Genomic DNA, 111,191 nt, shown 5'->3' on the forward strand with positions numbered 1-111,191 from the left:
CAGACTACCAAGAATACCTGCAAGGTATAATAAAATTGGGATAAACCCAAGAATAATGCTAAAAGCCAGTGTATACATCCCCAGGCTTCAAATGCAGAGCTCTCAGGGACCTGGACAAAAATCTTCTATTTAGACCATGACTTGGATGGGGTCACAGTTGACCCCAGAAGCAGGAAACATTCCCAGAGGATCCAGGTCCAGGATACACTAAATGAAGGGATAGGGGATGGAGGGAAATGAAGAAGGGACATCACACCTAAAATGTCCATACTAGCTTCAGGGCCTTTGCACTAGCTGCTCCCTGCCTGGAAAAAGCAAAGAGCGTGATCCCAGAATTGTACATGTAGTCAAGTTGCCATTCATGTAAAAGAGAACAGAAAGACATTTTCAACCACTCAAAACTGAAGTTTTCTTGGAGGTTGGGGAGGGGGCGTGGGGAGGGTCTACTGATGATAATGAAATAAACAACTCAGAAATGAGAACACTATTAATAAGCTTTCTTGTATTAATAAGAGTCCTAGAGTTGAAAAACAAATTCATACAAATGTTACATTAAGGTTCAATGACCATGCTATGGCTACAGAACAGAACTTAAATGTTATAAACCTTGACAAAGTAAAAATAATCAAACTAACTCAAACTGAGGCAGGAGGGAATAGAATTAACCCAAGAGTTCATTTCGTTATCTTTCATGGCAGCAGTGCTGAACGGGGGGAGTAAATCAAATTGTCTAAAGCTGAGAGTTTTTAAAACTTAAAAACTGATACAGAAAAAGTAAATAACAGAAGTGTTTTTATATATAAAACAAAAGGAAAAAGAAAAAGCATGTGGCAAAAGATAGAAAACAGGCTGTAAAAACAGAAAGTACAAGCAAAATGAAAGATTTAACACCAAACATACTATTTCTTGCCTACTAAAAAAAAGAGATGAGTCCCACATCAGGCTCCCTGCTCAGCGGGGAGTCTGCTTCTCCCTCTGACCCTCTTCCCTCTCGTGCTCTCTCCCATTCTCTCTCTCTCAAATAAATAAAATCTTTAAAAAAAAAAAACCTTTACTTTAAAATAAATAAATAAATAAAATTAAAAAAAGAGATTCTCCTACAGTATCAAAAATCTCAACCCATGTACATGCTGTTCTAATGGCAGCAACTCTGGAAACAATCTAGACCTCTATCAACAGACACAGATCAGGCGGCACCTGGGTGGCTCAGTCGTTAAGCATCTGCCTTCGGCTCAGGTCATGATCCCAAGGTCCTGGGATGGAGCCCTGCCTCAGGCTCCCGCTAGGCGGGAGGTCTGCTTCTCCCTCTCCCCCTGCTTGTGTTCCTGCTCTAGCTGTCTCTCTCTCGGTCAAATGGGTGAATAAAATCTTTAAAAATAAATAAAGCTGCTTATAATCATTTAAAGAAAAAAACAGACACAGATCGGAAGGATTAACGGTATCTCCCTGGTGAATTTCTGCCAAAATATTTATAGAATTGAGAGCATAAACTTGATCTTGAAAGCCACAAGTCCAAAAAGAATAGCCATTTTTACACCCATTCAGAAAAACATATGTGAACCACTCCCCTAAATAAATACTATGAAATCAACAATATGAGAGTAGAGCAGAGAAACATACAGGTAACTGGCAGAGCCAGTATTAGAAGCTAGAACTCAAGCCACCTTCTCGACTTTTTTTACTATTAACTCTTCCTCTCCAATTTTGAAGAGATTGTTGGTGTTATTACAAGTTTCCTTTTAAAGAAAATTGATAGTAATGTGTTCTGACAACTCTATGGTTGTTAACACTTCAGAATAAAGGCATCCACTAACACAACTAATAAGAAAAATCAATCCTGACATCCCCCTGCAGGAATCAGGTAGCTGAACAGCTTAATTTCCTAAATAAACCATTAACAATATTATTTACAATTAACACTTAGTTAATTTCTGTGGGGAGTAATACAGAGTGGCAACACCCCAAATGCTTACGGTTTAGTAGGTCATTTTTTACTGAGCAATGTTAACAAAGATGCCGTTTGAAGCGCTGCTCTTCTGGGCTGGGGGAACCCCAGAAAAGGACCCATCACTCGTGAGCCCAAGGTGCAGGGGTGACCCTCCTCCTCCCCTTTTCCTGGAACAGCTCACCTTCTCAGATTTTTCTGCTTTTAAAAACACTGGACAGCCCCAAAACACCCCCCCCCTTCTCCCGGGCCGTCCAGGTGAAGCACACCTGGAAAGAAGGCTGCCCCAAGCTCTTCCCCACCCACTCACCCCCGCCCGTACATCCCACCCAGGCGCGGCAACTGACAGCGCAGCAAGATGCAGTTGGTGTCCTCCTGGCTCGTCACCCAGCTCAGCGAGTCGCCCAGCGGCCGCCTGCAGCCGGAGCACAGAAACACCAGCGGCCTGTCCTCCTCCTCGGCGGGGTCTGCAGCCTCCTCGCGCCGCGTCCCCTCTACACAGGGCACCGACGCGTCCCCGCTCACGGAGTTCCACATGTTTGCCCACTTCCGCAGCAGTTGGTGACGGCTCGAGTCTTCCGAGAGCCGCCTGCCCAACAGAGAGGAGTCGCCCCACTTGCCCTTGTCACCGCCACACGCACAGCTAGTAGAAGAACATCCTTTGCAACAACTAGATGACCAAACGCCCGCCATTCCTGCAAATCTCCCGCGCCGCGGAGCGCCACGGGAAATGCGCGCCTGCGCCTGCGCCTGCGCCTGCGCCTGCGCGGCGCGGGGCGAGGAGGCGGAAGCCGGAAAGGGGCCGTGGCCTGAGGGGCGGAGCCTGCAAGAGAACAAACAGCTGGCAACCCGCTGGTGCGCATGCTTCTTGTCGAGCTGAGCCGCAACAGTTTATCTCTGCGTCTGAGTCAAGATTTTCCATTTTTAGGAAATTGAAGCTGCTAGAGGTCTGGCGGCCAGTCAACTTGGGGAGCGGTGTTGGGCCCCTTTAGTTACTAAAGTGAATACGCCGCCCCACACACCGCCCAGAGAAGAGGAGTTGGGGAACACACCTGCTTTCTTCAGCCTCATTCCCCCACCCCACCCCCATGCTACAGCCCCTCAAATTTTAGCGTGCCTAAGAGTCACCGGAAGCTGGTTAAAACAGATTTCTCGGCCCTGTCTTAACAAATCTAGTTCAGTAGGTCGGTGTGCCACAAAGTGGTAACCATGAAGCAAACTGTGGAAAGGCTATTTGCTTTCCCTGTGTCTGATTCTTGATGGATTAAATGGGTCAGGACTGCACCGGGATTGTCAACGAGGATCAAGTGAGACGATATGCTTGAAAATGCTTTAACTCTAACGTGCCGTGTCCACGTCACTTAGCCTCCAACTGGAGGAAAATTGCCTTCCCTCCTTTTTTGTGTGCAGGAAAGCCTGACCTCCCTGGACTACTGTAGTATCTCCCGTACAACATTGATACAACCCACATCTGTTCTTTAAGTAAATGGGTAATAACCTCGGAATTCAAAGGGATGATCTTCTTGCCTCAGACCTTGGGTTCTTATTGTCAACAATTAAATTCTGTGGTGAGATATCACAGTAAAGAAGGAAAGCAAAGAGGGGCTGCCTGCTCAGTTTCTTACCCATGCACTTTTGCCTTAGTAGGCCCATTTCCCTATTAATAATAATTATAATACAAATTATATTTTACAACTGTATTACTATAAAGATGAATATATAAATATTGTATGTTAAAACATTTTCTTTGGCCTTAAAGTTCCTTTTTTTCTTCTGATTTTAAAAGAAATTGGGGCACCTGGGTGGCTCAGTCGGTTAAGCATCCGCCCTTGGCTCAGGTCATGGTCCCAGGGTTCTGGGATCGAGTCCTGCATCCGCCTCCCCGCTCAGCGGGGAGTCTGCTTCTCCCTCTCCCTCCGCCTGCCGCTCCCCCTGCTTGTGCTCTCTCTCTTGCTCACTCTCTTTCTCTTTCAAATACATAAATAAAATCTTTAAAACATAAAAAATAAAAATAAAAGAAATTTAAACATTTTCATGGGCTATAAAAATACCATGGGCCCTAGGTACTGTGCCTAATGGAGAAGTTGGCCCCAGTGCAAAATGAACCCCACAAGTATGTTTGTATTATGAATATAAAATATTTAGAACCCCACAAAACCATATTTTATGTGGGGACAAAATTAGATGCTTGAGTAACATGACCTTGGACTGGGTGGTGGCAGGTGCTTCCTGAACAACCATTCCAACCCTTCCTCTTAGTTACACAGCTGGGAGATCTGCATAAAGTTGAGTGCAACCCTCATGTCCATTAACATCACCCCTAATTCCCAGAATGGATCCCCAGAGGTTTAACCCAATCAGGGTAACCCATCTCTCTTCCATAATCACTGTGCAGTGATGGCTCCTACCCAAGACTTGAGCCAATCAGCACATTGTGCTCCCCTGGTGATAAGGATTGGCTCAAGTTAACAGCTTGACCTAAGTTACCAAGTTTGTCCAGTCAGAGTAAATCTCAAGACTCTTGCTCAGTGGTTGAGGTAAGAGATGTCCTCTTTGTTCCCTGGGTATGAACAAAGAAGCACATACCCAGATTGCTTCGGGCAGCCCTCTTGAAAACATGGAGAAGGGCAGAACCGAGAGATCACAGAGAAACTGAGCACGCAACCTCTGGACTCTTTCAGTTATGTGAGCCAACAAATCCTCTTTATAGTGGAAGACGGTTTGAACTGTTTTGTTTTATCTAGCAACTAAAAGTGTATGTAATGGTCTGATACAGTATGTTAAAATTGAGATTTTGACCAAGATTCCAAGATGAGGTAAAAATGACATACCAGAACATGTGTGAGACAGATTGCCTCCCTCCCCTGGAGGGATCCTCAGAGTGGATGTTGGAGAATTAATTCCCTCCCGCCCTAAACTGCCTCCCACATTTTGACAATATTAAGGACTGGAGAAAATGGTGACCAAGATGACTTCATAAGAAGGATTTCTTTGGAGACGGGCTGGGCTGTGAGTTCCACTTCTCTCCAGTAGAGAAGGTGGAGGGTATCTGCCCACTTGCTTCAATTCAGCTGAGAGGAGACTTTGAGGAACCATTTGCAGGGCCTGTGGGTTCCCAGGTGTTTGGGGATACAGTAACCAGCAAGAGAGTCGGGCTGTTGAGCTGTTTTGGTGGCACAACAAAGATAAGCCAGATAGGTTGTCAACCAGATGTGAGTTTGCTGGTTCAAACTTCCCACCTGGAATCTTAGATTCTGCCCAAGATAACCTGGAAGGATGAAGATTCTCCAGAAGTGAGCATCCAAATGTCAAACCTTCCTGGGTTTCGGTGAGCAGCTGGGGGTGAGAGTGCAGGGAGTTTCTGAGGGGCCAGGAGAGAGTTGGTTCTAACTATTGCCAGGCCAGAGGTACATAACCAGGCCAGGTTATGATAGAACCAATTCAAGTGAAAAGTGAAAACCATTTTGTCCCTTTTGCCCCCCATTTCAGCCCAGGAATGGAAGTAGCAGGGAACAGGTAAGATGAAAAAGAAAGTAGGGCCAGCCACACACCCTTCCCCCACTAGAGGAATACACCTACATGTCCCACCTGCAGGAGGAGGGTAACAATTCTTGTCCTGGAGAGAAGACTGCAGTGTTGATTAATATCTTGGACTGGATACTATCATTCTGTCACTGAGATTCTGTCTGCAACTGACGTAGCTGCATAATTGTTTATTCCCTAAGATAGTACACTCAAATTGCAATAATACAGGGAGGGTTTCTTTACAAAGTGTCAAATGAGAAAGGTATAGACAGCATGTAGGAGAGATCCTCAAGGGATCAGGGAACCCATGTTAACAGCCTTGACCCACAGAGATGTGAGGAAGGCATTCTCCCAAAGGAAAGAGAGCTATGAAGAACATACCATCTTGGGGGGATCACCCTTCCATCAAGGGATGCAGCCAGCTGAGTTGACCTCACAAGGAGAGAGGCAGGAGATCAAATTCCTTGACCTTGTTCTCATTTCTTCCTCCAGTTTCCTGCTGGGGCTCCCCATTGCCCAAGTTCAACCAGCATTCATAGGGCACATAGCATATTGATGTGGTCCATACAAGTCTGGTTGGTGAGTGGATCTGGAGAGGCAAATGGAGGGAACCCCACACACAGACTTCACTTGTCCTCATCCAGGGGCAAAGGAAAGGCTGTCCTTACCAAATAAGTTCTAAGGTCATAGTAGGAAGCAACATTCAAAATAAGATTCCATTTTGATTCCATCCTTCTATCCTTCTTGCTCAACATACTGGTTACTCAGACTACCTGATTCAACCCTCATTTCTGGCTGGGTTCAAAAGCCTTGACGTCATTCACAAACAAATGCTAGTCTAATAAATATCAATGGTTAGCAGCAATAGAAAGAGACAAAGCAAGAAAATATAACTAGGCGAGAGAAGGAACAAAAAAAAAGGAGGAGAAGAAACAAATAAGATCTTGACAGTTTTGCGGGAAGAATTTATGCCCTTTGCAAAGTGCATTGGCAATTGAGGAAAATCAGAAATTAATGGCGGCTAATTACAATCATGAAATAGATTTTAATTGCTACACTTCCTTACCCTTACACAAGAATGACAATGAGGAGTGATTGCAGGTCCCTGGAGTCAGTCAGCTGGTTCCGTTATGTAGAGAGCTGGCTGCAGCTGCATTTGAGGACCACTTTGTCCAACTCTTACTGGTGGAGAATACTGGGAGCCAAATGGCATCCACAGCTGCCTTCCCTGACCAGCTGGTACCAACAGAATGCCACGCTGGGCACTCAGCCCCCGGGGACCTTCTGGCACAATCAGAGCCCTCCTCAGGGGGATAAAATGTGCTGTGGGAAAAGTTTGGTTAGATATTTCCATCTGTGCTTCAGGGGTGAAACGACAGGAATATGCTTCACCTTCTTAAAAATCCTCCGAGGCAGGATGTTCTTTAAATAGTTCTGTTTCCCTCTCCTATTTAATGTGTGGATTCACGCTTTTCTGGTCTTTAACAGAGATATTTAATTCTCATGCAAGTTAAAAAAGAATAAGGAGAAAAACGTGATTTTCAGTAAATTCATAATATATTTGGGCTGGGAGAGAATCATAGAGATGCTTCTTCTACTTGTCTCACTCCACAAATAGAAAGACTGAGGCCCAGCCTGGTTCAGGGTCACGGATCTAATTAGTGGCAGAGATAGTGGACATCTGGGCTGTTATATGTCCAGCACTCTTCCCATCTTCTTGGGAAAACTGCTCCACTCCCTCCCTCATTCCAACAGTGTGGCTGTGGGCGGGGCTTCCCATCCTGAAGGTCTTCCCCAATGCATACCTCATCCCAGACCAGCACCTTCCCAGCCACAGAGATTGGTTCTAGGGGACCAGGTGTCAGAACTAGAGCCAGTCTGAATCCATCCCTGGAACTTTTCATGCCAAAGTTTGGAGGGAGAGTCCCCTGCTCACTCAATTCTTGAGTCATGACCCAGCGCTGTCATCAGCCATGCCCCCAGCTCTGTGGAACATCCTGACATGACACTGAGCCTCAGAGAGAAACAAGATATGAGGTGCAGATCAAGAGTAACAGCAACATCCCCACTCCCACTGGCCTCCCTCCAGTTCTGTGGGTACCCCTCACAGCATGTTCCCATTAAGAAACCTGCTGATGTTTAAGCTAGTTAGAATTGGGTTTCTGTCACTTACTACCAAGAGGCCTGACTAATACACAGATCTCAGTCTAGAACATAGGTCCCTGGACCCCAAGAACAGTAGTCACACCACTACACCAAATTGTTGAAATATAATACCATGTATTTAATAGTGCCTTGTAGTTTTCAAAACACAGTCTTTCAAGGGGACTAATTCAGGACAATTACAATATCATGTAGGAAAAGAACACCTTTCCAGTATAAAATTCTTAAGTCAGCCTCTCACTTTCTTTCCAAGCATTCCTTTGTTTCCCCAGGTTCTTTCCTTTTTTCTTTTCTTTTCTTTTTTTTTTAATATACAGCCAGAGGAAGTTCTCAGGGAATAACATTCTTTAATGCCTGCACCAAACACCTACAAATCTCCCTTTTAACTAAGAGGAAGTTCTCTAAACTTAACACAGACTGATCAAAAAGTGAAGACTGTAACTCCTGAATCTGGAATAATACTAAAGAGACCATATGTATCAAAGATGCAAATTATGTATCTTTAGAGAGTTTTGAGGAATTGTTGCATCCACAGTAGAAGAACTGGAAGGTAAACTTTAAGAAAATTCACAGAAAATAGAATAAAATAACTAAGAAATATAAAAGGTGGGAAAAAAGATCAAATGCATAAGCAATCAGTCCAGGAGGTCCAACATCTGACTAATAACCAGATCAAGTAGACAGGGAAGATGAAATAAAGGAGAACAAATAATCAAAGAAATAATACAACATAATTTCTCAGAGCTGGCGCACCTGGATAGCTCAGTCGGTTAAGCATCCAACTCTTGATCTCAGCTCAGGTCTTGATCTCAGGGTCATGAGTTCAAGCCCTGTGTTGGGCTCCAGGCTGGGCATGGAGTCTACTAAAGTAAAATAAAATAAAATAAAATAAAAATAGCCAACTGTCCAGCCCAAGAAATGAAATAATCTCACACCAAGACTTAGCGTTGTGAAATATCAGAACCCCAATGCTTCAGAGAAGATTCCAAAATTTCAAAAAGAGAAAAATGTTGCAAGAATCAGAGTGGCATTACACATCTCATCAGCAACTCAACTTCAGAAGCTAGAAAATTCAAAATTCAGAGGGCAAATAAGTTTCAGACAAGAATTACATACCCACTCAAATCATGATCCAGGTACGGTTGACATTTTCAGACATACCTGAAGGTAGAAAATATATCTTCACCACATCCTTTCTTATTCGAAAATGTACTGCAACAAGAAATGTGAGATGTGAGGTCTCACTAAAAGAAAAACAAATATTTAATATATGAAAAGATTCTCTGCCACATTTATTTTTAAGCCACACTGAAAACCAATAGCTCACCTATCGATTTGATAAAATTTAGAAGTTGGACAACATAATTTGTTGTCCAGGAAAACAGTTTGATACACTGCTGATAGAAATAGCCTTTGACAGAATTTTCAATTTCAGGAATTGATTCCAAGAATACGATAAAAACATGAACACAAGGAATTACAGCACATCACTAAAGGTAATAGCTATAATGGATTGGAATACAGCAAATAGATTTAATTGCATGAGCTCATGATGACTTAAAAAAATCCTCTCGGGCGCCTGGGTGGCTCAGATGGTTAAGTGTCTGCCTTCGGCTCAGGTCATGATCCCAGGGTCCTGGGATCGAGTCCCACATCCGGCTCCTTGCTCAGCAGGGAGTCTGCTTCTCCCTCTCCCTCTGCCTCTCCCTCTGCTTGTTCTCTCTCTGTCTCTCTTGCAAATGAATAAATAAAATCTTTTAAAAATAAAATCCTCTCATTGTTCACTGGGAGGGGCTAGAAAACCCAATCATTATTTTGAAAACAGGCAATTAAATAGACAAGCAAATCAAACATTTATCCTACCTTGGGGCGCGTGGGTGACTCAGTTGGTTATGTGTTGAACTCTTCGTTTCGGCTCAGGTCATGATCTCAGGGGCGTGAGATGGAGCCTTGGGGTGGGGCCTCTGTGCTGGGCATGAAGCCTGCTTAAGGTTCTCTCTCTCTCTCCCTCTGCCACTCCCCACCATCCTCCTGCTTTCTCTCTCTCAACAAGCAAACATTTATCTCACCTTGATATGAATTGTTCCTCAGGTAACAGAATAGTTCATGATGGAAGGTTTTTCTTTTTTGTTTGTTTTTAAAGGACAGTAGCTAATAAATGAAGAAGGCACGATAGAGGAAGGTGATTACCATTTTCACAATGCTTAATGCATTAAAGAATTCCAGCAAGGATTATCACTGGCTGGTAATATCACAAAAAAAGAGACAACCAAACATTTTGTGTCTCTTGAAGGAAGGACACCACCCACCTATGAGGTACTTTTGCCAAAAAAATCAAACCAAAGCCTCCAGATCTAACTTCACTTTCCAGGAAATACAGGGAATGGGGAACATGACCACCTCCACCATGGCATCCAATTGGCAAGCTCTTCAGGGCAAATAACCCATTTCCTCAATAAATAAGTTGCAAGTTCAAAAAAAAAGAGAGTGGGAGGAAGGAGAGAAAAATCTATGGCTAGACTTCAGAGCCATAGCAACCAACTACAACACTGCACCTTATTTATTTGCTCCTCATTTGGGCAAATTAACTATAAAAGCAATTATGAGCCAAACTGGGAAAATCTGAACATCGACTGGAAATTTGAGGCACTTAGATAATTATTATTAAATTATAGATGGGATAATAGTATTATGGTTTTATTTTTTTAAAAGAAGAATCCTCCTTGAGAGATACATGTCAAAATATTTACAGATTAAATGATATATTTAGAATTTGCCTCACAGTAGTCCAGAATGGGGGGGAGTGGACGGGAGTCCAGACAAAACTAAATAAGCCATAACTTGATCATTGTTGAGGTTGAATGGAGGTTGGTTACATGGGGTTTCATTATGTTATTTTTGCTGCTTTTGCAAATGTTTGAAATTGTCTATGATTAAAAAAATGTTTAAGTCATGTAAAACTTGCATTTACTGTTATATACCTATGCTGGTTTCATATTAAAATGTTACTCTTTACCAAAAAAATCACTGTTATATTCGTATGCTTAAATGTAAATCTTTACCAAAAATCTTTGGAGAAAATGGACACTTTAGTGAAAAATGCTGTGTTTAAGGATTTGTATACCCACAACATAACATTGTCTGCTCAGGTGTGGTAGGCTGAATAATAGCCCCTCAAAATACCCCTATCTTAATCCTGAAACCTGTGAATATTACTTTACATGGCAAAAGGGACTTCACAGATGTGACTAAATTAGGGAGTTTGAGATGGGGAGATTATCCTGGACTCTCTGGGTGGGCCAAATGTAACCCTAAGTATCTTTATAAGGAGGAAGAGCACTATCTGACTACAGGAGAAGGTGACATGACAACAGAATCAAGGGGTAAAAGATGATGTGATGTGGGACCACAAGCCAAGGAATGAGGGCAGCCTCCAGAAGCTGGAAAAGGCAAGAAAACAAATTCTACCCTGGGGCCTCCAGAAGGAACTAGCCCTGGCAACACCTAGATTTTAGTATCCTAAGACTCATTTTCAACTTCTGACTTCCAGGACCATTAGATAATAAATCTGTGTTGCTTTAAGCCACCAAGTCTGTGCTAATTTGTTACAACAGCCACAAGGCACTAATACACCTCGGTTTGCAGATCCTAGGGGTACTGGGCAGGGCATGGAGGCTGCCCCACCTGGCTGTGTTCCAGCTCTCTGCCTGGAAAATGGGGCTCCCAGCAGCTGAGGCGGAGTATTTAAGCATCACACAAAGCGCATGTAAGGGCACCTGGGTGGCTCAGTTGGTTAAGCGACTGCCTTCGGCTCAGGTCATGATCCTGGAGTCCCAGGATCGAGTCCCGCATCGGGCTCCCTGCTCAGCGGGGAGTCTGTTTCTCCCTCTGACCCTCCTCCCTTTCATGCTCTCTATCTCTCATTCTCTCTCTCTCAAATAAATAAATAAAATCTTTAAAAAAAAAAAGCACACGTAACACAAGAGATAGCTCAGGTCATCGTTCAATAAATGTTTGTTCTCCCTTCTTAGGTTTCTTCCTTTTATCGTCTCCTCTTCACTTAATCTGTAGTCACAGTGACAGATAACAAGTGTTCACATTTCCTATAAAAGAAAACACCATCAAAAAAACAACTTCACCTTCAAGCTTCGGGTTATAAATTAGAGTGAGAAGAAAAACAGTGCCAACAGATAAGGTCTTTGAGGTATTTGCTAATAAATATGTTGTTGCTATCTCAGAAAGTTGACCTTGATGGGAGTGTTAGTTCTTACTAATGTCAAAGGGGGAACACATTATTTTAATCTGTTTTTCTACCAGGGTACTTTCATGGGCATTTTAACGTCAAGTTTAGGGGCCCCTGGGTGGCTCAGTCATTAAGCGTCTGCCTTCGGCTCAGGTCATGATCCCAGGGTCCTGGGATGGAGCCCCGCATCGGGCTCCCTGCTCTGCGGGGAGTCTGCTTCTCCTTCTCCCACTCCCCCTGCTTGTGTTCCCTCTCTCAATGTGTCTCTCTCTGTCAAATAAATAAATAAAATCTTTAAAAAAAATAAAAATAAAGTCAAGATTAATGCCAAACCAAGAAATTCATTTCAATCATCAGTATTTGTCAGGTAAAAGAAAATTTCAAACTAATGGAATTAAATTATGTTCAAAGGAAGGAAGGAAGGACGGACGGAAGGAAGGGTTAGAGACAGTTATTTAGGTTCTAACAGGATACCTGGAGGAAACCAGCTAACAGGAAAGTCAAGGGGCACCGGGGTGGCTCAGCCGGTTGAGTGTCTGTCTTTGGCTCGGGTCCTGATCTTAGGGTCCTGAGATCAAGCCCCACATTGGGCTCCCTGCTCAGCAGGGAGTCTTCTTCTCCCTCTGCCCCTCCCCCGGGCTCATGCTCTCTCTCTCTCTTTCACATAAATAAATAAAATCTTAAAAAAAAAAAAAAAGGGAAGTCAGAGGCCTGTCCTGGCAGCATTCCACGAGAAGCTATCAAACCAGACAGGCCCAAGATGGCGGGTCCCATGACAGGAAACCCCTGACCACATAAGGAAGAGAAGGCAGAAAACCCAGCGTCCAAGAAATCCCCACCCCAAGTAATAATAGTCCACCTCCTCGTTCACAACTGTCCCTGAACAATAGAAACCCATACCCAGGACACGCAGCGCTCTCTCTGGAGCTCACCTGCTCTCACAACTCAAGAGTGTACTTTTGCTTTAATTAACTTTCCTCCTCGGCTCGTGTTACTCCTCTGCTGTATTGTGTCTGACCCTGAATTCTTTCTCCTTACAAGACCAAGAGCCTTTGGTGACATCTTTGGGACAGGCTTGGTCAAGGCCCCAGGGCCCAGGATCTCCCCATCTCCCCAGTCCACTGGGCAACAGGAGGAAGGAAGGAAGGAAGGAAGGAAGGAGGGAGGGAGGGAGGGAGGGAGGGAAGGAAGGAAGGAAGGAAGGAAGGAAGGAAGGAAGGAAGGAAGGAAGGAAGGAAGGAAAGAAGGAAGGAAGGAAGGAAGGAAAGAAGGAAGGAAGGAAGGAAGGAAGGAAAGAAGGAAGGAAGGAAGGAAGGAAGGAAGGAAGGAAGGAAGGAAGGAAGGAAGGAAAGAAGGAAGGAGGGAGGGAGGGAAGGAAGGAAGGAAGGAAGGAAGGAAAGAAGGAAGGAAGGAAGGAAGGAAAGAAGGAAGGAGGGAGGGAGGGAGGGAGGGAGGGAGGGAGGGAAGGAAGGAAGGAAGGAAGGAAGGAAGGAAGGAAGGGAGGAAGGAAGGAGGGAGGGAGGGAGGGAAGAAAGGAAGGAAAAGAAAGAAGGTGCAAAGGTTAATTTTATGTGTCAACTTGACTGGATCACAGGATGCCGTGATATCTGGTTAATCACTGTTTCTGGGTGTGTCTGTGTGTTTCCAGAAGAGATTAGCATTTGAATCAGGGGCTTGAGTAAAGCAGATGACCCTCCCCTATATAGATGGGTGCTTTCAATCCACTGAGGGCCTGAGTAGAACAAAAAGCTTGAATCCATTCCCTATTCAACAGATGACCGGGGACATGGATCTCCGGCGTGGCTCTCAGACCTTCAGTTGTAGTCTGGAATCTATACCATCCGCTCACTGGCTCTCCGGCCTTTGAACGATACCGCTGGCTTTTCCAGGTCTCCAGCTTGCACACAGTGATATATATATTATTGGGATCTATCTATATGGGATCTATCCATCTATCTATCTATCTCTCCTAAGGCAATTTATTCCCTTCTTAAATATCTTGGCTCCTTCAGTATATTGGCTCTGTTTCTGTAAGGAACCCTAACAGAAGGAAATAAATAATACAGAAGGGAAGAAAGAAAAGAAAAATGTAAATTTATCCACAATTCCTTGATTTTTATTTATTTTTTTAAAGATTTTATTTATTTATTTGAGAGAGAGAGAATGAGAGAGAGAGCATGAGAGGGGGGAGGGTCAGAGGAAGAAGCAGACTCCCTGCCAAGCAGGGACCCCGATGTGGGACTCGATCCCAGGACTCCAGGATCATGACCTGAGCCGAAGGCAGTCGCTTAACCAACTGAGCCACCCAGGCGCCCCACAATTCCTTGATTTTTAAAAAAAGTCTACATAAAGATGTAAAAATCCTCCCCTAAACCCAACCAACCTCCTAATTTCAATCCATAGATTTACTTATATAAATTTGACGACCTTTAGAAAAGTCTATAAACTTCTGAAAGCCTTGTCCCAGCCTCAGTTCAGAGGAGGTGGACACGGGGAGGAGACTAGGTTTCAGACCCTGCAACAGGTGGGCTCAAGCATGTGTGGAGCAGTGTCAAGCAGAACTCTGCAATAGCTTACTGACAAATTGTACCCATGGAGAAGAATTCCTTAAAATCAAAGTGTAAATTCTGATAATTTACAGACATAATTCTTTAGAGAGAGGTAATTGACTTAAGTTGTTTGGTTTTTGTGGTATTTTTGGGGGAAATGGCTCTTTCTTAAAACAGCATTTATTTTGTTTACAGGTCAGGTAAAATTTACATACAGAGAAAAGCACAAATCTTTTCGTTTGTTTTTGCTTTTTTTTTATTTTAGAGAGGGAGAGGGAGAAATAGAGAAAGAGCAATGGGGGAGGGGCAGGAAGAGAAGGAGGGAGAGAGAATCTTAAACAGGTTCCATGCCTAGCCCAGAGTCCCATGCGGTGCTCCATCTCACGACCCTGAGATCAGGACCTGAGCCAAAACCGTGAGTCCGATGCTTAACTGACTGAGCCACCCAGGAGCCCCTGGAAAGCACAAATCTTAAGGGTACAAATCGATGAGTTTTGAAAAATGTATATACCTATGTAACTCACATCTCTGTTGAAATAGAAAACATTTCTATCACCCCCAGGAAGTTTCCTTTTGTCTCTCCTTAGTCTCTCCACAACTGCTACTCCCAGGGGCAATTAAAAATTATGTTTTTTGCTAATTTTGCCCTTTCCGGCATCACACATACGGAATAGTACTGTACGAGGCTGTATGTGCTTGGCTTCTTTCCTTCAAAGTACTTGTACCATTTTGCATTCCCTTCCTTCAAAGTAGTTGTACCATTTTGCATTCCCATGAACAGTGTTTGAGATTTCCAGTTGTTCTATATACTCATCAACATTTAGCACTGTCAGTATTTTTTTTTAAAGATTCATTTATTTGTTTGAGAGAGAGAGAGAGAGAGAGAGAGAATGGGAGGGGCAGAGGGAGAGAATCTCAAGCAGACTCCTCCCTGAGCACAGAGCCTGAGAGGGCTCGATCCCATGACCTATGAGATCATGACCTGAGTAGAAATCAGGAGTCAGTGCCCAACCAACTGAGCCACCCAGGTGCCCCAGCACTGTCAGTATTTTTAATTTTACCCATTCTTTTATGTATAGAGGTATCTCTTGGTTTTATTTGCATTTCCCTGATGACTAATGATGTTAAGCATTTTTTAATGTATTAGCTCTTTGCGTATCTTTCTTTGTGAAGTGTCTGTTCAAGTCTATTGCTATCTTTTAAATTGAGGTTGTCTTCTTATTATTGAGTTCTATATTCTGTATAAAAATGCTTTACTGGGTCTATACTTTGTGTTTTCTTACAGTACCTGGCTTGCCTATTTGTTTTCTTAATGGGCTTTTCTGATAAGCAGAATTTCAAAATTTTGGCAAAACAATTTATCACTATGCCAATTTCTATTTTTTAAAAAAGCTGCTGAGATTTTGATTGGCATTGCATTGAATCTCTAAATCAATTTGGGGTCAACAGACATCTTAATAATACTGAATTCATATGGTGTCACCCATAGATGGTTTCTCTCTCTTAAGTTTTAGTTCTTACTTAATTTCTCTCAGTAATATTTTGCAGTTTTTAGTCTTGCACATCTTTTGCTAATTTTATTCCTATGTCTTTAGGAGCCTTTTTTTTACACTAGCAGTAAACATTTTTAATAGTATCTAAAAGTATAAATTATACTTGAAAGATGTGTATTCTGCAGCTTTTGGATATTCTATGCAATTAGATCAGGATGATTAAAAGTTGTATTAGTTTGCTTGGGCTGCCATGACAAAATACCAAAGACTGGATGGTTTAAGGAAGGGAAATTTATTTTGTCACAATAGTGGAGGCTTGAAGTCTGAGATCAAGGTGTTAGCAGGTTTGGTGTCATTCTGAGTCCTCTTTCCTTGGCTTGCAGATGGCTACCTTTCACTGTGTGTTCACATAGCCTTCCCTTGGTGTGTGTCTGTGTCCTAAACTCCCCTTTTCAGTAGAGTATGCCACTCCTCATCTTGGGGTTGAGTTCAAGCCCCACAGTGGGGGCAGAGTTCACGCAAAAAAAAAAAAAAGTAAATTAAAAAACCCCACTAAGGGGCATCGGGGTGGCTCAGATGGTTAAACATCTGCCTTTGGCTCGGGTCATGATCCCGGGGTCCTGGGATCAAGCCCTGTGTCAGTCTTCTTGCTCAGCAGGGAGTCTGCTTCTCCCTCTGCCTGCTGCTCCCCCTGCTTATGCTCTCTCTCTGTTTCTCTGTCTCAAATGAATAAATAAAATATTTAAAAAGAAAAACCATTAAAAGAAGGTTTGTGGCATGAGGCACCCAGTGTGGGCCTTCTGCCAAAGAAGTAGGGGCAGGGGGATGTTTAGGAGTTGAGGAAAGAAAACTAAAGAGTGTGAGGAAGTAGCCCCACACACACCAAAAAAAAAAGAAAAAAAAAAAGACACCAGCATATTGGATTAGGGCCCACCCTAAGAGCCTCATTTTAATTTAACTACCTCTTTAAAGACCCTATCTGCAAATATAGTCACATTCTGAGGTTCTGGGGGTTAGGGCCTCCACGTATAAATTGGGAGGGTACACAATTCAGCCCATAATAATAGTGTTGTTTACATCTTCTATACCATTTCAGGTTTTTTGTCTAGTTATTCTATCAAGAGATTGGCATTGCGTTGTTTAAAACCCAACTTTGTAGGGGCGCCTGGGTGGCTCAGTCAGTTAAGGGTCTGCTTTCAGCTCAGGTCATGATCTCAGGGTCCTGGGATTGAGCCCTGCAGTGGACTCCCTGTGCAGTGGGGAGCCTGCTTCTCCCTCTGTGCTCTTTCTCTCTCTCAAATAAATAAATAAATAAAATCTTCAAAAAAATTTTTTTAAACCCAACTTTGTAGATTTTCCTTTCTCCTTTTAGTACCCTAAGTTTTTGTTTCACATATTTTGTACTCTGTCATTAAACAGCCACAGATTTTTTACTGTTATGCTTTCTTGGAGTTAAATTTTATCCCTGCGTAGTATGACATGCTTAGGTGTGATTTTCTTTCTATTTATTCCCTTTGGGGTTTGCCAAGTATCTTAGATCCCCAAATTAATGTTTTTCACCCAATTTAGGGAATTTTCAGCCATTATTCCTTCAATTTGTGTGTGTGTGTGTGTGCCCCATTCTCTCTTTCCTGCCCTTTGGAATACCATTTACACATATGCAAAGCTGCTTTATCTATCCCATATATCACAGAGTCTGTCCATTTTCTAAATCCTGTCTTGGTGTCTTGGACTGGATAAGTTCTAATTATTGCTCCTCATAGTCCCCAACCACACCCTCTGCCATCTTCATTACTGTGTTAAGCCCATCCAGTGGATTTTTCATTATAGACTCCATACTTTTCAAATCTGGATTTTCCATTTGTTTTTTGTCTTTGTTTTTAGGTTACCTTTCTCTGCTCAGATTCCCCCATTTGTTCATTATTTTAGGTCATATTTTTTATTTAGGTCTTTGATGGACATATTTATAATAGTTGCTTTAAGGTCCTTGTCTGCTAATTCCAATATCTAGATGACCTTGGAGTTCTTTCAGTTGACTTCCTTTTCTCCAGACCAGAATTCACAGTTTTCCTGTGTCTTTGTAATTCCAGGGGTTTTTTATGGGATTCTGAACACTGTGGATGACAAATCTTTTCCAGATTTTGCAATTGTTATCTGTGATCCAGTTAGTGTGATGCATGCCTCTCCACAATTATTGAGAACCATTTGGTTGGGCTTTAATTTCATAATTTTGTATGCCAAGGACCTGGATTAGTTGACAATTACATAATTCTTTGTAGCCTTAAGATTTCTGGTTATTAGGAATAAGTTTTGTTTGTCTCATCTTTTGGTATGATTGATGCTATCAACAAATACTGATATTACAGCTACTGTGTAAAGCGTGGTCTTCGTCTTCAAAAACTTTTATTTTTTTATTTTATTTATTTATTTTTAAAGATTTTATTTATTTATTTGACAGAGAGACACAGTGAGAGCAAGAACACAAGCAGGGGGAGTGGGAGAGGGAGAAGCAGGCTTCCCGCAGAGCAGGGAGCCCGATGTGGGACTCGATCCCAGGACCGTGGGATCATGACCTGAGCCGAAGGCAGACGCTTAATGACTGAGCCACCCAGGTGCCCCATGTCTTCAAAAACTTTTAAAAGTAGCTAGGGAAGTTAGGACGTGTACAGAAGTGAATTTTAAAATGTGGTAGACCTTACTAGAATAGCTATGCGTGAAAAGGATTGACAATAACAAAGGCTGGTGAAGATGTGCAGCAACTGAAACTGATATATTATCAATTACATTTTTCTTAACAAATCACCCCAAAATCCGTGGTTTAAAGGAAAAACAATTCATGTAGCTCAAAATCTCACAATTCTGAAAACTAGCTCAGCAAAGTGGTCATTGGATTTGTGCCATGCTCACTCATGGGGCTGCAGTTAGCAGCTGGTCAGCTAGGGAGCTCTGCTCTGAGGGGATAGTTGGCTGTTGACTGGGTAACAGGTCTCAGATCATCCAGCAGCCTAGCTTGCTCTTATTCACACAGGGACTGGGCAGGGGTATGGGAGAGTGGACACATGGAAGGCTTCGGCTGGAACTTCTCTCTCTTTTTTAAGTAGGCTCCATGCCCAGTGTAGAGCCCAAAGCAGGGCTTGAACTCACGACCCTGACATCAAGATCTGAGCTGAGGGGCGCCTGGGTGGCTCAGTCGGTTAAGCGACTGCCTTCGGCTCAGGTCATGATCCCGGAGTCCCGGGATCGAGTCCCACATCGGGCTCCCTGCTCGGCAGGGAGTCTGCTTCTCCCTCTGACCCTCCTCCCTCTCGTGCTCTCTATCTCTCATTCTCTCTCCCTCTCAAATAAATAAATAAAATCTTTAAAAAAAAAAAAAAGATCTGAGCTGAGATCAAGAGTCAGACGCTTAACCAACAGAGCCACCCAGACACCCCTGGCCTGGAACTTCTTATAACAACTTCTTAATAGTTGTAGTAGTCAAAGCCAAAACAAGTCACAAGGTCAGCCCACATTTGAAGGATGGAGAAATGTGCTTTTCACTTTGATGGGAGGACATACAAGGTCACAGTGTATGTAAGGAAAAGAACTGTAGCCATTCTTGCAATATGCCATACATATCTACTACTCTGGGGGAGTGTAAATTGGTACTGATGCTTTTGAGGACTATTTAGCTGTACCTAGTAAAGCTATTTATCAATTCCACTTCTAATATATACTCAGGAGAAATTAGTGCTTATATCCACCAAATACATGAAAAAAAATGTTCATAGCCCATTTATTCATAATAGCCAAGCCCAGAAAACAATGCAAATGTTCATCAATAGAAAAATGGAGAAATACATTATGGAATATTCATATGATGACATACCATATGGAAAATAAAAGAACAAAGACCGCTACGTGCAGCAATATGGTGAATGAAAGAATCAGACACAAAAGGATACATATTGTGTTATATGATTAGATTTAGTTGCGGTTTGAAATTGGGAAAAACTGATCTGTGATGACAGAAGTCAGGACAGTGGTTTCCTTGATATGTGTGTGAGGGGGGAGTGGGGACAGTTACCAGGCAGGAAGGAGCATGAGAGAGCCTGCTGGGGCACTGGAATGTTCTATATCTTGATGTGAGTGATGGCTGCATGTGAGTATGTGTGGGGTGTGTATGTGATATTCATCAAGCTCTATCTGTAAAATTTAGGCATTTAATATATTGTAAGTTACACCTCCCTGTTAAAATAATTTTTTTAAAGATTTTATTTTTTTAAGTAATCTCTACACCCAACGTGGGGCTTGAACTCATGACCCCAAGATCAAAGGCCTCATGCTCCTCCGACTGAGCCAGCCAGATGCCCCTAAAATAATTTTTTAAAGGGTGGTGGTGATGACAAATACATGTGATTGGAGTAGAGAGGAGGGAAAGGTGCTGGGGCCTGGCAGGACCAGAAATTGTTGTTGGCCAAGGGGAAGTTAAACTTGAAGGAGCCAAGACAGAGGACAGTTTGGGGACTGGCAGAGATAGAGGCAAGCGCTCTCACCTGACTCAGCTACTCTCACACTCTGCATTCCATTCCACCTGCCAATCTTGTTTTTGTTTTAAGATTTTATTTATTTATTTGAGAGAGAGCGAGCGAGCACGAGCAGGGGGTGGGGCAGAGAGAGAGAAGCAGACTCCCTGCTGAGCAGGGAGGCCCAGTGTGGGGCTCAATCTCAGGACCCTGAGATCATGACCTGAGCCAAAGGCAGACACTTAACTGATTGAGCCACCCAGGTGTCCCTCTACCTGCCAATCTTGCAAATCCTCTTGACTTCAAACTTCCAACCATCTAAGTTTAGAATGAGAAAAAATATATATTATATTGACTTGAACAGAGATACGTTAAATAGCTTAAAAGTATAAAAACACATACAACCCAAATTAAGGATGAGCTGGTAGAAATGTTTCTGTTCAACACATCCTTCAAAGTCAGACACATCAAAACCTGTTGTCCCGGCAAAAGCTTTATTACCAGGCTGGGGATACAGTAAGGCCTCAGCAAATGCGGACGGACAGGGACGTGCACACTTTGCTCTGGAGTGTAGACCAGAAACAGTACTAGTTGGTATATTGGAGGGAAATGTCCCATCATTCTGGGAATTTTGACTTCCTTACTGATTCTCACAGGCTAAATTCCAGGGCTCCTCTCACATTTAGTCCCGCTCTTCCCAAATATTCGGAATATTCCTCTCTCGATCGTGTCTGTGGCTCTTAGAAAAATGAATGGGTAACTTACAGTCACTCCCTACAGAAACCTCGAAGAATCCTCGTCACACGTGTCGTCAGCCAAGGGCTGGGTGAACCCTCAGGTCCTTATTGCCCAAGAGCTGGATCCGAGTGGGATTCTGGCCCGGGCAAACAGCCTCTTCTGTCGGAATAAATGCAGCTGACTGGTTCGTTCATGGGGGCTTTAGATAAAAGCTGGGAGATGTTCTCAGTTGGGACAAGAGGGCTCTTTCAGTTTAATTAATTGGCGACACGTACATGAGAGAGGCTACAAGTTCAGGGCTGACATCACTCAATTTCTGCCCTCAAATATTAAATCTAAGTCAGTGATTCGCTGGTTGCTCAATAGCACCAAGAATCGCCTTAATGTAAGTCAAGGGCACCTCCAGCCTTTTATTTTGGTTTTATTAATTTTTTTAAGTAGTAAAGCAGAGAGCGAGTGTCTTTCCTAAGCCCTATTTGGCATCTTGTCTTTCAAGGGGCCCAGGTACCCGTTTTCCCCTTCTTACATGGAGGGGCATTCTTGAGCTTCACTGGAAACCCTGGGCTCCTGCCTCGCAGCTCTGTTTGTTTTGGACTTTTATCAAGGAGGGGCGGGGTGGAAAGTTCTACGTGGGGGCAGAGATGTCAAGCACAGCCCCCTGGCCTTTCTCCCAGCCAAACAGCTCTGATAAGTGGGCAGGCCTTGAGCCCGGAGACCCATAGACACACTTGGATGAAATCAGTTGGCCAGTCCCTCCAAGGGCTCTGACCAGCTCCGGATGCGCCGCCCCCCCCCCCCCCCCCCCGCCAGCACCACAGACATGGCCAACCAGACCAACGCCTCCACCCTGTACAACAGCTACGAATACTACCTGGACTACTTGGACCTCATTCCCGTGGATGAGAGGAAGCTGAAAGCCAACAAATGTGAGTCCTGATCTGGGAAAGCTGGCCAGGCAGAGGCTGGGGGTTGGCCCAAAAGACTGTCTCCACTCACCTCCAACTCCAACAGGTGTCAAAGATGAGTCCACAGAGATAGAAGTAAAGAGGAGTAAAATAGCATCGGTTATCTTCTGTAATAGGCTTGAAACTAACCTCCAAAGAAACTCAGACACTTTGGGAGCAGAATATGCTTTTAAGATAGATTTCCTCGATAGAGTTTGATTTGTCTGGGGTTCCAATAAGCTAGGTGAGTTTCTTCAAATTGTTGATTTCACATTCTCTCTTGCTCTATGAAGATTTGGGAGAGGTTATTATGTCCACCCCTAAGATAAATGACTTACTAATCTCTATGAAAATAACAACTGATTTTTTTTTAAAGATTTTATTTGTTTATTTGAGAAAGAGAGAATGAGAGACAGAGAGCACGAGAGGGAAGAGGGTCAGAGGGAGAAGCAGACTCCCCGCTGAGCAGGGAGCCCGACACGGGACTCGATCCCGGGACTCCAGGATCATGACCTGAGCCGAAGGCAGTCGCTTAACCGACTGAGCCACCCAGGCGCCCATAACAACCGATTTTAATCTTCATGGTCTCAGGAAGGACCACCAGAACAAACCAATATCCTTTTGCTCATCTCTCTCTCAGTCTTTCTCTCTTGGGTAAGTTGGTGCTTTGTGGACAATCTTCTCTGATTATTCCAGCTACTCAGTCAAGATAACAAGTTAGCTGAGGAAATGAGTATGAAAAACAAAACAAAACAAAACAAAAATCAAAGTCCCAGTACTGGGGACCCATTGTCTGCTAGCCCCATGTCTCAGGCTCCTTGGGTATTTCATGCCCTACAATCACAAAATCTGACAAAAGATAAGTGCAGTCACTGGAAGGAACAGGATGCTTTTTGTATGAAAAGCCAGAGAACCTGGTCACACACCAGCTCAACACTGAAATCCATTTCCCTTGGAGGAAGTCATCTAAAATGTCTTGCTAGGAGGGGTTCCTGTTTCCGGTTTCCCTCACAACTTCCAGAAGCCCAGGTACCCATCCATATTTTCATCCGTCTCAACAAGCCCCACTTCCACACCATACCACAAACACACCATACCTGTCCTCCCTTCTTGCTTTTGCTCGTGATTAATGCAACAATCAAACTTTTGTAACTATCCGTGATAGGCCAGGTATTGCACTAGCAGGTAGAGGCACAAATGCCAAAAGACTCAATCCCTGTCCCTGATTTTTCTCAAGAGTGATTTTATTTTATGACCATTATCGTCTATTTTCTGATGATGCTGTATTTCCAAGTAGGTTATCACAACATCCCCTCACCAAACCCGGGAAAACAGTAACAAGTAAGAACATGACACTGTATCTAAACATTTCCATAATGATGTCTCAGTGTCATCTAACACTCAGTCTACATTTGACTTTCCCCATTTCCAGTAAGGGGGCAGATACAGATCCTTAATAAGCTGTTATGTGATTCATGGTGTTATGCTGAAGATTTGCACAAGTCGCTGGCAGAGCACAGAGAGGGAAGACGTAAGGAAGGCTTCATGGGGAAGATGGGCTAAGCTGAGTCAGAAGACCCAAAGGGACTGCCTGATCCACAGAGGGCCAGCCCAGGGGCGGGGGGACCAGTTACCCTCTGCTTAGGCAGGAGGTGCTTCTGGGAAGCATGACATGGAGGGTATTTTTGGGAAGATTGATGTGGGGGCCAGATTCTCACAGGTCAGCCTCAGAGGATTCATGGGAGCTGCAGGGAGTCATTTAAAATCGTAAACAGAGAAGAGACAAGGTCCGATTTGCTTGCTAAGAGTATCGCTCTGGCGAATATATAAATTTGAGGTTTGGGTGTGTGGCGGGCGACACAGAGGCAGGAAACAGCCACATGCCGGTCCTGGAAACATACATTTGCAAAGATCTCTACCCTGGGGAGTTGACAATCTAGGAAGGAGGGGCCAGCAGAAATAAATGAGGGTGCTTTGGTGTTGCAGCCATGGGAATAAAAGTGGGGGGGCGGGGCCCAGAGAAGCCAAGTGACTTTCCCCAGGTCACCCAGCGAAATATTTGCAGAACTGGGACTTCAATTCCAGGCTCTGATCCCTGAGGACTCTTTCCAGGACACTAGACATGTTTAGTGGGCAGATTCTCACCAGACAGGATGAACCACCAGAGCAGGAATCCTGCTCTGTCTTGCTCTCTCTCTCCCCAGCTCCTGAATAGTGCCTGGCACAGTCTCCGCGGGATGAATAAATAAACAAATGTGAAGTAGGTAGCTCTTGCACACACCGTTAATTTTCATGATGGATATCTGTATCAGTTATCAATTCTTTGCCTTCAAAATACGCTCTGTGATAAACGATGGTATTCCTTTAAAGTGAACAGGGAGTTAAGCTTTCTCTGGACAGGACTGTGGGGGGTCGGGGGGGCGGTCTGTAGGAGGGCTGGGCTGGGGTTGGGGGTCAGCAGGCGGCCTGTGAGGGCTTGTGGGCAGTCAGCCTGTCACAGTCACTGGCCCAGAACACAGTCCCTCTGAGATCTTGTGGCCTCACGTGGCAGCCATCTCAACCTGGAACCCGAGGCCCCTGGGCATTCTGTGGCCCACAGAGGGCAGGAGTCACAGGCCCCTGACAGGGGCACCCCCTACCAGCTGTTGATCATTTGCACCCCGCCGGTACTCTGGAGGGTTGTCTATGGTTTCTCCAGCAGCTCCAGACCAGCCCAGGCCTGGCTGAACCAGCCAACAGCTCTGCTACCCCATGGCCGAACCACATCTCCTTTGAGGTCTGAACCTCTCCCAGCTATGTCCTTCCCTGGTGTGATGGGCTGGACTGTGCCCCCCCAACCCAATTACTATATTGAAATCCTAACTCCGGTACTTAAGAACATGACACTATTTGGAGAAGGGGGTCTTGAAAGAGGTGATTAAATTATATTGCGGTCATAAGGGTGAGTCCTAATCCAGTATGACCAGTGTCCTTAGAGGAGGAGACCAGGACACAGACACACGCAGAGGGAAGACCATGTGAGGACACAGACCGAGGACAGCCATCTACACGCCAAGGAGTGAGGCCTTGGAAGAACCAACCCTGTGGACCCCTTGATCTTGGACTTCCAGGCTCCAGGATTGTGAGAAAATAAATTTCTGCTCTTTAAGCCACTGTCTTCGTCTGTTCAGGCTAATATAACAAAATACCATAGACTGGGTGGCTTAGAAAACAAGGATGTATTTCTCACAGTTCTGCAGGCTGAGAAGTCTAACATGAAGACACCAGCGTGGTGGCGTCTGGGTGAGGGAACTTCTCCTGCTTCAGAGCTGGTATCTTCTTGCTGGGTCCTCACGGGGGGGGTGGTGGTGGTGGTGGTGGTGGTGGTGAGGGCATGTCTGTGCAGCTTCTCTTCTAAAGGCACGAATCTCATTCACGGGGGGCTCCACCCTACAACTTAAGCAGCTCCCAGAGGCCCCACTGCCCAATACCATCCCACTGGGCATTAGGGTCGGACAGATGAATTTAAGGGAACACAAATGTTCTGGCCATAGTGCAGCCTGAGCAAATGAACTCGCCTGGGGCCCCTCCCTCAGCCCCGGGGCACCTTATGTCTTCACAGATGTTCTTTTATCCCCGTGAATAATTTTTCATACTAGACTTCCTGTTTGTCCTTCTGTGTGATTTCTACCTCCTGGATGGGGCCTAGGCTGCCATGATGTCCCCTCCAGTCTTTCTGCTTCTGCTTCTGCATCTGCAGAAACGCCTGGCACTGCTACTTTGAAAGAGGAAGTCCATGGACCGCAGGTGGAAAGCAGCTTTAATTTTTCTCTGGTCACTCCTGCAAACCTACTTGGTGGTGCTGGCTCTTTCCCTGCCCCTGGGTGAGATCTGGAGCAGGACTCATGTTCCCACTTACATTTTTAAAAAAGTGTCTACCAGTCAGTCTCCTTAGCAAAGCGAATGTCTAATCCTATGAGATAAATTTCAAAAATGTTTAAAAACAAACCACTTTCAGGGCGCCTGGGTGGCTCAGTCGGTTAAGCGTCTGCCTTCGGCTCAGGTCATGATCCCAGGGTCCTGGGATCGAGCCCCACATCGGGCTCCCTGCTCCACGGGGAGCCTGCTTCTCCCTCTGCCCCTCATGCTGCTCGTGCTCTGTCTCTCAAATAAATAAATCAAATCTTAAAAAAATAAAAATAAAAACAAACCACCTTCCAACTTCACTCAGAGGGAGAACTTGCTCTTTCCCTGGCTCAGGACAGGAGTGCTCCTTCCTTCTTTGCTCTGCTGGCTCCTTTCTCCGGGCCACCTGCCCCGTCCTGGTCTGGGACACCTCTTCGCTGGAGCAGGAGGGATGGAATGAGGAGAGGGGCAGGGAGGAGAGCGGGGTTTGTCAGTGAGGCAGCTCAGACTCTGATCTGGAGGCCGGCCGGGCTCAGCAGCAGACACCTGCCCGGGGTGGGGGGGGGGGGGCACGGAGGGTGAAGACACAGCCCATGCGCCCCAGCAATGTCCGCTACCTGACTCCAGAACTCTGCTCCTGTCGATCTCGCCTCCCCTCCTCACATCAGCACCGGGCAGTGGGGCTCCTCCGTGGGCTCCCTGGGACGGGGGTCTCCCGCCCCGGCGACCTGTGTGTGGGAAAGCGACTTTGCTCTGTAGCAGCCGTTACTTCTCTGCTAAACTCTTGTACTGGCCTCTTCACTGGCTGCCCTGCCCCCCAGCTTGACTGGCACTGGTCTAGGCGGGGGGGGGGGGTGTCCTCTTCCCTGGGGGCAGCATGTCAAGCCGGCTCCTTCTCTCCTGGTGGGAGCTTTGTGAGATCCTCCACCAGAGGGGATGCTCCTTCTACTCTGCTGATGCTGATTGCCCAGTCTCTCGCTATCAAGATTTTCTCGAGCACACATCAGACTCCAGCCTGCTGTGTCCCACCAACTGCAAAGGACACATGCAGAGTGCCCTGGAGTGGCCCCTTTGCCCCTCGAGTGGAGGGCAGGGCGCCAACTACCCTCTCATACAGGGTGAGGGCATGGGGGACTATCTACCATCTCTAAACAAAATCCCTTGGAGGGAAGCCTCCCCAAACCAGACTTTAAGTAGTCAACACGTATCTGAGTCTACTCAGGCTGCTGTCACAAAATATTATAGACTGGGAGCTTAAACAACGGACATTCATTTCTCACTGTTCTGGAGGCTGGAAGTCCAAGATCAAGGTGGCAACAGATTTGCTGTCTGGTGAGGACTTGCTTCCTGCCTTGTAGACAGCCACTTTCTTACTGTGGGCTCACAGGGCCTTTCTTCCAGATCTGTGAGTGGAGAGAGCCTGGGGGGAGATGCAGCGGGAGGTGGGGGTGGGGGGAGAGGGAGAGGGAGAGAGGGTTTCTTCCTTTTCTTATAAAGACACTAATCCCATCATGGGTACCCACCCTCGTGATCGCTTCTAAACCTAATTACCTCTCAAAGTCCCCACTTCCAAATACCATTAGTCTGGAGATTAGGGCTTCTGCATTGGGAGGTGAGGGGACATACTCAATCCATAGCACTGCCTTGCTACAGAGTCCACTATGCTCATCCTGTCTCCCCTAGAGATTTCAAATAGCATCTGGGATATTTCAAATAGGATATGGCTGTATATATATATATATATATATTTTAAGATTTTATTTATTTGAGAGAGACAGAGAAAATGAGCCCGGGGGGGGGAGGGGCAGAGGGAGAGAGAGAGAGAGAGAGAGGGAGAAACAGACTCCCCGCTGAGCAGGAAGCCCGACCTGTAAGTGCTGTTTTGTACTTTGCTCTTATTGACTTGACAATATTTTGTTTTCTTGTGTTGTTAAATATTCTTTTCACAAAAATTTTGTAAACAACTGCATGGTGTTCTAGAAATTTCTATTTTTGAACATCTAGAATGATTCCTGGATTTTGCTGGTACAAGCAGTGGACTCGAGGAGAAAAAAACTTATGTTGTGTGTCAAGTAAAGATATCTTGCCTACTTTTGTCCCTGGTATTTGAATCCAAAGAAGTTTACTAAAAAACAAACAGGGGCACCTGGGTGGCTCAGTTGGTTAAGCGTCTGCCTTTGGCTCCTGTCAGGATCTCAGGTTCTTTGGCTCAGGTCATGATCTCAGGGTCCTGGGATCGAGCCCCGTGTCAGGCTCCCTGCTCAGCTTGGAGGCTGCTCCTCCCTCTGCCTCTGTGCTCTCTCACTCTCTGTCAAGTGAATAAATAAAATCCTTAAAAGAACAAACAACAAAGCCCCCCAAAATGCAAAAACAGAAATCTCCACCATGCACACTCTGTGCTACTGTTATCACCGTGTCACTTTTGTTTTCTGTAATGGTCAGCAAAAGGCAGTGTCAGGAGGTCTCAGGGATGCTCTGTTACTTGGCTTTGAAGGTCGGGTAAGGTAAGCATGAATCCAGGTGAGGATGGACAGAGTCACACTGTGGAAAGCAGGTGAGCTTCTCTGCTGACAAATGTACCTTTCTCTCCTCGCCAGTTCCTCTGGGTTGGATCTCTGACCCAGTCGAACAGACCAGAGAGATTCACCTCCCAGTTCCGTGCAGAGGTACACATCAAAGGCAGAAAGAGGCTGGGAATGGAGCCATGAACCAGGGATGCTTTAAGGTGAGACAAAGGCAAAGCTTCTGGAAGGTCACCCGGGGTGGCTGGTTGAAATGTGGAAGACCAGGCTGGGTTTGACTCCTGTGCCAAGTAGAGAAGGAGGGAAACAGAAGGAAAAATACCTAGGCTCATGCATTCACCCAACAAGCCCGGAGGATTTTAAGATTTTTGTGTTCATGCCCATACACTGGAATTTATTCCATCATGGGTGGGCAGATCACTGGAAACATCCAGGGACTGATATACATATTTTATGGAGCATTCAGTGCTGACTCTAAGGCTCTGGGTCGCTCTTTCCCAGGGTTGGCTTGAAATCTGGTGTGATTTTGTTACAGGGACTTCACAAGGATTTTTACCCTTGTGATTTTCAGATATGATTTCTGTTTCAGGGAAAGATTAAGAATCTCCCCAACACTGTCAAAAAGGTGGGAAAGGCCAATCTGTTTCTTGAGGCTCTGCCTGAATGAATTATATGTTTGCTTTTCTATCTGTCCCCTTTTTCAGAGGCTAAGCTTAGGGTAAGACAGTCCCATATACCAATGTTACTGCAGCAATATGTATTATGTATGTATTATGTATATGTATTATTCTAATGCGATAAATCTCCAGATACAGCTCGGATGCTCCCTTGCAGGGAGCAGCAAGATAGATTGATTTCCTGTGGGTAGTGCCTGGCTTTCATGCGCTATTAGTTACTTCTCGGGTCAATATGTCTTCTTCCTTTAATTATGGCTTAGGAAAAATCTGTCACAGCCTGTATCGACTTCCACTGATGTGCCGGCTCTGGCAGCTTCAATAATAAGGTGGTCTGTTCATCTGCTGCTCCCACAGCTGGGAGAGGAAGAACAGAAACATGCCACTAACCCAATCTCTTCTGAACACAAGGCAGAGAACTCAGTGAAAAGAGCGAGCAAAAGACCTACATGTAACTCTTTTCTCACATCAGAGCAATCGATTTTATGTTACAACTTTAACCGAGACTTGTAACTCTTCAGCCAACGGTCAGCCCTATGGATAGGAGGACATAAGCAGTGAAAGTGATTTTTTTTTTTTTAAACAAGGTATGAGACTGTTGACCTCGGAACGAATTTCCCATCGAGGTAGCCCCACCTAGAGGTGCTACATGTGAATGATTCCATTACTGCTCAAAAACTGCTTGGGGCTCTTCTTTTGGAACTGATTTTGGTAGTGACAGCATGTTCTATGCGACATCTACAGTGATAAACTATGTATCTCTTTCGAGGGTGGATTTGCTTTGGGGAAATAGTTAAGAATCACTCATAAACCAATCAGGTGAATGGAAGGGATGATTGAGCTGATTGGTACTGCCTGGGTGTTGAAAATAAAATATGATTTTACAAAGTAGCAAAACGTGTGTGTGTGTGTGTGTGTGTGTGTGTGTGTATGATAATTCCAAAAGAATAATTTATAAATATTTATGAATCTTTGGTAAATGTTTATAAATGTTTAATCAAGATACGTATTTTAGGAAAATTTATATGCCTCTATGATAGAGAATGATTATTGTGGAAGTCAGCATTCATTTGGATTTGTAAGTTTTGGTACGCTCATTTAAAAAGTCAGCTCTTTTTACTGATTCAAATGAAGAAGACTGGTTACAATTAACAGAGTATCAGACTCAAGAGAAGTTGATTTCTCTCACATGAAAGTCTGCAGGACCGGGTGCTGGGTCCGCTCCCTGAACTCCTCAGAAGCCAGCTTCCTTCCAGCTCCTTGCTCTGCCGTCCCCCGGACATGTCCCTCATCCTCACACTCCAAGCTGTGCTTTGGCTATCACATCCACGTTCCCACCGCAAAATGTAATTCGGAATTACGAAGGGATACAAGGTTATTAGAAATCTAGCCGTCTCTGCAGGAGGACTTCCGGTAGCTGTCCCTAACAGCCCCACTCACATCTCATTGGCCAGAACCTTGTCACATGACCAAATCTAGCTGAAAGGGAGTCTGGGAAACGTAGTCTTTATCCCAGGCAGCGAAAGGCGGGGCTTCTATTGCTATGAAAGCACCTGTAAGCAAACATGAGCATGCACAGCTAGCAGTCTATACTGCAGTTACCTTTACTCATATCTCACATTTCAGTGGAGCTTGAAGGACACAGTGATATCACTTGCCTAATACCCTCTGAACAGAAAACATAATTTTCGTTCTATTTATATATCATCTCACAACCATTTCACAACAAGGAACTGTGCCATGTGCATTATAGATACATATTATTTTATTTAATCCACCTAACAGTCTATCTAACACACACCATCGTCCCCATTTAACCGATTTAGAGGTGTAAAAATCTCAGATTGCCTGAAATCCCATGGCTAGAAAATGGCTAAGTCAGAACTTGAATCCAACACCACCCACCTGCAGCGCTTAGGCCCTTAACCTGGTTGTTGTTCCCCAGGAAGGGAAAAATCTTGGAGGTAATCTCCTATCAGGACTCGGGGACCCAAACGTTAGTAGCATTTGGAGGAAGGCTAAAACAGAGGTTTAGCAGTTCACAAAACTGAACAAAACCGAGGTGCCTGCCATGAGTAGGGAGTATCTGGATCAGATTACTTTCTCAGCTCCAGGGTAGGATGAGAAATCCCCCGGTGTGAAGCTCCACCATTGCCATTGGAGCCTCTTCTTGTCAATCGATTGTGGATGCCTAACTCCCACAGTGTGGACTCCGGAAAGGAAGGAAGGAGGGAGGGAAGAGGGGAGAGGAGAAAAAGGAAGTAAATGAGGAGGGGGGAGGGGAGGGGAGGGGAAGAGGAGAGGGGAGGGGAGGGGAAGAGGAGAGGGGAGGGGAGGGGAGGAAAGTTTTCCATGGCTGGACCAGTTTCCTTGTCAAGCCAACCTGGTGCTCCTCAGGGATGTTTAAACATTTCCAGCCCTGGTGGATGACATCTCTTGCCCTGGAATGAAATGTTCTCTCCAAGCACTTAGACTGAATCTTCAGTAGGAAGAGGAAAAAGAACCCTATTTTTTTTTAAAGATTTTATTTATTTATTTGAGAAAGAGAGAATGAGAGATAGAGAGCACGAGAGGAAAGAGGGTCAGAGGGAGTAGCAGACTCCTGCTGAGCAGGGAGCCCGATGTGGGACTCGATCCCGGGACTCCAGGATCATGACCTGAGCCGAAGGCAGTCGCTTAACCGACTGAGCCACCCAGGCACCCAGAACCCTATTTTTTTTGGCCATCTTTTTCAGCAGAACATAAGGAAAGAGAATTTAGTACAGGAAATGGCCCGTGGCTACTGATCACCTTCTTGGTCTGAAAACAATTCAAATTTCACTTCTCTGAAGACACTGTGTTCTGTGGAAAGTGTTGCTTCATTTCCTGCTCAGTATGTGGGGATAGTTGACCAAGGGCTAAGCAGATGCTTGTGAGCCCAGGAGAAGGGGGGCGGGGGTTGTGTCTCAGCTGCTGAACTTCTGAAGCTGTTTTCTTAGAGGCCCTGATGGAACTTCTCTAGGTGCTGAAGATCTCAAGCCCTGTGTGATTTTTATGAAGGAGCTAGAGCAGTGGTGTCTGCCTAAATCCAAAACATCCTTACAGAGTAAAACCAAACCTTCTGAAAGCATTTATACTGTCCCACTTCGAGGGTTATAAAACAAATTGTGACCAGCTGGTGGAACCGAAGCACATGTTCTAGAATAATGTGCGGTGAGCAGTCAGGGAATGCTGAGAACTCCAGAGCCTCCTTTCAAAAGTCCTTCAGTTTCGGACAGACAGTAACAACCTCATTCCCTGTTTCCCGGGAGCCCATACACCCCCTAAAACTGGTCAGTGTTCTGGGGCACCACCATCTGTTTCTCAGCTCAGGGACAGAGAGGAGAGAGGATGTGGGAGCCAGCCTGGGGGTCTTTGTTGTCCTTGTCTTTCTGGATCGTGGAGGCTAAGTTGCTGATGCTTCATTACAAGGTAGTGGGGGCTCTGATTCCTTCAGCAAGTGCTGCATCTCTTCCTATAACTGTTTTTGATGCTGTCAAGGTCTAAGATGAACTCTTAACAAGCTTTTTGTTTCTCTCTCTACCTGTCTTGGGTCATGGAGAGTAGAGGTGACACCCTTTACTCAAGTGTCATTACTTACCCCCAGGGCCTTCACTTCCTGGCTCTATGTGGATGACACACAAATCTCTAACAACCCCATTCATTCATTCTTTCTGTTCGTTTCCTCATTTGCTTACCCATCATAAACATCTTTTTGTTTAACAGAGCACAACACAAGGCTGGGCAGGCTTATCCCCGAAGTACTCCGGGAGCTCAGAGGAGGATGCAGGAGAGGAGCGTGCAGGAGAGAGGGGGCAGCCATTTTGCCGTGCTAGTGTGGCCCCCTCTGAATCCTTCACAGCCCCTGGCAGTGCCTGACTTGAGTGGGCGCTTAATAAATTCCTGTGGGGTGATCACCCTGCAGTAGCCTCCTTTGCTCACACATGTAGGTGTTTACAGGTCCAGCTGGGGGCATCTGGGCGCGGGGGCAGCAGTGTGTCTGGGATAAGATACTCGCACACACTAATCACCAGCCTGCTGAGCGGTGCCCATAGCCATCGTTCACCACCAAGAAACACTACCGTATTGCAACAGCGCCTAGCAACTTGCAGAAGGTTCCTGATCTGGAGCCCCGGAGAACAGCACCTCCTGGCCTGCCAGGTTCTACCCAGAGCCCCAGAGAGGCTAACTATGATTCCATTTCCCTGCCCCTTCAGCCTCTGGCCACAAATCCAGGCCCAGGGCTGGCTACACAGGGGATCTTCCCTCCTGTCACTGCCCCCCAGCTGGGCGCGTGCCCCTGAAAGAAAGGGGCCAGTGAGGCCTCGGTTAAAAAAGTCCGCCTTGCCCACCACAGGAGGGTTCCAGCCCCCTAGTCGAGCTCACCTCCTCCTAAAATCTCTGAGTCTTGGGGTCTCTGAGGCTGCCCCTGATGGAACAGTCCCCACAGGCCCCTGCTGCCCTCACAGGGGAGGGGAGGTTGGCTGTCACGTGAGCTGCCCACAGCCCTTTCTTCTCCCTCTGTGGAGAAGGGGAAGGAGGGAGCACCAGGAGCCGAAAGAGCACATCCATGGGGTGCCACCCAATTTCATGGACCGGCTTTCCCTCAGCAGCCCTGACGCCAGCTGCTCAGGGAAACAGTCACTTCCCTGCTGCCCTGGTCCTTCCCAAGGTTACTGTTCGTGGAAAAGTCTTCCCACTGGTCACGGCTGAGAGGCTGGAAGAGGAGAGAAACGCCTCTCCCCAGGGCCCTGTTTGCCCTGGCTGCGGGCTCTGGCGATGTCACGCTGATGTTGAGATGCTCCCCCCCCCCCACAGATTTGATTGTCATCACCTTCTGGGCGAGCCTGGCATTCTTCGTCATGCTTCTCTTCCTCATCCTGCTCTACATGTCCTGGTCAGGCTCCTCACAGGCGAGGTGAGTACGGAGGGTGTCAACGCAGGTAAGTCCCGGGGCTAACCAGCTGGTGACCGCAGGCCACGCCGTGGAGTATTACTTGGTCACAAAAAGGAATGGGTCCCTGATTCCTGCTCTGACACGGATGCACTTCCAAGACTCTGTGCCAAGTGAAAGAAGCTAGACACAAAAGGCCCCCATGTTGGAGGATTCCATGGATATGAAACATCTAGAATAAATAAAACTCTATAGAGATGGAAAGCAGATTAGTGCTTGCTAACGGGGCCGGGGCTGCTCGTTCGGATGCCAAAAATATTCTAAAGCAGATTGTGTGGACGGCTGCACAGTTTTGTGAATATACTGAAGATCTTTGAATTTTCCATTTTAAATGGCTGAACTTTACTGTATATAAAATATATCTCAATTAAGCTGTTAAAGAAAATAAAGCCAGAATGACCCCACATAGCAGTTAGGTCTTGCCAAATGACTCAGCAGGAAAAGGGGACCCAAACGTAGGCATCTATGACCACCATCTGTTACTGAATACCTACTGTGTGCCTTAGTAGCTAAACTGGAGGTAAAATCCAGGGGCTCCAAGCAGTAATTAGCTAGTAATTAACCTAGCTCATTATAGGTTAAGTCTCCTGTGCTAGACAATTGGCCCACCATATCTAATCTCCCCTTCTAGCTTAATCTGCCCCCCAATAGCTACTGCTGTCCTAATGAATGTTCTAGCTGAGGACCCTAGACTACCTTTCCCTCTGCTTCAGCTGATGGGACCAGGGGTGGGCAACTGACCCCAGAGGGCCTGCCCAAAGCCCCTTGAAACGCATGGTCTGACAGAAGAGCTGGGGCCAGGGAGCGCTGAGTGGTCCAGGAGGAAGACGGGCTGGAGGCCATCAGGGACCAAGCATTCTGGGGGAGTGGAAACCACGAGTCAGCATAGGAAGCTGGCAACGGAGAGTCGAGCAGAGCTGTTCTGGGAGAGGAAGGGAGGGAGGGCAGAGAAGAGAGGGCAACACCCCCCCCCCCCCACCTGGTGGGGTCCCAATGCTGGTTCAGGGCGGACCTGCACATCTGCACATGTCCAGATCTACCTCAAGGGGGCTCTGTCTCTCTGCCTCCACCCTGCCCTGCCCAGAGTGGCTCACAAGTCACTTCTGGTTCCCTTTGGTCATACGGGGAGGCAGGGGCCAGCTTTTGAGCAATGAAGAAATCCATTCTTTTTGTCTAGTTTTAAGAACTCACACTGAATTTAAGCAGATTTATATCCCAAGAGGCACCTGGAGAGGGGGCAGTAAATGAACACACTCTTCTGAGGGGACTTGTAGCAGCCCTGTGCTAGGGACAGTTTGCAAGAATGGGTGGTCCTCCCCCCGTCACCCCCCCCCCCCGGCCCTGCCACCAGTGGAAAGCTCCCCGGTCCGGTGGGCTCACAGGAGGCTGTAGCTGAGGAATCTTGCATGTTTTTCAGGGCTACAATTTTACGGGGCAAATGGATGATGCTGTTCGCCCTGACACCAAAGAAAGCACTCTCCAGACATTTTAACGGGCATGGGATGCTCAGGGGAGCCAAATGGATCTTACTGTAAGATTTGGGAAGGAGATGCTCTGTGGCTCCCTGAGGAGTTGCTCTTTCTATGCTTAAAAATATTATGCTAGCATCATCTGAAAGGAGGGCTCTGCCCTATCAGGCTCCCTTCCTGACCCTCTTCATTCATGTTAGAATTAGAACTAGTTGAAACTAGTTCTCTAGCTGAGTCTCTACCAAGGCATTGCCTCATGTTATCCTGACGACAGCTAAGAGGTGATGAGGGTCCCATTTCATTGATGAATCGGAAGGCAGGTGGGACGTGGTGGGCTGGCTCATGCCAGGTGGGGTGCCCACTGCCCCCAGCACCTCACGTTCATGAGAGGCGTCCAGAGAAGATGGGTTTCTAGCTAAGATACAAGTTTGGCTGGAGGCACAGATATATGAGCTATCTACTCAAACGGATGGCTGGATGGAAGGTCCACTTGCCCACTCCCCATCGTAAGTGGATAATGAGGGAGAAGTGACCTCGGAGGGAAGGACCGAGGGTCAAGGTCACCATCAAGCACAGCCTATTATCTTCCCTTTCTCCACAGTGGTGACCTTTGTGAGCTGGGCTGTGGAGGTGGTCCTGCCCCATGAAGCCTTCTCTGTGGGTTCTGGGCAGGCAGGACGGTGCAACAGGAAGGCGTCCAGTTAAGTTCTTGCGCCATCTTTGACGCCTGCCTCCCCTCTGCTCTGTCCACAGGAACAACGCCCAGCACCACCCAACATGTCCCTGGAGTAACAGCCCCCACCTCCCCCTCTGCCTCCGGAGGCACCCCACAAGGCTCCACCGAGCTCGGGCAAAGAGCCAGGCAGCAGAGCATGCGGCCCTGAGCAGCAGCTGTGGCCACGAGCCCCCCCACCTTGCCCCACCCTGCTCTCCTCCGGGAACTGGCCGTCCATGGGGCCCCCCCACAGCATCAGCTGACATCAGGAACACGCGGGGTGAGCCGCCCCCTGGAGACAGAACCTCTCAACTGTAGAACCGACCCCAGCAAATTGGTGAACTCAAACCAACCTGGACACACAGGCACCTTCAGAAAGCCTGCTCCTGTGCAGCAGGAAGTGCAAGTAGGCCAAGATGTACTCTATGAGGGGGCGCAAGTACGCATTATCCAGGGCTCGCAGTACCCCTCAGCACAGGGAAGTAGCCCCAGATAATGCTGATTTCCAGTGCATTTTACCTGCATGCTTCCTTCTAATGTTCACGTTGGGAAGGGTAGAAAATAAAACATACGCGAATTAATTTAAAAAAAATATTTGCTTGTTGATCTTTACTGGGCCACTTTTTAGCTTCAACTATTACTGCCGTAATATAGTTTAAAAGATTTATTTATTTGAGAGAGAGTGTGCATGCATGGGGGGAGGGGTAGAGAGAGAGGGAGACAAGCAGACTCCCCACTGAGCGGGGAGCCCCATTGCGTAGCTCCATCCCAGGATGGAAGCCAAGTCCGATGCTTCACCCATTCAGCCACCCAGGCACCCCATGCTGCTGTAATATTTATCAACCCTGAGTTCTATGCGGATCGGAACTTTCTTTAGGACACACCCAGGGAGGGCCTGTGAAGTTCCTACCCATCCCCCACTGTCGCCCACTGTCACCAAGGCAGGGACGTGCAGGCCCTGCCAGCATCACTGACTGTGGTCAAGGGACCCAAGTCACACTCCTGACCTCCCCAAATCCTTTAAAAGACAGAGCCCAAGGGGAGAGGGTCTGCACTGGAATGCTGTCTCAGGACGTCTTTGAGCTGGTAGGATGGGTCCCATGTGGGTGATGTTACAGGCCCTCTGGTCTGAGCCCTCCGAAGTACACCGGAGATAGCACCAAAGTACAAAGCCCACAGAACCCACCCCAGCCCGGGTGGACTGACAAATCCCCCAGATGGGGGCAGGGTTGGCCTCACCTGACTCAGGGGCGGTGGGTTAGAAAGGGAGATGAGGGAGGGGAGACCGATGAACTCAAGAGACACGGAAAAGGGGCGAGAGAGAACACGTGGACTCTCCTACTTGAATCTAAATGCAGGATTCTGATTTAGGAATTGTCTCAAAAAACAATTGCAGGTGTTTGGGGTGGGGGGTTGGGGGGAGGAGGGCAGTCACTCCCTGCTTTCTAAACAATGAGCCCGTATGTGCTAAGGGGACTGGAGGCAGACAAGCATTACTCTTATCCTGGTTAAAAATCCTAAATCATGGGGGGTGGGGGGATGGGTTCGCCTGGTGATGGGTATTAAAGAGGGCACATTCTGCGTGGAGCACTGGGTGTTATGCACAAACAATGAATCATGGAACACTACATCAAAAACTAATGATGTGGGCGCCTGGGTGGCTCAGTTGGTTAAGCGACTGCCTTCGGCTCAGGTCATGATCCTGGAGTCCCGGGATCGAGTCCCACATCGGGCTCCCTGCTCAGCGGGGAGTCTGCCTCTCCCTCTGACCTCCTTCCCTCTCATGCTCTCTCTCTACCATTCTCTCTCTCTCAATAAATAAATAAAAATCTTTAATAAAAAAAAAAAAAAAAAAAAAAAAAAAAAAAACTAATGATGTAATGTATGGTGATTAACATAACAATAAAAAATCCTAAATCATGAAAAACCATCAGAACCGAGTCTAAGGCACACTGTAGGAATAGAAAAGTGTCAACGTTTAAGCTGGGGCCGTTGGACAGGGAAGGCCGCTGTGCAGTCCTGTGACTGTGGCCAAGTGCCCCCCCCCACCACTGCACCCGCCGGGGCCCACGCTGTGCAGGAGGGATGTGGGCACACACAGAGCTCTGAGCGCACTAAGGGCACACGCCAGAATTCTCCTGAGGTTTGTCAGCTGCTGCACCAATTAACATGGGAACCTTAAAAGCCAAATCTTGACCTCTAAAATACACGTTTCTGTGAAATGAAGTGGTCTGTTAATACCAATTAAGCAAAACACAAAAGCCTAACAAAAATAGACATTTATTAACAAGTTATAAAATTCCAAATCCCCCCCCTTTGAAACAATTAAAAAAAAAATACAGGCTTTCTTTCCAAAGCAGAGGTCAAATCAATTTTATACTGTAAGGATTTACATACTAAAATAATTAACACCAGCAGGAGCTCATTCACTCAAAAAGTTATACAAAGCTTTGTAAGACTTCTCGTGGAAAGAAAAGTTGAAACATCTCTCTTCACACTCTTTATCTGATGTATTATGTTCTTGGACATTTTAGCTTTAATATGCACAAATCCCTTAAGTGCTCAGAAGTGCTACCTCGACTTGAGGTATATTCTCTGAAGAGCAACGAAGCTGAGAGGAGGGGCTTACCTACCTGAACACCGCGCGGGCTTGCAGCCCAGAAGGCCCCACGCCCACTGCAGCTCCGACTACGCTGTGTGCACACAGTCCCTTGAGCTTAGTACCTACTGGTGAATTAAATAAGTCAACTTCGTGCGTCAGGAAACGGAGTTGACACAGACAGAACCTGTCATCCTACAAGGCTTGCATGGAAACGCTTGACTCAACCAAACTTCTAGAACCTGGGGCCAGAAGGCGTCAGATGGCAGGGCGTCAGGCGTAGGGGACCGAGGCGGCGATGTTCTTACAGAGGATGACGATGGCCTCCTCGTCACCACTTGGCGTGTCCTCTGCGCTGTCACAGATCATTCGGACATGGGTTAGGAGAGTGTCCGGCCGCTGAGCCCCTAGCCAGACGTCCTTAATGTACAGAGACACCAGGAACGCTGCGGTGGCTGAGAAAGAGGTGAACGACAAGGCTGTTAGGACACAAAGCTACTTCGCTGGAAAGCCAGTCACCCCCACCCCCCACCCATGGGGACACAGAGGCTTTGCTCAGTGCCCAATGAACTGTGGCAAAAGGAGGTGAGCATGCGTTCAAGACAAATTAATTTTGCCTTTGCTTAACTGTGGGGTTAATCTTTATTCTAAAATTTCTCTTTTTATTCGATCAACGTGTGTGGAATGGAAAGAAAGTTACTAGTTTCTTCTTGGTTCTGACCACCCATGCTGAGAGCCAGAATTGAGGTCTGAGAAGAGGTTCCAGGTTCACTTCACATCATTTCCGCAATGGCATGGGTGAGGTGACAGGGTTTCCCAGGCCCAGATTCAACTCCCTGACAGCATCCAGATGAGAGAAGACGTACCCCACCCCAGGGGAGTTCACCTGCTCAGGCTGCTGGCCTATCCCCCCTTCCTGCTCCCCTTCCATCGCTGGTGAAAGGAACAACCCTCTCAGGTGGACGCCACATGCACATGGTCACAGCCCCCCTCTGCTCTCTTACAGCCTTTTAACGCCTTTGCTGCTTGTTCATTCATTCTTTCCTGCGTTTAAGCCTTCGCGAAGCACCTGCTCAATGCTAAGCACGTAAACGGTGTGCAAGTGCGTGTGCCTGTGCGTGTATATGCGTGCACACATACACACATCTGCGGCCACGCGTACACCCGGATGCGCTGTGAGACAGAATCCTCCACGTGAGTCATGGTGGAAACGTAGAAAAGCCGCCGCCCTGCACTGGTTCTGAGTGGGCACCTTTCTCCGCTGTACACACGGTGGTCACTGGGCAAAGGCCACGCTCGGGGCCGGATGGCAAGCTATGACCCCAGCACTTCGGCTGGCCCATGCGAACACTTCAGCCAAAGCACCCGACAGCCTCTGAGAACCAGCCTCACCTCGAGTGGCTTCGTCCTCCTCCTGCAGAGCCGAGAGGCAGAGGCTCTGGACCGCCGCGTGGCAGGGGCTCGGCGCCGGGCCCCAGGCCGCCACCAGCTGCAGCAGGACGGCGCTGAACAGGCAGGCCACACTGTGCGCGGGCCCCACCAGCTCCTGGGCACTGCAGAACCGGCTATACAGCTGGAAGAGGTTATTCCTCACGGCGCTGTCCTGGAGCAGCTCAGTCACCACTGCTGGCTGCGGCAAAATGCGGCGCTGCAGCCAGCCAAGGAGTCCCGCGGCCCCTGCCCTGCTCAGCGGGCGCCCCGCTGCCGACCGCAGCACCCAGCTGACTGCCAGGGACGCGGTGGCGCACGCGAGGCCCGGCACATGGCTCTCAGGGCTGGTCCTGTTCGCGGGCTTCTGAGCCCGTTCGGGGCTGGGGAGCACTGGCCCCCAGTGGGTCAGTATGGACCTCAGGAAGCCCCTGCATGTCTCCAAGGTGGCCGCCTGCTGCTCGGGCTCAGCCGTCTCCTCTGCCTCCCCAGGCCTCCTCCTCCAGGCCCGCGGGCCTCTGGCTCGGGCTGGCACGACAGGCTTGTTCTTGTCCTTGAGCATCTCTGTTACACACACACACACACACACACACACACACACACACACACAGGAAGGCAGTGAGATGGAGGCCTCCCTTCCCCATATGGATCCGGGGAGCCGGGCACTGGAGAGGGGAGGAGGGCGAGGTCCCGAGCACCGGCCCCCTGCTCGGCTCCCATAAGACACGATCCTATGCCTGGAGCCCAGCGAGAGTGCCACACTGGACTGTGACAGCCACGGCGGCTCTCAGGATAAACCCCTTCCACCCTCACTACAGCAGAGCCACCCGCCGCCCCCCCAGCGAGCAGTGACAGTGGCGCAGGGGGACTCAAAGCCAGGTCTCCCCGAGGGGGCAGGATGCGCCCTGTTTCTAAGCCTCGTGCTCAGAGAGGGCAAGTGCCGGCTGCTCTGTGGTGGGACGCGAGCACAGTTTGGGGAACACCAGACAGTTGGCTCCTGACACCCACTCTGTAGCTCCTTGACTTGGTATCTCTCAATGGCCACTCTCAGGTCCTCCTGGAGCTTAGCGTCTCTCTCGAGGAGGTTCCATTTGTGCAGGAGGATGAGGACATCGTTGGTGGACAGCACCGTCTCGTTCACGGTGAAGCGGTTCATGTCCTTGAAGGCCTGCATGACGGTGGACCGGTACTTGAGCACGGAGTCAAGGGCCTCAAAGAAGCAGGTCAGCTGGGCAGAGGCCAAGGTCGGCCTGTTGGGAGCCAACAACACAGACTGAGCAAAAGCTGCCTCCTCATCCCGCAGCCCACGACTGGGGCGGCTGGGCAATGTCACAGACCCAGAGGGGCCAGCGGTCCACCCACGACTCGAGGGTGTCCTCCCAACAGACACGGAAGCATGGAGCCCAGCACAAAGAACAGGAAAAAGCAAGCCGCTCCAGGGGAGGCACAGTGGGGACCGGAGTCTCCCCTCCATGCTGGAGGCACAGGAATCTCTTGGAAACCATGGCTAACCGGAAGAGCGAGGCAGAGAGAGCGTGAGGGTCTGGGTGCCAGCCGCCTAACCGAACACCACAGGACGGCCGACTCCCCTGTGCCTCATGGCCTCTCAGACGCAGCCCCATCCACGGCCAAACCTGACCGTGGGCACCCGCAGGAAATCCACTCTGCACTTGAGGGAATTTAAAATTCAATACCATCTGCTCCACACAATTTTAAAATTATTTCAAACAGTAATCAGTTCTCAAACACCAGTATGTCTTTCCACAACCCCGGAATAATAAGAAACTGGTCTGTTGGCACTGATTTCACAACTTAATTCAGAACAATGAAAGACCAAATGCTTTATCAAGAAAGTTTTCACTCTGAGATTATAAACCATCTATGATCAATTCAGAACTCTAAGTCTGACTCTCCAAGTCAGAACTCTAAGTGCACAGGCTGTATTTTCTCTAAGACAATGGAATCTGAGGAGGATTCAACTCTCTGAGGAACTGAGGAGCACTATTCCAAAGGGCCAGATGAAAATACTGAAATTTTCAAGAAGCTCCTCAGATAAGTGAATCTGTGTAGGCTAGTGAAGACAGAGGCAAGTTTGGGAACACCCTGACTTCCTTAGGTTTAAAGGTTATGGAAAAGATGTTCTTTCTACAAAAATACCACTTTAAGTGCTTGAATCAAATTAGCAAGTTGTTTGCCTGCTAAAAAGGATCTGCTATGACACATTTTAGGTTTCTAGAATGCCAAGTTCTCAGGGTCTTAAAAGGAACCTCCTAAAGCTGAAGCAGAAAAGAGGAAGCAGCTAAAATAGGTTTTCTGACGTCACCCACAACCGATAGCAGCCCTCGGGCCCAGAGCCCACTGGCGGAGCCAGGACCGAGGGGACCACCGAGAGGTGATGTCCACAGGTGACCCACGCCAGGGTCCACGCCTGGCGGGGCAGGGGCTTACCTCAGGTGCCTCGTGAGCACAACGAGAACATACAGGAACTCATTGACCAAGTGCAGGGCGAGCATCTTCGGAGGCTCCTGGGACCCTGGCTGGCAGGAAGGCTGGCCCTCCGATGCCACTCCTTTGTCCCCCAGGTTGGTCACCCACAGTGTGTGTAGCAAGGAGATGATGTTGGACAGCAGCTGGGTCTCCAGAAACCTGCAACCAAGTCCAGAACGCTCACTGCCACATCCTCTCCTTTCGGTGACCTCGGCTGGAGCAGGCTGCCCCATCTCTCAGCAATCCCATCTGCTCACCCCCACCGCGGCCCCCAAAGGCACAGCACCCAAGTCAAAACAGGGAGCCTGCCACACAAACGAGGCTTCAGTGTAGGGCGGGGCCCCGATTCTCCTTTCTAGCTGGACAACGCCCTGAAGTCCCAACTAGAGAGTATGGATTCTACTGCCCATTTCCCACCAACACTAAAGCCAGCAGTAGACGCCATGGTCTCTGCCCCACTCTCTTCCCACCCGGCACACCTCTCACACCCGAGGTGCTTACTTGCTCTCAAGGATGTGCAAAATCCACGTTAAAAGGCTATAGTCCCGTAGGATCTCATAGGCAGACTGGGCATCCCGGGCAGCATTCTGTAGAATTTCCAGAATCCAATTCTGAAAACCCAAAACCAGGAGTTACTTCTCAGTACAAAAACCAAGTTTACCGGACCAAAGGAACAAGTTAAACAGTACGACGGTATGTTACGTTTCCAGGCGGTGGCTGCAGACAAAGCTTGCTTGGCTAAGTCTGTGAGCGTGGTGGCCGCGCCGGCCAGACACCCAGGCTCCAGAGCCACTGCCCGGCCCTGCGGGTGCCCACGCCTGCAAGCCCGTCCTAAGGAACCAACCCACAGGCACAGAGTCGCGGCTCAGAAACCACATGGCCCACATGTGAGGCTGGGGGAGAATGTGGACCCAGTCTTCACCCAGACAAACAGCTAGTGGCCCATTTTGTCCCTTCGGTTTTATCACCTGGAAAGATTAGACATAAAAATGGGACTGCCCCTTAAACGGTGAATTGGCTGTTTTAGATTTCTCCCATGTCAAAAAATAAAAAACTACCATATCCAAATTCAGTTCATTCCCATGTGTTTCTTACTTCCAATCTGCTCCTATTTACCCACATTTTATATACTATCAGACACAAAAGCTGACGAGGCTAGAAATTATTCCAAATACCTTAGGCTTTACCTAGGTACTCCTTCCAACTACCGTCGGCATTCAGAACACTCACACACGCGCTCTTGGTCAAGGGGATTCCCTTGTTGGTTCTGAGACCGTCAGTTTTGACTCTTGTTTTGTAGCTGAGTTTTGAGATCTACACCTTCTGTGCATTTAGTGACATTCCTGTGGCTCGAAACGGTCTCCGTGAAAGCCCCGCAGTCATTCATAGGGGTCATCTGTTGCTAGACTTTTTAGCCTGCTCCAAAGGCCCACGATTACCGGTTAGCTCCTCCCTCTGCACAGGCCTTACTATCAGGCCAGGGCACAGCAAAGGGGCCACAATAAAGAGCATGTCACCCGAAGACAGGCGGCAGTGAGTGCCAGCCCATGTGCAGGCTACACGAAAGGCACTTGTGGGATCTAATTTTCCCTCCTAGAAAGTCAGCTTAGTGTCAAATTAGTAGGTCGGTCATGTCCAGGCTGGGATTAGAATTCCCACGGATTTGACTTGCAAATCAAACTTTCAGAGAAAGCGGCGGGGGTGGGGGGAGGTGGGGGGGTGGGTGGGGAGCCCTGGGTGGCTCAGCATCCGACTCTTGGTTTCGGCTCACGTCATGATCTCGAGGTCATGAGATCGAGTCCCGCATCGGGCTCCGCGCTGACTGTGGAGGCTGCTTGAGATTCTCTCTCCCTCTCTCTGCCCTTCCCCCCACACAACCTCTCTCCCCCAAATAAACAAACAAAAAAAACCCCCAAATATACAAAAAAACCCTGAGAAGCAGCCCAGACCTTCTCTTCTCAGACAGCCTGGGGGGGCCGCCTACCTGTGCCTCGCCGTCACACAGTGGGCTGCTGAAGAACGACAGGATGATGTGGAAGACGCCTCGCCGGGCACAGAGCTCGTAGCAGTGCTTGTCCCGCATCCCCTGTCGCAGGATCCCGAACACCCACTCCCGTTCTGTCTTTTGCTATAACCCAGGCAGACAGGAGGTGACTGTTAGATAAGCTAAAGCCCCTTTACCTGGCGCCTCTTCAAACCCCACTCTCTCCAGGTGCAGCCACAGCGGCACAGACATTTCTCTCCTGCTGACCGTGTCATTAAAAATCCTCAGGATGTGACTTGGGGTCCTCGGGTCAAGTTTAAGCACCGCCCTGTGCCAACTCACACAGGTGTGCGACAAAAGAACATTTAATGCAGAACCCGGCCACTCACCAAGAACACAGAATGAACCAGGTCTCTGAGGGAGGGTGTCTAAGGCGTGAGGATGAAAAGCATTTCTACAAGCGAGCCTACGCGGCCTTCCGCTTTCCTGGCCTTCCTGCTCCAATGCTGTTCATGCAACTGGGCTGCCGTGCCGCCCACAGTATCCGGGGGGAAAATGCCAGAACGCCGGCAGTGGCTAATAATCCAAAAGAGGAGTCTCTGGGGGCCCTCGGGGACTCTAGAAGCATTACCTCAGAGTCTGAGCTGTAGAAGAACTGGTAGAAGCCCGGAACTTTGTTCATATTCAAGTACTCGTGTGACAGCAGGAACTTGTTGATCTTCAAGTACATGCGCTCCTCTGGGAACAGAGGCAGACAGTCGCTCAGAGCAGCACTGGCAGGACCCCCGTGCTCCGCTGGAGTTGGGGAGCAGGATCTGGGGGTCAGACAGCAGGCTCTGCCCCCATGGCGCTTTTGTTATGCTTATCCAGAGTCTCAGTTCTCGAGACTCAGACGGCAGTAAGACACCCCGGTTCTATGCTGCATACAGGCGCCCTCTCCCGGTTTGGAAACCACGTGGATGTTGCCCCTCCCCGGCCAGCAGCCTAGCACGTAGCCCCACTCAGCTGGTACGCAGAGGGGGACCGGGTCACACGGAGAGCACGGGGCTGATGCCCACCCCCACCGGCCTCCCGCTGAAGGGCACTGTCACAGCACGGGAGCCTCACACACCCCCCGGGTCACTCTGGAATGCAACGAGGCCGAGGTGGACAGACACCTCCTCCCCCTGCTGCTTCCCTCCCTCGGATCACTGCCTCCGACCTGTCCCGACTGCCTGGATCCTCGGAGGCCATCCCACGACCACTGCTGCCTGTGCCCCTGACCCTGACATTGGTCTGAAGTGGCACAGCCCGGACCAATCACCATGGCCTCTGCTAGGATAGTTTCTCAGAAGTGTCTTTTGCTTTAGAGTCTACAAATGACTGATTACCGTCTTTCCTCCTGCAATTTCTAAGGAGAAGAAAAAACCATACAATAAAAACTGTACAGGAGAAGATAGAAACCAGATCCGAATTCTAACAGCAACTTGACTAGAGAGGAATTGTGGGGCCTTGGACAAGCTATCTGACCTGGGGGGCCTCAGATAGGGGGCTGCTTCCTCATCTGAACATGACCATGTGACACAGAACCCTGTGGCCCCTAATGTGACCAACATTTGTCCTCAGGCTACCTCAGCAGTGGTACCCCGCGGGGAGTCACACAAGGAGCCGTGTTCTCGGGCCCTAGCTGGCACCTGTGCAGTGACATCCGGGCCAAACACCTTCTGGCTAACGACCCACGAGCCGCGCAGACTCTCACTTTCGAGTATGGACCAGCGGGTGCCGACGGACAGACTTCCTGTGTCAGGTGCCCTCCACGTGTGGGATCCACGTACCCCCCTCATAGCAGCCCTGTACCGCGCTTCACACGCCTATAGCAAATGCGAATACATATTCCACGCCCCATCACACACATTGCTCTGCACTGGGCCTCCTCATTGGGTTTCTTTCTGATCTCACCCGCAGGGGCCCATAAAGAGCTTCCTCACAGCCATGCTTTATTCACTGTCTGCTCCCGTGGGCATGCACGCGGCTCACTGTTACAAGCACTGGATGAGCCAGACACGTCCCTTCTCACATGTGTGGTGGATCACACCTGCAAGATTAACGCCAACAAGTGGACATGCAGTGGTACCTGGTTTCAAAATCTGCAAGGCTGCTTTGGCAATGAAGAGAGTCAAGGTAAAGGTGAGTCTCATGTTCTGAGTTCGGATCCCATTCCGGACTACATCCAACAGGTAAAGTAGCTTAAAACCAGGAAAATAGAAGACGGGGGGAAAAAAAAGACAAGAATTTTCAGAACTGTGACCAGCCTTGTCTCGTGCAGCTCCAACTACAGCTTTGCTGGGTGGTCTACTCTTCACATCCCAGGGGACACCAGAGATGACGCTCAGAATGGCAATGTCCCTGCTCTCTGCCATCTCAGGGGAGCTTCTGCTTTTCCTTGAGGAGCTGGGCACGTGCACAAGGGCAGAGGGACCCTGGCTCCACGGCCCGACAAGCCGGGCTGTTCTTGCCCCCTGCCACCCGGGGGCACAGGCTTCTGGGGCTCGGTGTGTTCTGGGTAACAGCTGCCTTAACCACTGAGTTCAGACCAAAGAAACTGAACTGCTTTGCCACCCGACATACAAGAAGTGTTTGGAAGGCGAGAAGTTTCTCCATCTCCCCAAGGGTTGAGAGCCAGAGGCAATCTCTAGCATCACTCCCTAAAAGGGAACGGGCCTAGGTTCTTTATCAGAAGTCTCCTGTCAACATGCTTCTGTGTCCCCCAGAAATGCTGCTACCAGACCCAGTGGAAAGCCAGCTCCCGGAGATCTGCCAGGACCCTCAGCCCCACTCACCTGAGACTGCTCTCGGAACCGTGCCCCCTCCAGCTGCGAATAGTAGGCCGCCAGCACATAGTAGGCCGCAGCTCGCATTTGGGGGTCATAGCTGCTGAGGGCCGTGACAGTTAGGCCCAGAGAATTGGAATCCAAAAATTTTCGACAATCCACCACAAATTCTATGGAAGTAAAATTCGGCATTAAATACACACACACGGAATGACCATGATGCCTGTGTAACACGGAGAATTAAATTTCCTTTTGCATTTTGCCAACATTAGCTATCAACACACACGGAATGATCACGATGCTTGTGTAACATGGGGAATTAAATTTCCTTTTGCCAACATCAGTTAGGAGTGAGAGATACAAGAAATCCAAGTCTCTCCAGCTCCCTTTAACTTCTGGTGAAGTTGGATAAAAGCCTATCTTCCCTTGCATGGCAATAATCCATACCTGCAGCTTCTAAAATGCTCGTCGATCCCAACTGGGATTATTTCATTACTTCTCAGAAGTATTCAACGAGCCAGAGAACAACGGAGGTGCCATTCAGACCTGAGACATGAGATCCCAGCATGCTGGAGGCCTGGGGAACACGACTGGGGAGTTGGCAGAGAAAGCCAACTCCCCGTTTCTACCCTGTTTGGCCCACAGCATCTGAATTCCTAGCCACAAACACCACTAAGGAAACTATGAAAGGCAGGGAAGCTGGAAAATCCAGCCAGTGCAAACCTGTCTGACCTGGCCCATCAATTTTTTTATATTTTTTAAAGATTTTCTTAATTATTTGACAGAGAGACAGAGAGAGAGCACAAGCAGGGGGAGCAGCAGGGAGAGGGAGAGGGAGAAGCAGGCTCCCCGCTGAGCAGGGAGACTGACGCAGGGCTCCATCCCAGGACCCTGGGATCATGACCTGAGCAGATGCTCAACTGATTGAGCCACCCAGGCGCCCCTGGCCCATCAATTTTATGGAGGATTAACTTATATCCATTCTTCAAACAATCTCACAGAAGAGCGGCTCACCAAGCCTGAGCAAAAGCTAGAGTCTAAAGAACTTGCTATCTGATATCCATCTGTCACCCGCGAGGTTGTAAAAACTCACAACCACTTCAGGAAATGACGTGACCAAGAGAAGGTCAGACAGATAAGGGGACCCACCTGACCACAACTTAAAAAGCCTGATCACCAATAAAAAAATTCAGGACACTTTAAATCCTCTTAAATAAAGACCTAGGCCTTTTTACAACATAAATACTGTCACAAATCGTAAGATGAAAACTGTGAAGTCAAGTCTTAGAAAAGGGACAGGTCACTGTGTTTAAAAAGGGTGAAGCAGCAAGTCTGGTCATGGTCATCACCCGTGCAGACGTTCTTTAGACCGAGTGACTGGCGAGCTGGTTGAATTAGGAACCAAACACAAACCAGTGGACGGGACGACCCCAAGTGTGTCATCTTGGAATATGCTATCGATAAAAGAAATACCACCAATATTGTTTTTAAAAAGTCAAACTCTTTTTTTCCCCCCTCTTGCTAAAGTTAGACTTTTAAAAGGATAATTTTGGCCATTAAAAAAAACCTGAGAATAAATAACAAGAAGAAAAATTGTAATAATCAGATACTCCTCTGTCATCCGAATAGCTCCACAGGCACATAATAGTCTCCAAATGGGTGGCTGCCCAAGAGCATAGAAATCTCTTTAAACCATAAAGTTTCCTTCTCCCTCAGAAGAAGCGGAGCTCCCTAGACCTTCCACCAGCATCTCGCCTGAAGGGCGACCAATGGTAGGGCAGATGCATCCACACAGTTTCCTTCCTCTTTCTCAACGTTGACACCCTCTCCAAGAATAACCAGGATTTCCACTTCTGGCCAAGAGTGTGGCAGAAACCTGATTTACCTGTCCACCTGATACAACTAAAAAAACTAGAAATGAAACAAGGTTTTTCAAGACATTGGGCATGAGGCAACGAATGACAGCAATCTCCAAGAGAGAAAACAAACAAGATGCACCTTCTGATTGTCCCAGCCCGAAGCCCGGAGATTTTCTAGGCCAGGGCACAGGGAGGGCAAGCCCAGGCACAGACTGGAGAACTCAGCAGTTGTGCAGACAAAGCGCACAGCTGGGAGGCCAAGGTGGCCAGAGTTCACACAGGAGAGTCCCAGAGAAGACAGCTCCACTCCGAGAGTGCCAGGGTCTTCAGCGGAGTGCCACTCGGCAAGAGTGCATGAGGAAGCTACCTGAGGCTGACGAACAGGGCCAACCCCAGGCTCGCGCCTGCCTGGAAACAGTTCCTGTCTCCCCACCGGCCAGGGCGAAATCCTCACAGTTCACAGGGAGAGAGCAGATTGCTCAGAAGGATTTAACGTCAGCTGTGGGGCAAAGTTCGTCCCAGACTAAAACGCTGCTTTGGTGCCATCTAACAGAGATTCAAAGCAAGACTGGAAGGATCAAACCATTTCTAAGGAGCTCAGATGTGTCCTAGAGCAGTGCTCAAGAACATTCACAGGGATATAAAAATATCCAGCACCAAACAAGGTAAAATTCATGTCTGGTTTACAATAAAAAATTACCAGACATTCCAACAAGCAGGAACATAGCCCATTAGAAGAGAAGAATCCACCCTGTGAAAATGACTCAGATATGACAAAGGTAACAGAACCAGGATTCTGTCGTAACTACTACAACTGTATTCTACATGTTCAAGAACTAGAGGAAACCCTGAGTATGTTAAATGGACATACAGAAGCTGTAAAAACTCAAACCAAGGTTCCAGAGATGAAAAATAAAATGTCTGAGATGAAAAATGCACTGGAGGGTATTATTAGCAGAGTAGACGTTTTAGACAGAGAGATCAGTGAACTCTAAGCCAGCAACAGAAATGATCCAAACTGAAACACACAGAGAAAAAAAAATTAAAACCGGAAGAGAACATTAGTGAGCTGTGGGACAATTTTCGAGCAGGCTAATGTATGTGTAATTAGAGTCCCTAAAACGTTTGAAGAAATAATGGCCAAAACTTCTCCAAATTTGACAAGCACTATAAACCTACAGAGCCAAGAAGCTCAACGAACATCCCAAATACAAGGAACATAAAGTAACTTACAATAAAGCACATTGTAATTAAACTGCTTAAACCAATGATAAAAAAAAAAATCTTCAAAGCAATCACACAACATACAGAGAAACAAAAGTAAGAATGACAGATTTCTTTCTTCTTCTTCTTTTTAACTTAGAGTAGGCTCCATGCTGGGCATGGAGCCCAACACAGGGCTTGAACTCATGACCCTGAGATCAAGAGCTGAGCTGAGATCCAACCGTCGGATGCTCAACTGAGCCATTCTGGTGGCCTGGTGGTAGATTTCTTACTACAAACAATGCAATCCAAAATCAGGTGGCAACATCTCTCAAGCACAGTAAGAAACAAAAACAAAAACCTGTCAGCCTAGAATTTTATACCCCATGAAAACCTTTCAAAAGTTAAGCCTTTTTTTCCTGTAACAAAGTTAAAAGAACTGATCAGCAGATGTGAACTACAAGAATTCTTAAAGGAAGTATTTGAGGCAGAAGGAAAATGACAGAAGATGGAAACCTGGGTCTACACAGAGGAATTAAGAGAACCAGAAATGGTAACTATAAGATGGTGAATAGAAGATATTTAAATCTCCTTAAAAGGTAACTGACAATTTGAAGCAAAAACAACATATTGTGGGTTTTACCGTATACAGCAGTAAAATCTCTGGTAAGAACAGCATAGAAAGCCAGGAGGGGCAGAAATGGATCAATACTGTTGTAAGGTGCTTCTACTACCCATGAAGTGGTATAACCTCACTTGAAGGGGAACTGCAATAAATTGAAGGTGAGTACTATAAACCCTAAAGCAACACATACATGCACTGTAGCTAAAAACCAACAAAGAAAATAAAACAGAATCAGATCAATAATCACATTAAATGTAAATGGTGTACACATTCCAATTAAAAGGGAGAGATGGTCAGACTGGATTTAAAAAAGGCAAAACCCAAGTACATCTGTCAACAGAAAACCATTTTTAATATCCAGATGCAAATTAAAAGGATGAAAAAGGAATAATCTTGGGCTCCAACAGCGTACAGACTAAATTTCCTCATTTCTAACAAGTGACAAGTTTTGATGAAAAGGGGGGGGAACCCCAAAAGCTTTAAAAAAGCATCCAACTGTGGGATAACACTGTTTTGGAAAAGATGAGATGTGTTAAGATACACCTACATACCTACACACTGAACACACGGAAATGGAATATATTTGGGAAAGAGAACAGTTTAAACATTTAATATTACACTCGCTTTAAAAACAGCTAGTACTCAGCTGGCTAGGGTATTTTTAGTAATCACTGACATTCTCTAAGACAAATGGATTTTCCACGTGTCCCTGAGGAAAAGTCAATTTCATGTCTGTGGTCATCTGCTACTCTCTGAAGTCTTTGCTTTGTCACCCTGCAGGAAAAGAGCTGCCCTGGGGTGCGGAAAGTGTAAGAGGCTATCAAAACATCGTTATAAACACTACTCTGTTTCAGGAACCTCGTAAATCGCAATTTGGCCTTCTGATAACACATCTTCAGATTGAAATGGCTGAACCAGCACAGTGATCAAGGATTAAAATAAAAAGCACCCCATGTCTTATGGGCTTCAGTGGTAGTACAACTGTGCCCCAGAGCCCCAGGAGCTCCTCTTCATGCCTCCTCCTCTACCCCTTCCTTGGGGGCAGCCTGGCAGGGGACGACTGAGGAGTCCATGGGGCCTGTGTCTCCGTGGTCTGGGGACGAGGCTCACAGAACTGCATGCTGGCCTCTCTGTTCTGCGATGTTTGTGAGTGATGAGCTGAAGAGAGCCGCCCAGGTCTGCGGAGGACAAGAATTCGCTGTGGAAAAAGCATTTGTCACTGCCATGGCTAAGATCCTGTTTCTCAGCCAAGGACTCAGGGTAGGGAAGCAGTGAGGTTAAGAAAATAGGTTCCCATGTTCAGCGAAGGCTGAAATGGAGCGGTGAGACTAGAGTTTCTCTGAAGTCTGGCAGCCACACTTAAAAACTAATCATCTGCCCAATTTAGGATTTTTTTTTTTTTAAAGATTTTATTTATTAATTTGACAGAGAGAGCGAGCGAGAGCAGGAACACAAGCAGGGGGAGTGGGAGAGGGAGAAGCAGGCTTCCCGCCGAGCAGGGAGCCCGATGTGGGACTCGATCCCAGGACCCTGGGATCATGACCTGAGCCGAAGGCAGACGCTTAACGACTGAGCCACCCAGGCGCCCTGCCCAATTTAGGACTGCAAGATGTTAGCAACACAGGGGCCTGGGGGCCACTGCAGGGAGTAAGAACACTGTCGAGAACCTCTGCTCCACACACAGGACGAAGGAACCTCACAAACACAATGTGGGGTATATGGAGCTGAGACGAAGGGACACATACGGCATGGTACCATTCACATCAAGTTCAAATACAGGGCCCTGGCTCCTGCTGGGCAGGAAGGGGCACTGCCTAGGAAGGGGCCTGCAGAGCCGCCCATTACGTGCTGCTCCTTGATCCAGCTGGTGCTTTCACCAAAACTCCCACCACACACATATGATGTGTGGTCATTTCTATTTACCAGGCTTCAGTAAAAATTCACTTAAGACATTCTTCATGCTTACTTTCCCACCAAGGGCAGAATCAAAAGGAAAAATACATGTTAAAAATAATATGAAAAATAAATTCATGATTTAATTCCACAACAATAAACCTAGCCTACACTGGCCATATGCTGTTCACAGATTTCTGTTCTGTTCAACTTACCATTTTACTGCTAGAAATTTCCCTCTCCCTACAAACTGCTTTGCTTCCTTTTATCAGACAACAAAATTTGTTTAAAACATGATGCTTCCCCTTTTTGTTCTGGATGACAAGTATTCCCGAGCAAAATTTAATGACCTAGTTTTTCTTGTCTGCTTCTTTTCTTTTAATTTTCGTATTTATATCTTTATCCACCTCTCTGCTTTTTAAAATTGTCTAACTTTACCATGAAAGATTTTACTGTAATTTGTATTTTAAGCTACCACAAATCCTTTTTAGGGGTACACAGGTTTTGCAAATTTTCCTACATGTACCATGCCTATAAAACTTAAAATAGGCTGTATCTGGAGACTTCCCTACTAAAAGACCATTTACGAGTTACCTCTCTTCAGAGGAGGCCTCCCACTGTCCTCCCCATCCAAAAACGGCAGCATTCAAGATCCTGAGAACAACACTGTGTCCTAATTTTAGTATTTTTTTATTAGTGTTTTCCAAGCCTTTGCCTTCTGTCTCTTAAAAGCTCTCTTAAGAGCCTGAGCAACGGACTAAATGATTTGTTATAATCCCCTCAAGTTACCTCATATTTTCAGACTATGGAAAATCTATTTTCGTGTTTGATGAGAAACAGACCTCGCCAGGACTGAAGGCAGGGGGAAGGAGGAGAGCGTCCGGGCCGCACACGGTCCCTGTGTCTCTGTTAGGCTACTGGGAAGTCCCTGTTAGGGGTCAGTGAAGATCTCTGCCTGCCGTTGCAGTGATCGGACGCTGGTATGAAATGCCCCTGCTCTCTGGCAAATGAAATCTAGCTCGGCCACAGAACACCAAGGTCACGGAGGCCGGGGGGCCCCAGCAACCTTAGGGGCCACCGGTGAGAAACCTCCGAGACCGGCCCTGTCATCTTGTTAAGAGAGGCAGTGGTGGAGGGTCAGCAAGTCTGTGTGCACGCAGGAGCACTGGAGCATAAAAGGACAACTCTAAGTTGAAAAGGGGACAAAACAGCACGAAAAAGGAGACACGGTCTCCCAGTGCACCTAAATCCATGCGGCCGTTAAGTCCAGTAGGAAGCAGCCTGGGCGTCCTGCAGGCAGCATGCTGGCCACACCAAAGGCCAGAGCTGCAGAACATGCGCCTCCCCCCACGCCCCACACCTGCCCCGGGTGCCTTCCATGTAGGCCTGACCAGAGCCATGACAGGCCATGAAGGAGCAAGCCGGGCCCAGGAGCACTTGTGAGGAACAGCTAACACAGGTCCCCGCCAGGAGGAAACGACAGTCAGTTTCACCGCACACTCTCTGGTACCACCTGAATTTTGAACTGTGAATATATCATCATCTAATGTTAAACACTTAAATTAGATGTTTAATTCTAGGAAGATGGAGTCGACATATTTTCTCTACGTCTACTAGTAAACACAGCTGAAAAATCCCGGACAGGTGTAAGAAGACTCTGAAAGGCAGAAAGGAAGCTGACCAGCCGGGGGGCCTCAGGGCAGTTCCCTGCGTTTTCTTTCTGCTCCTGGTGTCCTAGACTCTGAGCTGAAGAAGGCAGCGGCCCAGAAAACCAAGAGGCACAGACAAAGCCTGAACAAAAGCCTTGCTCTCTCTAGTCTCTAGATGAAAGACTAGAAAAGGAGCAGCTTAGTAAGACAGAAAATGTGGACAGTAACTGCTCCGCTCCAGCCGAACCCCTCAGAGAAAGCCACGGCCCTGCTCCGACCCACCCCAGCCAAGGCGTGGTGTGGAGCCTGCTGTGGAACCCAAGTCCCCTGCTGCGGTGGCGTCCGCCAGACAAGGCCGAGAGGGGGGTGGCGGGCAGGAACCAGAGGCCCCTCCTGCTCCTGAGATCAGAGGAGGCCTCCTCATCAGGGGAGGCCCCGTGAGGAGCAGTCATGGGCCACTCCTGCCTCTCCCAGCCAAGAGTATCAGGACGGGCGTGAGCCACAGAAGGGAGAAGTGACCGGCTGGACTTGCTCAAAATGAAAAACTCAGGCCCTGTGAAAGACTCTGTCACCAGGATGACAAGATAAGCCACAGACTGGGAGAAAATATTTGCAAACCGCATATCCAACAAAGGATGAGCATCTAGACTATATAAAGACCCCTCCAAACTCAACAGTGAAAAAAAAAAATCCCGTTAGAAAATGGGCAAAAGACATGCCTGACATTTCAATGAAGAGGACACACAGATGGCAAATGAACCTCAAGACATTCGACGACATTAGCCATCAGGAAAACGCAACTGAAAACCACATGAGATATGACACGCCCACCGCTGACACAATGCCACAATCCAACAGAACTGCCGCAACAGACTCGCCGTGGGGATCGGCCATCAGTCCTCAACAGTGCGTACGTGTGCGTGCTTGTGTTCGGTCTCCGCCCTACATTCTCACAACTCACAAACACACCCACCCTCTGGCTATTCGACACTTAAATTCAAAATTACACTTAACCCAACAAAAAGTCAACCTCGGCAGGCTCTCCCTCGTTTTCAAGGATAAAATCTGGTGGCATCTGATCACTATCTAATGGGAATTCAGAAAAGGCTCTTGCCATTGAGAATTAGGAAAACATCAAGGATGAAGGGACACTCCCAGATTTTAAAATTATATATTTTTTTTAATCACTGTATATTCAAAACATTCACTGTTACTCTTCCGAAAAATCACTGAAATAAAAAGGTGGGAAGGTGGATGAAGATTTTTAGAATGAGAAACAAGCCTTCCGTTATCATGGTGGTAATTCCCACAAGAAAGCTGACTGCATCCGGGCCCTGAGCCCCGCCCCACAGAAGGCTGCGGTTACCTGGCCTGGTCAGTTCACTGAAGAGATGCAGGAGAAAGCAGGGGTCATAAAGGCCATCGAGATCCACTGTGCGCCGGTCTTTAAAGATCAGTTCCTGTGCATCCTGAAAAAGCCCGAAACAAACAGAAATGTGTGGTCTGGCCACATAAATGTGGTAACATGTGAGTGCTTAGCCACTAATCTATAGAGTTCCAATGATTTTGAATATTTAAAAGCATAAGAAAACAGCACTTCTAACATGAAATGGAGATCTTTGGGATCTGCTTCAAACTAGTCTTTTTTGGGGGGGGGTTATGAAAGAAACAAGCACGGCTGGTGTTGATAATTGCTGCAGCTGAGTGACAGGTGTGGGGGGCCCTGTCTTGCTACCTCCGTATGTAGCTGGAATTGTACTTAACAGGATGTTAACAAACCGCAAGAAAAACAGCGCTTGTGTTTTGCAGTATGCTCTAGTTGAGGCTGCCAACAGAATCCCCTGAGGGTCGAGCAGAGCACGCACTGCTGCTGGGAGTGCTCCCTAGTGGCTCCCCTGGGCCCCCGCACCTCGGGGGGCAGCAGCCTCCGGTTCTGCGGGAAGTGAAGGATGGTCTTCATCATGCGGTCCCGATCCAGCAGGCGGAGGACGTCCCCGACACTCGGCTGTTGCCACAGCGACTTGCCCAGGCTCCGGCATGTCTTGTGATGCTCCACCGCCGCCGGGCCCCACAGCAGCACTCTAGAGCCGGATGGGGGAGAGCAGACAGGTCACTGGGCCCCACCGGAACAGAGTGCATGACGGAGGACGATGACCGTCACAGGCAGCGTGGCCGAGCAGCCAGCACTCGCCAGCCGCTGTCTGGAGCACGTGACAGGTGTTCTATCACTTGGTCCCCATCCTAACAAAGGGGGAGGGGGGGCTGGCAGAGATGCTAGCAGTGACGAGGGTGGGTGACGGTGTGGGGGGATGATGACACCTACTTGGAGCTTCCGATGTGCCACTTACTTTTAAGCCCTTCACGTCTACTAATTCACCGTTATCTGCATTTTGTATCTGTGTACCAACCCTGTCACGTAGGTACTATTATTATCCCCATTTTACAAATGGGGGACGAGGCACAGGGAGGGTTAAGAAAGTTGCTCAGCTGGTCACTTGCCCAGCCGGTAAGTGGCAGAGCTGGAATGTAAAACTGGGAGGTCTGGCTCCATAGGCCAGTCGCTGCGCCACAGCAGGAGAATCCTGGCTGCTCGGTGGTGCTTCCTTCCGGTTCACAGGCGGCCATGAGCACCGCAGGTCTGCCGCCAACAGCCTTCTGACTGTCCCTGCCTCGAGTCTACCATGTCAACGCCTCTGTTATGCGCCACCAACACCCAGTGAAGCTGCCCCAAGCCTCCCCTTCCTCCTACTTTTCTCCCCACTACCTCCCACCCACCTCCCCACTAGTGGAGGGTGCTCCCTGAGAGCCGGGCTCTGATGGGGACTCCTTCTCTGCCCCAAAACGTCTGTCAGCTCCCTGTCTCCTAGATGGAAATGATTAATATTCCAGTCTGACACCTAAAATCCTTACCGACCAGTCTATCTGGCCTTCCCACCACCTTTTCCCTACACACATCTTGTGATGCACATAAGCTGACCTGCTCACCATTCTCAGAAATGGACTTTTCCAACTCCCAGCTGTGGTGACACTGTTCCCTCCACGTGGTGTGCCCAGGCTCCTCCACTGACCCTCACCTCCATCCAATCCCTCCAGTGCCAACCCGGTCACGAAGCATTCCCTGCCTCCCCTTTGGGAGAGGGTACTCTCATGTGCTCCCCTAACAGCTGGGTTCCACCACCAAAGGCCAATTAGAAAGAGTTACATTTACAATAATCTGATTCCCTTAACAGACAGCAAGACTGGGTGTTATGCCTCTAGGTATTCCCAACAGCGCTGGGCCCAGCACCTCGTCAAACAGCAAGCGCTCAGTGAACATCTATTTAATTAAATACTTCTAAACTGAACTCCAAATACACACTCATTTCTGCGCACATCAGCAGGAGTCATTCAAGTTCAAAAATAAATTACCTTCTTTAGGAGGCTGTTCCCTGGGGGGGGGGGGCGGCGGGGGGGGGGACAGGCAAGCAGCTGACATACTGGACACATCCATCAAGTGGGCGCCATTTAGTGGTGTGAGATCTGTCCACTGAATGTCCACAGAGTTCCCATGTGGACCCCAAACTCAGGCCTCCTCCTTCAGGGATGAATATGGACCATCCTTAGAGCATGAGGCCAAGCCTTCCACAGGAGCTGGTATGTGACCTAGGGGAGCTCCATTCAGCCTACCCTCTCCCCGAGAATCAAAAAGGTATGAGAGAAAACCTGGGGAGCTTGCTGTGCAGAACATATTCCCCCAATCTCTGGATAGCACCTTCAAAGACCGCTGCTCACACCTCCAGGCCCAACCTCACCTGAAGTTCACGAGGCTGAGGTCGTTCTGTTCATACGCCCGGAGGAGAAGTAAAATCTTCTGGTCTAGAAATCAAATCAAGGTCCAGTTAGAAAGCTGAACCCCTCACATGCTCCTTCCACCCTGTCACACCACCTGGTCTCAAGCTCCCTGGTCACACAGCCCGGTCCCCTCACACTCCCTGGTCACACTGCCTGCCTGGTGCCCTCACACTCCCTGGTCACACAGCCCGGTCCCCTCACACTCCCCAGTCATATCGCCTGCCCGGTCCCCTCACAGCCCCTGGCCATACCACCCAGCCCCCACACCCTTACCCAGGACGCTGAGAGTGGCACCATAGGCCCCAAGGAGCACGGCAAAGTGGCTGCTTTCACAGACAGAGGGACACATCTTCACCACCACCGACATCAGATCCACCAGTGCTTCTGGAAGGAAACAACACTGAAATGCACAGCAGTGCAGGCGGTTGTGCACACAAGAATAAAAGTAGAGGAGGAAGCATTTCAGGGAACATTTAAATGCTTGAAATATCCTCCTCTGAACAGTATTAGTCTCTGGACTGTGCCTTGTCCCTCTTTTTCCTTTTTTAAATGAGGCATTTCTTCACCACCGTCTCTCTCCCCCTGGCTTTGGCAAGGCTGTCATTGCTCTCTTCACTCCCTCTCCCACATTTTAAGCCACCAAAAGATTTTAACACCTACGCATTCTCTTCTGTGATTATGTTAGCAAAGTCTCTATATATCTACTCCTGCCTAAATAAATGGTGGGGCCTTTGTGATTTTCCTACCACCCACACCAGGAACTCAGGGGACGGCTGTCTTCAATCCAGCAGGTGATTACAGACCGACCCCATGGGGATTTCTACTGGCTTGAGCATATTCATTCTGTCTCTAGGCAGAGCGTGGCTTCAAGAGGATAGGACCCTTCAGACTATCTCCTCTGCCGCTTGGCCCAAAGTCTGAGGAAACACTTCTTGGGCTTGGATTTGACAGAAACAAAACATCCTAATGCCATTTTGGTAATGCCTCCTTAGCTCTGAAAACGCATCGGTGCTAAACCTCAGTGCGCAGCTAGCGAGGGGCACCTTTTACTTGATTGTCCAGGTTTTCCTCTTCTTCAGACTTTAGTAGAGTTGGCAAAAACAGAGAATGCTGCGTGAGCATCATGTGGACCACTGGGAGCTGGATGAGCTTTGCGCACATGGAGTTTTCAGGAAGATACAGGTGCTGTATGGCAGCATGGAGGGTCTTTAAAAATGCATGGTCCTGATACCGAAATCTAGGAGGCAAGAATCAAAGGGGGAAAGAACTTCACATAGGGGAGTTTTATTTCGCAGGAGACAACAAAAAAACCTTTCTCTTGGCATTTTCTTAAGAAAAATTTCTAACACACCACAAAGATGAAAATTCTACGGTGCATACCCGTCTACCCATGTTGATCCCACTACTATCACCGCAGGACACTCGCTTTACCACACACCTAGCCATCCAAACACGGCAGGGGGCATTTCTGAAAACAGGGAGGGGATGCATTTATTTTCCTGCGGTGCGAACACCAAACGAACTTCCTGTTCGGTGAAAGTGCCAGGAGGCAGAACAGCTGAGCCTGAATCAAGATACCACTCACTGCTCAGCCCGCCCTGCCATGTCAGCCTCCCCGCCTCCTTGCGTCCGGCTACGGAGAACTCCTATCCAGGGGTTCAGAGGCCTTCTCGGCCTTCAATCCCTCAGAACCCACTGAAGGGATGAAAGCATCCTGCTCTGGAACAAAGCAGCTTTTCAGTCATATGTGACTAACCTTAAGAATCACTTAGCATACAATGGGCATTCTAGAAATATAAATTAACCGAAGCCTGAAAGAAATGTCACTATTTCATGATGGCGATCCAAGGCAGTCATTGATCTGTGACCCACCTTCACATCTTTCTCTTCTCTTGGGCCAAGTAAAGATTTTTCTGTTTTAAGTCGGTGACTAATCAGGGAAGTGAAAATTAGAGGCACAACGACAAACAGTTTCATGACTACCTGATTGCTGAGAACTGAAGAGTCTGACCCTATCAAGTGCGAGTGAGGATGTGAGGAAAAGATGTGCTGGGTGAGCTCAGAAACTTTGGAGAGCAAGCTAAAAATCTAGTAAAAGTGAAGCTGTGGCCACACTCCCTGCCAGCGAGCGCCCCTCCCTGAGAAAACCTGGCACGAGGCACGAAGGGGCGTGCAGCCTTCACTGCAGGCATGGGAGGGAGGGAGGGAGGAAGGGAGGGAGGAAGATGTCCACCAGCGGGTGAGGTGGGGGCTGAAAACAGAATCATACGCCCCCACCCCCGCAGCAAAAACAAATGGGCTGAGATCTAAGTGTATCAGCATGGGTAACTCGAAAACACTTGAGTGCAAAAAAAAAAAAAAAAAAAAAAAAAAGACACATAAGATGATACATTTGTATAGAAAGTGAAGCCAACTAATATACTGTCATTACTATTTACAGACATGCTGGCGTGCAACCAAGGTAGGAAAACACCCATGGCCATGATGAAGCCGGACCTCAGGAGAGTGACGCTTTGGCGGGAGGGGGGTTGGGGGGGGGGAGGTCGGGACAAACACAAGAAACTGCCGGCACTTATTCGATTGGGGCACTGCCGTCGTATTCTCTGCATGCTCTGGTTTCTTAAAAATATTTCATTTTTTAAAGGCCGCTTCTGTCATCGTCATGTCAGTGGGTAAATCGTCCAGCCTCTGTGGCACCCCACACCCCGTCATCCGTGAACCGGGAGCGGCCCATGTTCCGCAGACGCCGGGCTAACGAGCGGCCATGCAGGCTTGGTGTCGCACACTCACGCCCTTACTCAATCACCCCGAGAGACCAAAACGGACTCACTTGAGTCCAGTCTTCACAAATTTCTGCCAATCACCAGGATCAACTTCATTAAGGGAATTCTGTGAATAAAAGCAAGAAATATTCAGGGGACATCTTCAATTAATTTAAAGCACAGAATACAGAACTTAAATTAGAGCCGTTCGGTAAACACGGAATACAGTGAGTGACCTAAGGAGTCCACAGAAGCACGCAGTTGTTTCTTTCTTTTATTTTTTAAATTGTTTTATTATTCCTGCTAGTAGCTGTCATTTTATTAGCATGTCTATGATCACCAAATGAGCAGAAAAACACTCCCTAATAGTCCTGTTACCTCTCCCTCTGTCCACCACTTCAGAAGGTGCTCTTGGCCTGCGTCACGCACAGGGCCAGCCACTCAGGCCTTCAACACAGGACAGCACCTCTCCCCAGCGGAAGACCTTTGCACCACCAGCAGGGCCGATGCTGGTCCACAATCACTGATGTAGAGAAAATCTCCAAATACAGCGCTAAGTTAAATCAGAGGGGTGGGTGCTCTGGAGGAAAGGGAACCTCCTGGGATGATAAAAATCTCTGATGGGAGCGTGGGCACAAGGATATAAGTGCATTTGTCAACACTAAACTCTGCACTTAAGAGCCCATATTTACACACACGCGCGCGCGTGCACACACACACACACACACACACACACACACACCAAGAGCCTGTATTTCACAACATGAAAATTACTCCTCAGTTCAAAGGGTTGGTGAGGTGGGCTCAGAGTGGGCGGCTGCGTGTGCGTGGGGGCAGGGGGCACAGGGGAACTCTGTACTGTCTGCTCAGCTCTGCTGTGAACCCCAAACCTAGAAACAGTGCATCTGTGAAAGAGGAAAAAAGAAGAGAGAGAATGGGAGGGAGGGGAGGGGGAAGGCAAATCCCTGAGAAGAGCACAGCCTGCCCTCAGTCATCGGGCTGGCCTGCGGGACGAGGGGCTGACGACGGGGTCACACAGGAAGGGCCACTGTCACCAGTGGCGGGTGAGCCCAGCACCCTCCTCTACGCTCAGCTCTCCCTAGGTCTCGGGGATGTTCCTCGTGCCCCCTAGTTCTGCCACGTTTGGGCTCCTAGGTACTCTGAATGCACAAACCTGTAACACAATGATTTAAGGCTGAGATACAGGTTAAAAAGTCTCCTGATACAACATAAGCACACTGCTTGATCTATAACCTACGAATCTATTTATCACCCAACTGTCACCTAGGGTTATTTTCCTGAGGAGTATTTTTTAAATTTGGGGTCCAGAGTTTAAACACAAGTCACAGACCCTATGAGTTTTAACGCAATTTTACATCACGGACTGAGGAATAACTCCTATCCTTCAGGATGTTATTCCCGAGCAAAAATAATTTTATAATGACCAAAAATAGGTGAGTATTTCCAAATTTTATGACAGCTCTAGGCTCACAGTGGCAAGAAGCTCCGTGAACCCCAAGCATAAGAATCTTAAATAAAACTACTCTAAGGCACATCATGATCACGTTGCTTCAAACAACGTAAAGAAAAAAAGATCCTAAGGCAGGGGAACAAAGGTAAGAATGACAAACTTCTTATCGAGAACTATGTATGCCAGAAGACAGGAAAGCAATGACGTTTGACAATGCTCACAGGAAAGAAAAACCTGGAATGAAACTTCCCAACTCATTCTGAGGGCTATGTTACCTGATCCTAAAACCAAAAAACAACAGACTGCTAGAAAATGAAATTATAAACAGATATCCCACATGCACACAGATGGAAAAATTCTTAATAAAATATTAGCACATCAAATCCAACGATACGGAAAAACTGTAATACATTGTAATCAAGCAGGTGTATCCCAGGAACGTAAAGTTAAACCATCAAAAATCAATTAATGTAAGTCATCTTATTAACAGACTAAACAAAAAAGCCAAAACCATAAACCATTTCAGGAGAAGCAAAAATGCTCTTGACAAAATCCCACATCCATTCTTGGAAGGCGGCGGCGGCGCATCGTCTCGGGGCAGACTCGGCCCTGCTCATCTCCCACTACTTCTGAGCGCACATCTGTGAACTCTGGTCTGTCTATTCCACTCTTTCAGAGTGTAATCAGGCTCTCTAAGGAAAGGAAAGACACCTACCAGCAGCTCACTAAATCTCAGCAGCATCTGCCTCTCCTGATCCCGGGTATCGTCACAGTCTTGCTGGCCACCACGGAAAGACACGATCAGCCATTTCACACAGGACTCCAACAGAGTCCTCCTCCAGGCATGCAGCTCTCCGGCCGACCCTTCCAACACTGCAGACACAGAGTCGGCCACGCTCCAACTGCACAGGAGACAGAAGGCACAGAGTCAGGGGGATGGCCTAAACCCCTCCAGCTTAAGCGTAACTCCCATTACAATGGGCCACCTGGGACAGATGCTCTGAGTCCCATTCCCCCACAGCACCTAAGCACCAGAGTCCACGGCTGCCCTGGACTCCTTGCTCCAGCGTCACAGATACACCAGTAGTTTTACAATTACCAGAAACAATACTACTGCACCAGAAAAAAAGATACATTGTCCAGACTTTGCCTAAATCAGGCTATCTCAGTGTCAGTACTACTGACATGTTGGGCCAGATTATTCTTTCTTGGCGGGGGGGGGCAGTGCTATGCATAGTAAGATATTTAGCAGCACCCCTGGCCTCTACCCTCTAGAAGCCAGAAGTGACAACCCCCCTCCACTGCGTTGTGACAATAAAAAAATGTCAGATGTGGCCAACTGTCCCCTGGAGGGGGCAAAATCACCCCCGGTTGAGAACCGCTGCTCTCAGGGCATCAGACCCAGCCATCCACTCATGGAGACGTGCTCGCTCCAGGCAGGATGGCTAGAAGCAGACTTCCTGTAGGAGGTGCCTTCTCACCGACTGGCATGAAAGCAGTGCGGCAACTTCCCACTAGTTTCTAAAAACTACAAGGAAAAGTGAAGTGGGGAGGGGAACGTAAGCCTTCACACCTCTCGCGCCTGCCGGGAGTCCGAAGCAAGCCGGGCAAATGGTCCATGAGGACCGCAAGCTCCTTGGGTCTTGCAAACGGGACCAGCTGGGCCAGGACCTCCTGATGCAGCCCGGACGCTGGGGGCCCATCCGTGCTGAGAAGCCTGGCCTGCAGCCGTTTCCACAGGGCCTTCCTCAAGACGGGAATGACAGCAGAGGACACTAGGCAGAGACAAAAAGGAGAAATGGTCACACACCGCAGCATGCTGGGGCCCGCACACACCAGCTCACAGAGCCCACGGCTAACTTTTAGGAATTTTGTGACTGGGTGAGGTCACACTCGTAGCTTGAGGTCGGCCAGGGCAGGAGCACAGATGCCACGGAGATTGGCAAATGCAAGGGCCAGTTTGTTAAAGGCTGACCAGCATGCCACTGGTTACCTCTCGTCAGTCAACCCTCCGACACCGGGCCCTGAGTGTAAGCCTAGCTCGAAGCTGGTCGTGGGACTGTGAGGACCCAAGTTCTGGACTCGCTCGGGATTCCTGCCTCGAAGGCACGGGAGTTGGGGAGGTACACCAAGAATCACTGACTAGAGGGGGCGCCTGGGTGGCTCAGTCAGTTAAGTGTCCAACTGTTGGTTTCAGCTCAGGTCTTGATCTCATGGGTTGTGAGATCGAGCCCTATGTCAGGCTCCCTACTCAGCATGGAGTCTGCTTGAGATTCTCTCCCTCTCTCTCTGCCCCTCCCACGCGTTCTCTAAAATAAATAAATAAATCTTAAAAAAAAAATCACTGACTAGAAGGAGGCTCCCTATCACTGGTACAAAGTCATGACACACTGAGGGAAAGCAGGAAGTGAACAATCATTCATACACACGATAAAAAGAAATTAAAGCATATTTCAGGTGAGCAAAAAGTGCCTTGGACCTGAAACCCTACAGGTGGAGAGGGCTGGGCCCAAGCTGCCTTGACTCAGCGTCACTCACTGACACTTCTTCTGCTGGGGACAATGGGCTGGGACAAAGGGCGGTCACCCCGAATGCCTCCCTTGCCCCGGTGCTGACCCTTCCTCGACCCAGCCCTCCCCAGCTTCCTGCGGGGGGGGGGGGGGGGGGCGGGGGTGGACGGGAACGTGGGGCAGCACCTCAACCCACGGCCAAGCCCCGAGACAGGGGAGGGGTGGGAGTGCGAATCTCTCCTCTTTCTCGATCTCCAGGGCTCGGTCAGTGGCTGGAGGACAGACAGAACTTAGCCCATACCCCAACTGTGGGAGTTCCCGGTTAGACCTCCTCAGCCCTCTGACTTAACACCCCCAGCTGCCCGAAGCCACCAGCTGCTGTACCTCCCGCCGGGCGTGCGCAGGGGCCCCGTGTCCTGGTCTGGAGGTACGTGTGGAGGAGAGGGAGCAAGTCATCCAGGTGCTCCTGGAGGCAGAGCCCTGTGCCGGGCTGCCCACACCACAGCTCGAACCACAGGAGGTGGGTGCAGCTCAGCCGCAGGAGCAGGGCGGCGATGCCGAGGGCCACCTGCGTCCGCCGGGCCAGGCAGTAGTCGAGCAGGTCCACCCCGACCACGGGGGCCAGCGCTGGCTCTCTCTGCAGAGTGTGGAGGAATACGGCATCCAGCTCGTCCACGGCCAATGTGGGGAGCAAAGTCCCCAGGCCTTTCACAAACTCGGAGGCCCAAAGGAGCTCACTGCTCTGCAGCTGGTCCTGGGGGCTGCTGGTCAACAGCTGGACCAGGGTCTTGCCAAGAGCGTTCAGGTGTCTCTCCTTCCCGGGAGACTTCGTGGGCCACTGGGCCACCAGCTGGGCCTCAGGCAGGCTCAGCAGGGCCAGGGTGACCTCTCGGAGTTGGGCGCCCTCCATGTAGGGATGCAGTCCCTGCAGGGCCTCCAGTTGCGGGAGGGTCTTTGGTGGTGACGTGGCCGAGCCAGTCCTCCTGTTTCGCAACTCCTTCAACACGCTCTGAGTGATGGCCTCCAAGTACCTGGCCAGGAGGCCCCGCTGACCAGTGCTCTGGAGGACCGGGGCGCTAGCCACCAGCAGCTGTAGGACCCCCGCGCTGAGGTGGGCTGCCAGGAGTTTCACGAGGACAGGGCTGAGGGTGTGCGGAGGGAGGGCCTGTTGCTCCAGGGCCAGGTACCAGCCCTCCAGTGTGGGGTGTCGGAGGATGGCCAGGAGCACCTCCTCCAGCGTCTGAAACAGGGTGACAAGGCACAGACCTCACACAGGGCCCAACGCCAGCAGGAAGTAGGACGGAGGGCAGGCAACGGCCTTCCTAAGCCATGCCATCCGCAAGGCCCACAGCACCCCAACCCAAGCCCGGTCAAAGCTATGACCCGACTGCAGTGCATTGCCCCCGCTCCCCGCCCGCCGGGCAACTGTGACAGCTGAACCATGACTGCGCCAGTGCCCCACCCACACCGGCAGGTGTCTGACAAATTCAGACTGAACGGATTGACTGTACAGCAGAACTGCTCTCCAGCAGGGGATGGGCTATGCAGAAATGCCCAAATGTGGTGAAGACCAATCATCTGGCTCCTGCTTAGCAGCCCTGCCCTCCAACATCAACCTGACCGAGGGACGCAGGGATCCCTGGAGCAGCAGGATCACAGCGCGGGAGGCCCTGCATCTGGGAACCACCGGTGGGTGGGGATCAAGCTGCTGCGCGAGCCGGTGGAGCTGGAACCGAAGGTTAACGTGCGGGCAGAGGTTGAGCCTTGAGTGACCCCCGGGGAACCAGCTCTGACCCACCACCGTGTTCAAACCGCCGGGCAGAAAGCGGCTGAGCACCCTTGTTGGATTAGAGAATAACCTATTCCAGTCGTTCTCAGCAGCCGTGCAGAACACAATTCCTAGCCCACAAAGTGACCCCGGGCCCTGGGCCCGGGAATACGTTCTCTTCCTCATTCGCTCAACAGGGAAGGAAACAGGAGTCTGTCACACCTTCCAATGGACCTCTGCCCATTAAAAACAGAGAAGCGTGGTTTCGTTTAGCGCTGCCTTGCCCCGTCTAACGACTACTAGGTGGTGGTCCTGCACCTACAGACACCTTCCAGAAAGTCAACCCGGAGATCAGAGGAAGGAGGCCGTCCATGAAGAGCGTGACTGCTTCCCGAACCCAGTAAAACAGGTAAAATGGCAGATGGTGAGAGAAAGATGCACCCTAGCCCCAAGTCAACAGTGGCTCCGAGGTCCCCAGCAGGGGAGAGGTAAGCTCACGCTGTGGAGCTACCAGGCCAGCCGCACCCACCGCCCAGCCTTCGTTCAACACAGGCTGCAACAGCTCAAAAGGAAAACGTTCCCAGTTCTCAAGATGCTCACGTCACCTGGTGTAAGAGAAACCGCTCGCAGGTAAGGCAACTAGAAAGCTACATGCCCACATTATACCATGCTTATCTGTAGATGCAGGGGTCAGGGGTTGGGGGGGAGGTTCAGTGTCCCCTTTACAGTGTTCTGCATTTCCTTATTTACCTGCACCGAACACGTCCTCGTGTTGGATCAGAAGCAGAGGGAAAGCCAGGGTCCGAGACTTGACAGGAAAAGGTTAACAGGAAGGAGACCCACAGAAGAATGGCAGCGGTACCTTGTCATTGGCCAGCTCCAGCGAGGCCAAGGACTCCATGTCCAAAAAGAGGTCAGATTCGGCCTGGGCGGCCTCGCGTTTCTGCTGGTTCTGCGCATCCAGCTGCACACAGTGGATGACCAGGCGCCTGAGGAGGTCCAGAAGGAGCTGCAGGAGGGCAGGCCCTGCACTTCGGCCCAGCTGCAAGGACAAGAGCCGCAAGACTGCTCAGAGGCCGGGGGGGCCCCCCTCACAGTCGCCACGACCGTGACTACCGCGTCTCTCCACAATCAGAAGGGGCCACGTTACCAGAAACAAGGACTGAGGAGGGCAACAGGCTAGAGTGGCAACTCCTTGTAAAACACTGAGAACCTCAAAGTCCTTTCTCAGTAAGATGTGCCCCTTAAATCTCAATGAAGTATGCAGGTTTATCTTGACCACGTTGAGGGAAACCCAAACTAAAACTCCGTAAACCACACCGGAACAGAAAGCTCACCAATGAATGACAAAATTACAACTTATGCAAGACGGTGGGTCTGGCAGAGCACTGACCCAGTCTGCCGTGTGAAGGACCCTGGCCCGACTGGCGGCTGCCCTAGCAGCAGGGTCAGCCACGTTGGCTCCTGGTCTGCAGGGGTCTGCAGCTGCTGAGGGGTACAGATTCTGCGACGGGTACAGAAGCCTGCAGAAACTGGGTGCCGAACCCACCTCTGCACGTCTGCTCCAGGGAGGAGAAGGAGCCCAGCAGAGAGGGACAGGCAGTGAACGAGCAGCCCAGGCTCCCCAGCTGGGGGCGGGGGGGGGGCGGGGAGGGGTAGTCCTGTGTATGTCACGTCACTAAGTCTTCTTGTGAGCAACAGGGTGACAATGAGACTCCAGGGCTCTAGCAATACCATCACTCGGTCTGGACCTGACTCCCAAGGGGGCCGCTCTGGAGAGAGATGTGGGGACACGCGGGGTCTGCGGGGAGAGGCCGGGGCGGTGCTGACCTGGGCGAAACTCTCCACGGTGCTCCTGAGGTAGAGCAGCAAGTGTTTGGCTGAGCGTAGGAGCTGGTGCATCGGGATGTGCAGGAGGGCAGCCTGCAGCTGCGCCTGAACCCGCCCGTCCAGGAGCGCGCCCTCGCTCTCGTAGGACGTCTGCAGCAGGGCTGCGAAGGAGGAGGCTGGAGGACCCTGGGGGGCAAGGCTGCCTGGCGTCTGAAGGGGCTTGGGGAGGCAGCAAAAGCCCGGAGGGGAGGAAAGACAAACAACCACAGATGAAAAAGGCGCACGGTCTGCTAAGACAGGTACAGGATGACGTTCATGACAAGCGGACACTTCACAATCACGTCCTAATACTAGAAAATACGTGGCCGCATGACGTTTTATTTAAGCAAATTAAGCCGCAGTGTTCTCAGTCACAGGTATGTTCCCAGAGGGCCTTAACACGAAGGCACTGGATCGGGAAGGCGTTCCCACCTGCTGGGGAACGAATGCTGCAGCCTGGAGCCACGTGAGACAGATATTTCACTCAGAAGAGTCACTGTGCGGTCAAGCATCTGACTTGATTTCAGCTTAGGTCACGATCTCAAGCCCCGCGACAGGCTCTGCACTCCGTGGGGAATCTGCTTCTCCCCCTGCCCCCCCCATCACTCATGCTCGCTCTCTCTCGCTCTCAAATAAATAAATAAAATCTTAAAAAAAAAAAAAAAGAAGAAGAAGAAGAGTCACTGTGATTAATCACTTGCAACTGGGAGGTCACAGCTGTGCAGGAGCCAGCTCGGTAAGCTCCAGGCCTTCCAAAGGCCCTCCCCCAGGAGCCCTGGTCAGAGTATCTTGTTGGGAGACTAACAAGACAGCGGACAGAATGAAGACAAATTTCTGGACTTCTACCTCAAACTGAAGTTGTTGATTTTTCCTACGACAACCACGCTGCCTTTTTTATTCACCCCCACGTGCCTCGTATTACTCTAACTCCACACATTCCACATCGTAAGGCCAACGAAACGAGGCTGCATGTGTCCAGAAACACAGCAGGTCTCCAGGCGGGGTCCCCGGACCAGCAGCAGTGCTGCTCGGAACCGCCGAGAGAGGCCAACCCCCCGGGGCCCCCTGCCGAACCAAACACACTCAGGGTGGGGCCCGGAAACCATGTCTGACGCCCCTTGGAGGGTGAGCAGCACTGCTGGGACCTACTCAACAGAGAGCGGACACCTTCCTCCGAGCACCTGTGAGATGCAGCCCTGACCTGTGACGCTGGGGGCCTCCAGGGCCCGGGCTGACAGCTGAGCCTGCATGGCTAAGGGGCGTGCTAAGGCCCACTGAAGAAAGCTAGGACCCACACGTGCCAGATGACTTGGTAAGGAGAAAAGGCAACCTCCCTCCCTCCCCGAAGCCAGCACGGTGACGAGGGAGCCATGCAGCCTGCAGGAAACTCAATTCCCTGAATCACCAAGCCATCTAGGCTCCATCCTAGCAGCTGAGCAGCAGTGACGCCCCTCGAGCGCCTTCTCTTGTGCAGGGAAAGCAGAAGGTCAACAAGCTTCTCCCTGGAAGCAACAGCTGCACAGCTGGGGCACAGCCAGAGTAGCCCACGGAAGGCACCTCGGGGTTTTCTAGGCAAAGGCCTGGCTTCTGTGGGAGCAGTGATGCCCAGCTCACCGAGGCCTCTCGGGCTGGCTCTGGGATCCAGCGGCTGTAGTATCCGCGGAACCGGGACAGCTGATGGCAGCAAGGCGGGGCCGGAGGCTCCAACGTGTCATAAGCCTGAAGCAGCAGACACAGAGCCAGAGGGTCCCTCTGCGTGTGGAGCAGGTCTGTCAGTACTGCCGTCAGATACGCCAGGATGCTCTCTCCTGCAGGGGAATGAGATGTGTGACCATCCTTCTGCGACCCATCAATACCACCAACTCCCACACGGATTCGAGACCCAGCAAAATGCAAGCCAACACACTGAAAGGCAGTTGCTACCACTGCAGAGCACACCCAGACTCCATTTCATTGACTCTGTGACACACACATACTCAGGCTTCCGGTCCCAAGGCCTGGAAGTGGAGACCCAGGCGTGGAAGAAGTGATGCAGAAGCCATGTGCGGCCAGGACTCGCTTGGTGCTCACCAATCCGTTTCTCGTTCCTTGGCACGCAGGCGTCGCCCGTGGTTAGGCTAGGACGTGACTGAGGCAGCCACTTCCAGGCCTGGCCAGAACAGCCTCTGCTTGACTGCCCGCTCTCTCTTCCTTTTCCAAGGTGACCCCTGAAGCCGCATGTTGAGACAGCACAGCTACAAGATGGGAGTGGCATGGAGCCCTGAGCTGCCTCCTACAGGACAGTCACCCAAAAGAGCAACGTGACCTGTGCTAGACTATGGCAAGGTCTAGAAAAACAGCTTTACTCGTTAAACCACTACATGTTGGGGCTTCTTTGTTATTGCAGCAAAGCCTGAGCAACCCTAAGGACACCACTGTGATCTGTGAGTACTTCCTAGGTTCTATGTTCCCGCAACTTCCAGCAAGTACGAAGGACTCCTAGCCTAGCATCGTGATAGGAAGAACAAACGTTGAAGAAAAAACATCAGTGTTCCAACATGGGCCTGTGCAGCCCCACAAATGCATTATTATGGACTTACGCTCAAATGACCATCTCCCAGAAGTCCAGCTAGACTCTAGATTCTTATCTTTACATGCTCAGCTCTAAAAGTCAGGTAGCTATCACGTTGGTGGGTCTGAATCTTGTTTCGTGTTGCCTTGGATTTTCAGCAATTACTCCCAGAGCCCCTGGAATCACACCTCCTACCCCGCAGAGACCCAGCTGGATGATGCACCCAGCATCCTGATAACACACAGATACCTGTTTCACTTTCTGTCCCAAGGAGCAACTTATTCCTGGCTTCCAGGGCGGCGGGGACCACTGCGCTGAATGGGAATGTGAGCAGGATCATGTCATCATTCAGTAAGAATCCAATTTCCTCATCCAAGCCTTCACTGCCCTCCACCAAGACGTCCACCATGTCGAGGACATCTGAGTCAGAAAGGGGACAGTCAAACCAAGGCAAGAGCCACTGAAGGAACCCACTGCAAAGAGCTCCACAGGAAGGGATAAGAGAATGTTTGATAAAAGCTAAATGTCCCCAGGGGAAAAGGCTTAATATGAAGTTTGGTTCTAAATAGATGAGGCTATCGCCTATAAAATCCTGAGATCTCTGCCAGACAAAATGCAGGATATCCAGCTCAGGTGGTAAGAGACTGAAGTTTCCTCAAGTGACACGGAGAAGCCCCCAAAACCTTAACCTGGATGTTCAGGCAAACAAATCAAAATCTGAGAAGCAAAAAAGTGTAAGGGTTGAAGCACAGACCAGAGCCAGCATCAGGTTCAAATCCCGACTTTCCTAGGTACTAGCTGTGTGACTTGAGCTAATTACCTAACCTTTTTGTGCCTCAGCTGCCTTACCCCTGTATAAAATGAGGATAAGGACACCTGCCCTGTAGAGTGGTTCATGAGGTTGCAGGAGGTAGATTTATGAAGAGCTGAGATCAGCACCTGGCACAGATGAAACACTGCACAAATAAAAATAACCCAGCAAATAGACTCTGTACATACTCCCCATTCTATGAGCAAATAAGGCAATTTTCATTTCCAGAGTAGACTGAGCTTGGACTCAAAGAAACAGATGTCTGCACTCTGCATAAGACATGAACACAATTCTCATTTTCATCACTGATTTGCCACGGTGGCTCGAACTTCAGAAGCCCAAGGAGTACAGAGGCAGCGGCGCCTACCATCGATGTGAGAGACAGGAATGCTGACATCATCGGCATCCTGCTTCGTCCCAGTGGCCTGCAGTGTGCTGGCTTCCTGGACAAAGTCAGAGGCTTTGTCTGTGTATGAATAGGGATTTGCCACCAAAGTCAGCAAAACCTGGGCATTGAAGAGTCAAGCAGAAAACATTCTGATGGTCACAAATGAAATGCAAATATGCCAAAAAATATCACCGGTAAAATGAGGGAAGAGCTGAAATGTTAGCAGTCCTCAATAAGAACAGTAATTTTTCTGCCAAATTTTTTTTAACTTTTTGTTATAAAATTAAAAAAAAAATTCCTTTAGTATAAACCATTGCTTTTAACATCGTTCTAAGCATACTACTGTTCTCTTTGTGCAAAAACAAATCCTTGAAAGGTAATTAAATAGTACACGGTAACATATGCCCATTTTACAGATTCTAAAACTAAGCAAATTCTGACATCTCGGCAGGAATTATGAAGTAAGCCAGAAATGGGGCATTTGGCACTGGTGTGCATCAAAAATGCCTTAATTGAGCTAAAGGCCACTTGGCTTATTTACTAACATGCTCCTTTAACACTGGAAATAGGTGCTTACACGTTCCAAAAACTGAATCACAATCTCTCGTTTCTCTTCTGGGGTCCCATCTAAGTGCTCCAGCCACAGCTCCAGCTCCTTCCACGTGTGCTCGAACACCCCTGTGTCCCGAAGAATCTGTCAGGAAGCAGATCGGGGGGTTAGGGTCAGGCGGAGCCTGTGCTCTGTGCGAGCCGAAGCAGCATAACATGGAGACTCAAGAGCACAGAGGGGGTCAAAGTCTCATCTGCAGTTCTACTCCAAAAGCCACTCTTTCAAAACAACACTCCCATGGGTTGAGGGAAACGAGGAAAAGAGATCATGCTGCACTCTATTAAAGATCACACGATCCCTGGTCTTGCTGCTTCCTATTCCTTTCTTTCAACTCCTAAATAATAAAAAGAAAAAAAGAAAAAAAAAAACCCAGCTGCTACCTAGGAGTCTGGTTTTTATACCTGGATTGTCACAAAGACCCCAGGTAGATGTGCATGACTCAGCCCCTCACAGCAACCAACCATCAGCCTGCATGAAATTCTCCAACACACTACTCAGATCACGTCAGTCACGTCACGTCACCGCAGTGCGGCCCCTCAAGCCTCAGACCTGGGGCAAGGCGCACCAGCATTTCTAAGAGAACAGAGTGTGTTAAGGGGCAGGACCTTGAACCAGGGGGATTAAATGACGTCCCCAAATGGACAGATGCCACAGACGGAGAGTCTGAGCAGCCCCACTGCACGAGCCCTGCAGCAGAGCACACCGAAGGAAGACCCGACGGTGCCAATCCCACCTACGTGCAGTCAGCGATCACAAAATCGGCCTGGGGTCAAGTGCAGGCCTATAGGGAAATGACAACTTGTAGAGGTCAAGACCCAGACGTTCACGTTCTTCAAACAGCTCAGGTGAGGTTATAGGGCAGCAAGATTACCAGCACTTCAAAGAAAGGTAGAACCTCTGCACTCTAAAAACAATGACGTGAATTCTGTAGCACCCGTGAGACATCTGCTGCGCAGCAGAAATGAGGAATTCAATTTCCTACAGCTGCATCAAGTGAGTACCAAGTGTAAGAAAGAGAAGCTAACAGCCCAATTCCCCGTTCCCTTCCATGGACTTTGACACCCATGCTGTGGGTGACCGAGGAGGTAAGGAAGGCTGAGCCCTGGAGAAGGCTGAGTTTGGACATGTGGGAAGAGGGATGGTTTATGTAAATAGTTCCCCGAAGGGCCAGAAATCCATTTCTTGAGCCTATAACGTACTAGGCATGACCTACTACGTGATCACAAGCACTCTCCTCTCCTCTGAAATCCTACTGTTTCATCATTCCCGTTCACCATGGGAAAACAAAATTCAGAGAGGTTGAGTAATTTGCCCAATGCCACCCAGGAAGGAGTAGAAGCAGGGCTCAGATCTAGGAACAGGACCTCAAAGCCCACGTTTTCCACTCCGTGCTACCTCTTGGGAACACAGCTGGGTTTAGGGGTCATAAATTAAAACTGCCATAAACCCCCCCTTTTTTTTAAGATTTTATTTATTTATTTGACAGAGAAAGACACAGCGAGAGAGGGAACACAAGCAGCGGGCGTAGGAGAAGCAGGCTTCCCGCCGAGTGGGACCCCGGGATCATGACCCGAGCCGAAGGCAGACGCCCAATGACTGAGCCACCCAGGTACCCCAAAACCTCCCATTTTTAAGTTTAGAGAAGTCCTGATACACCCTTAATTCATCAACCGTTTACTAAGCACCTATCATAACAAAGAGTGAAAATGCCTCTCAGAATTAGGAACTGGTAGAAAACACTCACCTTTATGATCAGGAGTTTGGTGGATGACTTGAGCTGCAGGTGGCTACTGGTCACAAACATTTTCATCAGTAAGTAAAATACAGATCGCTCTCCTCCAATAATTTCTGCATCTGGGCCCTCCTGGAATTTGAAAAGCAGCACATTATCAACACCACAGAGGCCACAGTACGCTGAGCCAACAGGTACTGCGTGCCCAACACGCTCCCAGGCCTCTTCCCTGCTCTTGTTGTAAATACAACCAGGTGAGACCGCTGGGATTTTAGACGTGAGGAGCCTCAGAAGCTCGACAAAACCCCTGAACAGCGGTTGGATAACTGGGGCTGGCTGCACATCAGCAAAACGCCAGTGCAGACAGAGTCGATCCCTTATACATAATTTAGCCTCTCACAAAGGCTTTTGAGCTTCGAACGCATATCTCAGCGAAGTACATGGAGCTCCAGATCCCTGGTCCCAATGCCATCAAGGCTGTGTTTGACTGGAGTTTCCCCGCAGCCCTGGCAATGATGATGACCCTGAGCACGTGAAGTGCTGGTGTTCAGGAAACCCAGCAGAGGTCACCTTGTAAGCAGAAGGTGGCGCACTGAATATAAATATTTTAACACCAGTTTCTTGCAAAGTTAAGAGGCCTTCCTCTGTTCACTTTCCAAATAAATCAGCAGCATTCCCATTGGCCCTGTTCAGCTGGGGTGAAAAACGACAACTCTGGCTGGTCATCTCTCTGGGGTCCGTGGCAATGACCTCATGGTGGGGTGCAGAGGTCGCGAGCAGGGCCGGGGGCAACACTGCCTAGGGCCAATCCTGGATCCTCCAGCTATGGCTGGCACCCTGCACAGGTGTCCTGAGCCCTCTGTGCCCTGGCTGCCTCGTCTTTAAGTGGCAGTAAAGGTGCAGATGCATGGAGCACACATGTCAATCCTCAACTACGATGCAGGTGAACCTCAGGAGAGGACCTGGGGAAAAATGCACAGATCCCAGCGCCCCCTGCATGCTCACACCTTTCTGGAAATACAACAGGTAAAAATGCCCACATACAATTCCACACAACTAGTTCCATAAGATTTTTAAATAAGATCTGAGTCACTAAAAAAACAGTCATGTGAGCTACTGAGAAACACACTCTGACAATGCTTCATTTTGCCCGGTCATTTTTCCTCTGGATAGAAGTGATAGGCATCCCATGTTTAAATACGCAGGTTAAGTATCTGCTGAATCTTGAGTTCCCTTTGATTCAATGTTATATATTCTCCAGAAAGACCTAGGAGACATTATTAAAGGCAGAAAAATGTCAGCAATTTTTACAGACTTTCCTGCCAGCCTCAATCCTCTCCTGGCTTGGTATCTATTCCCATCCCTGTCTTAACTTCTTCCAGGATGAGGACAAAGGAAAAGAAATGTATTTTGTTTCCGAAAAGGTTTTAAAATGACAAGACGTAAAGTCGTCAAGATTAAAAAAAACCCCAAACTCCCAATACCCAGCAATGATACAGTTGCAGTCAGAACACAAGAAAACACCCTATTTTGCCAAAGCAAAGAGACTCTGAGGCCTCCTGGTTCACGAATCAGTCCCTGGCCTCTGCTCTGTGTGCGTCTGAGAGGGGAACCGTGAATGTCTTCCTTGTAACCATCAGGTTCTGATCCAGTTAGAAACTTCCAAGCCAAAAAACCAATATGCCCACGAGTTAGTTAACAGAAGGCGGGAGCTCTCCACTTCCTACCTGTGCCTTTAACCACAAAAACTTGCTGGCGGGCAGCTCCAGGGCCACCTTGAGAATGTGGTGCTGCAGAACGGGAGGCACCTCGTCTCGGAGGCCCTGCTCTGAGATGATGCCTGAGGGCAGGAGAGAGGAACACAGACAGGAAGTCACATGGAGGAAGGTGCGCAGCCACCGCTGTCCCTGGCGAAGGGGACCGGAGAAGGCACTCCATTCGCAGAAATAAGAAGGGTGACCTGGGGCTCTGTCCTCCCTTGTCCTGGGCCCACTCTTCTGCCTGGACGCAGCTCGCCTGCCACGTCCTCCCCCTCCTGTGGTCTATCCAAATCTTTAGCAGAAAGCCCGCAACTCCACCAGCCCAAAGCAGCCCACTGGCCCCCACCAACCTCTCCCTACAGCCTGAAGCCGGGAACATCATGCTGCGCCCTGGGTGTGGTCTCTCACCGACATTAGCCCAGCGGGAGGCACCAGCCTCACTTCCCAGACTACAGAGGTGTCATGAGCACGCTGTGGCCACCGGAGCCCCAGCCCGGGTCCCTACCCTCTGCCCTGAATTCTGGATTTCTCTTTGCTTGGGAACGACACGATACTAAATAGTAAATGGTAAATTTCATATTCTCACAGCAAGGAGAACTTTCGCCTTCCAACAATTAAAAAGTTAATTATTGCTTTTCATTAGGATTATCCCAACAGCTTGTATAAATGCCAGGAATGATATTTCTGAAAGTTTTCTTCTATGGGCCCAGTTATAAAGTTGATTTTATTAGACAAACTTTTCCATCAAGGAAACGTGACCAGACAAGCACTAAATTACTTTTACAAGATGTGGTTTGAACCTGCCTCACTGAGGAAAATATGAGTCAACGATGTCAGAAGTGCCTCTGCGTGAATGGGACATCCCTTCTCGGCGGCTCTCGTTTCTTTTTTTTTAAATTAATTGATTTACTTTTTTTATTTAAATTCAATTAACATACAATGTATTATTGGTTTCAGAGGTAGAGGTCAGTGATTCATGAGTTGCATATACCACCCTGTGCTCATTACATCATGGGCCCTCTAATTTCTGCAGCCCTGCTCCTTTGAAAAGGGGCTTTAGAGTTAATGTCACAAGATCAGATTTGTCACTCGTCCCCGGCAGACAACTCAGGCTGCCTGGCTTCTCCCTGCCCTGCCTGCTGCTAAGCGTTCATTTGATATTTACTTAAGGAACACTGGCTATTTAAAACGTATTAGTCCAAACACAAATAACCAGGCTGGGGGCTCACGCACGCCAGCCTTCAGCTCCGGGGGCTCTGCTCTGGCTTAGCTGCGCGTCCTTCATCCCTGCCGGCACACAGCAGAGGGGCGCCTGCGGTCTTGGGGGACACACCTTTCAGGAGCTTGCTGAAGTCAAAGTTGTACTGCATGACCACGTGTGGGACCACCTTCTGGTACAGGCATATGACCTGGAGCAGAACGGCTTTCAGAAGAACGGTTTCTGCATCATCTGAACCAAGATCAGACACCTCAAATTAGGAAACGCACCTGTCCTTTGCCCTTCATCAGCAGGCGAACCACCCGTGACCCACAGCAGTCAACCCCACGCTGAACGCAGAGGCTGCACACAGATCCCTATGAAGTCAACATGGTTGGGACCGTCCAAACAGACTGGGTTTAAATCCCCATTTTGGTGCTGTGACCTGGGACAGGTTACAGCTGCTCTGTCTCTCTGTGCTTGAGTGTCCTCATCTGAACAACGGGGATTCAGCAGCACCTACCCTCGCAGAGTCACTGTAAAGATTAAATAGCAGAGACAAAAGATACGAGGCCCACTGCCTGGCAGGCCAATAACAAGGTTTGAGTCAATGTACCCCATTACTGGGGGGACTGTGTAGCCCAGCTCTATCTGCACAGTAAATGAGAGCCCCCAACCCCCAACATGGAAAGGCCAGAGTACATGACACCCATCATTCAAGTCTTTAGAGTCACGGTGCTCGCATAAAGCTTGAGTGCATTCCCAACAGACGCCTTGAAAGCCCCTGTAGGAAGGCGGTGTCCCTGGCTGCCCGTACTACCTCTGCACACAGCAGAGCCCCACACGATCCTCACCACACTCGGGAGTCACGCATAAGGTAAGAGTCTGGTTGTCCCTCTTTTTTCCTTTCTCATCATCCTGTTTTGTGTCCTGCTTTCGAAGGGACTGCCAGACCCACACGATGGTGTTGAGGTCCGGTAAAATCTAAAAGGGAAAAACAAGGAAACAAAAAAACCAACCACATTAAACAAGGGAGGGAAATAAATGAAATGAACCTACTAAGGAGAAGCAAAAACAAAGGGAGGATTTGAGCTCACGTCCGGGGGTGTGTGTGTGTAAGGGATGGGATGGGGGGAACACAGGCCCACATCCTCTGTGAGTTCTTCTCTGTGCTGCTGATTCCCACGACTGTGCAGCAAGGACTTGGTGAAAACACAATAGCTGATGATTACAACAAACCCCCAAAGACTCATTTGCCAGAGCAAGACACTGGGAAAAAAAAAAAAAAAAACCCGTCCTCTGATCGGCCAGGGGCCTCGCCCAGCATGACCTTGGCTCCTTCCTGGCAGGTGCCCCGTCTGCAGACGATGACTGCCCTTCCTGACTTACCAGAATAGGTCCCAGGGAGGAGGACACAGGAGGGGTCTCCCGAGCCACCCCCTCCCTCTGGCCCCAGCCCAGTGTGTGTGCAGCGGCTGGGGAGGGAAGAACAATCAGCTCCCGATGAGGCTGGAGGTCCAAGAGCACCTGAGCCCCTCCACTGCACTTCGTTTCACACCTAGCCTCTGCGCTCCTGGGACTGCCTCTTCCCCTGGTGTGCTCGTCCATGACAGCTCTAAGGAACTTTCTGGAACTTCATCTGGAATGGCCACAGCTGCTCCCATGCCTACCTTGCTCAGAGCTTCTCTGAAGAGCCGCACGAATTCTTCCATCACCTCGGCTGAGTACACGCCTGATCCTTGCCACATCTCTTTATTCAGGCAGTGGTCAACGGTTTTCAATGCTCTCTTCAAAATGACGGAAATAAGGGATAAAGCGGTGTGTTTCACCGATTTGCTGTCCAACTGGGAAGAAAAAGAGGTAAATCCACATTGGAGGCTGCACTGGTGGACACAGACCTCCCAAGCCCTGGGACTGATGGGCCCTTGCTCCTCCTGGGGTCCCCAGCGGGGAGGGCTGCAGGAGCCGGGCAGGCTGCGGACCCTGCCTCTTGACCTCCTGCAGATCTGACCTCAGCAGTGGCTGAGGAGACGGCAACTGAAAGAAACATCTGATTGTTATTTTTAGTTCCGTTTCATTGTCTATGTTTGGTAAGTCTTTTCTGACAGCCACTGAGCTCATTGGATTATCCTCATCAAGAACAGCTACAATATCACCAGAACCCCACCAGCTCCTGGAAAAGCACTTAATGTGTCCTGAAATGACACAGTCAGAGGGGGTGGCTGGCCTTCCATCCCAGACTGCCTGCCGGAGCCGCTCCCAGAAGGCAGGGACATGGTCTTCCACCCAGAAAGGGGCCACATCTGACATCCGCCTCTCAGTTCTGTTTCCTTAACAGCCCCTCAAGATTAAACAGTTTGTGTTTCCCACCAGACTGATGGGCAAGTGAGCTGGGTCCTAATTTTGCTTATTACGACTTGGCAACCAGAACAAAAGGCCTTTCTGCCCAGTCCCACACTGGCCTCCTCCCTGTTCCTCGCCCGCTGCCCACTCTCAGTACAAACCCTAGAGACAGGCATCAGAAATGCTGAACCCCACTGCACAACTAGGGGGTCCTCGCTGCTCTGCGCCGACTGCCCATCACTGCTGGGGTCGACTGCCCATCATCACTCGAGTCCGTGTAACCCACCACGGCAAACCCCAGTCCTGCCATGTCCACACGACAACCCGGCCTGCCTGACGGGTGGGAACTCCTCCTGCCCCACAGACACCCGGCCTCCCCCAGCTAAGTCTTGAGGCAATCTGGGAACAGGAGGGCCTGGCAGAGCCCAGGACCCACGTGTGCCAACAGCTCACAGCTGTTCACTTAAGGCCACGCCACGGAGCTGTGCTGAAAGATGCATGCATCCCTCAGAACGTGGCTCCTGCGGGGACTCCGGGACCTTTATAACATATAATGATATGAAATTTAATCTTTCCGTGAACGTGTCCAATTTTTTCCATGAACATATCCTCTCAAAAGGCCTGAGACAGCTAATCCCCAAAGTAAACGTTCCCCAGAAATTTTAACAGTATTCACTTATACCTCAAAAGACAGGATTTGCCAGGCAAATTTTAGTCCTACCCCATCCACAAATCCTCATGTATAGACACTGGGCTACAGCTGAACACACTGCCCTGTGTCTGAGTCCAACAGGCTCCCACCCTCGGGCAGGTGCAGACAGCCATGCAGGAGGCTATGGTCCTGGCTCCGTGCTGGAGCAATAAAATCAGCAGCTGCATCCTCTGGCTGGAATGTTCCTCAGGCTCAGGGTCCTTTGCCCAGGTAAGTGGACATGGAAAGCCTGAGGCTCACCGACAAAACACCATCCAATAAATCCAGGTAGGCATTCTCAGAATGATCCCCAGAAAGGCTGGTGCAGTGAACAGGAGAAAGTTCTAGAAGAAAGGCGACCACTTACATTTAATGCCTGGGTGAACATGCTCTTATTGCACACCAGGGGCACAGTGGTCACCATCACCATTGCCAGGAGCCGAGGCAAGGGGATGAACTCTCTGGTCTGAAAAGCCCGGGAAATGTCTGGCTGGGCCTCATAGATCTATGAAAAAGAGAAGAGAGAATGAGCTAGTGCAAGCTACATTTCAAACCTGAGGCTAACTGTAGGCACCCCACAGTGAAGCTGTTCCAACGAAAGGATTATAGTGATAAAGGTCCAAGGCCTGCCAAGGAACAGGGTCCGGAAGATTAACCCCTAAATCTACTTGTTAGAGAAAAGTCAGGTCACGAGACTGTTACCAGGGCAATGCCCTTCAAAGCAGAGCCCAGCGTGGCAGCCTGGGGAGCGCCTTAAAACCTCTGATGGCAAATAAGTCACTGCTGGAGCTAACAATTGTATTACTCACCAGTTACTGCACTTGACAGACACGTGACAAATTATGTCATCTTTTAATACTTCATGACAACCCTTTGGGGTAGCGATATTTTACATTAAAATAAAAAACATTCATGGATGACAAAATTGGACCTCAATATGGTTAAGTAATTTCCCCAGGGGCACACAGCTAGAAAGCAGTGAAGCAAGGACGCGCACCCAGGCCTGCAAAGGCCATGAACTTGCCCCCTGCCCTTCCCTGGGGAGAGCAGCACCAGAGCACCTCCCCAGAAGGGTGATGGCCACAGGTGCTACCTTCCCCCAAATGAGGGGCAAAATGCCTCCTTCTCATCCTAAGATACACGTGGGGACTATATACACACACCCGAGGAAAATGAGAGAAGACTTGAAAAAAAGTTTTATAGATAACCCCATGCCCAGATAGAGGTACAAGAAAACAATCCTACTTGTTTCACCATTAAGCAGGCCAAAAACCAGACCTTAACTGAGCCAGGCAGTACTGACAAAGAATGTACGGTAGGTACTTCCGCTATGGTGGATGCAGGGAGGCTGACGTCTGTGACTAGAAGGACATTAACAGGGGAGCCTGGGTGGCTCGGCTGGTTAAGCGGCCGACTCTTGGTTTCGGCTCAGGTCATGATCTCAGGTTGTGGGATTGATCCCTGTACTGGGCTCCTCGCTCAGCTGGGAGTTGGCTTGAGATTGTTCTCTCCTTCTGCCCCTCCCCCTGCTCACTCTCACTTTTTCTCTCTCAAACAAATCTTTAAAAAAAGGACATTAATACATAGCCACTTAGACAAACAAACCATTGTTTCATAGCTTATTTCAAGTTGTTCTAAGTACTTAAAACAGTAGTCTTTAGAAACTATCCTACATTTCAGACATCTCACTAATTCCAGCCTAAATGCGCTAAAATTCATTAAGATCTCACTCTAAGCAAAATCTGGATGAAGGAGATGAATTCGGCTTAACAAATTCCAAAGACATCTACCTCTAAATTCAGCTCAGTGAAAAGCAGAATGTCCTCAGAGGATCAGGACACCAATGTGACATGATCTAAATTACCCCCTGAAGAATGGCTGAAGGAGTTCTCTCCATCCTGAAGTTCATGGGCACGTCACTCTCTCTCCCTGGCTGCCATCCCACAGCTCCTGACACTCGGCCCACCACCTAACACATTCCAGAACAGCCAGGGTGTTACCTTGTTCAGCAGTTTGATGTTATTTGACCAAGTGGACTTCACTCTTGGGAGAAAGGAAAATGTGACTTCCTTGAAGTATTTGTTCAGTAAGTCCGGGCACACTTTGAGGATGTTCACCACGAGCTCAGCCACCAGCTCATCGTCTGCGGCGGTCTTCAAACCCAACAGGAAGTGCAGGAGGGTCAGATTCCCGCCTCTGTCAGAGAAAGAGAGGAGAGAAGGGTCTGCAGGGAATTTTTCACAATGCCCTGAGAGCTCGGGGTAATAATGCAGCTCCTCGACACCGCCCTCAGTAAACAGTTGAAACACAAGTGACCGGCAAATTGCACCTGTGGCTCTCCCTTGTGACACAAAGTGGGGTGTTTTCATGGTCTGTGGGGCTCTCGCTCTCCAACAAAGGGCTTGAATTTCACTCCTCTATTTCTAAGCAGCTCAAAAGTCTCTACTTCGACCTGTTCTCCATCTCTCCTTCCCTCCCTTGAGTTCCATTTGACATTCAGGAGGAGGAAGAAACCCACTCTGTCTCTACCCCATCCACCTTACCAGTCTGCCCAGGAGCCAAGGCTAATGTAAAGGGCCAAACCTTCAGGGAGAAATCCACTCCCAGAATTTCCCCATGAGATTTTACTGACCTCTTTCCTCCAACTACACATGAAAAAGCAAGTATGTAAATAAATATATATATGTGAGCATTAAGTATAAAAAATACAGAAGATGCGTTTTTCTTTTAAAAAGATTTTTTTACATGAAGTGTTCCTGAACTGCCCCACAGTCCACAGTGCCACAAAATTATTATTTTTTTTAAGATTTTATTTATTCATTTGACAGAGAGAGAGAGCGAGAGCAGGAATACAGGCAGGGGGAGTGGGAGAGGGAGAAGCAGGCTTCCCGCCGAGCAGGGAGCCCGATGTGGGGCTCGATCCCAGGACCCTGGGATCATGACCTCAGCCGAAGGCAGACGTTTAACGACTGAACCACCCAGGCGCCCCGCCACAAAATTATTTCTAAAACGCAACAAAATGGCACAAAGTCTTGCCACTTATTCTATTTATTTCAAACTTCTAACTGCAAGAAGCTAATATAGGAAAAAAAAAATCTACTGTATGAAAATACTAAAAACTTGTCCCAAAGTGGGCAGTTTTCAAAAGGATAAAATCATAAAAAGAAGAATCAGGAAAACTTGTGGACATTAAAACTTGCAGAAAAGAAGCAACCAGCCCAGGATCTATATAGGCAAACCCAGAGGACTCCATGTTTACCCCCAGATCCTTCTAAGGAAGGATGACTTTTCATATCTGCCTGTCCCTGATCCAGAAAATCAGAGTTTACCACAAGCATGCCATGTTGATAGCTTCTGGGATCCTCACTGTCTGTACCCCCTTGTAAACTGACCAAAACTAAGATGCAACATGCAGCTTTACATATAACAAAATTTTTTCAAAAACTGAATGAGTACAATTTTGATCAGAAATCTAAAAAGCTTAAAATCTGGGGGGGCGCCTGGGTGGGTCAGTTGGTTAAGCGTCTGCCTTCAGCTCAGGTCATGATCCCACGGTCCTGCTCAGCAGGGAGTCTGCTTCTCTCTCTCCCTCTGCCCAACCCCCCATGCCCGCATGTGTTCTCTCACTCTCAAATAAAATCTTAAAAAAAAAGGCTTAAAATTTCTAATATGAAAATTTCATGAGCAAAATAGTTTGCGCCGCCAAATGAACACAATGCTAAATCTACAAAGTGCACTACAAATACCACACACATCCACATTATTTCAGTCAACAATGTCATAAAATGAATGACATTTCTATATACACAGTGTGCAACGTGTGCCGGCCACTGCTCTAGGCAGTTATCACACTTGACCTCCCTCCGGGGTGGATACCGATTTTGTTTCCATTTTACAGATGAGGCAAGAGAGGCAGAGAGAAGTACTTGTCGAGGTCTCAGAGCTGACTCCAGAATCTTCTCTCTTAACCTTCACACCAGGGGTTGGCAAACTATGGCCCACCCTCTGTCTTTATAAATAAAGCTTTATTGGAACACAGTCACACCCATTCGTTTACGTCCGTGGCTGTGCCAGTACTACGATGGCACAGTTGCGCACTCACAATACAGACTCTACAGCACACCAAGCCTAAATACTACCTCTCCCTTAGAGAAGTTTACCAAGTCCCGCCTACACTAGAATGCCTCACTTTCAAACACCTGCTACGTGCCAGGCACTGTCCTCTGTTCTCACTGATTCTCGTCTATCAGATGATGAACAAGCAAATAAATAAATGTGCAAGATGACGATAAGTCACAGTCAAAAGCAAGAGCCAGGCAAAAGGACAGTGACAGTGGAAGGGCTATTTCAGCAAAGGGCTGCCAGGGAAGGCCTCTCCAATGTGGTGACACCTGCAGGGAGCCCTGAATGGACTGAAGGCACGAGCCTTACAACCACTGGGGAACCATACACTTTAATTTTCTCAAAGCTTTCCATCCACAGCCCCACAAACAAAATTCCCTTCCTCTCCCCTAAGGGCAAACATTTCCTTTGCCCCTGGCTTCAAAAAACACATAAACCACAAGCTTATCTGAACAGACCTACACCCACAAGGTGACTCAAACATGCTCATCAAATGATCTATTTTACAGGTCTTACTTAAGGGGAAAAACACGTTTTAGGCATTGTGTTATATTAGACTGTAAGAGTGTGCTGTTACTTTTAGCAGGCAAGTGAGCTGATTTTTGCTGATGAGAGAAAAACTACACTATCCCAAAACAAAGTTAAAAGGAAAAAATGATGTGGCAAGTTAATTCATAATTACCTCAGAATCAAAACAAGTCACAAGGAGAGAGAAAAATTTCCACCATATTATCCTATCCTGAAGGCATCAGTCATCTCCTACCTGGGTGAAACTAAATCAAACCATCTGTATCTTTATAATAAAATGCTACAAAAGCTAAAACATATATATATGGCTACTGACAATGACCAGAAAATATACCTAACATTTTTACTATCAATGGGGACAAAAAAGCAGGTTGATTAATCCAACAGTAGGCTATTTTGGTTATTAAAAACTAGTAACATGGATGTGTATTACAGTTACACCAAAAGAGAAAGTCTAAAAGGACATAATCTAAACCATCAGCTGTGGACTTCATTTCCTTACTGATGAAAATGTCCCCATAAACAAAATGTAAAAACATGAAACAAACTGTAAAAAACCAAATTGTGAAAACCTAGCTCATTAGCAGCTGTCTTTGAGGAGAGGAAGAACCATTTCACTGTTACGAGGATGGGTTTAGAACCAGATTTCCTGGGTTTAAATCTGAACTCTGCCACTCTGCCACTCACAGGCTGAGAGACCCGACCTCTCTGTGCCTATCACCCTCAGCCACTAAACCAGGAAAACACTGGCTCCCACCTCAGGACTGCGTGGAGGCCCGCGAAGGGGCCCACCCTCTCAGTGAAGGTGACTGTGCGACTTATCCTCAGACCCCGCCAATGGTCACAGTCTCGAGTGAAACCACGGCACCTCGCTGGGTGAGACATCTCCTACTGGGTGTCTAAGTCCACTGTTGCCCTGAGCCCTTTGCCCCAAGGACTCGTAATGAGCAGCCACTCTCTGGGTCAACAAATGTTCATCCCTAAGATGAGGTACGTAAGGTCTAAAATAAAATTCCATTACTCCATAGATTTCCCCAGGAAGTCACGTACATGTGGGATGACCGCTGAGGAACCCGCGCGGGGTTCACGAGGGCACTGCTTACCTGCCGAGGGTGCCGAGAGATGCGTCATAAAAGTTAATCCCGTGCTTGAGCGAACAGCACAGATCCATCAGGAAGGTGTGAACAAGCTCCCTCACCATGGTTTTCCCTGCATCCTCAGCAGAAGCCTACGAGGGTTTTTAGAAATTCAATGAAAATCTCAAGTTCATAAGCCTCAGTAACAACTACAGAGTAAAAACTGGACAATACCACGCACCCAATGACAACTTAGAGAACATTTTAAACACTTGGTATCATTCAAAAAAACAAAGAATAGAAACACCAATCAAGATAAAAAAAATACTCTCTTATACATGGACTCTAAAAAGACAAAATAAATTAAATGAACAATAAATTTAAGAAAGCAACAAACAAGCTCATAGATCAGAGAACAGACTGGTGGTTGCCAGAGGTAGGAGTGGGGGGTGGTGATGAAAGAAATGGATGAACTGTTTTTGTTTTGGTTTAAATAAGCTGAATTAAAAAAGAAAGTATTCCTTTTTAACGCTGAACAGACAGGGAGTTGCTGGAACAAGAAACTACAGATAACTGGACATTTTATGTCATTTCTTATTGTTTCCAAGCACTTGGCAATGAGGGTTCTCATTCCATCTTTACAGCCGCCCTGTGCATCTGGCAGGACAGAAGTGATTGCCCCATTGCACGTAAGAGCAAACTGTGGATGGCACAACTGAGGTCCGCAGTGGGTTAGCGAGCGCCGAGCAGGCCAGTATCGGCATCCCCAATATTAAAGAGACTCTCTTTACAGCCTATACTTCAGTTACAAAATCATTTTTCTAAGCTTCCCTTTGCTTTTGCGCTGTGATACTGTGAATGAATAAGAAATAAATACAGTTGACCTTTGAACAACACAGGTTTGAACTGCACAGTTCTGCTTCTGTGGATTGTTTACCACAAATACAGCACAGTCCTATAAATGTATTTTCTCTTATGATTTCCTTAATGACATTTACTCTTCTCCAGCTTACTCTAGCGTAACCAGACAGTATATAATACACCTAACATACAAAATATGGGTGAATCGACTGTTTATGTTATGGGTAAGTCTGTCAGTCAACAGTAGGCTATTAGTAGTTAAGTTTGGGGGGGGAGTCAGAAGTTGTACATGGATTTTGGATTGCACAGGGGTTGGCACCCCTAGCCCTGCCTAATTCAGGGGTCAAATGAATTTGTCTGTACCCCCGGTTCCTGGCAGAGATCTGCTAAAACCCCTGTACTTTCCTGAATGACACAGGGCTCCCAAATCCCCTGGACTGTCCTAGGTGACAGGAGCAGTTTTTATTCTAATGAGGCAACTCTTAATGGGCTCCCGGACAGCTACTGGTTGGACACCAGAACATAACCAGTGATGAGGGCATTACCTAACTCTCTGAATTTGAATGTCCTCACCTATAAAGTAGAACCATTTAAAAAAAAAAAAAAAAAAGATTTAAAAATACGCTTAAGAGGGGCAAGTTTAAACCTGTATTTTTAAACAAGCTTAAGAATGACTTAATTTCTCGTGCTCTTTTGAATAAAATTCCACTTTTGGGAGTGTTTTTATTAAGCCTCCGAGGCTTACAAAACATGTTCAAAACAAGAGGACAGAGGCAAGTCACAGAGATAAAAGGAGGTAAAACACAGGGCTCTTGAGAGGTAAATTACTGTAAAGTTCACAGGAAGTCTGAGCCTTCACTACTCTGGCCAAGTCCATGTTCAGAAACACCCTGAGGAAAATCAAAATGAGGAGGATTAAAAGGTACGCTAGCCTTGGGTCAACTCGAGCTAATTCAACACTTGAGGAACTATTACAGAATAAATTACACATGTCAGGAGGTGAGGAAATTGGGGTTTTCCTAGACACTTAGGATCCTGAAGTGAAACGAACAGGCCTTGAAATTCCAAAAGCTAGTGTGGAAAAGAACGGAAAGAAGGAAAACAGGAGGTCAATGAGAGGAGAAAAAGAGCCAAAGAGCCTAGATCAACACCATACATCTACTGGGCAAGCCTCACAGGGAGAACCAGAGTGTTACTCAGCTAAAGGGAGTGAGAGTTTTCTCTTTAGGAAAAAAAGTCTAATATAATACCTCAGAGATTAGAAAAAAACCTTGTAAAAAAATAAAATCTGAAAGATCCTATTTCATCTAAGCAGAGAATTAATAGAACCACAAGCCAAGAGAAACAGATCAAATGGGGGGAACTTTTTTTTTTTTTTTAAGGCGAGTAGATTCCTCAGCCTCCAGCTGTGAGGACCACACGCTAACAGTGAGGTCAACTCAAACCCAACAGGACTGTACCTTGACATCTTCCAGGCTCACGTCAACAATCCCATTCCAGCTGTAAAGAGCTGCTATGTGGTTCAGTAACTGCCCAGTAAAGAAACGCACCTTCTGGGTTTTGGTGATATTTTTATTGTGAACTACCTGAAAACAATAAAACAAATGAATTTCAAGGAATGTAATTTTTAAGTGTTTCTTGTATTTCCTCATTACAAAAATCATGTAGGCCTATGGCAAAATGTGTGACACACAAAAAAAAGGAAAAACATAAAAAAGCAAACTTCAGCAATCTTCGAGCCATCCTAGGGTGCGCACCGTTAGCATCCCGGCCATTTCCTTTCAGCCCTCCGCCCCGCAGCACATAATATGTACGTGTACATACCATTTGGTTTGGGTTTTTCGCCTCTCTGAGATTATACTTACAGTTTTCTGCCCACTTTTACTTATATAACATCAGCTTGGAATTCCCACATCATTAAAAACTCCTTTAGAGCCTCATTTTGGACGGCTGAGTATCACTCTAGCCAGCGAGTGACCATAATTTATTTCACCATTCCCCGGGTGGGTACAAGTGGGCTGTTTCCCATCTGGTTGTCATCGGCATCCTTGTACAGAGTCTCCCCCGCATTCCTGATTATAGGCTTGGAAACGGGGCACCATTTCTCAGTTCCCCCCAGACCCACTCCCAGAAGCTCTGGGGATGTGGCCCAGGTGTATGTGTTTCAAATTTGCTTCCTCGGTGGTTCTCAGGGAACCCCCACCACCCCCAAGTCTAGGAACATTTTTAAGACTTCTGACACATACTGCCAGACCTGCTCGAACACTTCCTCCAGAAAAGTACCCATTCAAAACATCTTTGCTAGCACTGAATATCACTGTTTTAAAAGGTCAATGCTAATTTGATAGGCAAAAAAAACCCTGTATCTCATGACTTGTATTTACTTTAATAAATCAGGGTTTCCAACCTCAGCACTACTGATACTTTGGGACAAATAACTGTTGTAGGGGACTGTCTTGTGCATTGTAGGATGCTGAGCAGCATCCCTGGCCTCTACCCACTAGATGCCAGATGTACTTCTCCAGCTATGATAACCAAAAATGTTTCCAGACACTTCTGAATGTCCCACAGTGGGGGGTGGGGGGGGCACAAAATCACTCCCAGCTGAGAACCAGTTTTAAATATACTATGCCAATTAGTTATTTTTATGTGGCCTGCCAGTTCATGGTTTTCACAGCTTTTTCTGCTGGGACGGTCATAAGATCTTTTTCTAACTGATCATTTAAGCTGCTTCTGTACGGAAGACAGCGATTCTTTCAGCCGGTTCTAAAATTTCTACAAGATGCTTGCAAAAGGCAGAATGTGCAAGGTAATTCAAAATGACATTTTGCTAGGTGTTTAAATAAGAGCAGCTGTAATTTCCAGCTCACAATTAATCCAACGGCTTCCCGTGAAATAGTGAGCCACAGCTTTTCTCCTGGTGTGATGATATGGCAGCCTTAAGAAAAGGTTTTCCATTTCCACCTACACAACAACCCATGTGCCCTAAGCCATTACAGCTCTAGGGTCTTGTCAAACTCTGGAGAAGACCAACGACAGGAACACTGAGTAAAAACATGTACCTTTGTTTTCAGCGTGGATAACAAAATATTGACAGTAGAAATCCTGTCTTCCTTTATGCCCGAGCTAAAAATGCAAGGAATAAATTCTGAAAGTAAAAGGTTCAAAGCATTAAACTCAAAAATATTTTGAACATGAGAACAGATGCAAGAACATTACTTCTTAAAATGGTACAGCACACAAGGCCATTTTCTTCCTTTTTTTTTGTTTTGTCTTTTTTCAATTATACGAGTTCACAGTAGGATAACCACTTCATGACATAGCAAATTAATACCTAAAGGTAAAACAACGACAGAACCATTAAAAAAGTTCAGAAGTTTGGTTGTTTTACTTTCCTTTTCTCACATTAGCTTAAATAAAAGTAATTCTGTATCAACCATTTGAATGTAGGGTATGATCACAATTTTGCTAAATGTCTCTCTTTGCTTAGGCTTAGTTGTATTTTAAACAATGGTCATCATTTTATTGACTGGTGGCAGAATTCGGGACGATCTGTTTGCTTTCTTTTCATACTTTTGAATCCCCAAGGAATCAGCCACCACAGCTTGATGCCATATACCGATATACTGGTGATACTGGGAAGAAACATCAAGGCAATTACAATTTCACTCGCTCCATTGGTGCTCAGTGGGCACACTGACTTTCTACAAAAGCAAATTCATTCTCAAAAAAAGAAAAATTGGAAAATACCAGACAAACCAAAAGAATGAAATCTGAAAGGATCCATGACTCCACTACCCAGAGGCTAACACTGTTAACATCTGGGCCACTAGTTAACTGTTAACCCTCTGATATATCCATATCGTGTTACATTTACCTTTTTATAAAATGGGATACTTGACAGTTTTACAACTGAGTTTATACCCAATCACATATCGTTTAAAAGGTTGATGTCAGGAAGTGTATTTCTACACCATTTTTAATAGCTGCACTCTGCCTTGTGATTAGTCCTCAGTTTGTGCAATCAATCCCTTGTTGGTGGACAGTCAGGAGTCGTCCAATTTTCAGCTAACATGAAAAAAATAGTCCCTAAGAAAACCTCTACTCACCTCCTTAATTCTCCCCTTAGGATAAATGACTAGACATGAAATGGCTGGATCAAACCTTTTTAAAGTTGTCAGGCAAATGGCCAAAATGCTTTGCCCAAACACGAACTGAAGTGCATCCCTGCCCCGTTAGTAGTATCCATGAATAACCCCAAACCACTGTCCTTTACTAAAGGCCAGATGGCGGAGATGACCCAGGGGAATTCTGCAGGACTCCTAGTCCTGGTAGCTGGCCACAAGCAGGAAAGGCACACGACGAAGGGGTCTCCTCCACGGGGCTGCTTCCCCAGTGCAACATGGCTCCCCGCACGGATCAGGGCTGACGACATACAGGGTGACCAGCACCCACACCCTGTTCTTAAATGGTCCCTAGCAGTCATCTGGAGAGAGCTCAGGTCTCCCCCACTGGGGGAGGTGAGGGACGGGCTGGAGACTTGACTGCACAGGGCCACAGGCACCACGCCGTCCCTCCAACAACTCCCAGATCTCCAGCAGGGACACGGAACTGCTCCCCACCTGCAGACGGGGCTTGATTCTGGGGGATCGTACCGAACGACTGCCATGTGCTAAGTGTGGTCTGGGCTGCCATTCTCTGTCTTACTGAAGCTGTTGATAAAATACAAGTGGCCCTAACAGCCTAAACTATGCCAAGCCTGGCTCTAGGGTGACAGCCACCAGAAGGTGGTCCGGTTGCCATTCTCTGAAGCTCTAATCGTGATATTCTGGTAACACACGGCAAAGATATTGAAGGAATTAAACTTTATTTCTTCATTACTAAAGAAGGCCAGGTAGCCAGGGCTACATATCTGTGCGGGTTCTGGAGCAGGAGTCTCTGAAGTCTGTATCCATCCTTTGTTAGGACATTGCTTAGCATTCCAGATAGCAGAGCAGGAATACCTCTGTTCATGCTGACTAGCCACCTCCAAACTGCACACATGCATCCTTCATGCTCATGCATGCAGCGGCTGCAAAAGCTGTAGAGTTTTTTCAACCTGGGAAAAATGCTTTGCGGGACACTTTCCAAAAACCAACTGCAATCAGGCTTTGCTACGAGACAAAGAGGCGCACCTACCTTTCAACTCCAGCACTTGCACTATCGTGCTGTCATCACTAGCGATCAGAAAGGAAAGGGCAAACTGGATGTAGGCCAGCCGGACATCATGCACGCCCTGGGGGGCGAAGGAGACCGCGTGTCACTTGCGTATGCACACCCCGTCGCCCGCCCCCGGAAGCAGGGACGCCGAGGCTCACACGCTCCTCCCATCCCAGTGGCACCGAGGCCTTGGGGCTTGTGCCATCAGAAGGCTGAGTCTAAAACCTGCAGTCATCTCTCTGTGGGAACATGGGGTTTTTTTCTTTGCTCTTTTCCCTCCATCTTCTGCTCTACTTTTCTTTCTCTTTCAAGCTGTTTCTAAACACAAAAGTATGGAGCGCCTGGGTGGCTCAGTCGGTTAAGTGTCTGACTCGTGAGAGCTGCGCTCAGGTCATGATCTCAGGGTCATGAGATAGAGCCCACCACTGGGCTCTGCACTGGGCGTGGAGCCTGCTTAAGATTCCCTCTCGCCCCCCTCTACCCCTCCCCCTCTCTAAAAAAAGACAAATGTCAAGAAATGGGCCAAAAGTAAAGAAAAAACCTATCAACGTGTCTCTCTGAAATACCGATTTTCATCCACTATGCTTAAAAGCAACAGCATAATGGCTCACTGCTTAATAGAGAGAAGTACAGTTGTGTCCCCTTCTGCCGTCATACACAACCATTTGTGGTTTATGGACCACTTTGGTATAGAGCAGAAGATTCTCTGCCCATCCAGATCCTATCTGCTTCACTTGCCAGTGAAATCATACACGTTTTTGAAAATCCAGAAAATCCAGAGCCAATGGAAAGACCAGTTCTGCTTCTGTTGACACCAAAGAGGTGACGTCTGGGTTTTATTAGGTATTATAAATTCACACCAGACACCAAAGCCCAGATGCTGCCATATTACAAACCCAGCATGGCCTTCCCGACTGCCATCTACAGGGTCCTGCAGGACGCGGCCATGACCCAGGATAGTGGGCATCCTCAAGGAGGGCCCACCGGCCATGACCAGTCACCAACACCTCAGGGGAAGTGGTGGGGACCAACTTTCCCTCCCAGTAATTTTCACATCCCGGTGGCCGGTCACGTGCACCGCTCATCGGCTGCACCAGCGCTAGGGTCCTCCACTGCTTCAACTGTACTCTCTTCCCTACTTTAGTTATTCCAAAGATACCTTAATTTGCTGCCAAGAACTAAGTTAATACCATGGAGAATTATTGCCCTGGATGCCTGGAAAAGATTAAGAAGTCGGCCTTCCAGATAGTTCCATTCCATTTAGTAGTGGCACTGTGGCGGTGGTGAGGAGGAGGAGGAGATCAATGTCATTTATTGAGCACTTACTATACGTCAGACACCAAGTCAAAGGCTGCACATCTGTGACTTCATTTACTCCTTATAACAACTTGAAGTGGAGATGCCTTCTATACCCATTTTACAGATGAGGAAACAGAGGTTTTTAAAAACTCATTCAAGGCCACACAGCTACTAAGTGAGTACGTCCTAGAATTACAAAGTATGAAATAACTGTACAAACATACTGCTGCACGTGCGACTTTATGTCTGACTTTAGAGAAGTGTTTTCTTCTCAGAGCTTCCAGGCCTTTTCATTTCACTTGTTCTCAAGATGCAAGGACCACACTTGGAACCGCTTAGGCCTCTACATTGAGTATTTAATTAATTGCCTTGTTTTATTAGGTGTATGTTTCTCAGGGAGAAGGGAAAGGCCACCTGACCACGCTCTGCAACATCTGGATGGAGGCCTTGCACACTGACTCTATTCATGGGTCTACACCTCCATCCATGCCCCACAGCAGTTCAGCAAGACCTCATCAGACCAATGCTGGTTTATTCCAAAAGCACTAAGAGCTCAAAACTATCCTCCCCATTCTGGGGACTACTCTGCGGACTTCCTCACAATATGGAATTTGGGTACAATGGTCACTAAAGCCTTGAAAATGAGCTGCATTTCCTCAGAGTACCAGCAACGTTTCAGTGCCTTTAAAACTCACCAATTCAATCCTGTTCAAACACCAATTATATTCAAGATGCCATAATCTCAGGCCCAGAGAGGACACAAAGATGACTAAGATGTTGTCCCTGTCCTCAGGAAGCTTAAAGTAACCACTGCTCCCATGCTATGTGGATGCCTTCTCATTGGAAGAAACATGTCAACTAATACAAGCAGTTAACTTGTTATCCTGATCTACGTATGCCTCGTGTTTCAAAAGAATGCTGGTATGATGCCAAAACTTGCCTGGGAAGACTAAATTAGGTTCTGTGCTTTGCTAGCTAGTTAGAAAGGCTCTACAAGTTTTGGGGAGGGGTTTTGTCCACTTAAGTACTGGAAGTCAGGGCCCTGGAATGCAGGTCCCAGTTACGTGCCATTCTAGACCTTTCCATCCTGCTTATACACAGCAGTTGGGACTAGATCCCCTCAAGGGTCCCCCCAGCAACGAGTCTTGAACTGACATGGAATGTAGTCCTCACCTCCTGCTATCCATCTTGGATATCGCAGCCAACCCCAGGTTTCAGGTTCCCAACACTGTGAACAAACCAAGACGCCCAAGACACAGCACCCGCCCCACTCCAAGCAGCCACGGCCACGCATCCCGCTCATCCTCCTGGCCAGACAGCTCCTCGCTGTCCCCTGGGCCTCTGCCCTCCATCTCCAGCAAGCTCCATCAAAGGCAAGAGGGTCACACGCCTACTCCTCATTCCTACCCTGTGACTTCACAGTGCTATTACCCCAGGAAGAAACCATCCTGAACTCTTTATGGCTTGTTCTGCAAAACACGGTCTAAAATAGACCAAAACATATTTGGTAGAACTGCTTTTTGGCAAATGATATGAACAGTGCTTTCTTTGGCTGGACGAAAGAGAACCATAATCCTCTCTCTTTATGAGGCTTTAATAATTCCCTCCAAAATGTTAAAACACACTTATTAAAAAAAAACAGATCTAGATATCCAACAATAACTAAATGGCATGAAAAGAAAGGTGGGGGGGGATGGTGAGAGAAAACGCTGCCGACATGAAGAAATTTAACAGACCCACCAAACACAATATGTAGCCTCTGTTTGGATCCTGATTTGAACCACGAAGTGTAAAGACACTTCAGAGATAGTGGGAAAAACTTGAGACCAAACTGGGCATCGGTGATATTAAGAGTTATGAACAGTATCACGTGCAGGGATGGTACTGTGGTTCTGTGTTTTACAAGGTTGCTTTCTGTTAGAGGTACACACTGAAATATGCATAAGGGAATATGGTTCAGATGTGGGATCCGCTATACTCGACTGTCCCCAAACAAACCAAAAACGTGGCAGAGGAGACCATGTCTGCAGCTGGAGGACGGGTTCTCTGTGCTGCTATTTTTTAACGTCCCTAACGTTCCTGTATGGGAAAAAAAATTTAATGCCTAAAAATCATTTCCCACAACAAAATATTTAAGGTACACCATAAAGTAAAAACACTTTCGTCTTGACAACATCTCCCATTTTACAGATCAAGGAGATGAAAATATAACTTGCCAAGAGGACCCTGAGGTGAGGCAGCGCGCGCACACAGCCTGCAGCCGGGGCTCAGGCAGGGGAGCCTGCGCTGGGCCTTCCCCCGTTGTGTCTTGGTGGGTGGTCCGGGGTACTGACATATTTTACTTACAGGACCGAGCTGGTTGAGGTCAAGAGAGACGGGGTGGAAATGGGAAGCGAATCTGATCACTGACAGGCTGATTGCCAAGGAAGACCAAAGAACCATGACATTTGCCCTAGTGTGCAAACAGCACGTAAATTCTTTTTATTAGAAACACATTTAAACGTCAGCAGCCATTACCCAATGAATGGAATTTGTTGACACATTCATAGTATGTAAATAACTCACGATAATAAAGAAGAGTATCCATAAGACACTAAGACCTGGAATTTTTTTCCTCAGAAGAACACCTTATTTGTCGTGCCAGGAAAACCCTCAACACTGGGCCAACCTCACAGAGCCAGAAAAGTTACCTGGTAATACTGTGATTAACCTCCAGTCTATTACCTGCCGGTGTGGAAACTCATGCATTTCCCCAAAGAGTGAGAGGCCAGGGTGCAGGAGTAAATTACGCTCCCGTGCTTCTCCACCTCGGCAGACAGGTTGGTTAACTGTCGGTGTGCTGTTTGTGCTCGGGAAGGGGGCATGGAGAAGGCAGCCCTGGCTGTTCCCGGCACGGCAGCGCCAGCAGGGAGGCCTGAGACAACCTACAGGTGGCCCATGGCACCTCTCTCCAGCTTCCGAGTCCTCCAACTTGTGCCTTCTCCTCAAGAACCTTTCTAAACCCAAGTGAAACTTCTAGAGCCACCCGGGAACTTTTTTTTAGTAACAGCTCTCCTGAAAACCATTCACACTTCCATTCTCTTTGGTACAATCCAGCACCTACTCATGACAAGACTTACTGACGGGAGACATGGGACACATTAAAAAGCCATAAATGGGGGCGCCTGGGTGGCTCAGTCGTTAAGCGTCTGCCTTTGGCTGAGGTCGTGATCCCAGGGTCCCGGGATCGAGCCCCACATCGGGCTCCCTGCTCGGCGGGAGGCCTGCTTCTCCCTCTCCCACTCCCCCTGCTTGCGCTCCCTCTCTCGCTGTGTCTCTGTCAAATAAATAAAATCTTAAAAAAAAAAAAAAAAAGCCATAAATGTCCTCTTTGATGATGTCACTGGTTTAAACTTCCGAGAGTTTTCTCCGAAGTGGACAGAATAGGAACAGGGCTGGGACGCCCCACAGGCTCCATGCCACAAGGCACACACGGGTTATTTCCTTTACTCCGTGAAGACGCTCACAGGCCAAACACCGCAATGCTGGGCCCCCAGAGAAACTGTCCTCGGATGTCCCCATCGTTCAGGCTCTGCCACGCGTTTCCGCACACATTGGCCTTCTACTTCACCCACGTGAGCACCAAGGCCAGAGAAAGGATGACAAACAAACCACTACGGCCCTCCAAAGGGAAAGGAAATACACAGGAAGTATGAAACGCTCAGAACTCCTCACCTTGGAACCCCTCTTGGTCGCCAGGGTGTACAAGGTCTTTTTATTCAAATCAAAATGGCTGCAGACATCCCTGGCGGCCTCAGGACCCTGGGTCACCATGGCGGCCATCAGGTTCAGACAGGCTCGGGCCATCCTGCACAGGGACGAAAAAATCAGGCATGTCAAGAACAGCTGAAGCACAAAGCCAGCTGCGCTCCTGGTTGTGTAGTCTGCTATCCCCCAGGCAGAAAAAGGAAGGAAAGAGACATGCAGACAAGCTTTAAAACAAAAACAAAAACAAAAAAACACAACTTAACAAAATCTCCAAATAAACCTTAAAAACTGAGTCTGAAAAGGCTCCAAGCATACAAAATATGATACAAAGAGGATGGCAGTTTCTCTCTCCAGTAAATCGCCCTGTACCCGGGAGACCCGCAGCTCATCCCCTGCAGAGGCAGGGTGCAGGGGATGACTTCTTCACGGTGCGCATCTCCAAGAGCAAGCTCTCAGCTGCCTTTCCTTTCCACAGCCACCTGGAATCCATGGTTTACTGTGCATCCACCACACTCCAGGCACCTTTCTAGGTGGAGGAAGACTGCACCTTCCAGAACAGTCAAGGCCCCCACCTGCGTGCACCTTGCACTCTAGCGGAGGGAAGCAGTCAGCAGACTGACATGGAATATTACATCAAATGTCAAGCTACACTAACAGATCTACAAACAGATACTTCTGTCCACAAGCTAATGGACAGAAAGTGACAGTGGATGGGGGGGTGGTGAAACAAGGCCTCTCAGGGATGACACTTCCACGCCACGGAGTCCTGAAGCGGAGAGGGAGGGAGGGAGAGCCAATCACGAAGAGCCACTGGGGCAGAAGGATGGGCAATGGAAAGGATGTCTGCAGTCAAAGGTTCCCACGACAGCAAGAACGGCAGGGCAGGAGTGAGAAGGACGCACATTAGGAGTCAGCGACAGCGAGGGGCTGGTCAACAGGGGTGGCAGGGGCAGAGCCACAGCCCCGATGGCCTTGGAAACCGCTCAGCTCTGCTTTGAGTGGAGGGAAGGTCAAGTGCGCTCATGGACAGCTGAACGCAGACCGAGCCCACGGCTAGTCCTGCCACAGGGCAACTTACCTGTAGCCCGAGGCATACAGGGACTCACAGATGAGCTTCATGTGATTATTCATTAGCTTTTTCACAATGTTGGTCCCCACAACATGAAAATGGGAAAGATCACTTGCTGTCCGCAATAGTATAGCCTCAAAAACTTGAAATATTAATAGCATCTGTAAAGACAGAATTGAAATGCTTACAAATCAGCTCATTTGTTTTTTCCCCTCTGTACATATGTTCCTTTTGTCTTAGCCACAGTCACTTTAAAACCTTCAACAGATCCTGAGCCAAAGGCAGGAAGGTGACAGCTTGGCAGGTGGCTCCGCAGACCCCAGGCTCTGAAATTAGTCTTGCTCCCATAGTCCAGCTAAATAGAGACTTGCTTGGGCGCCTTGGTGGCTCAGTCATTAAGCGTCTGCCTTCGGCTCATGTCATGATCCCAGGGTCCTGGGATTGAGCCCCGCATTGGGCTCCCTGCTCCACAGGAAGCCTGCTTCTCCCTCTCCCATTCCCCCTGCTTGTGTTCCCTCTCTCACTGTGTTTCTGTCAAATGGATAAATAAAATCTTAAATAATAAAAATAAAAATAAATAAATAAATAGAGGCTTGCTTGCTTACAATTACACAAAATGAAATGAAAAGAGAAATTTCTACTCATGACCAGGCCTCACTGCTTTGGGGATATTTGGGTCTACAGCCTTACAGCAATAACCCTGAGATCTCAACAGGTTCATAAATATCCCAAATTTTGAACCTCTTTGGAACCAGAAAACCAGAGTCAACTCAAGTTTGTGTCTGCAACCACGACACGTGGTTTCTACCTATTTCCTTTTTGTTAAAACAAACCACGTCAAGGGGGTGCCTGGCCGGCTCAGTCAGTAGAGCGTGCGACTCCTGATCTTGGGGCTGTAAATTCGAGGCCCATGTTGGGTTCAGAGATTACTTAAAAACAACCCATGTCAAAACCAAGTGCATTCAGATTAAGAATCTATGATCCTTCCTTCTGGTATCATTCACTAATATGAGGTTAGCGCTTTCCACTAAAATGCTGTAAAAAGTCATGGCGCAAAACTGAATGTATTCCTACAGCATAGGCACAAAGCATTGTCTTCTCTAGAAAGCTGGTAATGTGCTAGAAATTTCCATCACATTTCTCTCCATCAAGCTCAACACAATAGTGGCATATAAACTTGTCCTCCTCTTCAGCAAGCCGGGTAAGGAGTAACATACTTCACTTTCAGGTCGCTTCTCCCCACTCAGGAGCTGGAAAATCTCAGCACACTCCACAGAAATCTTTATGTACCCTTCCACAACATCATACACGTCTTCTCGAGGTAGCTTCTTGGCAATAGTGACAAATGCTTCCAAGGCTGAAATAAGAGTAATGTTCAAATGTTAACAAGGACCGTCTCCTGAGCAACAATCACAAACCACCACAGTGACAGAGGTGGATTTCCGGCAGGAGCATCCACGTGACTGGAACTGCCACTTACTGAGAGGGAGAACACAGCAGCAATGTGGAGACAGGGACATCGAGGGTTCTGACACAGTCCTTTCTCTATCTCCAGTGAGGGGGCGGGCAATAACTTTCAAAGCAACTGCTTGAGAACCCAACCCTTCTTGATGCAGTGATTCTCCCTGAAGCTGCCATCGATCTACTCCTAGGCACCCTCTGGGTCTAGAAAACATGGCATATCTAGATCTCTATATAGATCTATATACAATGGAATATTATGCAGCCTGAAAAGGGGGAAATCCTGCTTTTTGCAACATGTACGGACCTTTGAGGGCAATGAGCAAGATAAGTTAAAGAAAGACAAATACTGTATGTTCTACTTACATGGGGAACCTAAAAGAGCCAAACTCATAGAAAAAGAGACCAGAATGGTGGTTGCCAGCGGCTAGGGGGGTGGGGGAAATGGGGAAGTGTTGGTCAAAAGGTACAAACTTCCAGCTATAAGATGAGTAGGTTCTGGGGGGCCTGGCTGGCTCAGCAGGTACAGCATGTGACTCTTCATCTCGGGGTCGTGGGTTTGAGCCTCACATTGGGGGTAGAGTTTACTTTAAAAAATAATAAGATGAGTAAGTTCTGGGGATCTAATGCAGAGCATGGTGACTATAATTAACAGTACTGTATTATATACTTGAAAGTTATGCAGAGCATAAATCCTGAATGCTATCACACACCAAAAATGGTAATTATGTGAGGGGATGGACACATTAACTAAGCTTATTGTGGTCATCACTTCACAGTATATGTGTGTCCTTATCCCACTGTACACCTTAAACTTCTATCAGTTATGTCAATAATATCTCAATAAAGGTGGGCAAAAACAACACAAAAATAACAATAAGCCTTTCCTCATGCCTCGATGAAAACAACACCTGCCAATTCCACCTCCCTGATTTTTCCGTCAGGAGATCTCATCACAGGATGTTATGAGAACACATCAACAGGGAAAGAGAATCCAAGACAGAGATCAGATTCAAACACAAATGCAATACCACCTCATTCAAGGGATTACCGGTCACCCTCTGACTTCAGCTTTGCCACATCTTCCAACTACTTCTTCTGTACCCATCTCCTGTCAACCTGAGTTTCCTTGGGACACCTGTTCAAATGCAGCACCCGAATGCCAGGCAGCTCTCTGAGCAAAACCATGAATATGTACATGAACACGATCTTTTAAATAATTAAGCATGCTCTTTCTTCTGCCACAAAGGTACCTGTCCCTGTTCCTACCCCATCCTACAACTCTACTGAAAAGCCACTTCCTCTGGGGAGACTTCTCTGATCTCCCAGATTAGGTCTGAGGCTGGAAGACACCAGGTATCTCTCCTTCGGAGGACTGGTACTTAGAACTCTTCCTATGTGATTTTATTGATTGATATCTGTCTTCCCCACTTCGCTACGCATATGCCCCATAATGGCAGTGCCCATGTCTGATTTTTTACTCATCATTTTATCTCTACTTAGCAAATAATAGCCCCTGGTAAATAACGAATGAATCAATGAAATGTATAATTCTGCACTAAAACAGGTATCATCTTCATAGCACTGGCTGTCAGTTGCAGACATCAAATGTTTAAAAGCAAAATGTATGGAAGACAAATTATTACCTGGGAATATTCTGGCCATCAGCTTAATAATCTCTTTAACCTGAGAGACACTATTATTGTTTTATTTTGACAGAGCACCAGTGTCTCCCCATACTAGCATATTCAATTGCGTTTTTTTCCCCTCATAACCTACATACTTTCTAATGGATTACAAGAAGCTCTGAAGAAGGGTGATCACGCTTTTCAGAAAGTGAAATTATAGAATCTGCTCCATCTTAGTCACTAGTCTAATCCTGGTCAACTGACAAGTCCTTGTGGGGCTTCATGCGGTAGCTTATTACATGTCATCAGATCAGCCTGAGTGCTGGAGGGTCAAAGCTATTGAAAATAGCGCTGACAACCACAGAAGTAGCAAACTGCCTCACTGAGCAGCTCCGAGCTGACCCACGGTTGAGACTCGCTAAATACCGTTCGTTGTGTGAAGGTATTTGTTTCCCTAACAACTGCAATAAAGAGGTTTTAAAAACCTGCTGAGGGATGCTGCCCGGCCAAGGGAGGCGTGCAGTCGCGTGGAACTGTCACAACCGAGCAAGGTGGGCCCTCCGGCCGTCGCTGACAGCCCAGGGCAAGTAAGTGCAGCGCGCGGCCCTACAGCGGCCCCGGCCGCCCGGGACCCAGGACGCCCGAGCACCGCGGCCTCGGTTTCCCCGTCTGCAAATCGGAAGGCCCGGCTCTGTAGCTCGGGACCGAACAGCTGCAGAGGAAGGCTGAGCCTGGCACAGGGGCGCGGCCGGGACCCGCCTCGCTCGCACGTGCTCTCCGCCCCGGCCTGCCCCGCACTCACCCGGCTCGGCGCCCTGCGGGTCCCGCAGCTGAGCCTTGAAGCGCACGCCCGTGAGCTCTTCAGCGCGGGCCCGCTTGGGTGTGCCGGCGCGGGAAGCCGCGCCGTCCTGGCCGCCCGGAGCCTTCCTCTTGGGGACCCCCATGGCCGAAAGCGCAACGGCGCACCGGGATCCACACACTTGCAGACCCGGGAAACCGACGCGCGGAAACCGGTGAAGCTCCTCTGCGTGCCCCGGACCTACACGTGCGCCGGAAGGGGCGGGGCCTCACGCGGGGGGCGGGGCCCAGGACGAGGGTGCAGGGGCCGGGGCTGGCGGAAGGGGCGGGGCCTGGGGCGGAGCGAGGCCTAAAGGGAGAGCTGGAGGCCCGGAAGCGGGTTAGCTGGAGGGGAGGTGGAGGTGGCGCTGGCTCTGAGCCCCGAGTTTTCTCCTGTTTGTGGCGTCCCCGCTGGCTCGCTCGCATCTCAGGACGAGCGGACGCCCCACGGCAATCCCACCCGGCCGCAGTGAGGAGGAGCCCACCAGTCCCCGGCAGCCCTCCCGAGGGTCCTCGGCAGGTAGAGCCCCAGGGGCCTCCATTCCCCGAGGGCGCGAGCTCGGGGCGTCGCGGCTGCACACTTAGATCACTTCTTGACTTGAAGGTGCCCTGACGCTGCCAGTAGAAGAACTTGCTTGACAAGCAATGGGATTCGATGCTTTGCCTATTTGAAGCCCTGAGGGTTGGCCGGGAGGGTAGATGCCCCTGGCTAAATTCCAGGCCGTCTGGGGCGGGAGGTCCTCCCTCGAGCACCTGGGCCGAGGGTCGTGCGGGTGCCCCTAACTCTGACCCCGCCCTGTGTCACAGCCCGAACCAGATGGCTTGTCTGGTGGGGTACAGCCCCACACTGGCCTCCATCTCGGGCTTCCCCAAAATGATGGGAGGACGTGAACCCTTCTGGCCAAGCAGGTACGAGGAGACACGTAACTTCTGGAAAACCCTTCTTGGACAGTGCAGCGGCTTCCACATCTAAGTTCCCATCCTTGAAATGGAGCCAGCGGAGCCAGCCTTTCCTAGTCTCCGGGGCTGCCCTGAACTGAGAAAGTGATGCAGTGTATGAAAAACTGCTTTGACGGGAAATAAAGTCCTGTGTTTTGTAAGATGTCAATGACTTGAGAGCCACATAAAATGCTTTGCAATAAAATAGAGATTTAGATGAATGAGTAAAAACAGACTGGTCCATTTCTTAATACGACTTCATCAATACTTGGTTATGTGTTCAAATAAATCATGAACCAGCTCATTAAATGAGTAATTTGATGATTCCTGGAATTCTCCATGAGGTTGTCTCCTAGTCTGAGGTAATACTGTCTTGTGTTCTGTAAACAGATGTGTAATGAGCATCCATGGATGTGGCCTTTTGTGGCCTTTGGGATTTAGAGTCTCTAGTAGAAAAAGCCCGGGGTGTTGACCCTGAACCTCAGACCTGGCAGGACAATGGCACCTGTGGAAATGCCTATGTTGTGGGCAGTTCAGATGGAGAGATTCCTATGGCAGATTAGAGCTGATGCAGCAGTATTAAGAGACAAGGATATGCTCAAAATTCAAGCTGTAAAGGGCAATACTCCTATTAGTAGAGACAGAGACCTAACTCTAATTATCCACATTGGTTCTCTTCTGTGGTTAATTGCGAACCACCAACTTTGTTTACAATCAGGGTGGACCAAAGAGGCAGCAGGGAAAGGTAAGAAACAATCAAAAGCCCTGTATTCAGTTTCTGCCTGTGTGACCTTGGGCAAATCATCATCTCTCTTTACAAAGACTTAAAGAGGGTGAGGGAACTTGCCAGTATTACCCAGCTAATAAGTGTTGGAACCACTCATCCAATTTATCCTAACCCCAGTTACTGTCCTCAGTTTAAAAACAAAGAAACAGGTTGTCCCTGCCCATCCCAGCCTTATCCAGAGATATGTCTAATGAGGCATGGCTCAGGAGCACGGCTGGATGCTTCAGACTCAGCCTGATGCCATGAATCATTGATGCCAGTTAGCTAACCCCACTTGTTCAGATATCAGGCTTACCAAACAACTCCCAGGTAGTGACATGGCTCTCTACTATAGTAAAGGTCTGCATGGAGAGAAAGGGTGTGATTTGCCCCAAAGAACATTCTGGTCTATTGATGTTTACCACTGTTTTCATGATGTTCTAAGTTGGTATCCACTTGGGAGTCTTTGCACTTGCTGTTTCCTCTGAAACTCTACCCGGACCTCACATGACTCATACTTTCAGGTGGGCTCTTCCTATCCATGTCTCCCCTTCTTCTTATCCTCCTCTATTTTCCTTTATTGCCTTTAATTACCTACTGGTGATATTAGATATTCATTTGCTTGTCAAACTCCTTTCTTAAAATGTGCACTCTATAATGACACAAAACAAAGTTCTGTGTGCCATTTTTACCACCTAGAACAGATTTGGTACATCACACATTTCAATATATATTTGTTGAATAGGTAAATGTCTTGGTTAATGTCAGTCTATTCTAAAAGGTTTTCTCTTGGATCAAAAAGCCTCAGGATGCAGGTTTTTGAGTCTACGAGCTTATGAACTGGCCCCTGGACTGCGGTGAATTAGCCAAGGGAAGTGTCCAACTTCTAATATCCAACCAATTCACCTCTAGTCACCACACCACTGTTAAGTGTGTGTGTGTTCATCCCTGTTTCAATCTTATAAGTTTAATTTCAAATTCTGGAAAGGGGTAAAAGGAGAAACTGAATCAGAGCCCATAACAAGTTCGTATTAAAGCATGTTTATTGCAGACACTCAAGGTGAGAGGTGTACATTGCTGTACACAAGAAAAAGTTATCAAGTTGGCTTACCCTATATTATTTCATCTGGATAACAGCTTGCTAATGCAGTCACATAGAGAGGAGAAATGGAATTTCTTCATTCTGATGCAAGTTTTTATCTCTTTGGTGGTTGATGTTTTGGTGTGGCCCGTACTGAGATCAAGACAGTTCCATCATCGGCTTGCTTAGCAGTGAGCAAAATGAAGTATTCTTTCAAAGACAGTCACTATGACTCAGGTGACAGACACAGTGCCCATAGGCTAGAAAAGGTAAGTAAACCTACAGTTCCTCAATTCAAGTCAATAAAATACCAATATCCACCAATATTTGCTATGTGCATTGCATGATACAACCAGCTGTAATAGATTCAAAAAAGTGTAACACAGTATACCTACCCCCAAGGGACTCACAACATCCCTGAGAATATGACACCCCTGGCAAGCTCAATAGCAATAAAGAATTCAGCCAAGACCCCAAGATGATATGTTCTAGGGCCTTCTGGTAATTGCAAATGAATTATTTGACAAATAGACACATCGCACTAGTATGATCCAGGTTAGATCACTGGGGGCTTCTTACTGAAGTGACAGTGAAGCAGAGAGGAAAACAAGCATAAAATTTGCCTTCTTCTCTGAAGAAGAAAAGTAGAAAATGTTGCCCTCCTGTCCAATATGGAATAAAGAGCTGTAAGTGCAAGGCCCGTCTTGATAAAAATTCTGACATGGCCCTGGATGGCTCAGTCTGTTAAGCATCTGCCTTCGGCTCAGGTCATGATCTCAGGGTCCTGGGCTCCCTGCTCAGCAAGGAGTCTGCTTCTCCCTCTCCCTCTGACCCTCCTCCCTGCTTGTGCTCTCTCTGTCTCAAATAAATAAATAAAATACTAAAAAAAAACCCTGACATAGATGAAATTTGTCTTCCTGAAACTCCCAAGTCCAGTCTCTGCTCACCTACTTCTCCACACCTGCTTGCATAGCACCTTCTTGCTGCCCCCATCTTCCCAAAGCCCCAGCTGCGGCAGCTGTCCCTGAGCTCATCTCCCCGGAGAATGTCCTTCAGGAGTATTCCTTGTTGCGGCCCCCTCCCTATGCTAGTCCTCCTTCTTCTCCATCCTTTCTCCATAACCTGTTCCCTTGCAAAAGTATTTTTAGCCAGCCACCAGGAAATAGAGAAATCTGATAAATTCACCGTTCAATTTTGGAGAATAATAGTGATTTATAGCCAACCCGTGAAAATATTTTTGTACTTTAAAAGAGGACACTCAGAGATCACAACCCCCAAGATGAATTTCTAGGAGTTGTGACATCGAATGGGAATGGGAGCGAGGGTGGTGGGAAATGAGGAGGGCATGGACCGGGACGAGAGGAGCTTCTGAACATCGTGCGTGAATCTGTGTGTGAATTCCAGCCCTTATCCCGCATGTTACATTTTACATTTGGGAGGCATGACTCAATTTTTAAAAATATACTTCTAAATCCATTCAGGAAGTATGTACTGGTCCTGCTAGGACAATACCTACAAGAGTCATGTCCTCAATAAATACGTATTATGTTGGTGATGAGGGTCTTAGACCAGACCACTCAAAATACTAGGTTATTGAATTGACAGCCCTATTCTTTGAACAGCAAAATGTTCCATACCTAGTTTAGACAGTAAAATATCAGATGATAAATTTCAAGGATATTATGGAAACCAGCCTACCATCTTATCATTGCACAGAAATGTGAGAAAATATAGAAAATTTGAGTAACAAACTATTCAAATGGATAGACAGTAATAGAACTTTATACCTACAGAGAACATATGTTCTTTTGAAATAGTATGAAAGTGATAAAAATTGACCACATTCTAGGCCAAAAAGGAGGCCCCAATAAATTAAAAAAAAAAATCAACATTTACAGACCATGTTCTCTGACCACCAAGCAATAAAATTTAACCTTGATAATGAGGATAGGTTTTTTCAAATCCCATAAGTCTGGGACGGGGGGAAAACTTTTACAAGCTTTCCAAGTAATCCTTGGAAAGCATATGAAAAGTTATGAAAGATTTGGAATGCAGCAAAATGAAGACTTTATTTATTTGTTTATTTATTGTTGAAGATTTTATTTATTCGTTAGAGAGAGAGAAAGAGAATGAGCAGGGGGAGAGGCAGGGGCAGAGGGAGAAGCAGGCTCCCCACTGAGCCAGGAGCCCGCCGTGGGGCTCGATCCCAGGACCCTGGGACCATGACCTGAGCCAAAGGTGGATGTTTAGCCATCTGAGCCACACAGGCACACCAAAACGAACACTTTATATAGCAAAATCTGTGGAGGCATAGTACTAGGTGGAAAATTTATAGCTTAAAATACTTTTATCAGAAATCAAGAAAAATTGAAAACAAATGAGCTAATAAAGCATGTTCAAATCAAGAACTTGAAAAAGGTACAACAGAAACAACACAAAGAAATAAGAAGGAAAAAGACAAGGAGGGAAATCAATTACAAAGAGAATGAAAAAACAACAGTAAAAAAAGGGGCGTGGGCATCTGGGTGGCTCAGTAAGCATCAGCCTTTGGCTCAGGTCATGATCCCAGGGTGCTGGGATCGAGCCCCACCATTGGGCTCCCTGCTCCACAGGAAGCCTGCTTCTCCCTCTCCCACTCCCCCTGCTTGTGTTCCCTCTCTCACTGTGTCTCTCTGTCAAATTAATAAATAAAGTCTTTAAAAAAAAACAGTAACAACAACTAAAGAATATCCAGACACCAAAAGCTGTTTGTTCTTTTTTTTTAGGTTAAGTAAACAAACCTGTGGCAGGATTTTAAGCAATGAAAATATTAAAAACTATTCTCAAAAACTTTCAAAACAAAAAGAAACATACATTTCTGGAAAAGGGCAAAAATACCAAAATTGGCACAAAAGGCACAAGAAAATTTGAATAGAACAACAATCATTAAATAAAATGACGTGATAGTCAAATTTTTCCCAAAGTACAAATGATTTTCCGGGTAAATGCTAGCAATCTTTTAGGAAACAGATAATCTCGATCTTACTCAGTTTGCTTCATAAAACAAGAGAGAAGGAAAGCATCCTAACATCTTGTTATGAGGCAATAGAACTTAAAAACAAAACTAGCTAAGGATAACACAAAGGAAGAAAATGCTGGGCTTATTTCACTTATGGACATAAATGTGTGTAAATAAAATATTAACTAACCTGAACCAACACTGTCCTTAAAAAGCAAGAAATACAAGGATGGTTTAATATCATGTCTATGTCATTTACCACATTAATGGATTAAAGCAGAAAAACCAATTATTATCTCAATAGATGAAAAAAGACATTCGAGGGGCGCCTGGGTGGCTCAGTTGGTTAAGCATCTCTCTTCGGCTCAGGTCATGATCCCGGGGTCCTGGGATTGCCCTGTGTCGGGCTCCCCACTCAGCGAGGAGTCTGCTTCTCCCTCTCCCTCTGTCCCTACCTTTTCCTTCCCGCTTGTGTTCTCTCTCTCTCTCTCTCTCTCAAATAAATAAAATCTTAAAAAAAAAAAGACATTTGAAAAAAATCTCTATGATTTTTAAAAGTCTCATAAAACTAGGAATAGAGAAAACTTCCTTAACTTGATAAAGACTGTATGTGCCAAAAGCCTGCAGCAACCATCATGCATAATGGAAAAACTCTAAGTGCACTTGAATTGTGACCGAGAACAATAGAAAAGACAGGGATGCCCATTATCTGTGCTGCTATCTATTACTAAAGGTCTTGGGTAATGAGATGAGGTAAGACAAAAAAAATACAAAAGAATTAACAGAGATAAAACTGTCATCTACTTAGAAAATTCAACAGAAACACTAACTAGAGATGCACAAGGCTGTCCAATGTGAGATCAAATTACTTAGCTGGTGTCACAGCTATACTTCAGCAATAGCTAATTTAAAAATATAGTAGATGAATCACTAAACTCTACCTCTGAAACTAATAATACACTATATGTTAATTGAATTTAAATTACAAATAAATAAAAATAAATAAAAATGCCCCCTTACCCAAAAAAAAAAAAAAACCTAGTAGAAATCAAGACACCATTCACAAAAACCAGTGAATTATCTCAGAATTAAACTAAAAAATATGGCACAGCATGGTTCAGGAGAACACGATAAAAGAAGATCTGACTGAATAAAAAAACATACTGTGTTTGTAGAGGAACGTCTTCATGTTGTAAATCTGTTCACTTCCTAAATCAAGCTATAAAACCACTGCTGTTTCAGTCAAAATTAAGAAACTCAATAAATCATGATAACTTTGTATGGAAAAATAAAAGTCTATGAATGGTTAAGTCGAAAAGAATAAGGGGTCTTCCTTATCATGCATAAAGACATATTCAAGGTTTTAATAATCAAATACTGGTAATGATAAAAGACTAGACAAATAGCCCAGTGGAGCAGAATACAGACTCAAAAACAAAGCCATATTATGGCGCTATGAGTTGACAACTCCCAAGCTGCTTTGCATGCATCCTGGGGTTGAACAAATAAGTAAATGGATGGGGGATGATACAGGCCAGGCTTCCCACCATTGGAGAGGAAAGTTACATATAACCAGGAAGGCTGAGGTAGAATGAACCCTGTGGGACTGGACTGGAGTTAGAGACATCAGTATGATCTCATGATTAGCTGAATATAAACAGAGATGGATAGGTACAGAAGTAAGTGAACACGTGTATTCTACCTTGGTTGGTTGGTACATATGCATACATTTTTTAGTTCTGTTCACTGATGGGGCCTAAAAGTAGGGATACTCCAGTAGTAATTAGCACACCCGGTGCCCAGATCTTGGTTTTTTTGTTTTTGCTTTAAAGATTTTATTTATTTATTTTTATGAGAGAAGGAGAGAGAGCGCGTGCACACTCATGGGGAGGGAAGGGGCAGAGGGAGAAGCAGGGAGCCCAGCATGGGACTGGATCCCAGGACCCGGGGATCATGATCTGAGCCGAAGGCAGAGGCTTAACCGACTGAGCCACCCAGGCGCCCCCAATCTTGGTTTTTAATATCATTATCAAATAAAAGGAACTGGGACTCCCTGGAGAAATGAGCAATTCGAAGGCTGGGACAGAACACACATGAAATGAGCCTGGAGCTCTTGTAGCACCATAAAGTACCAAACGCTGGAGGAAAAAAATGGAGCGAGGGAGGAATAGGTCAAAGGGACACAGGAACCAACCTGAAATAATTCCCAGTAGAACAATCTGAGTGATAATGAAATGAACACAGTATTAATGAACATAGTATAAGATAATCATCTATGGTATAAAAGAAATATACCTGAGTCTATACTGATATAAAAAATGATCACATAAATAAATGAGGGAGAAAATCTTCCTTACAAAGTAAGTTTCCTTCCAAATCTTTCTTACAAAAATAATCTAAATAATATAT

At 47.8% G+C, this 111,191-nt stretch overlaps 3 protein-coding genes across 14 annotated transcripts in view; 1 reads left to right on the forward strand and 2 right to left on the reverse strand.

The window, feature by feature from the left end:
• The window catches only part of MIS18A (MIS18 kinetochore protein A), a 19,581-nt gene extending 16,907 nt beyond the window's left edge, over positions 1–2,674 (reverse strand). For both annotated transcript variants that reach the window (XR_003517810.2, XM_027581704.2), the window contains exon 1: positions 2,293–2,674. Coding sequence is in view for 1 of the 2 variants with exons in the window: in XM_027581704.2 (XP_027437505.1) it covers positions 2,293–2,638 (346 nt within the window). In the remaining variant the exon portion in view is untranslated. The remainder of the gene's footprint in view (positions 1–2,292) is intronic.
• Positions 2,675–21,316: 18,642 nt separating this feature from the next.
• LOC113918468 (melanocortin 2 receptor accessory protein) lies at positions 21,317–36,918 on the forward strand. 10 transcript variants are annotated; one of them, XR_003518567.2, is made up of 8 exons: positions 21,317–22,084; positions 24,307–24,362; positions 24,801–25,223; positions 25,334–25,413; positions 28,585–28,712; positions 34,020–34,119; positions 35,573–35,686; positions 36,378–36,516. XR_003518567.2 is itself a non-coding variant. In XM_027586936.2 (4 exons), exons 1-4 carry the CDS (start codon positions 21,937–21,939, stop codon positions 36,655–36,657), a joined length of 642 nt encoding a protein of 213 aa, XP_027442737.2. In that variant the 5' UTR covers positions 21,327–21,936; the 3' UTR covers positions 36,658–36,918. The 10 variants fall into 10 exon arrangements, 2 of the variants coding, with proteins under 2 accessions (XP_027442737.2, XP_027442738.2); XR_003518566.2 differs by having other exon boundaries at positions 24,801–25,413; XR_003518569.2 differs by lacking the exons at positions 24,801–25,223; positions 25,334–25,413.
• A 1,681-nt stretch (positions 36,919–38,599) lies between these two features.
• Positions 38,600–103,205, reverse strand: URB1 (URB1 ribosome biogenesis homolog). Of its 2 annotated transcripts, none has more exons than XM_027585852.2 (39): positions 102,964–103,205; positions 100,290–100,429; positions 99,082–99,233; positions 97,971–98,103; positions 92,937–93,033; positions 90,821–90,906; positions 89,219–89,344; positions 86,925–87,049; positions 83,172–83,367; positions 81,539–81,676; positions 79,808–79,981; positions 78,992–79,121; positions 78,273–78,389; positions 76,907–77,019; positions 75,192–75,311; positions 73,415–73,531; positions 72,817–72,955; positions 71,888–72,058; positions 70,702–70,895; positions 69,049–69,258; positions 68,081–68,260; positions 65,835–66,690; positions 64,514–64,715; positions 63,656–63,842; positions 61,538–61,596; positions 59,751–59,944; positions 58,981–59,091; positions 58,668–58,731; positions 56,786–56,957; positions 56,243–56,345; positions 47,657–47,817; positions 46,951–47,062; positions 45,469–45,575; positions 44,838–44,981; positions 43,355–43,464; positions 42,815–43,012; positions 41,375–41,616; positions 40,331–40,930; positions 38,600–39,393 (listed from the first exon to the last, which is right to left on the reverse strand). In XM_027585852.2, the coding sequence occupies exons 1-39, from the start codon at positions 103,103–103,105 to the stop codon at positions 39,212–39,214; spliced, it is 6,804 nt and encodes a 2,267-aa protein (XP_027441653.2). In that variant the 5' UTR covers positions 103,106–103,205; the 3' UTR covers positions 38,600–39,211. The 2 variants fall into 2 exon arrangements, with proteins under 2 accessions (XP_027441653.2, XP_027441652.2); XM_027585851.2 differs by having other exon boundaries at positions 69,049–69,267; positions 102,964–103,105.
• Positions 103,206–111,191: the final 7,986 nt, after the last annotated feature.

The sequence above is a fragment of the Zalophus californianus genome, chromosome 1 (assembly GCF_009762305.2).
Source record: "Zalophus californianus isolate mZalCal1 chromosome 1, mZalCal1.pri.v2, whole genome shotgun sequence".
NCBI classification, from domain to species: domain Eukaryota; kingdom Metazoa; phylum Chordata; class Mammalia; order Carnivora; family Otariidae; genus Zalophus; species Zalophus californianus.

Bases quoted from the DNA above. Each gene is read 5' to 3' on its own strand.
- LOC113918468 (XM_027586936.2), top strand. From the start codon at position 21,937: ATGCGCCGCCCCCCCCCCCCCCCCCCCGCCAGCACCACAGACATGGCC. The intron at 22,085-34,019 runs GTGAGTCCTGAT...CCCCCCCCACAG, and splicing joins GAAGCTGAAAGCCAACAAAT to ATTTGATTGTCATCACCTTC. The intron at 34,120-35,572 runs GTGAGTACGGAG...CATGTTTTTCAG, and splicing joins TCAGGCTCCTCACAGGCGAG to GGCTACAATTTTACGGGGCA.
- URB1 (XM_027585851.2), bottom strand. From the start codon at position 103,105: ATGGGGGTCCCCAAGAGGAAGGCTCCGGGCGGCCAGGACGGCGCGGCT. The intron at 90,907-92,936 runs GTAGGTGCGCCT...TTTTACTTTCAG, and splicing joins GCAAGTGCTGGAGTTGAAAG to AATTTATTCCTTGCATTTTT. The intron at 47,818-56,242 runs GTAACCGCAGCC...TTACTTCCATAG, and splicing joins CAGTGAACTGACCAGGCCAG to AATTTGTGGTGGATTGTCGA.